General features: G+C 42.9%; 3 protein-coding genes across 9 annotated transcripts; 2 read left to right on the forward strand and 1 right to left on the reverse strand.

Moving 5' to 3' along the window:
- Positions 1–405: 405 nt before the first annotated feature.
- TIMM9 (translocase of inner mitochondrial membrane 9) lies at positions 406–7,400 on the reverse strand. Of its 2 annotated transcripts, none has more exons than XM_027458635.3 (4): positions 7,259–7,400; positions 3,964–4,032; positions 3,510–3,605; positions 406–923 (listed from the first exon to the last, which is right to left on the reverse strand). In XM_027458635.3, the coding sequence occupies exons 2-4, from the start codon at positions 4,000–4,002 to the stop codon at positions 789–791; spliced, it is 270 nt and encodes an 89-aa protein (XP_027314436.1). In that variant the 5' UTR covers positions 4,003–4,032; positions 7,259–7,400; the 3' UTR covers positions 406–788. The 2 variants fall into 2 exon arrangements, with proteins under 2 accessions (XP_027314436.1, XP_027314437.1); XM_027458636.3 differs by having other exon boundaries at positions 3,964–4,027; positions 7,259–7,396.
- KIAA0586 (KIAA0586 ortholog) lies at positions 7,398–74,357 on the forward strand. 3 transcript variants are annotated; one of them, XM_072038144.1, is made up of 31 exons: positions 7,398–7,822; positions 9,075–9,154; positions 10,237–10,306; positions 11,206–11,272; positions 11,962–12,139; positions 12,528–12,761; positions 13,354–13,525; positions 14,055–14,222; positions 15,699–15,819; positions 16,635–16,779; positions 17,863–17,904; positions 18,809–19,035; positions 20,029–20,101; positions 20,423–20,683; positions 21,076–21,250; positions 26,568–26,756; positions 27,692–27,879; positions 29,043–29,150; positions 30,393–30,473; positions 36,117–36,313; positions 36,518–36,636; positions 37,251–37,435; positions 39,014–39,173; positions 39,726–39,951; positions 40,463–40,704; positions 41,214–41,281; positions 42,088–42,222; positions 44,732–44,912; positions 46,432–46,571; positions 51,231–51,312; positions 52,816–52,970. In XM_072038144.1, exons 1-31 carry the CDS (start codon positions 7,540–7,542, stop codon positions 52,935–52,937), a joined length of 4,719 nt encoding a protein of 1,572 aa, XP_071894245.1. In that variant the 5' UTR covers positions 7,398–7,539; the 3' UTR covers positions 52,938–52,970. The 3 variants fall into 3 exon arrangements, with proteins under 3 accessions (XP_071894245.1, XP_027314435.3, XP_038036321.2); XM_027458634.3 differs by lacking the exon at positions 52,816–52,970 and adding an exon at positions 73,986–74,357 and having other exon boundaries at positions 7,399–7,822; positions 46,435–46,571; XM_038180393.2 differs by lacking the exon at positions 52,816–52,970 and adding an exon at positions 73,986–74,357 and having other exon boundaries at positions 7,540–7,822.
- A 36,368-nt stretch (positions 74,358–110,725) lies between these two features.
- Positions 110,726–120,272, forward strand: DACT1 (dishevelled binding antagonist of beta catenin 1). 4 transcript variants are annotated; one of them, XM_027458382.3, is made up of 4 exons: positions 110,726–111,250; positions 113,227–113,359; positions 114,997–115,059; positions 117,523–120,272. In XM_027458382.3, exons 1-4 carry the CDS (start codon positions 110,885–110,887, stop codon positions 119,379–119,381), a joined length of 2,421 nt encoding a protein of 806 aa, XP_027314183.3. In that variant the 5' UTR covers positions 110,726–110,884; the 3' UTR covers positions 119,382–120,272. The 4 variants fall into 4 exon arrangements, with proteins under 4 accessions (XP_027314183.3, XP_027314182.3, XP_027314185.3 ...); XM_027458381.3 differs by having other exon boundaries at positions 110,727–111,250; positions 114,997–115,152; XM_027458384.3 differs by having other exon boundaries at positions 110,727–111,250; positions 117,637–120,272.
- The last annotated feature ends 22,459 nt before the right edge of the window (positions 120,273–142,731 follow it).

Raw genomic sequence — 142,731 nt, forward strand, 5'->3', positions numbered from 1 at the left:
TCAAGGAATGACCTGGTGAAACATGAGGCAAACATAACCTAGGGATACGCTGGCAAAGCATCCCTGCCTACCTGAGCTCATTAGTTGTAGCAGTTGACTGCCGTTTGCAATAACCCTTGGCTCCATGCTCTGATAATCAGCAGCCAGCGCTCCAGGAGGCTCCAAATGATCACAGGGCTCTGAGAGGGTGGCTGGTAATGAAACAACTGAAGTTCTTCCTGAGTTAAGAGATACAACGCATCCACAAATACCTCCCTGCTGAAATGAAGTTATCAATCTGGTTATCTGTCAGCAGCAACAAACGAATGAGACTCTAAGAGAGGATGAGGAATAAGACTGCAAACAAAACGCGGCTCTCAAGCAGCATCCTAAGAAATATCTTTGGAAAGAACATACATACAACCATACGGGTTCATTCATTTTACTTGAATTAAATAAAAAAGTGCATTTCCATATCACACTTTTATTTTGGCTCTGAATCAGTCCTAACAGAAGAAATCCAACTTTCCCAACCCCCCCAAATTTAAACATACCAGCCTGCAGGCCCTGAAAGAGGCTGTATCAGTATTATGCCATCGTAGAGTGAAAAGGACCTCAGAAGCAGACTCCATTGCCAGCCAACACTTGCTAACTTCATGTGTAACCCTTCATGGCTTCCACTTTCCAAACAGCATCTAGAACTCTCTTCGGAGTTGCTGGACATGCACCTTGACAGTAGAAAATCCAAAATGTGTTCCTGCCCAATGAACACTGGCACTGCATACAAAGTCTGAACAGAGGGCTCTTGTCTAACGAGGTTGGCCAAGCAGTCCTGCTTTAGCTGCCAGAGCTTCGTTCTGCTGAATATGATACTCCTGGAATCTCATGGAGATCCTCTGTGTCATTTTTAAATACTTCTGTAGGCAGTGGTCTGAGCAAGTCATCTGGAGGAAAAGGAAAACAGAAAGCTTCAAACAGTAAGTCAACCACCTCCCCAAACAGGACTCAGAGTATAATCATCTACAGGGATGTAAGGTTAGGTGACTGCATCTCATGTCTGTGTTTAGTCTCAAGCTGAGGACTTAATAGGTCACAGTCTCTGTGCTGTAGAAAATATTAGGTTTAGCTTTCAAGGAATGCCTGAAACATCTTTTAATATTCATTCTTATTAAAACATCTCAGAACTAGGAGATATCACCATTTTACCCTTGGACAGCTCTTGTGAAACTGAAACACATAAAACATTTTATTCTGCAGTAAATACTAGATCTATTTTTCTCTTGTTTTCCCTTTTTCTGAATTTGTTTTCAGAAACACCTATTTTTGACAGCCAACTATGGTGCAGTGTGTTAGCTCAGTTTAACCTTTTTTTGACCTTGATCCTTTTACCTCTATCCTTCTTCTTGTACCTGCTTGGTTAACCTTCACAAGAAGCAACCAGGAAGCCTCTGAAGCTCTGTCAGCCATCTAGCTGGACAGGGACAGAAATAATAAGGCCTATTCCACAGGTACTGTTATATATTTATTCCCTTTTCTGTAATTGTAGAGAAAAAGTTAAGAAATCTATTTCTGAGCTCCAGTTCTACCAATCAGATATTCTGTGTCATGGTTCCAAACCTTGCTATCATTGTAAAAGTCAACAAACCCAGATAAGAAGGAAAGACGACCTCTTTGCATGCTTACTAGAAAACCAGAAATTGCTTTGATTCTGCTCAGTATAAAGGGATGTGAAAAGCAGAAGGGCTGGAAGTGAACAAGACAAAGAACCTGAGCACCCTCTCAGTTCCACTCCTCTCTCTGCCCAACCTGGCACCAGTTACAGCAAAACCTGTTAAGCAGGAGTTAAGTCTGAGTAGGAAACAAACGCTGCTGAATTCTGGAACTACCCCAAGCCACATCTTCCCGAGGGCGTGGTATTTGTGATACGGTGCCTGGGGAAGTCTGGACTTGCATTGGAGACTGCTGTAAGGAAAGGGGTCAGGAGCTGCAGAATCTCTAAGGAAATTCACAGCAGTATTTGTCTTAACTATTTAATAAGAAACTACAACTTGAAATAGGAAATTAGGATTAGATCAGACTAGTGACCCATATAGACGAGTCTGCTGTTTCCAGCAGGGGCCACAGCCAGATGCTTTGCAAGAAAATCCGTAACAGATAAGTATGGAACAAGCTCCCCTCCCGAATATTTCTTTGCCTAGCCTCCACTTTTAAACAGATGGCTCTTCTACAGCCAAACACTGCTCCTTTGCAGATCATAGAAGGGGAAGCAAAAAACAGATGATCAGAGGCTAAGATTTATTTTTTTTTGGATGAGCTAAACAAACTTTACAATTAATTCCTCTCCAATGAGCATTCTTTGGTTTCGAATCCAAGTCTTTAACAAAAGACAATACGAACCCTTATTTTTCAAAGAAATTTTGTAACTCCGTAGCAAAAGAAAGAACTACAATCTTCTGCTAGAAATCAAATGTCATCCCCCCAAAAATAAACAGGTTGTGCCCCTACCACTTCTGTCAGGTCTGGTACAGTTCAAACCAGTTCCAAATGTGCTGGTAAAAGCCACTGACAAGACCTTGCTCAGAATTACTCTGATCACCATTAATCAAGAAATATTCCACTAAAGCAGACACTGAGATCATGGTAACAAGAAATTGGTCTTGGAAAGCTAGGAGAGCTTTGCTTAGTGCAGCAAAACAAAAGCTGGAAGGAGATGTGATTTTTGCCTGTACTGAGGGGCAGTTGTTAAACTGGTTATAAGACTTGTAACCAACTTAATTAGGAAATGCTGGATCAGCCTCCCAACAGGAGAGAAAAGGTAAAAAAAAAAAATAATAATAAAAAATAGGCAACTCATCTTTTCAGAGCCTAATCATTTTTGCAAGTGACTGTACGACAGAGCTCCCTGCAATGCAGAGAACTGGATTAAGCAGCCAGGGTTTCAAAGGCCCATGTTTCTTTGACTCTACAATGCAGCAAACACAGGTAGGATTCTGCTTGTGGGGAACCGGGTGCAGACTGCAGAGGCATGCAACTTCCATGCCCCTAAAGCTACCATCCATCGGCACAAGAACTTCCTCTGATAGCTCAGAGGATAAAATACACAGAACTGCATGAAGCAGCCACTGCTCAAAGTTTCATCTGTGTATATACACCAAAGAGCAGGACAAAACCTAAAGTGGTCCCGGTTCATTATTTGTGTGTAGCTGATGATGCAACACATGGAAAGCATTTGGCTTTTTTTTTTTTTTTTTTTTACAGCAGACTGTTAGGGTGCAAAAAAATATCTGTTACTACCTTTGGATGTGTTTACAGAACCAAAGCTACAGACAAACTATTTCCTTTCCTTCCACTGGTACACTTCCTTTCTCACTTGGAAGCCACATGCCACAACACCTATCCTCCTCCAAAGACTGCTAGCTAGCTTTTTAGCTGGTCGAAAGACCAAAACATTCTAAATTACTTTTGAAATTTAGACATAGAACAGAAATTCTACCAAAAGGTAATTAAAAACATAGGAAACATTTACATACCTCTTCTGGTCTAACCTCTCTGCTAGTGAAATCCTTTACACAATCTAGGAAGCAGTTCTCTGTGATTTTATTGTATGTTCCCAGGAACTCCTTGAACTATAAATAAAAATTGAACACACAATGAGTGTTAAAAAAAAAAAAAAGCATCTACATCAATTTTTCTTGCACACAGCTTCACAAGCCATCTGGTGACATTAAGATTTAAATGACAAGTCACTAGAAGATCTTACTGTCAGTCATTAGATTCGACACAAAATGCTGTTAGTGCTCAAGTAAACCAGATGTTACAGTGCCAGTGGTCAGATGTTTAAATGTTGGTTGTTACAGAACAAATCTCATCTCAGAAGATAACTGAAAGATCCTTTTCTCCTTCTCCAGGTCCTGTTGCTTTTACTCTATGTGACAAAGCAACACAAGATCTTCAAAGCCACTGCTCGTGAATACAGCATCTTACCTGCTTGATCTGATCAGTTTCCGATATTTGTCCAGCCATATTCTGCTGCCTGCGATTCAGTCACCTGTTCTGAAGACACAAGTTGAGTTTGACACAAAAGCACACATCCCAACTGCAACGTCTTACAACAGAATGGAATTTTATAAGTTTCCAAAATGTATTTACAGGCAAAGTTGCTAGCAAACTTTCAAGCCACCCACTTGAAGGAAAGTTGTCTATTTGAAATGTATTCAGTTAAAAGAACATCCCAGATAATTCCAGATACTAAATCTTCAGAGATCTACCTCGAACTGCTGTCCTTTAAACACTTTTTAAGCATTTCAAACTGTTAAAGTGACTATGGAGGGAAGAGAAAAAATCATAAATGTTTTCAGACACAAAGTAAAAGTGGAGTGGGGGAGAAGCAAGGCCTAACATTATCTAGCCTTGTAATTTCAGTGACTTTAGATGCCATTTGTAAAAACTGTTAAGTATAAAAAAGTAACAACTCTGAGTCAGTCAGCGTGGATCAGAGAAGCAGACACACTGCTGCTGTGCAGCTGCATTCTCACCAAACCCTTCAACCAAAGCAAATGTGCCGTTTTTTTATACAGCGAATTAAATGCAAGAAATCATAAAGGAGTGAAAACAGCCTTAAAGGAAAACAAACAAACAAAAATGGAAGAATGAGCAGCCAGGGATGCAAGAATTTAAGCAAGCATCCTGAAGGAAGGCTCACATTCCTAATTTGACACCGTAAACAAGTTAAGGCTTGAAAACAAACCTCCAGGCTTCCTAGAACAGTGAAACCTAGTCATCCCTTCCCTTATTTTACATATTACCCAGGACCTTTCGCAGATGATAACACAAGTTAATATTACACCTTGAAGAGAACAAGCTCCTTCAGTTTTATTCACTTTAACCAGTGGAAATAAAAATAGTACCAAAGTGTAAATTGTGAAGAGTTCATCTAGCCCTGTAGCAAGGGCAACTTGTAATTATTCTTGCGTTATGCTTTGTCAAATTTTGAGCCAGAGACCTGTATTTTAGAAAGCTTAAACTATTCCAGTCCCTCAGCAGGGGCAGGGGGGAAAGGGAGAGGGTAAGCAAGCCTTCTGAACGAGAACAAAAAGACAAAACTTCTACAAGAGAAAGAAAACCAAGCAACTAAACAGCACTATGGAGCTCTTGCAAGCATGCAGTCTCCCTCCTCCTCCCAGTAGCGGAATAATTATGATATTTGCCTGTTAAAATTCCACTTTATCACTACATAGGAAGTGTGTGGTGATAGAATTCAGGGACTGAAGATAAGGAACACGCATGAATTTTGCATTTAAGATACCTGTCCCCATGACCACAATTTAACATTGGTAGATAAACTACACAGGCTGTTCTTTTTTAAAAGAACCTGCAAAATAAGGTTACTGAGAAGAAACAAGGCATTACTTGGGTTAATGTAACCTCTAACATGTTTTATGAGAAGAGGATGCCATTGTCCTCTGGGACAACTAGTGAAAATGGATGGCATCTCCACTCTCTCATTTCTCAGTCTGTTACAAGAAAAGAAAAACAAACAAACAAAAAAAATCAGACAATTCTGGCAAGTCATTTTAAGGAGATTATTAAACAGGCAACTAAAACACACTGAGAACAGAGAAGACTTTTGTCCTCTCCCAAACACAGAGAGCGAAAAGCTTCAGCTCCTGTCAGTGCCGTTTTCTCACACTGCGTATTGCTTCACTGTCTGTTTATAACAAACCTGATCTTTTGTTCTTCTGTCACTGCTTTGGCAAGCTTGAAGTTCCACCAAGCTGTCACACTTGGGAAATAGCTCTGATTCGAAGCAGCCCAATGGCACTATCTGGTTTTAAATGTCTGAAGCACTAGTCCCTCTACAGGTATTTTACACTTTCTACACTGCAGACAGTGAAATTATATGGCTGTAGTGCCCTGTGAAACACCAAAAAAGTGACCCCAGAGCCCAGAACAGGACTGGCACAGGACCCAGCTCCTCATCTAGCTGCTCAAACAGCTCCAGCATGCCTCAGGTTTAAGCCCACACAGCCTGCATTACTTTCCTCTGGGATAAATGCAATTTCAAAATTCAGCATTGCACCTTTCAACACCTCACACTGAAGGAAGCAGACAGCTCTGAAGGGCAGTGGGTGATGGTGTCAGGGGGCCTCACGGTCCATGTGCTCTGGATCATGTGGAAAGCAGCAATAGCTGGGGGGTCTCCCTTCTCAAAGGGCCCTGGTGGTCCTTCAGACATGTTTTTGCGTACAAGAGAGATGTACTTTGAAAATAAGACTCTCTGAGCCTAATTAACAATTAAGGAGAACTTGGGGTTCAGCCTGTTCAAACCTATTCTCCGTGAAAACCAAACCCCAGCTCCCCACCCTGTTTGAGAACCTGGAAAGCACTCTTAATATTTCTTTCTGCTGCTGCCATGGAGACCTGAAATCACCAGGTTGTCACAGCTTCTCTTTAAAAAGGTAAAGGTACTTCATTAAACAAAAGCAGTGGTTAGCATAAAGATCGCTAAGTATGGGTCAATCATCTACCAGGAGCCAGAAATATCAGCTCTCCTAAAATTGTGCACAGGTGAGAACATGATTTCCCCAGCTGTATCTGCAGACTTTTGGAAGCAGAGGGCTCACAAACACAACTCCTAAGCTATAATACCCAAAAATTATCATTATGTACAGCTGAGGAGCCTGCCTCCATTTACACCCAGCCGTTCCTACACGCGAGACACGCGCTGCAAACTCCACTGAGGAACTTGTGCTTCCTTTCCCCACTCATGTAATGAACATTTGTGCCAATTACCTAATCTTGAGTCAACAGGACTCTTCCCACGGAAACTAAACAAGCCCAGCGTTGTGATTTTTATTTCTATTTCCCCCTCAACCTTGTCGCTGGGAGCTGAGCACTGCTGGGAACGGCAGGACGTGGTGCTGCGGGTGACATTGGCAGCGGGGGGACGGCTGGATGAGATGATCCTGAAGGTTTTGTCTTTTCCACCCTTCACGATTCTGGGGTTTTACTGAGGGCGAGACCCAACGGCGAGCGCGGGGCGGGCACCACACACACGAGGCTTTAATTTCATTTTTATTTTGTCCTCTCCCCGCTCTAAGCACACAACACCACGGAGGCGCCTCAACACGCCTTGAAACGGCACAAAACAGGGCAAAAACCCCGAAAACAGCGGCGGAGCCCTCACAGGGACCCCATTCCCGCCCCCCCCCCGTCCCCTCACCACAGCGCTCCCCCCTCCCCCCCCCCCCCCCTTCCCGCCGCCCGCGCGCGCACTCACCCGCCCGCCACGAGCCGGCCACGCGGGGAGGGGAGGGAGAGGCGCGGGATCCGCCGATTCGCCACCAGGCGTTGCGAATCTGCGAACGCGACCCCTCCACCGCTAGCTTTACCTTCCCGGCCCACAGCGCCGGAAGTGGCAGCACCGGGCGCTGTTGCCATGGTAACCGGGTGCAGGCCGCGGCCTAGGCCCGGCCCTGCCCTGAGGGGTTGTGCCCGGATCCTTTTTTTAACTTTTTATTCCCAGGCGCAAAACGCCGAGAGCCGCGCTGCGGGAGCCTGATGGACGGGGAAAGCGACTCCATTGTCAGCCAAGACTCCTCGGGCAGCCTCACGGCCGGCGACGTCCTCGTCCGCTCCACCAGCGTCCACCGCGAGCAGCCCCTGGGGGCCGGCGGCCGCCGTCAGGCAGTGGCCGTCGCTGTGAAGAAGCTTCGCGGAGCGGCTTCTGCCCGTGTGGCTCTGGGGGGAGGCGGAACACCGGCTGCTGCCCCCCCGGCCTCGCTGCCCGGCCGGGCTCCGTGTGGCAGGCCGGCTGATCTCCTGGCCGGCAGCGCCGCACGAGGTACGGGTGTGGTAGCTTCACGGCAGGATCATACCGCATTGGTTCCAGTTATGTGGCGGTTTATAATTTAGGAAGTCATTTCGTCTTCTCATCCTGTCGATATCAGCACTTAGAGGTTGGGCTAAGTGATCGTGGAGGTCTCTTCCAACCTAAATGATTCTGTGATTTTTGCAGCGCTTTTTCAGAGGTTGCGTTTGCTTTCTCAAGCTTTTATAGCTATAACTGTGTTTTCCCTGTGGAGGGTGACTCCTGCAGAGTCAGAGCTCTATGAACTGAACTCCAGTCCTGACCCCGCATTCAGAGGCTGTCTGTCTAATCAGAAAAAAATCATGGCCATCGTAAGAGCATCACATTTCAAAATATGTTAGGCAGGAAAGGTGGTAGCTAGCATCAGAGGATAAAACTATATGTATGCAGGGACCTAGAGGGGAAACTTATTGAAGCTCAACAACTTAACCACTAGATCAAGTGTCTGTACTGATGAGTCTTGTGTAGACAAGGTAAACAAAATGAAAAAGTATATCCTTTGTGGTAACTTTTAAAAAACTATTTGTGGTAGCATTAACTATTTATTTATTTTTAATGAAATAATCTTTGTACCTTTTCTTTGTCACAAATTTTACAGTTAAGATGTCGTATTCCCAGCATATAAAAAGCTGTAGTGGTGTACCACGTGCTCTTCAAATTCAAAACTGACACATTGCTGCTGATCTAGCCAGCTACACTATTGTATTTATTTACTGACTTTTAAAAAATCAGTTAGTCTTTGTAAATTACAGTCTTTGGAGTTTAGAAGGGGATTTCTGTAAGTTTTTGAGGATCAGGGCTCAAACAGCTTCAAGAGGTGTTAGTTTCATAGTGCTAGGAAGGCAGACTAGTCTGACAGTAGTAAACTGTGTACCGTACTCAGTGTCATTCTGTAAGATGTGCCATATAAGTATTGTCTCTCTAAACAAGTGATTTTCTGTGCTCCTATGATCCTTAGACTTGTTTTTTCACTAGATATTGTTTATTATTCGAATATTCTGTCTTCAATGAGTTTTTAATGTACTGTAGAACAAGCTTATAATCCAGTTTCACAGAATCTGTTAACATTTGGAAGTTTCAGGTTGATGACTGTGGTCATTTGTGTTAGGAAAGTCATTGTATTTGGATATTCAACTATACAGAGAAGAGCTTGAGATTTGAGTTAAGAGACAATGAGAATGCATTCAAAATCATGGTAACTTTTATTTTATTGCTTTTATTTTAGGAGTCCAGAGTGCTAAAGGACACCCAGAACATCTTCCTTCAGCAGAAACTGCTGCAGAGCCCCTGTTTGTATCACAAATGGTAAGAAAAGTTACTGTTGCTTCCTGCAATCTTGGAGTAGGAGAACAGTGTTTTTCTCAAAAAGTTGCAGCTTCTATAAAAGCTTAGCAGATCTTCCTGCTGAAGTGTTTGGAGGAGATTTATTTACTGCACTGCTACCTGTTGCATAGTTAATACCCAGGTATAGTTTTAAATGTTAGTGCAATTCCTCCTTTGAAAATGCTGTTGCACATTGCACAATATTTGTTAGAAGAACCTAAAGCTTCTTGTTTTGTTGGTGTTGTTTTGTTTTCCTCTTCGTATCATAGGTATTGAAATAGACATCAGTTTATTAGGAGCTCTTTAATGCTTATAATTAAAAGATTAACATTTCTTTGATTAATTTATTGTGTCTTCCATGCAGTGTAGACTTGTCTAGAGGGCTTCCCTTCAGTAATGAGCATGCCTGAGGATAAAATGAGTCTGCAATGTGAAAAGATTGCAGCAAAGTCCCCTCATGGCTCAGTAGACTTAGTAAGATGAATGAAAGTTCTCAAAAGGATGGTGAAGTAGTGTTTTACAATGCAACACCATCAAACATGGTTAAGGAAGAGATTTTTACTTTTCTAACTTAGCTTTCTGACTCCTTGGTGACTCTGATTATTGATGGTTTCCACTTCAAGGAAATTCATCTCTGTCCCTTCAGTTCCACAGTCAGTGGCACATGAGCTTAATTCTATGAGCATGGCCAGTCCCGAATTATTTGAGATTAGGTACATCAGGTACAAAGCCTGAATATTTGTAATTTTGCTATTACTTCTTTGGCTATAAATGAGAACAATACCTTTTTTTTTTTTTTTTTTTTTTTAAATAGGCACTCAGAATACATTCATTAATTGTGTTTGTGCTTTTTGTTCCTAAAATGTCATGTGAGTTCTTGACTACAAAGCCCGCGTGGTTCTGTGGTGGAGATAAACCTTAACTTATCTTGTTTCATGACCATGTGTTACTCTACTGTGGAATTCCTTATACTTAGGTATTCAGAAATTCCATCTGCTTGTAAAATTTTGGCTACTGTTACCACAGGCTTTGATGTGTGCTTTTCTGCTCTTCTTGTTTTGAAGGGTTATTCTAAAGAAGCTGCAGTACAAGAAAATCGTTCAGTGCTGCTGGAAGATAGCAGAAGCCCTAAAGGTAAGACAAGTTACTGTACTGAGACAGCCCTTTTCATAGGAAGATTGATTAGAGGGAAAACAAGTTTTAATTTTATCTTAGATATTCTTCAATATAGAAAATTTTGAGTGCAAATATTCAGAGGTGTCTTTGCTAAAAATGAAGGTAATTGTAATTTACATTTTTAAATGTTGCAACTACAAATACATGTTTTCTGCAAGCAACCTACACTATAAAGAGTATATTTCTAGCTGTCTATGAAATCCCATTGTTGATGCCTTTCCCTTGGATAAGGGAAAGTTCCCTTTGGTTTCTTGGATATCCGTGGCTGGGTAGAGAAAAGGAACAGAAATTGTTACGTCTGTATAAGGCCAAGAAGCAGTACTTTAGTTTCCTCTTCTGTGACTTGCAGAGGTAGCAGCTGGCTGACTTATCAGCATGTGTTCTAGCTGGCTAATAAGCAGGAATGAAACTATGAACCTGCTGCATCTTGGGTCAGTACCTCTGCTCAACAAACAGTAGATGCAGGAGAGACTGCAAACTTTTTAGCATAATTAATGGCTATTAAAATATTTTGTTGTTATTCATGATGACTATGGGAAAACATGTTCACAGTTCTAAAATACTGTTTTAATTACATCAATTTCAAGTTGAAATTTGCAGGGTTTTACTACATGGGTAGTCTGAGCTCAAGGTGCCATTTATAGCAATCTCACATTTTACAAAGTAAAGGTAATGTCATTGTCATTTTCAGAGCATAACAAAATGGGTTTTAGTGATAACGACATTTGATACCATGTAAAAATGTTACCTGAAGCTTACTGCCTACCTGTTACTTCAATAACACTTTGTGTCTACTTCTACAATAGATGCTTTGTGTCAGTTAACCTAACAAAATGTTTTTTTGTCCTTCCACACAGATGATGTTTTTATTTCTCAGTATGCTACTGGACAGAAGGAGGCTTTGAGAGCAGTATTAAAGCAAAAGTAAGTCTGTGTTGTTCTGTTTTTGTGTGTACAGTACATACTTCCTCAGTTTCTTCCAAAATATATATAGCTGGTAAGGAAGAAGTGTTATTTATTTTATTATATTATTTATTATATATCATTTATTTTTCTCTGTTAGCATTTTTCTGTCTATGAAGGTGTTTTCAGCTTATTTTGTCATTCAAGGGTCACAAAATATCTTTTTTATTTTGCATATCTTTGTAATGTCTTTAAACTACTTGAATTATTGTTTTCATGATACAAGAGCCAGGCAAGGTTTGTTGCAATGGATAAGCCATCTAGTGCCAAACTCATATAGGAGGTTTTTAAAGACCTATAAGAATATGTGCTGTTTATCCATAGGCTGGAAACCTTCAAAATCAAAAATTATTTAGGAAGACTACACAAAATATAACCTGTAAACACATTCTTCGTTGTTGTTACAGTCATCACATGAAAGTGCTTTTTATACTATAAACCATAACATAACCCCAAGAAATTTCTTGTGCCATACTAAAACATCAGAAAATTTGTTTTTTCTTGGACATCAAGGAGAAGGAAATGAAGGAGAAATGCTTATATATTTAGTGACTTCAGTGTTACACGTAGGAAACCATTTGCTTGGAGGGCATTTTGATGCTTTCTCATTGCTTTCAATGCTTTTTATAGGAATTTGTTTATTTTTACAGAACTCAGAATACTCCTGTATTTAAGGAGGTGAAGGTACAGCTCTTAGGAAATGCTTCCACTGAAAGAAAGGAAACTGTTACTCAAGACACCAGGTCAACACACAAGGAAGCTGATTCTGCAACAACCATCGCAGCAGCAACTGCTGCTGCCATTGCTACCACAGCTCCGCTTCTCAAAGTAAGTAGCTTGTGGCAATATTAGTTCTTTGCCCACTTTAAAATAATAGATCTTCTAAGGAAGCTTGAAGTGATTGATGGCAGAACCAAAGAAAACTGAATATTTTCTGTGCTAGTGATTTCACACTTACCATTACAGCAGAGAAAGCTAACTTGGATTTGACCAAGCGGGTTTTGGCTGACTATGGACAGAGACCATTTAATTTATCCTTTAGAAGAATTTAGTAGTATTGCTAAGCCACCAGACATTAAGGCCAACTGGTATTTTTTTGTGTCTTTTGGGAAGCAAATCCATCCGTGATGATGGGAAGGGTGTTTTGCTCTCTTTACACTTGCACCTCTTTTACAGTAAGGTGGCTTTTGTTTGTTTGTTTGTTTGTTTTCCATAGGTTCAAAATGATTTGGAAGCAAAAGTGAACTCGGTTTCAGCATTACTTCATAAACTACAGGAGACTGACAGACAACTGCAGCGTGTTGTTGAACGGCAAACAAATACGAAGACTCAGTATGAGAATCCCCAGTGCCATGAAAGAGTTGGTGAGCTTGAAAAACAAATGAGTACTTTAATGCAGCAACGGATCCAGCATTTGGAAAAGTTACAGGAACAACAAATGAATATTCAGGTATCTATGTAAGGTGGCAAAAGCTTTTGCTTAATCATTTCTTCCATATCTCAGTGTTAATACTGTAACCATTTGTTTTTAAAATTTAATTTAGATCTTAGTTTTAGAAAGAAAGAATGATCCAGAGGCCAGTGCATAAGCCACAAGCTTTCTGGGGAAAAGTTTATTTCTGGTTCTGGAAAATCTGAAATCTACCTGTTCCAGATTGCTTCTGCCTCTCCCTGTGCCCCTCACCCCCAGTAATTCTTCTGTCTGCAGAAAGTTAATGCAAAAATTGTGGGAATGAGAACATTTCGCTAAGAAATCGGTTAGACCTTTGCTAATAGAGGGAACTTTCATTTAATAACTAGCTGGTCAGACTAAAAATCTAAGGATAACTACAGTTTGTTTCTTTGGACAGTCTTGCATGCTTCTTTGAAAGGAAGAGATATGCAACCATATCTGTGTTCTGTGACTGCTGTAAATGCTTTTTTTGTTCTTCTAAATATCATGTCAAAATGTGATTAATATGATTACATGATAAGTGCTCATGTTTAGAGTTTTGAGAAACTAATGTATGTATAAGAAATTCATTATAAATCTTCTCTTTTAGTCTCATCTCATTAGCTCTGCAGTCAACATGGGTGGCTTACAGCAAATTCACCTACCATCTTCCAGTCTCGTGACAAAACAGCCTGAGAAGGCAGAACAGCAATTGCTTACTAACAGTGATGTATCTTCATGTCAGAAGAATTTATTTTCTAGCAGAGGTCCACCTGTCCCAGGTGAAGACAAATTCTTAATATCTTAATTTCAGTGTTAGTTTTGCATTGATTTTATTTCAGTTAATATTAGATTACATACTGCACTAGCAGAGAGTAGTAAACATTTCTTCTGTATAATTGATTTCACAGCATAATATAGTATATATCATAAAACACTTATTCTGAAAATGTTCCAGTTTAAATTAAAGAGAGAGTTTGGTACTTTCTAACTGCATAGTCTGCACCAATTTGATTTTGTTTGTGAGGCCTAGATTTACACAAAATAACTTTTCTGAGTAGTAAACTGTATGGAAGCTTGTATTGAGCTAGCTCATAGAATTCGTTTTGTTTTTCTTGTTTTGATCCTTTCATGATAGTACTTGGAAATATGACATTTTCTTCCTGTTTATTACAGAACTAGATAAAAAATTACTTGCATTTCTGTGAAAATTTCTTAATGTTGGCATGCATTTTTTCTCCAAATTTGTTTTCATATTAAGAGAGTTCTTAACATATTTAAATAACTATATATATTTTTCCCCCTCTGAAGCCTATTCAAGTCAATTCCAGAGTAGTGGCATTCATACCCAAAAATCTCCTCTGAAGACACCAGTTCCTCGGAGTTACGTTCCAGAACCTGTATCAAAAAATGTGAAAATCTCAAGGAAAGAAAACCCTATAACAGAAAAGGAAAATGTTCCCAAATCCACACATGAAGGTATGGTGAGTAAGTTACTCCTGTCCTCCACTGGCTTGAGCAGTATGGGCTGGGGTTTATTCTGTGTGTTCCTCCCTCTTTTGAGGTGTTGTGTTGCTAGCACTTAGATGCTTACACTCAGAATATTGGAAAGTGCGTTTGGGAAAGGTTCATGTTGGAAATGTCAGCAACTCGTAACCAACTAAAGATTTAATGACAGCACCGTGCTATCCTATAGCTTTAGACAGAATTTGTCACTGAAATATACTGTGACCTGAAAAGTTAAAGACAATAACTATTCATTGTCAGGTTTAAAGAAGATGATATAAAATAATGTAAAATGGGAAAGCAACTCAAGAACTTTGTTATCACCAGCTTCATTTACTTTTTTTTCACAGAAATGCATCCACAGGGTCTCTGGGTTACAGTAATTAAAATAGTATGTGCAAAGCAAAATGAGTCATTTTCTTTTACTACTTGAGATCAATGTAGTGGTATGAAACTTGGTTTTGAACATTTCGTCAAAAAGTAAAGCACCTTTTTAGTTGGTGTTTAGGAGAATTGCTTGAGGATCTAAGACAGAAGAAGGCCATTTAAAAGATCCAGGCATTGTACTTGTAACATCACTGACAAAATGCTGGTTGGTGTCCTCATCAGATTTTTCTTAGATTGATGCTTCTGTCTGTCTTTTTTCAATGCTGTCACTTTGTTCTCTGGGCCCAAGAATAAATGAAGCCAGGTGAAGGAAGAAGAACAAATCTGTGATCCTATGGACAAAATGTTCCTCTGTGACTCTGTTAATTGCTTGTCATGGTCTCATTTATCTGTTTTTTGACCCTGCTAATATAAAGCAATCACAGTAAGATAGATCTACATGTATGTGAATGTTTTTATGTGATTTATCATATCTAAAGTAAACATTTATTAAAAAAAAAAAAAAAGGCAGCATTATTTTTACTATCCTTGTTGGGTGTTACATAATGAAATATTTGGAAAGGAAAAGAAAAAGTCAATCAAAGGGCTGGAGCACCTCTACTATGAAGACAGGCTGAGGGAGTTGGGATTGTTCAATCTGGAGAAGGGAAGACCTTAGAGCATCCTTCCAGTACCTAAAGGGGGCCTACAGGAGAGGTGGGGAGGGACTCTGTCAGGGAGTGTAGTGATAGTACAAAATGTAATGGTTTTAAACTAAAACAGGGGAGATTTAGATTACATCTGTAAGGAAGAAATTCTTTACTAGGAGAGTGGTGAGACAGTGGAACAGGCTGCCCGGAGAAGCTGTGACTGCCCCATCCCTGGAAGTGCTCAAGGCCAGGTTGGATGGAGCTTTGAACAACCTGATCTAGTGGAAGGTGTCCCTGCCCATGGCAGTGGGGCTGGAATTAGATGATATTTAAAGTCCTTTCCAATCCAAACTATTCTGTGATTCTATGAAAAGAAAGTATTATATGTATTGAACAAACTTAGCGGTACACATAACTTTTTCTTCTGCTGTAGGTGGAGGGAGACTTCTTGAGCATATTCTGAATCCTCAAGAAACTCTAGTAAGACGAAGGGATTCTTCTGAGAGGGCAACGTTAAACAATAATCAAACGGGCTGGCATTCCATGGTAGACAGGTAAATAACTGCAACAACCCTAAAATTAAGAAGATTTTTTTTGTTTGTTAATTTTAACGAGATTGGTGATGTAACTGAATCACTGTGGTGGTTCTTGAGTCTGATAAAGCTGTGCTTGAAGTAAAACACTGGAGCCCAAGCATTTCTGTGATGCTTTTGCGTTTCTGTCATACTGAAAGCAGATGAAAGCTAGTTGGTGGGCAGGTTGTAACACCATTCTCAGAGGTGAGTAGGTATCACTTGGAGTGCTTTTCTGCCTTCTGAACGTATTTCTTCTATCCCAGTGGCTTGGGCAGTAGTGTGAGGAAGCTGGCTATGCAGAATTCTCTTGTCAGTGAGACTCTAAGCTGTCTACTTATGGGAGCTGTATGAGAATACTTTATTGGGAAGGAGCAGCATCAGTTCCCAAGCTTTAGAATAGGTTAAGAAATTTCAAGTCTGAAACACATTTTTCTTCAGGCAATAGTTGGATGTCATGATTTCAATAATATAATGAGAAATACCTAAAGATGTACTGCCTTATGATGGTATGAACAAATATATGAATTGTTTCAAATGGACAGGTTTTCAAAGATAAAATGCTGCTCTGCTAGATCTGAATTTTAAATGTAGTTTCACTGTTCAAAATGCAAGCATACAGCTCAAGGTGTTAAGCAATAAACAGAGAACTCGGTAACCTGTCTGTAACCTAAGATGAAAAAGCAAATTCTGTTTTGCATAAAGGTTTGGTAAGTTCATGTGCAGTGTCAGTCAGCTATTTTTTGGGCTATGCAAGGAGCCATGAAACTTAAAATAACGAGTATTTCTCCTATCAGGCCTACAGCTTTGCATGTAGACTCGTGCCCTGCTTTTGAAAGACCCTTCCAAAATTGCAGTTCGATTGAGAAAACGGTGAAAAAAACAGAAGATTTACTTGAAGATCTTGGCCAGTTAAGAGAACAAATGCACAACATTGTACAGGTAAAGTACATTGTGTTAGAATGTCCCAGAGTTTGAATAAGGGGAATAAAAAATGATGAGAAAAACTTACAAGACTGACACTTGTTCACAATGGCATGAAATAGTGGTGTGTTTTTTTGTTGTTGTTGTTTTGTTTGTTTTGTTTTTATGTGGAAGGGATTTGAGCCTGGGTAATAGTGTACTGTAGAGGCACTTACTGACATTCTACCATATATAAGATAGCAGGGAAAAAAAAAAGATTTATTCATTTTCTTCAAAGGTATTTGGGTATTTTCAGTGCTTGTTTTCTGATGGTTCTCTTCCTCTGATGTTAGAGCTAGAGCTGATGTAACAGCTCCATTTGGGAAAGCTTGATGTTCTACTCATGTACTTTAGCATTAGGGATGATTTAAGCTGATTCTCTTTTTTTCATTTCTTTATGTAAAACGTTGCTGTATCTTCAGAAAACATAGCTTAATCTCATCGTGTCTTACAGTATAGTTGATACAGTTGATACCCCATTTCACAGATTTTTGTAACATGTTAGTGGATGGCATTTTTAACTTTTCTTATTAGTAAGAGAGCCAATGTCATTTGCCCCTTTTACATCACAAATATCTGCATGTCACTACTCCTAAAAACTTCAGTTGAATAACATACCCTAGTATAGGCAAAGAACAGGATGAGACAGGAGAAGGAAAGGTGGGTAAGAAAGAGGGGATGTAAATGGTTTCAATTTTTTTCTTTCTTGAAGAAAAAATGTCACTAGGAAGACAAAGATGACTTCAACAAATGTACTGTTGAGTCAACTAGGTACTTAGCTAATGACTTCTTTTCATTGCTTGAGATCTGTAGAGTTACAAAATAAATGCTTGGGATGAATGACCACTAGCTTGCCATGAGCAACTGGAAGGTCTGAGGTAAGTGAGATAGGTGGAGAGGGAACAGAAGGTGGTGCTCTAACCCAAAAGAAGTGTTTAGTGAGGTTTAAATGTTCACAAGAAATTAATTGTGCCCATTTAAATTGATTGGATATCCACTCTCGATTTTACCTTGACAGCTCTGTCTTTAATGTACATTTCAATATCTCTTCTGTCTTTTTAGGAAGCAGATTTATGGAAATCAGACATGAATGATCTTATTAAGGTATACTTTGAACTTATTTTTTTTAAGAGTATAGTACTGAAACTGTTTTGAATACGCTTGCAATGAGATAACACTATGGTAACTATTGCATATCTTTCTTTTTTTTATTTTTTTAAAAAGTTGCTGTTATGTACAGATGACATCACTCAGAGTAAGATGTAACTTGTTCATTGTCTTATCTTATTCAGTCTTCATGAGCTTGAGGGAATGATGTAGAAGTCAGAAAGTTTCCTCCTCGAACAGGCATGGTGTGGAATGCTAATTTTGCTAATATAATTGACATTTCATGCTCTGGGTCTAATAAGCAAGTCTACATCATTTTAAGGTTGAATGTGTATCTGTATTTCTTAGATGAAATTCATAAGAATACATAAGTAAAAAGCTGATAGTTGCTTCATTGTTTCTTATGAAAATTAAAAAACAAAGGGAGAGAGGATAATAGTGAATGCTGAGGTGTGGTGGTTTGCTCTTAAAACTTACATATATTGCCTGGTGCTTCTTGGGACAACGATGCCAAATGAGTGCATATATTTAGTAGTCTTCTGTTTTTTACTATGTTTTTAATTATACTTTACTATTACGTGGATAGATTTCCATGTAGTACCTCCTGCATATATCCAGAGTGCCACCTTTTCACATACTTGCTTTGTTTGCATTGCTTTTCCTAGTTGCTATGTTATAGATTAGCATCTGAGACCTTTTAGTTCTCATCCCACTTGACTTTTAAATGTATTTGCAATCTACTGGACGTTCTTGAGTAATTGAAACTGCTGATAGTACACGTGGATGGTCTCTCATCTGCTGGGACTTGAACAGATAACAGATTAATAAGAATTCTGATCAGTGTGTAGCAAACTGAATTAAAAGCTCTGATTAAAAGGTAGTGGTTCTGTTTCAATTTCAGTCAAAAAAAACTGCCATTGCGTCTGATCTTCCTGAACATCATCAGCTCGTTAAACCGTCCATCCTTCAAAATGTTAAAGCACCAAAATCTCTACTGAGGGAAGCTGAAAGGATTTTGAGAGGAGTTCAAAGCAGTAAAAAAGTTCTTGAAGAAAATTTGGAAGCCATTATTCGCGCAAAAGATGGGGATGCCATGTATTCGTTTATTAATGCCTTGACAACGAACAGGTTAGACCCTATTATACAAAGCTTTGTGTGACTATTCATTCCACGTGCTCACCTTTTATAACCTCTCTTACAAAATTTTCAATTCCATATATTGAAGAACTAGTGCAGTTCCCTGGGGGAAAAAAGTATTTATTGATTGACTCTTCTTAGAAGTCCTGATGTGATACTCTTGAACTTGAAATGTTTTTTGAACCTTGTGATGTGAATTGAATTTTTTTGATAGGTACCTGTTACTTCTTTGGATGTTCTGTGCTCCAGAACTTGAAGCTGAATTCTCAGACTGACAACTGGACAAACTGTTCAGCTGTCAGTAGCAAGGACTAAAAAACTCACTTAGCTTTTTGTAGACAAATTTGCAGTAATAGGAAGACAAAAGAATAACATCATCATTCAAAGCTGAAGAGGCTTTGTAAGCCTGTAAATGTTAAAGAATTAGTCATCACACAGCAGATCTTTTGTTTTTTGAACTTTTGCTTGTCAGTTGGTAGTCAGTTGTGTTAAATACACGTATTTCAATCAATCATAGTTTTCCAACTGAAATATTGAGGAAGGTGACTCTTCATGTAAAGATCTTTCAGATATGATATCTGCTATAATTATCTTTTAGAGGAAATGATAATCTTTGTCATCTGCTTTTTATCTTTTGAGTAGGAATGTTTTTGTAGTCCTGTTTTACCAACTTCTGATCAAAATAGGAACTGACATGTGGCTTCCACTTGTTCAGAGATCTTTGTAATAATGTTAGTATGTATCAACAGGAGAGTTTTTGTAGGTGGCATCATGTAAGAACAGATTTAGGCTGAGGAAGTTCAGGTAAAGTATGCTCAGTGTCTTTTGGAGACTGTAGACATGCATAATCCTACTTTCTCTGTGTTCTGGGTTTTTGTTTCTGTCATGTTCCGTAGAAAAGGAACATCTTCCGCTACATTCCCAGGAATGGATCAATGCAATTTAAGAAGCACTGTCCTAAAATATTTCCTTCTTTTATTTCAGAGATATGTTGGAGGAGATTCGTATCAGAAAGACTGTGGATGAGTGGATTAAGGCAATCAGTGCAGAAATCCAGGTATGGCTGGGGAAAAAATCAGTTCAGGTTTCTTGCATCATGCTTTTACATCTCACATTGTTCTTTCATGTTGATAATTAAGCATGATTCATTCACAACTTAAAAACATGAGAAAACTGCTTATAATTACTGGTGTGTAGTTTGCTATAACACAATATTTGCCTCTATTCAAAAACATTCATTGCTTAATGAAAATCACTTGGTCGCAGTTGCTCGCTAACATAAAAAAACAGGCCACTTCTTAGATCTTCAAAGTTATCCACAAACTCCTCTGATAGCCTTGAAGATAAAATCTCCTTTTGCTGTTTGTTTTATCTTTAGGCTGAAATGGTAAGAAATGATATGGAGCAAGTGAAATATGATCAAAAGGTCCCATGGATCAGGAGAGCCTCGAACATGAAGGCTATGAAGACCAATAAAGAAAGTAAATCAAAACCTCAGAAAATTCAAGGATGCTCAACAAAGAAGCTTTTATCTGTAGCTAAGCCATTGCAGAAGCAAGCAGAAGATAAGATGAGCAAACAGAGTTTTAGAACTTACTTTTCTTCTGAAAGTTTGCAAAGGAAGGAAAAAAGGGCAGATGTGAGTTCCCAAGTAATTATTTCCTTCTTGGTAATGACTGCTTTGCTTTAGATTGTAGGATTTGTGTGAAAAAAATGTTTGTTTGTGTGACTAGTAATTTTAAATAAAAACGATGGTCCTGTCCAGTGTTTTTTTTTTCTTGCCAGATTTGTCCTTGCATAACAATGTAGAATTCATTGTTATGTTACAAATTTGGATTATCCAGAACCTGCTATTTCATCTGGCTGTTGGTGTTCTGTATACAGAAGTTTCAATGTGTGCATGCAATGTCTTTTTGCAAAGCTTCTTTCTTTTTTTTATCCCTAGACTTTAGTAACACTACCCTTGTTTTCAAATTTTCCTACATTAAGAACTGTAAACTTTTTGTTTGTTTGTTTGTTTGTTTATGATAGGAACCTGTTGGTCAAAGTGCAGTGGTACAAAATGAAGAGTATCTCAGCCAAGTTTATGGAAAACCAGTTTACCAAGGCCATCGTAGCACGCTTAAAAAAGCACCGTATCTGAGATTCAACTCTCCCTCTCCCAAATCTAAAATTCAAAGACCCAAAGTGATAGAGTGTGTTAGAGGTAAGTGATTCCTAAATGTCAACAATGTGTTCCTTCCCATTTTTTTTCTATTAGGAATTCCTTATATTCCTTGTGTTTCTCTGCTCGTTCTTTATGTTTCCCTGCTCTTCAATTTAATGCTTAAGCAATTGCAGTAGGGTTATAAGATACGCCTTTCAAAACTAAACAATAACAGCAGGTCTTCAGATTGGTTTGCCATGTACCTCGCTTATTTTGGATTGTCCAATTCATGCTTACACTACTGTGTTCACTAAGTTTAGAAATATATTTATTATTGCACAAGTCTTAAACTGAATTGCTGAAAGTAATTACATGAGTGCCTAGAAGTTCAGTGTGTTGAAAGACTAACCCAGCTTTTGATAAACATTGGTGAGGGATGTGTATTTCTTGTGTAAGATTTATCCAGTCATGTCATTTAATTGGCTTGACTTATTCAGAGTTAAGAAAATTTTGGAGATTTGGAAAATTAAAGAAGCCTGATATTGCTTTTTCTACCTCTAATATGTGAATTGAAAAATGCAAATTGAAATTGATTGGGATGAAGATGACATCTATTAACCTGAAAACATTGAAAGACGTTAATTAGAAGCATTGTTTCAGCTCACTAAATAGAGAGAACTCTTCTTTTGTTACTCGTCAGATGTAAATGCAGAGTATAACTTTTTTTGTACTAACTTGTTTAATTGATGAAGGTTATTAGTTGATAATGAATTTTATTCATTAGTTATGTACAAAGTGTTAAGATCAGAAGATTCTAATTTATAAACCTATTAGGAATGTTTAAATTAAAAGAAATGAAATTGTATCTGTCACAGGTAAATGTAGATAAACTTTATGTTAAGTTAGTAGAATTGAATGCATCCTCTAGTAACATTCATCCATTCATTAAAAATAGTCTTTATTTCGATTTTAAAACAGTTGATATCTTTTTGGAATTTTCTCAGTAACTTTTGTTGAGTCCTTCACAAATCATTAACAGTTTGAAATTGTATATCTTAAATTTGTCTGTTTTAATGGGATCTGTTTTATTTTCCAGTTATCTTTTCAAAACATACTGGTTCTTAATATGGTGATTAAGATTACTCTGTAATAGATCCATCAGAAAAACTAATGTGTAGGATTAAGGGGAGACTTAGAGGTCATTACTACTGTTACTGTTAATAACTAGAGTGCTTGTTATGAAGGATGAAGTTTAATCAGTGAATTTTCTGAAGTGGTTGTACTGTTATTTTCATTATGACTGAAGCAATGGAGGGTAACTACTCTTCTTCTCTATATCTGTACAGAAAAGAGTGTAGTCAGGATATTAGTTTCCTATATTGAAAGTTGTTAGGAGGTGGAAAAAAAAAGAGATTGCAATCCTAACACATTGGAGGTAAAAAAGATTGCAAGATACCAACAAAACAGCAAGGATTAGAAAATCTCAGCTAAGAAAACAACAGTGGAGTGCAGAAGAAAAAAAAAAAAAAGAATTTTAGTAGTTTCTTCTCCCCCGCATCAGAGAGCGAGCAAATTACATGATAAGGGATCATCATCAAGGGAAATATTGTATTAAGTTTAAGAGGCGGTTAAAGTGATAGTGGGCACAATCAAGATTATAGGGTGAGCATCAGTGGAAAAAGAGTGCAGTGTTTGTTAGCTTTCCTATTCACTTCTTGTTCTCGTGCTGATGGCACTCATGCAGGAAAAATACACTTGATGCAGTCTTTACTGTCACATTTTTTAAAAAATAGTGTTTTCATTATAACTGTCAAAATATTATATGCTGTATGAAATAAGACATTAATATGACAAAGGCAGCCACTTAACGAGACCATGTTTTTAGGCCATAAAAATGTGTGGTATAAAACATTGAATTTATGTCTCTGGAGACTAGCACTGCTATTATTTTTTTTCAGTTATGGTGTACATCCATAGTGTCAAATCCTCAGAATAGTACAAGAATCTATTGTTAAGCACAGTGTAGTCTTTAGGTGATTTCCTGGCATTCTTATGACTGCTGTATAATTCAGTTGTGATCCATGAAGAAGAAGTGTTATTAGTAGAAAGTATTTGCATTTCTCAAAACTCCCTTGAAAACATGTTGTGTAGTCTTGGTAAAGATCAAAAAGACTTCTGAAAACTTAATTTATTTTAAAATAGGGAAAACTTGGTATATGAAAACTACTAGTCCTGTTGCTTGTATTTTTGATTTGACCTCTCTTGAAAGATCTGCCTTGTTTTTGGAAATGACAGGGTGCTCATTTGAAGGATCAGTATGATATATCACTCTTTTTGACTCTACTGGCAGTGCTGCACACCTGTAATTTAGTTTATTCTGTGCATACATTTTTGAATAAAATGTGTGTTACTAAGCACTTAGTAACCTCATAGCTAATGCTACACTACAGTGACCTCAAAGATTTGGACTGAGAACAGACACTCCTTTAAAAATATTGAATCAGCAGTTCTACTTTTGCTGAGTCCTGGATGACATTTTTCATCTTGATTTATAGCGTTCTTGTCTTTTGGAGGTCACAACCTTTCCAGGGAGCCCAATCTCGTCATTTCAGAAACAATACCTCGTGAAGAGACAGGACAAGTGTGTTGGGTGTTGTCCCCACATCCCTGCCCACACCCCCACATAAATCCAATTATGCTAAGAAGTAGTTCATTTGATCTTTTGACACTAAGGATGTCCTACTGCTGGCATGTTTAATTTGGTAGTGGCGATGAGATTTAAAGGTACAAATTGCATGCAGTTGTAATAAGCTGTTGCTGTGCTTTAGCTTGTTTTCTGTTGGAGGCAAATAGTAAATGAAAGAGAAAACTACCTACTGGATCCATGCTGCATTTAATTTTCCAGGTCTCCTGAATGTGGCAAATAGAGTTTAAAAGGTATTTGCTTGAAAACAGAATGAACTCTGGATAGCCTTTACCCAAAGTAATACTGTTCCAAGTCATTAAGTCATACTACAGCGGTGCAGCCACACGTGTGTTTGCAATAATAAAGCCATCATAAAAATCACTTCTCCATTTCACATCAGACATTTCACATCACTTCTCCATTTCACTGCAGTTACAGAAAACTGCATTTATTTTATTTGCTGTCAAGATGCAAAATAAGGCACCCTTGTATCCTTATCTGAGGGAAGAAAGGAAGAAGCTGGAATTTCTTTTGGTTTATCATTTACAACAATAGTGCTCCTATGAATATGTAACCTATTTCCAAATTTTCTAACTTTGATGGCTTTAGGCTGAGGTCAGCCTTTGTTTTGATACCAGCAGTGCTTGTCTTTGGCTTTTATATGACAGTTGGTCAGATTGCTTAACTTTTGTCCTCTCCTGCATCTTGCTAATAAAAGGGAAAAGTAATACTTCAGTGTTCTACATGAGTCTCATGATGACAAAACTGTTGGATGTTTTTGTGGACTGCTATTCTGAAAGAGGCAGTTACGGCAGGGAAGTATAACTAATAAAATTAGAAACAGATCCCTACTCCTCTATAATAGGAGTGTAAATAAAATGAAACAAAATTGAGTAAGCACTTTAAAGCATGAGGTTCTTTAAAAAACCTTGCATGTATTAGACATGGTTAGTTTCTGCCTTCATGGAATTGCACCCAGAGATTCCCTTCCTAGCCTTGATGTACCAGGTGATAAAAGGCTTTAAAATAATTGCAAGTAGTTGGCCTTGAGCTTGATTGGCTGGAAGATCCAGACTTATTAAATGACTCTTTTTTGTTAGAGCAGTCCACTGAGCTTGTTTTAAATTACTGTTAGAATAAGGATGTTTATTTAAGACTGAAATGGCCATCTGGAGAGCCTCTTTTCAGTCATTTTATAACTTTCTCAACCATTTTCTTTGCAAATAAACTGTAGTGACTAGTGCTGTAGTGCTTGGCTTCTTCTAGAAAGTTAGGAAAAAAATCCAGCTATTCACACTTTAATGAGCAAGGGAGAATTTCTTAGAGGAAAAAAAAAAAAAGCTGGAGTTGTTTTCTTGCATAATTCGAACTAATAAATATATGTAAACACCACTTTTTTGAAACTAAGTTTAATTAAATGTCTAGTTTCTGCCCAGTGCAAATAAACTTTTCAGGGGGAAATGAAAAGTTGAAAGCAATTCAAATGAGGTGCTGCGTGTATACAGTACTTAATCATTCTTACTGTGAGAACCTTGTTTTTACAAGTTGGCGGTATTACAGATACGTTGCCAATTTCTGTTTTTACTCAAAAGTTCAAGGCCAGGGGAGACTGTTAGATCATGTAGTACGACCTCTCCTAAATCACAAGCCACTGAACTGTATCTATTTATGTTACCGAGTCCAGTAATTTGTCTTTGACTAAAGAATGATTTTTCTGGCTAATCTATGCTTGAAGAAAGGCATGTGTGCATCATTTAAAGACATGAGAAATTCTGCCCTTAATTACTTCTTCCCGTGGCTAGAAGTAACCTTACAGTTCAAAAGTAAATGGGACACTTTAAATTTAGTACCTGATTTGTAGTGAGCGTTTGGATTCAGTTTACGGCTACTTCAGTTTCCAGTTGATTTCCCTAAAAAAAAAAAAATGGTCTTTTAATGCCCAATCTATTTAAATATTTACAGAGATACAGGGTTAGAACTGAACGCTGTGTTGTCATAGGTTGAAGTCATGTGCTCCACCTTACTTCTGTCTTGTTGAGATATCTGAGGACTACATTTATCCACTTGACCACAACATTGTATTGTGATTTCTCATTGCTCTGCTTATCCAACATGACCTTAAAACCTTTTTTAGTGTCGCTTCTTTCTAATCTGCATTTTTTGATTGATGAGTTACACCTTGCTGTTCTTGTTTGTACGCTTACAACCCATAATATTTGTGCACTAAAAGGCCACTCTTTGGGTGGATTGTCTTAATTCTATGTCTGTGTTCTTAAAAGTCACGTTATCAATCTTTATTATCCATAAATGTTGACTTTTATTATTCAATTAATTAGAAATCTATTAAGTATGAACAAAACTAAAAAGTGTTTATTGACGTGTTAATTGGTCTTTTATACACAAAGGGTGATGATTAGTAACAACAAAGGTCTAAGATATTTTATATCTATCTATCTAAAACAGATTTAGCTACTCAAAAATTATAATTTTAACTCATTTACTACTGTCAATACTAAGATATCTGACATAGCACCATTAGATTCTGCCCTTCTAGTCTTGCACCCTCATTCCCTCCATATTCCACAGCAAAAATTTGGAGCTGTTTCAGCTGAAGGGTTATTTTAGTAGTGTGTGATGTTACTGTGTTCGGACATGCATTGATCTGTGCAAATTATCTGGCTGTTGTTACAGGTACAAAGGTAAAGTCAGCAAGAACGCAGACGTGTTCTCACGCACAGAAGGTAGTAACCAGTCCCAAAACCCAGCATCCTTTATATGCACTTACTCAAGAAAATCAATATCTTTTTAGTCCAAATAAAGATGTAGCAGCTGCCTGTGGTCCACTTGAAGGTCACCTAATTCCTATGGCTATTCCACTAGGTAAGAGCAAATAACCTGTAAAAGGGATGTGTGTAGGTTAATATGTGCTATTTTGTGGAAATGCAACTTCCATCTTCTCAAGTCAGTGATTTGCCCTGGGTGAGGGCAAATATAGTGAGATTTACATCTGCCTTTCTTGTGGGAAGTGCTTGTGGTAGAGAACATTTGAAATGTGCTGGTTCTTTTAATTCTTCATGCTGGATATCTGGCTACAGCCTGGCTGAGATGTATATTATTTGTATAGCTGTAGATACTTTCCTCAGTATGCTTTCAATTTCTAGGGCTCATATTCTGGCTTTAAGTTTGTTATCTATGTAAGTAGGAACTTAAACATTAGGGCTTGAATTCAACATTTACCATGACTTCAGCCCAACAATTTCTGCCAAAACACACTAATTAATTTTCTTGGCTTCTGTATTTTTGGACTTCCAGTAGAATCTCTTTACAGGCCTTGTTTCAGGAAAGGTTACTATTATGTTAGCATTTAAAGATGATAGTTATTAAATAAAAAAGTAAGGGAGTCTCAAATCAAAATTTGATAGATACTAAGTGTAATTGCATTTTGAATACAGTTAACAAAATGTGAGGGGAGGAGGAGCATGGTATGTAATTTTTGACTGACAAAAACAGTGTAGTTATTCTTATTTTCAACAATAGGTGTCACCCTAGTCAAGTAAACTGAATAGCTGCAAAAAATGGCTGTGGCAAGTTTACAGTTTTTGCTCAGAAAGTCGTAAATTTATTTGGTGAAGCATAGTGCGTTAATCAGCGGTAATGCGTAAAATACAGGCTTGTTTTGTAATTGTGCATGAGATCTTAGTCTGTTTCATGTAAAACACTGACAATTTAATTTTACTTAGTTTATTAATTTACAGATTTGTTTTAAGGATTTTTATTTATAAATATATATAAACATTTTTGAAAACTTTTCTTAGGTCAAACCCAAATTAGTGACATCTCCCTGCAGCCTGCTGGAGTAGTTATAGGTAAACCCCATCCTGTTACAGTTATGACATCTCTTCCTCAAGTACCACCAAAGCCTCCAGTTGAGATAAAAAAGCCAAACATAGCTGTGATAGAGATGAGATCAGAGAAAAAGGATCCACCTCAGTTGTCTGTGCAGGTATGTATCAAGAGTGATGGTTATTTGTTTATTTTAATAAATAAGTGCTAAATAAAGACAGTCTCATCCACCAGTAACTTACTTTGACATCAGTGGCTGATTTTTCTGTAAGCATTTGAAATGTGCAGAATGGAGGGACCAACAAGTTGTCACATCTTAACAACTATTTAACCAAAACAGAATAACTGTTTCTTTTGTAAGTCAGCTATGTGTTTGTAAAATAGTTCTATGTCATGTAATATTTCACTTTTTTTTTTTTTTAATAAGACTTTCTAGCCAGAACAAACTTTGAATAAAAAAGTATTAATATAAATGACAATTTTCTTGGAAGGGTGGTTTGACCTTTAAGACTTCCTTCTCAAGCATGATATTCAACCCAGGAATTTCACTCCTGATTAATCAACCATTGAAGTCCTTACCTGTCTTTTTGTATTTTCACATAAGTCTGTTGTCAAGAAAGTTCATGTTTCTTACATGTTGAGTATCTTGGATTCAAATTATAGGGAATATATACATGCCTACCTGCACCTTTTGTACCTTTCAGGTACAAATGATACAATGATACATAGAACTAAAGCTAAACACAGGTAGAGCATGGGTTTGTCCCCTTACCGTATCACGGGATTCCACTCACATACCTTTTTCCTGTTAATTCACCCAGTTCTTAAATGGGTAGAGTGATTTTTCCCCCACACTCCCCTAAAGAATTAAGCAAGTATTTATAATTTATATTTTTGTTCTCCAAAAAAAAAAGTTTTGATGCTGTAATGGACATGCCTTTATAGCAAGATACATTGTAATAGAATTATTCCTTTATCTTACCATACCAGATATATGACAACATGAAGCCAACAACCATCCTTACACAGCAGCTTGTAGATCAAATGAAATAGATCGCATGGCAAACACACGTGCTATATGAATAATTATATTTATCTGTCATAACATGCAAGACATGCATCAGGGAATTACATAACAGAAGAAATGAGGTAGCATGACAAAAAAGGATAATATTTCTGGGGCTATTTCTGTGGGTTTTGTTTTTTGTGACTTAGTAGCAAGGGGAAGATAAAATACAAAAGAAGTGGAAGAATATAAAAAGTTCGACAATAGTAACTGAGCTAATACATAGTTTTTCAGACTGGTAATTTGTTCTGTCCTAGGTGTTACCAAATGTAGATATTGATAGTATTTCAAGTGGCAGTGGCAGTGTAGACCATGTGCCTCCAGGCTCCGAACCTGCACTTCCTCCTGTTGATGCTGTAATCCAGGTATTGATTGGTCTAAATGCGTGTGTGAGTTGAATTTTGTTAAAAAAAGAAAAATCAGTCAATTATGTTAAATTTCTGCAACATTATCTCATATTTTGTTTTAGGTAGAGAAATTAGGAAATTCCAGTTCCAGGAAACATGGAGCAGTTATTTTTGAAGCATTTAGCGTGAGGGATTTGTTTAAGAAAATGAAGAACTGTAGCAGGATGCTCTTCCAAGATTAAATAATCGCTATTGTGAAAATCTGTGCCTTGTTAAGAGCTGTAATTGCTTATTGGCCAATGTAATGTCCGTCTTATACCGGCTTCAGGGGTTTTGCACAAAGACTGAGGATGTTCTTCATTCCTCTGTCTGTTCCTTGGCCATATTTGAGTGGTTAGTGACATGCATGCGTAGCTTATCATTGGTATTCTTCTATGTGAGGGCAGGTGACACAACATGGTTAGGCCATGGAGCTGGCTGGTTCCCTCTGTTCTCTTTCCACTTACCTTTTCAAAAGTGTTTTAAATACAATTAAGCAGTAACGAAGGCTTTTGTTCAAATAAAATGTTTACTGCTGTGTTTTGCAAGATAAGGTTGTAAACTAAGGCACATATTTGCAGGGTGGCACATTTCCAGTGGACATCTGTCTTGTCCATCTCACAGACTGGACAGTGTGAATCGAAGAAAGCACGGAGATGTACTGGTTGTGTCTGTTTAGTTATTGTACCTTCTGCTTTCTCTGTGTCTCAGATGCCATTTTGGCTTAAGGAGCTAGGTCCTCCGGAGTCCTGTGGTCGTGATATTCACAGGATAACACAGAGACCAGTGGCAAAAATAACAATGGTTATTTTTAAATTTAATTATTAATGTACACTGTAAAAATTGTACATAAGCAAATTGCTTAAAACACTTTCAGATTTTTGCATGCTATGTTTTGCAGTGGTTTGTGTTACTGATTTTTTTTTACTAACATTTATAGGTATTGCCCTAGAGCTTTTGATAGTGAGATACTCCATTAGATTCAGTACCAGTAAGGTTTAGTTGTCAGCATACAACAAGGAGCTATAATAAGCTCTCTTTATGCTATGCAAAGAAATTTCTCGTAACTTTTTAAGATAGATAAAGCACTTTTCCTGGATTCAGGCTGTTGACAAGACTGACAATTTAACTGCATTCTCGGCATGAAGTTTTTCCTGCTAATGCATTTCTTTCTTTTCCGCCAACATGAGATACTTAATAATTTCCATCTGTCTTTTTAAGACTCCAGAAGATTTACATAGTGAGGAAGAAGACACAAAGTTTCCAGGAACAAATTTAATTGATGTTACCGATGGTATGCAGGTAATTATATTGCAAAGATGTCCTTTCATTTTAAATGTTTTTCTGTTTGCTTTATATTATTCTATCATAATGGAAAATACAGTTTAGAAAATTAGTTTGCTTTATGAGCAACTTTAAAAATACCCATTGTGAGCAATACTGAACTGTTCACAGTGCTATAAATAATATCACAAATTCCTGCATGTTAGTGAAGGACCTTTGAAAAAATTACATTAAAAAGTTAAAATTAACTTTTATTTATATGTGTTAGAATGCACTAGAAATAGAAGTAGTCCTCTAAAATCAGTGGTGATTATAGCACTTAGATTTCACAGTTTCAAGCTCTAAATGTAATACACATATAAGAGGCTCTTAGAGATTTTAAGTGAGATGATGGAAACTTTTAAAATGCGAAAGCATTTTCTGAGGTTCCCATTTTAGAAAATTTTAGTATAAAACAATTTGTATGTGTTTTGGAGGTCCTAAAATGCTGTGATATAATATCTCATTTCAGACAGAAATTATTTTAATGCCTTTTTTAAGTGATACACATATATAACATGTACTACTTACCTCATTGGGCCCATTAAGAGATGACAAGATTTTGTTTTGCTCAATGTCCTGTCTTGTTAGGATGTCTGTGCGTATTTAACAGCGTTGATGTTTCTTCAATATGATGGCATGGATTTATTGGAAATATTCTTTTACAGTTCAGTCTCTTTAGGTAACAAGTACTCTGCTTGTCAGTCAGAGTCGGGGCTGACAAACACTCGAGTTTGGTGAACCAGGCTGTATTTCACTTTTCTGGATTAAGAGCACAAGCAGAAACTCAAAGGTAGCTGAGAAAGGCTGCCTCAGAAGGCAGCAAGATGCTCTTACCCAGCCCTTGTGTATTATCTTGCCTCTGTGGAAGATAGCAGCTTTTGTCTCCTGCTGTGTTTAAGTCTAAGTCATCAGGAGCTTGAAAATTTGGTCTTTCGCTAGTATCCTACTGAAGTGATTTTTCCTCTTTCTGGTGAGATAGACTTGTCCTGTTCTAGTCAAAATGTACCCCAGTTGTTTTTGTTGTTTAAACCTGTTCTATGTGCTCCTGACCCCAGGATTAGAGCATACATTAAATATTAACTCTGTAGCCTACAGGTGACTACAGTTGATTTTAATTTAAATATTAATTTATCATTTAAACTTCTCAGTTAGTTAAAACATTTTAAAGGTGTAGTTTTTCTTTCCAAGGTGGGGAAATGACTTATTTTTTTTATTCCAACATTACATATATTATTGGAGGGGAGGAACCGAATCTATTTGGACAAGTTTCTCTTTTTAACACAGAAAAGATCTTTAAGAAATCACAGAATCACAGAACAGCTGGGGTTGGAAGGGACTTCTGAAGATCATGTGGTCCAACCCCCCTGCCCAGCAGGATCACACAGAGCACATTGTGCAGGATGGCTTCCAGGCAGGTTTTGAATACCTCCAGAGAAGGAGACTGCACAACCTCTCTGGGCAGCCTGTCCCAGTGCTGTCACCTCACAGTAAAGAAGTGCCCCCTCATTTTGAGCCGGGACCTCCTGTGTTTCAGTTTGTGCCCATTGCCTCTTGTCCTCTTGCTTGGTGCAAGTCCCACACAGTTTTTTAATGTGAATAACAGTTATTTGTTCTTTATTTTTTCATTTTTCTCCTGGATTGCTTTTATCTTTTATTTTTGGCAATGGGATATATTTTAACCACAATACTGAAAAATGTTCCAAGTGAAACATGTTTGGCCTATGCCCATACAGACAAGGTTCTTAAAAATGTGAAAACATAAAATCAACCTCTGGAGTGGCAGGAATACTTAAAACAACAAAAGAAAGCCTCTTTTATAACAATAACTTCGATTCAGATGCATGAAAGAATGTGCACAAAGTGCTATATGGGAAAATAACTTACTGTTGTCTCCTCCCCTCCCTCTTTATGGAAGCTTAATTTTGTTAGAATGGAAGAGAGTATATATTTGCATGAATTTTTATTATTATATTTTTTTTTTTTTACAATGGTGGTTGTCACAAAAGAGCCTTAGGACCTTGGCCAAGGCATTTCCCTTTCCTAAGCTTTGCTTTACTTTTCCAACCAGAAGGTACACACATCCAAGAGCTGCTTAGGTGCTGAAATGCTGGTTGTTAGGGGATGCCAAGTGGGACAGCCTGAGAAAAGGAAGGCTTCTGCAGTGCCTGTTCCCAGGTCCAGCCAGGAAAGAGACTGATCATGTATTGCTGATAGGCACACGCACAAACACAGGTGTGCAATACACAAGTGCACGTATCCAAGCACACACGGGTGGCTGCACAGATCAGCACTCAGGCAGCACCACCGGGCTGATCCCATTCCCCTTTCTAGCAGCTCAGGGTGGACTGATTGTAACTCCTCTAATGTGTGCACACACCTGCATTACCTGGTTCCCAAACTGTTTGTCCTGCTTGGTGGCTGTTTTGGCTTGGTACTTGCTGGTGCTCACTGCTCGCACCAGAAGCACTCAGGCCCCAGGACCTGGGGGCTGACTCCAGTTGCTGGTACTTTGACCTCCTTATATTCACACATAATGGAAAGCTCCTTTCTGGTTCTTTCTGGTCAACAACGCACAAGAGGTTTTGTACTGTCCCAAAATATTCTTCCCTACATCCTTCAGGAATTCTTCTCCCTACTCTCCCAGATCATTCCCATGGAGCCTTAAAAGATCTCTGGAGGGTCGTTCCAGTGGCTGGGTTTCACACCTGGACGCTGGGGCTGATTCCTCTCCTGCAATAGCCCTGGTAAGGGGTGCTTGGTTCTTGTAGGCAGATGCACTGTGTCCCAACTTGTAAAATGCAAGTCCCGCCACAGGCGACAATGATGGATGTGTGTTGTTTCCCCATTGGGACCTTGCCATCTGTGTCTAAAGACCCAGAATTACAGTTTCCAAAGCAGTTGACTTGGGTCCTCTAATTTCATAATAAAACAAATCACCTATAGAATAAAGCAGAAAGGGTTGTTACAGTTTTGCTTTACCCACTTCTTTATTTTTAACCAATTGTTGTACCTACAGGAGTTATTCAGACTGTCTGCACAGAAGAGATTTCATAATGCCAACCCCTGCCTGGACACTGTCTTATTCCAGAGTGTGATACTTGTTCAGTTAACGCGTGCCCCAAATGGACTTACAGATTTATTGAGTCTAGTCTCCAAAGCATGAGCAGCCACAACTGGCAATAACTTTAACAAGTTTACAAGGCTTTTACATCAGGCAGACATCCTGCTCTTCCTAAACATGCCCTAATTGCAAGGTGGGGACTTATTTCTCAGTATTTTCACTTGAATACCGCCCCACAATGCCTAACCTGCAGAGATCATAAAAACATGTAACAGTTCATCTTGGAATGGACCTTAAAGATCATCCAGTTCCAACCCCCTGCCATAGGCAGGGACGCCACCGTCTAGATCAGGTTGCCCATGGCCTCATCCAGCCTAGTCTTAAACACCTCCAGGGATGGATCAGAGTAAACCTATTCACCTTAACCCCGGTTTTCAATAAATGCTCTGTGGGACAGTGCGATTGTGATTATTCAGACGGGTAATTCTTCAGGTAGAAGTTCACAGATGGCACCTGCAATGCAATCTCACCTTGCTGGGAGACTTGCTTTAGAAATCCGTGACTAAGTTTTGGATAACTTTTATAAGGGACTACACGTGTACATGCTTGGTAACAGAACAAAATTAATCCATACGACCTAATCATCTCAAACATTTGTTTTAATTATCTGAATGTAATTTGGGAAATATCATTTAAGCTTGATACTTTGTGAGAAAGTATAGTGATTAATATTCCAATCGTATCTGAAAGACTTTCTAATTTATGCCATATTTTGATTGGGAATTGTGATAGATATTTTCAACAGTCTCCAGGGAGTTAAAATGCAGACTTGAGTGCAGATTATTCAGGATTGGTCTACAAGGTGATATATGTGCATGTTCAATCTCTATAATTAAATGCTGATTTCTTTCATTTTTTAAAAATTTCAGCAGAGATCATATATCACCCCCATGTAAATATAACCTTCTTTTGGATTTGTATGCCATTAAACATAACATATTTTGTGCTCATAATTTAGAAATGCAGGAGAACTGCGAAAGTTTGTCAGAAGTTACTAATTATATGCAAGATTTATTGTATGTACTTGGTTTATTTAATCCAGATGTTTGCATCTTGCATACTTTCAGAAAAGATTATATTAAATAGGCAACATCAAAGAAAATTTATGGAGTAGTGCAGTCAGAAGAAAATGCATAATGAAACACTGGGCAAAGACATCTTTACGTTTGCTGTCAGAATGAGTTATGGTTATGAATACATACATGCTAACAGAATGAACTGCTTATCTGCTTGCAAGTCATCCAGTGCCATTCTGAGTTTAACTTTACTGTCTTCTTTTTGAATGAATGCACAGAATGACTGTGAGATCTTTGTTTGCGATTCTCCAAATATACATATTCTGTTTTGTCTGCTTTGTAAGTTACAGCTTTTATATGAAAAAAATACTTTAAAGTATTTTTTACTTTACTTTAAAAAGTACTTTATTTAATTTTTTATTGGTTAAAGGTAAATTTATTTTGTATAACGGAAAAGAAAACCTTTTTTTCCTTTGTGTGTTGGAGATCATTCTTAATAAATGTAGATTTATTAAGATGTAGTCTTTTTATGCACCATAATACACTTTTCACTCATAATTTGGGGCTCAGCTCTTCATCTCCTTTTAGCATGCCCAACCTTCATAGAGAATTATTTTAGTTTTTGAGATGTTTGCTTCTAATTTTATGAGAGATGGATAAAGGTTCTCATACATCAGGGGACACTCAGTACAATATGATGGGTTGGTGACTGTGCTTTTTGGGACCTAATGCTTTCTGTGCACACAGGAGGAAAAAGGAGGGTGATATCTGGGGAAACACAATTTAATGAGCAGAGAGTCGTACATTAAGGTTAAATTGAAAACGTCTCTTCTGAATTTGTTGCCCAGAAATGTCTTCTAACTTGTTAGCAATCTAAGTTAGCTTAACTGTAAACATATATGGAACATACGTATAAATTATTAATGTCTGGCTTCAGTGATGGCAACTTTATTAGAGTTTTGAATGATTGCATGCTTGTTCTGCACACTTCTGGCAATGTATCTTTCAGCCAGAAGGCCAGAAAGTTTAATTTTTAAAAACAAATCAAAACAACAACAAAACCCAGCAACAAAACCCACTAATTCAGCAAGTAACTGTAAAAAGTTTCCTAAGCTCTTTTTTTTTTTTTTTAAGGAGGTGTATTTCTCAAATATGTATTTCAAAAAAAACCCAGAGTTATGTCATGAGTTAATTAATCCCATATTAATACTACCATTGGCTCCCTGCCCTGTGTGGGAAATAAAAGCCAAATCATGTTATTTTACCCAGCAGTTCTTATACATAACCTTATACCTCTGCAGATTTATGATTTGCTAGGTTTAGAATCATGTGAATTAACTGCAACATAATAAGAAGGGAGAACGTAGTTTGTGTTCTGCGATATGCACACAACTGTTTCTTGAGGAAAAAAATCTGATGGTTACCTCACTGACATTGTCTTCCAAAAATACATTATAATTTAATTTGCTAATTATTTTTTAGGATGAGGAAGAGGAGAGGGATGAAATTCCAGAATTCACTGAGCCTCTTCTAGAGCTTAATGGACATTTTAAAGTTGCCTCGCCAATATACAGTGGTCCTGTGTTTCCTCCAGTGGCTTCTGCTCCTCAGCAGTCTTCTGATGTTTTGGATGAACTGATTGAAAGGAGAGAAACTATAGAAAACAGGTTGATAAATTGGTGAGTTGCAGTGTAACAAAATATCAGGAGAATATGTATGAAAGAAGAAATAAATCTGTAAGAATACTTTCCCTTTTTTCCTTCCTTCTCTTCCCTTCTCCTCTTTTCTTTGAACTTCCTTATATTTTGTGACAAGAATACTGTTTTGTATCCTTTTAGGTGTCTTGATGGTTACTGATAGTTACACACATTTTATTTTCGTAGGGTGGAACAAGAAATAATGGCAAAAATTATCAGTGAGATGTACCCAGTTCAGAAAGAAACAGTGCCCAGTGTTAGCACATCAGAGGGGGAAGACAGTGAGAGTGTAACCTCTGACATTGGTAAGTAGGAGTTAATGTTCTCAGAGGATGGATTTTCTCAAGCATAGGCTAATTTTAACAAGTTCTCTAGATAGCTGTGCTCAAAAGCAGATTATGCTGTACCAGTGAAACTCTTATTATACAAAAGAGCATGCTTTAATTTGAGACTGAGCAAGTGTTACAGGGCCACTGAAATTAAAAAACAAAACAACAACATAAAACACACAAAATGCACAAATAATTGTGCAAAAATTGGTCATCTAAATTAGATTTTGCATGTGCATAGCATTTTGCTAAGCCTGTAATGCTTCTTTGCTTTTCTTTTTTTTTAATAGATACATCAAAAAAAAGTGATCATCTTATAAAAATGTGATAATGAGAGAAAATAAATCTTATAAAAATGTGATAACAAGAGATAAATGTATTTTTCCTATGATGTCGCTGCTATTCACTGGCTTCTATTGTGACCCTGATTTGATTCTCTACTGTTGTTTCTTTTGTCTATAAAGTACAAAAATCACTTTCTTCAAAGGAATGTTTAAAAGTTCATAGGGGATATAATGCATGGCTGTGGTATAGTACACCAATTTAAAAACCGATGCCTGTGTGTGTGCCTTGTGTTCCTTCATTTTCAGTTCAAGTTGCAGGTGGTGGAGGTTTTCAACTCTTTGTCGATGCTGGTGTACCAGTGGACTCAGAAATGATTAGCCGTTTTGTAAATGAAGCTCTCAGTGAGACAATTGAGACCATGCTGGGTAACAGGCAGGCTCAGAAAGCAGTTGCTGCTACAAATATTGTTCCAAGTACAGCAATTACAACGGTAAGAGTGTTTTATTTAAATTCTCCTACTGAAGTTCATAGAATCATAAGGGTTGGAAAAGACCTCCAATATCATCTGGTCCAACCATCACCTTACTACCAATGTCACCCACTAAACCATCTCCTAAGGGGTAGTTTCTTGGTAGGATGGTGGTTCTAATATGTACAAAAGAAGACTGAAGCTGAGCATGTGTGATTTGCATTTTCTGATTGTTCCTTATCATACCCCAACAAGCAACAAGACAAAACCTTCCTTACTTTGTTGAATATAACATAGCTATGTTACTTTCTTGCAAAGCTGCAAAAATAAAAAATAAACTGATCTGATTGATATTTTTGGTCTTATGGGCTGGCAGCCTGTAGTGAATATACGTAAAAATAAGTTTTAATTCTTTCTAATGTTTAAGTTCAGTAGTTTTTAGTAAGCACTTAAATGATTAGTAGAGCTTCCTGTAATACAGAATAATTTTCTGTGTTCCCTTTGATAACCAAATGACAGCTGTCTCTTATTTTGATAACAGCATGGCTGTGCTACAATCCAGTGTTGTATAAGGTCTGCATTCAAAAGGCTCTTTCTTTATGGATGCATTCAAAAGGCTCTTCCATTATGGATTAAAGAGGGCTGTTCTTTGGATCTTGTTCTTCTGATATTTAGAAACCTCCCTCCCCTCATTACCATTCTTAATTAATTAATGGCCCTTTTAAGTCTTCCTGTTTCAGTACCAACTTAAACTGAAATGTCCTTAAGTGAAATGGTTGTTTTCTCTTTACTATATATATTCATTTACTTACTTCTAGTGATTAGTTTTGTCCTTTTTGGCCTTTGATTAGGTTAAATAAAGCAGTCATCCATACAGATTTTGTTTTTCAACACTTACCGATGGGCAATGCTTCTGTGTTTTCTGATTATCTCATTTTTCTGATTATCTCATTTTCTTTATGAAATATCAGAAAACAGGACTGGAAAAAAACTGGAGAGATCCATCAGGTTCCTCCATAGCAGGCGGAATGAGAACCAACAGCATACTTGCTTGTCAGATTCATCTCCATCACTGTTGTTTTTTATTTTTTTATTTTATTTTATTTATTTATTTAAAAAAAGATAATATCACAACTCTTCCCTTGCTTATTTTAGTGCTTCACAGTTTTGGCTGTTGCATTGTTTGTAATCTTACCTTTAACTGATTTCTCTTGTGGTAAATATATTATATTAATTCAATTTTGTCCATGTAAAGATGTATTTTCTTACTGAACATTGTATCAAATGCTTTCTTAAAATTCATATAAGATAATTTACTGTTTTTTGTTTTGTTTTGTTTTGTTTGTAAATTTATTTTGTCCAGGCAAGCAATTTAGCCTGGTGCAACTTTATGTTTAGATGGAGGAGTTAGATCTGTGAAGCACGTGTCTTAAGCAATGACTGCTCCTGTTTTGTGATAACTTCTCTCTCTCTCCCTCTCTCCCTTCCTTTCCCCTCCCTCACCCTGTGCTAACTCTGGGGATACTGGAAGATGGGAGTTTTGCATTGAGATAGCAATTTCATTACTTTTTTTTATTATTATTTCTTTTTTTCCCACAGGAGTCTCTTGTGCCTACTCCATTGCCAACACCCCAGGCCACACCACCACAAACCCCACCTTCAGAAAAAGAATTGCCTCCAGTCAAAACTCCGGAGTCTTCTCCATCTATTACAGAAATTGGTGGAGATGTTCATGGACAAGAAAAAATGAAAGAAGCAGGTAGTGAAAATAACAATTGAACTTTAGAAGGAGCAAATATGCTTTAATCTACTGCCTTTAATTTTCTTCTTCAAAGACGCGTTATCTCTCAGGATAAACATTCTTGAGGCTATGATTCAAGTGGGGACTCATGTAATACAAAAATTATGAGCTAATTTGTATAAAAAGCAAACATCTATCTGGTAACAGTTCTGTTTTCAAACTTAATGCACATTGCTACACTGTATGATTTCCACTCCCCTAGTCCCCCCACCTTTCACATTAGAAAAATATCTGTCTTTTGCTTTTTCCTGTGTTCCTAGTGTTATTTGAGCCAAATTTACACTCTCCAAGTAAAGCAGCTTAGTTTTTAAAATGCAAAGCAGTTTCCGTTATTAAAGGAAGTAAACAATTGAGATTTTATTATAGCTCTTTCAAATGCTACCACCATACTTAAAAGAAACTAGTTTTAATCTAGTCTCATTTCCATAACTATCAAACAGATACCACAAACATTACAAGTGCTACTTCCTGCTTTCCTTTCTGATCTGAAATTTGGCTTCACACATGCAGGAACTGATATTCCAGCTGCTGCTAGTCTTGTTGGCACACCTGTGATCACTCCTATCAATACACCTCCTAGAATAGCCACGCCAAGCTCTCCTGCCTCAGAGGGGGTCTCTGAAGCTGCAAAAATGGGGAAACCAAAGCCTCCAAACCCATGGGATGATGCAGAGCTTCCTCTGGAAGAAGAGAAACCCAGTCCTGTAGCTGAAGAACCACTCCATTCCAGGGCTGTGTGAGTTTAACAGACTACATGGTTTTCTTGTTTATTAAGAAATAAATATATCCTCAAAAAGCCAGTAGACAGAACTACTCAAAATATATTCAAGGAGGCATTGAGATAAACCAGCATTTTTTTTCTGAAATACTTAACTTATATTTTGGGAAAAATGTAAAATCAGGACTTTTCTCAGAATGTGGATGTCCTTATACACTGTCACGCTAAACATGAAACTGATGGTGTTACATGTCAGTAATAAATGTAGTGACAATTAAAAACTGTATTATTAGCATCTTATCTTTTCTGTTGCCTCAACGGGAATGCACGTGGTAATTTTTATTTATAGCTAGAAATTCATTAATGTTATTTAGGCATGTTGATTCTCGGACTAGACTGTAAAGTGCTGCGCTCTTCCATTTGAAAATAATACTTGCAAATTAATTTCTTTTCAATATTAATATAAGTTTTTACTCCATAGTGTTTGGTGCTTTTTGGTGTGGTCACAGTATATATTCTTACATTTTAGTGAGATGTCAGTGGCTAATGATGAGGAACCAGAAGCCTTGATTATTCCATCTTGGCAGTCATCACCAAGGCCCTTGGAATCGCTTCCTTGTGAACCACCGGTTCCATCAGCTGCATCTACAGTTAGTTCTGAGCAGTCCACGCAGGAAAGTAGTCTTACCCTCACCGAAACAGAAACTGCAGACAGACCCATCTCAGAAGGGGAGGTCGTGTTCAGCTATGGCCAGGTGCTGGCTGCAAGAGGTAACTAATGAAACAAATGTGTGGAATTTGGCTATTATTATAATTATTATTTGATTTTTTTTCTTTATACAATTCTCATCCTGTCTACTGGAATTACGTTTAATACATTATCAGATAAAACTACAAACCTGACCTTTAATTTTCACTTCATGTTTTTGGATGAACTTAAGAGATGACATTGCTCTTTTTCAACAAAAAAACGAAATGAACCAGCTTACTAATGAAAAAAAGATTAAATCTGCTGCTAAGTCGTAAAATCAACATTGAAAATAATTTCAACTGTCTTGCATAAGTCCCATGTGGTACTAAATTGTTATTGAAAGCATAGTATAAGAGTGATTTTCTGGAAGCTGGACGTCTGTTTTTACACTACAGATCCGGTAGCAGCAATTTCCAAATTTACTAAAGCACTGTGTTGCAATGATTGAAGAAAGTGGCATTAGCTTTCTTTCATACAAATAGTATATTTTTTAATATTTCTAACTTAAAATATTTTTCAACCTTAACAGAAGGAGGACTGCCTCTTCCAAATATCACCGAGAGCTTAATGAGTACTTTACAAGATGCCAATGAAATGGTAAGGAAATGTCTGATGGGAATGGATTTCATGTGGTAGTCTGCCTTGAGCAGCTTTGTAAATTGGAAGACCTTTAAGCATTTTCACTTACAAACTTACAACTTTAATTTACACTTTTAAACTCTACACTTAGAAATATCATTAGAATTTCATAGCTCCTAAGAAAAGAAAAAACATGTTATACAAATTAATTTCTTTAAAAGAAAAAAAAAAAATTGAATGGTTTATATTCTGTAGGTGAGAGAGAGCTAATATACATTTTAATTTCTAGTGCTTTTAACTTCAGGACAACTTAAACCGGAGTATAACATGGTTATGCTCTACTGCTTCGGTTTTGAGCCATCTTTTAATTGCTTGTGTGCTTAATTTATTAAAGTAGATTAGCTGAGACTGAGTTAGTTAAAGCTGCTTAAAACATCTGTTTTTTTTATTTGATGTCTGGTGGTGTAGTGCTTTGTCTTGGAAGGTTCAGAAGTCAAAGTATTCTCCACTTTTTTAACTGTTCTCTGGACTTGAAGACTTAAAAGATCTTGTCCTTCACAAAGTATTGCAATCTTAGGTATAAAGCTTTTTAAAGACTTCGCATGTCTCTTGAGTAAAAGAAGAAAGCAGTGTGTCACTTTGCTTACTTTGAGATGCCTGGATCATCATGACACAGGTTCTGAATGTGGAAACTGTAACAACTTCCTTTGTAAAAAAAAAAAAAAAAAAAAAGCTTAATTGTGAACTTAAGTAAGAATGATGCAAATTACTACAAAAAAAAGTTCAGGATCAAGGATTATGTGGATTTTGTTTCTTTGTTTTAGGATTATGATCCTCCCAGTGAAGGGCAGGTGGTGAGAAGACACCATAAAGGCTATCACAGGGATCCTGTCCTGACCCTTTTAGCCAAATTAAATCAAGCACCTGTTGCCGCACAAGGACGAATACACTATTTGGAGGTAATTTACTGTCCTTTTTCTTGCACAGAAGCGAAACACAAGCATGTGAAGATTGAAGGAAACTATTGTACTCAAAAGCGGACAAAATCTTAAGTTCATGAAGTTTCAAGCTTATCCTTACTGCTAAGTTCATACACCCCAATCCCTGCTGGAAGTCATTCGCAGATGACACCAAGTTAGGTGCGTGTGTCGACCTGCTCGAGGGTAGGAAGGCTCTGCAGGAGGATCTGGACAGGCTGCACCAATGGGCTGAGGCCAACTGCATGAAGTTCAACAAGGCCAAGTGCCGGGTCCTGCACGTGGGGCGCAATAACCCCAAGCAGAGCTACAGGCTGGGAGAGGAATGGTTGGAAAGCTGCCAGGCGGAGAAAGGCCTGGGAGTATTGGTTGATAGTCGGCTGAATATGAGCCAGCAGTGTGCTCAGGTGGCCAAGAAGGCCAACAGCATCCTGGCTTGTATCAGAAGCAATGTGGCCAGCAGGGCTAGGGAAGTGATCGTCCCCCTGTACTCGGCTCTGGTGAGTCCACACCTCAAGTACTGTGTTCAGTTTTGAGCCCCTCGCTACAAGAAGGACATGGAGGTGCTCGAGTGAGTCCAGGGAAGGGCGACGAAGCTGGTGAGGGGCCTGGAGAACAAGTCCTACAAGGAGCGGCTGAGGGAGCTGGGCTTGTTCAGCCTGGAGAAGAGGAGGCTCAGGGGAGACCTTATCGCTCTCTACAGATACCTTAAAGGAGGCTGTAGTGAGGTGGGGGTTGGCCTGTTCTCCCACGTGCCTGGTGACAGGATGAGGGGGAATGGGCTTAAGTTGCGCCAGGGGAGTTTTAGGTTAGATGTTAGGAAGAACTTCTTTACTGAAAGGGTTGTTAGGCACTGGAACGGGCTGCCCAGGGAGGTGGTGGAGTCACCATCCCTGGAGGTCTTTAAAAGACGTTTAGATGTAGAGCTTAGGGATATGGTTTAGTGGGGACTGTTAGTGTTAGGTCAGAGGTTGGACTCAATGATCTTGAGGTCTCTTCCAACCTAGAAATTCTGTGATTCTGTGAAGTGACTCCACTTACATTGTCTCTTCTCATGTAAAACTTCTGAAACCACTGAAGGTTACACGTCTCTACAAATAACTTAGCTGTACATAGTGTCACACATACCTTGTTTTCTAGGTGTGTATGTGACTGTTTCAGTGTATCAGATTTGTCCTTTTGAACATCAGGGAAGTGTTTTATCACTTCAGCAATGTAGTTGGTATGTTTGGCAGTTCACTGCACTTACCTGCCTAATACACTTGTACAGCTGTTATGAAGAATAACCATCAGCAAATGTTTTCGTGCTCTTTTGCATATGCTGTTGATACCGATCTTGGAGCAAAACCTCAAAATATTCATATGTGGTTGGCATAAAAAATCAGACTGACAGAAAAAATACATCTACATCACAAAGGGCAAATGTCATTGTAACACATCTAGGTATCTTCTATGTGGAAAGCAGTGGTTTGGATTGAGTGTCTATCCTAACTGACATAGCTGGAGGAATGTTTAAAGGAAGTGAACTTTGAATACAGCAACACAGTTCATGAGCACCTTTGTTTAGGACAGATTTTGCCTTTTGTGATTTTACTGGTGCATATGCAGTTTCTTCCTTCTGTCTTGGTCAGTTTAGTCTAAATAATTACTGACTTCACTCTCCTCCTTAACTGTTCATTTTTCTGTCTTTATTTTGCTTAATGAGCTCTGGTGGATGAACTTGGAGAATAGATTTCTGCAGCGTCAACTCTGAGCCTAACTGTAATTGTAATGGCATTTTCTCATCAGCACTGCCAATTAAAAATGCATCTTTGATTTGTTTTTTGGCTTTCCCATAGCTACAGACTGTTCAGTCTGTCTACAAGACACTGATAAATTCCTTCACAGATTCTGGCAAGGTGTGTGCAAGCACACCTTCCTGTGTATAAGAGAATCTCTTGTAGATATTACTAGTATTGCATTAGAATGCTTCCGTGCATGTATGTGTGTTTAGCCTTTTTTTTTTTCCTGCATAGAAGCAAGTTAACTGTTATTTTTCTCTGCGGCTTTGAAAGTCAGAATCCAGAGAACCATCTGCAGCATTTATGTGCCATTCAAACATACTTTAAAGTTTTTCGCTGACATGCTATACAAAGGCATGCAATAGTTTTTAGGTGCTTCCAGTGTTACAGGCAGTCAACAGTGGACATATCTGTAATATTAAAGACTTATGTGCCAAAGTATAACTTAGGTTCTTATCACATTGGGACATAGCTAACAAAATAAGTGGTGTTCTTCAGCTCCAATTCTTTTCAGTCCAGTGTTAATAAGTGTATGTCTTGCTTTCAAAGCCAATTAGATGATAGCTTTGCAGTGTTAGCTTCCTTTATTCAAATCTAGTTGCATAGACTTAAATTTGCCTGGTTTTGGAATAAGTTATTTATTTATTTATTTATTTATTTATTTATTTATTTTTGTCTACCTGCTGTTCTGATGTTGCTATTCTATGCAGGATTCTGATGACAGTGCTGGGGAGCTCAGTGAAGGTCAAAGACCTAGGCTGACCAGAGCAGAAGAGAGAATCCTAATGGGGCATGCAGTTAATATGGACCATGCAGCTGCTCAGACCTCTGAGAACAGACCATACCAGGATTTCCGTTCTCTGTCACCAGGGCAGCTTGCCCAAACTGCAGGTATGATTGGACTGTTATTTCAGAAGCGAAGGCTTCTGGAAGATCTTGTAGTGGCCTTCAAGTACCTAAGGGGGCCTACAAGAAAGTTGGAGAAGGACTCTATCAGAGAGTGTAATGAGGGGACAAGGGACAATGGCTTTAAACTGAAAGAGGGTAACTTTAGATTAGGTATAAGGAAGAAATTCTTTATTCAGACAGTGGTGAGGCACTGGAACAGGTTGCCCAGAGAAGTTGTGGATGCCCCATCCCTTGAAGCGTTTAAGGCCTGGCTGGGGCTTTGAGCAACTTGATCTAGTGGGGGGTGTCTCTGCCCATGGCAGGGGGGAACTAGGTGATCCTTCAAGGTTCCTTCCAACCCAAACCATTCCACAAAAACTTAGTGATTGTTTATTCTTTTCTTCCAAATGTTCTGTATCCATTCAGTGGTTTGTCAAGTTGCACATCCTTCAGTCTAATGCAAGTCAGAACTAAGTGCTATGTCCCAACAGCCACAATAATTAGGGTGCAAGTCCAACATTTCATTTGAGAATTGTTTTTAGGGATGAAATGAAGTAATCATTGTACCGATATAAAAGTTCACATATTTCAGGGTGTATATCTTTGTACATAGAGCCTTGTAGTGTAGTTTCTCTGTCAGAATGAATCACTTACTTGCAGATGCATCTTGTAAGAATTCTGGGAATTGTACAGGACTGTATGTGTATGACTATTTTCTGGTTTTCACCTTTTTTTTTGTATCATAGAAACATAACATCCCTTTGTAGGATGTTTAAGGTGTTGCTTATGTAGATGCGTAACAGCATCCTGATGAGCAATCTTTCCTTTTTAAATCCTTGTTTTTAGTGCTTGAAGTTATAGATATAAAAAACAACATGCAAATGAGAAGTGGCACATGTAGTATTTAAAGTGAACAATAATTACAGTTAATTAAGCAATAATTGTAGTTAATTAGATTTAGAATTCTTTCTTTGGCTCTGTATGATAGCAGAAGGGTAAAGTTAGTTCATGATCTGTCAGTATATTTCTCATAAAGATGCTTTACACACTTGCAGGCTGTGAAAGCATGCTGAATGCAAGATTATACAGAAAATTACCCCTTTAAAAAAGAATATATACAGGTTTCTTTTCATCCACACAGCAGAGTGAGCAGAGTGAAACATTTTCATGAAGAAGCCTTTCCAATCTCTTTCCAATATGTGTGGTAAAGTGCATTAAGCCTATAATGGTATCATGAACTATACATCTCTGAAGCTACAATAAATGCTTGCCATGTTAGAAATCTACAGGTGATAAGGCTGATTTTTTTCTTCTGATCTCCACAGAGATGCATTTCCTTCTTCTTTTTACCCCACAAGGACAATTAGAGGGATATACGAAGCACCATGTAAGGAGGGAATCATTCTCTTTGACAGTGCATGTCCATTGTTGAAAAGAATCCACATCCTGTCACATGAGCTGTCTGGGAGATTATTGCTCCAGCTCATGAAGGATTTTTTTCTGACTTATTTTTCTCTCTCAGCAGAAACTCTTGGAGATGCTGATACAAGTCATGGTCCAATGCTTATGGCTGAACTGGAATCGCAACCCGTTACAAAACGTGTTCTGCAAGCAGCCCAACCAGACTGCAGTGTGACATCTCTCTCAAAGGGTCCCTCCCAGGTAAACTCAAGATTCTTTTGTGTCACTAGTCAGAAAGTGCAAAATGAAACCTAGGAAAATAAATGTTTAATATTCATGTTTAGTATGAATACTGACATCACAGAACTGATGTGTTTGAAGTGACACATTCAGCTGTGAAGCTGTATGTGAGGTACACGTGTGTAATAAAAAATGATTTTACTGTGACAGAATCCAGCAATATGTTTTCTGTTAGGCTCAGATCCCCTTTTTACCTTTTCCACACTTCCTCACTGCTTCACCAGTCTCACAGGACCTAGGAGTATACATACTCCGTTCAGACAGGCTATGCCAATGGTGGAGGGGCACAGTACTTCAAATACAGAAAAATAACGTGCAATATACAGGAAAGGAAGTAATAGCAGAGGTTCAGCATTTTGTGTTGTAAACCAATGATTTTAGCATTTCAGGAGCTTTAGCTGTAATAGTAGGGGCAGGGTTCGGTAGGCAGTAATGGTGATGTACCTTAGGATACTTGAAGGTAGGGAAAGATCCGATCGATCTCTGCTTGAAACCCATGAAGTTAGTCCTTAGCTACTTTATTAATATGTGCTGTTACCTAGAGATGATGTTTTTCTCACTAACTAAGGGTAAATTTAAAGTACAAAGCAAAAAGTACAATTGAGTTCTTTAATGTGTTAAGCTTCACAGTGTGTTTAAAAGTAATAATACGTTTACCATGGCTGGTATGTTCCTGGATGCATTCTGTCCTTACCTGATATTCTGTATTAAGAATAGCCCAAAATATCTTATATTTACCAGTCTCATATTATTGTGTTGTTGTTGTTTTTGAGGCTAGATCTGTATTGTCCTATTGGTTTCTGAGCAGTTCTTAAATATGTCATCTGATGGGATGTGCTGCATCTTGAAAGAGGTTTTTAAATGGTATAGTGCCTCTTTCACTTTGAGGTCATCAGATTATATTATTTCTTGGAATGATTGTTCACGGACAAGGCTGGATTCTGTTAAAGATCAGTGTCTATTGAGGTGAAGTTTGTATCCTTGCTATCCTTTCACTAGCCAAAAATAACAGGGGCAGGGAGTGTAAAGGGTGTGTTTCCTTCTTTTAGTACCAGTAGTTATGATGAAGAACCTAGTGACATCTGCATCACATACTCTGAAGAATTATCTAATATAATTGATTTTTGTGTGCCAGGGTACAGGCAAATGGTAATGTACCGTGTGTAAGATGACCCATGTTACATACAAATTCATGTATATATGTGTATATCTCATCTTAAGAAACCTATTTTTGCACCTAACCCTTAGTGTGGTGGGGTTTTGTGTTTGTGTTCTTTTTCTTTTTTGCCTGCTGGCATAAAAAACTCACCCTCCCTCCAAACCAAACAAACAAATCCCCAAACTTTGTGTGTGTGGTTTTGTTTTGTTGTTTTCCCCCAAATAAAACATATTCTTCCTGTATGTGGGTGTTCCTCACATAAGACTCTAAATCACATTTTTTCGTAGGCTAGATTTTTAGCTATTCTATGATGTGTCTACCTATAAGTGATAACCAGAGTAAATATCTGCCTGCATGGGACAAAGCCATGCTTCATGAGACCCTCAGCTAGATCTGTGCATCCTTCTCTAAAAAAAAAAAAAACAAACCTCGGTAGCAGGTAATTTGAAAGCAATCTGAAACAAGAGGTACTCAGGCGTTCAGAATGAGTCATTCTATCAAATGTTTTAAGGTGATAATCACTTTAAACTTCTTAAAAGATTTCCTCCCAAGTTAGTTATTGACTCTGACATCAGTCATTTCACAATTTGTTTTTCATCTCTAGGCATTGTTTTGCTTTCTTTGAACTAAGATTCTATCGGCTATGCACGAACTAAGAAGACCAATCCATTTAGAAGCAAAACTAGGCTTTTAATAGTGTTTGCAGAGAGGCTAGAGAAAATATTTCAGGTGGCGTCCAGCTGGGCCTTGAGTTCTGTAGAGCTTTGTTCTGATTTAACTGGGAAGGCACCTTGTGGATGTTAGGATTTTTATGGCAAAGCCTGGGTGGGTTTTTGTAACCTACCCTGAACGGGATCTTCATTTCAGAGAGGTTCTGGGCAGCGGTGTGGAGCAGACATACATGTACCACTTGTTTGCTCCTTGTCACATGTGTCTGGGTCAGATTCTGATCAATAGAAAGAGCATTGTGTTTTCTTGTGGGGCAGGAGCAAATAAATTCCTTCTAGTCACGAGGAGGGAAGTCTGTGTGGTCACTCCAAAACGAATGACTTTAGTCATACAGGAATTTTCTTATCTACCCAAATTCCTTAGCTGCTCCTCCATTTCTGGCACTGGACTTTTGTGAGATTTATATGTGCTTTTAGCCACTGTTAGACAGAATGCCAGACTAAATGCATCTTTGGTTTGACCCCTTCAGGCCTTTATTGTTTAACAGTATAGGAATGAGCTGCTGCTTGTGGCTGTTTACCCCTATGTTCTTACTCTAAGAAGCAAGAGAATGACTTGGAGGAAGCTGGGCTCCTCCTGTTCTAGATAAATCATTTTGTGCTCATGGGAGGGTTATGAATGTTGATAATCCTAATTGTGTGGCTAAACATTTCAAAGATGGTAAATCTAAATCATTGAAAGTCCCCTATTCATTGTTAGAAAGTCGGTTGCAAAACATTTTCATAATGTTCTTGTACAAGTTGGAATGTTTTTCTACAATCAACATTTTTTGAGTGGGATTGTCACTTTGGTATTCTCATTAGCTTTCATTTTTGGTATTTCAAAAGACATGTTGTGTTTGTTGTTTTTTTTTTTTTAAATCCTCCAGGAATGCATAATTGTAGGTTAAGAATCTGTGTTATCTCTCAACTTCTGCTTGCACCTCAGTTAAATTTAATTTTTTTTTTGGCTTGTCTTATTAAAAAAAAAAAAAAAAGACACAAACTACAAAGAGACAAACAAAACAAAACAAAAAAAACACAACACCAAATGACATTACAAATGGACTCTCATGGTTATAATTCTCTGCTTACATTTAATGTTCTGTAGCATTGATGGCCTTCCAGCACATTTCCATGAGACTTATGGCTAGACCTTTCTGCTTTCAGAAAATCATCTTAAATCTTTCTAATCTTGTCAGCTTCAAATTGTGAACAGAGTAGGTCAGCATCATGTTGTGTAGAGGTGCCTGAGTTCATGCCAGTCCCCACCAATCCATCTATGCACACAGTGCCTTGAGAAGCTAGCTTGATCTCAGGTGCATGTATACTTAATTTGGCCAACCTTAGCTCACTGCTGTGCCAATGAGGTTGTGTTCATGCTTGTTAGAGAGATGACACGCTACCTGCTAGCGTAGGCTTCTCTAAGCCTTGTTCACTGGGGAGTGTTAACTTGGCCTTGCAGCCAGTGAGGAAGAGAGTGACTGAATGGCTTGCCTTTTTGTTCCTCCTGATTCCTGCAACACTGGCTTAAACTGTCACTGAGTACATGACAAGCATTATCATTACTGTTGAGATGCCCCTTATAGGAGATGGTTGTCAGGAAGCCCTGATTGCATGGTTGGCATCATGTTTATTGTGTGACAGACATATATTTTCTTCTTTTCATCTGTATTTTTGGCTGACTTTCGTTGTGGAGAGTTTCTCTTGCAGAACTAAAGTATACTTTCCTTCCTTTTTATGTGTGAGGGAGCAAAATACTGCTGGTACTTTGTCATCAGGTCTTCAAGATAATACCCATGCTGTTGCTTCTCAGGGTGTATAGTTTTCCCAGAAGTCAAACAGCAATTCTATCCATAGATTCCAAATGCTCTATAATAGGCAAAAAAAATATATAATCTTTTTTAAGAATTTCCATTAAAAAACTTATGTTCATTTATGGAATCAACAGAATAACTGATTAAATCAATTTTGGCTGTGCTAGAGAATGCCTAAGTTTTCTAAGTCTCCATGCATCGTTCTAAGTCTTACAGAATCATACGAGCTTCTACAAAGAAAAGAAACTATATCCCAGCCAAAATCAGGACAACTCTGTTTTGGGCTTTCTATCTTTCCTATGTGTATGTGGTGGAATGTTCTTAGGACACAATTACTGTTCCAGACAGTTAGCACACAAGACAACAAGCATATTTGGCCAATGTGCTGTCTCTCTGTTCAACATGCAGTGTGTTTGTTGGGTAATTAACTGCTTTCCCATAGGCATTGATGCAGACATAGATCCTCATGAAAATTTAAGAAAGAGAGGAAAATTAATTTAAAAACATTGTCAGGGAAATACATTTTAAACTAGGCATGCATTTTCTAATATGTGTGCTGAAATGTTTAGTTATTTATTCCCCTTTTTGTTCAGTAGGATAATACCCATGGAGAAGTCCTGGGTATGGAAGAAAGCCAGGGAAATCTTCAGTTCTTTCTGCCACATTCTTCTAGTAGGAGTTAAAGGTCTTCTGTGTCTTCAGGTCTAAATGGCGCTTTGCCATACCTACTTCTGCCAGGATGTTGAGAGGAAGTAGAGTTGCAATAAGCTAATTCAGATCTGAATTCTTTTGAAGCTGAAGGGAAGCTGCACAAGTGCATAACCTTTAATGAATCTTTAAAAACCTCTTTGAATGTTTCTTGAAGCCTCACATAGTTTTACTGTGCTTTTAAATTAAAAATCAGGTTTCTGACACGATTTTAATGTATGATATGTAGGAGGAGAGCCAAAGAGATGCACAAGTTGTGAGACCCCGAGTAATTCATGTGAGAAGGAAGTCTGAAGAGATGCAGCAAGAAGGTAAATTGTCAATAACCTAACACGGTTCTTTCAGTTAAGCACTTAACTTCTGTTGTTGTATACTCATGTATACTAAAGTTCTGATTTAAAAAACGTTTTTATTACTATGAAATTCCCAAATTTCTGAATGTTTGTATGCAGTACAAATCTGCACACATACTTTTGGTAATTGCTGGGGTGCACGAAAAAGGTCGGAAATGCATCTGTCTGTATATGTCATCAGAATCCTTCCAATTAAGGATTTATTTAAATTTTTATTTGTCAAGAGCTTCACAATGTGCATATTATGTAGTCAACTGAATCATTAATTGCTGTTCTGCAAACAAAATACTCATAATGTGGTGATAGATGGCAGTAGTTCACACGGGTGAGAAAATGCAGGGGTACTAGAGGAGAATTGAAAGACAATACAAAGTATTAGGATCGTGCAAAGGTGAGAAAAATAGAGATTTTCAGTGTTAAAATGGCGTGGGTTAAGATGGGTTTCAAGCTAGTGTGTAACAGATGTATCTGTCACAAAAGAAAACCACTATCTATGCATAACCATTCTGTTTCAGAGATTATTTAACAGTGTTTGATAAAAGTATTAATGATAGTGCATGGGAGGCAGAGAATTTTTTTGTTTATTGTAGTTCAAGGTAGTGTTGGAATAACATGAGCTATGCATATTACTGCACTACTTAATTATGTTAGCAGATAATAAGTTTGTGGAGGTGATAGAATGAGAAATAGCAATTTTAATCGCAAGTGCTAAGAACAGGAATCTAAAAATCTGCATGTGTACAATATGTGAATTATAATTGCTCCACCATAACATAGACAAATTCTTCATGCAGACCCTTTTAAAAATAATTCTTTGAACTTCTTCCATTCTGTTTTTTTTTTTTTTTTTTTTGTTTTTGTTTTCCCTTCTTTTTTAAACATCTAATTGAATTATAATTCTGACTGAATTATTATGCTCCAACTAAAAGCGGTAAGAAAAGCCCTCGGCCAATGTTATGGTCATGGCACTTGGAACCTAATTTCAAAACCATGGTTTACATATAAAGAAGAAAGGTATGAGTAATGTAAAACTTAGCTTCCATGCACAATTAGTGGAAAAGCTTACAGAGGTGGCACACCTTAGTGAATGTACAACTTTTGTTGTAGAAACATTTATCAATGTGTTTTTTAAGGTGGGTAAATAAAAATTTCATTTATTAAATGAAAATAAATATAAATTATTAATAAAATTATTAATAAAAATAAAACCTCATTTTTTAATATTGGTGGAAAGTGTTTCAATGGCTCTTTCTATACTACATCTTTACAGTTCAGAAAATCAGAATTGTCTGAGGGAAGTGAATTTCCAATAAATTGAGTATCACCTCTATATTGCAAAAAAGGAAATTATGTGCCAGGTCTGCCTCCTAGGATTGACCTTACCCAACATTAAAAGCAGTCTTCCTCACTAGTGGTTATAGTTATGTCCTCCTCTTTTTCTTCTACCCCACTACTTCCTAGTAAGCGTCAGAGAGGAGGAAGAGGGGCGAAGTAATCTTCCTCACAGTACTTCAGGCTCTCACACCTCAACTTTGGCTCAAAGTCTTAACAAGGCAGCACGTCCAGCCTGTATCATCGAGTAAAGCATTGGAGACAGCTGGAGTTGAAATAAAATATTTTTATCAAATCTGTTGCTTTCTAGAGTATTTATCTTAAAATAAAATATTACCTGGAGTGTAAAACAAAGTAATTGAGCACAGTACAAGATCGTCAGATGAAAATGTTTGGCCACAAGATGGCAGTAGTCAATTTTCTTTGAGAGGAACTCAAAAGAAAAAAAAGATGATTTATATACAAGGATAATTTAAATCTCATTCATAGTATACATATTTAATGAGCCAATAAAAGTCTAGAGGATTTGCAAATGGAAACAACTGTCTGTCAGCTTTAAGCAGAAGGTCTTGCCTGGCTAAGCTTTACCACATTGAACTTAGTCAAAAGGTGGAGGGTAAAAATTAGTAAGAATCATTCGAAAGACAAAACTTGCAACTTGATAAGAGTACATGGGTTTAAGTAAATACGTTTGAAAATTAAGCACATCTGTTACTATAAGATCAAAGCACCCTGTTTGTTAAACTTCACGTCAAACAGTTGTCTTTACTGAGATAGCAAGGGACAATGAGTACTCGCCTGAAAATGGAGAAGCATTCCAGAGGCAGAATCATTTAGGTATTTTTTCAGAGTTTCAAGGATAAGTGGTTTTATCAACAGTAGAGATCAGAAAATCTGGAGTCCTGATACGAAGTGCAAATTCAGGGTGTTGTGAGGAAAAGAGAAATTGTTTTGGACTTAAAATGGGATGTAAATTATCCCTTGCTTTATTTAATTGATAAATACATGACAAGGCTTGATTTATCTTTTGTCTACGGTCATAAATGTATATACGATAGAACTTTCTTTTGTTGTACAAGAATTTTTTGTGGTTTGCAGTGAACATGTGTTTTTACTGAAAGAAAGTTGATTGATGTCCTTTAATGAAAGTTGAAGTTCAGTAGGACTGTTACAATATCATGCCTGAAAGGGTAATGTCTCCTGAAAGTTACAACTGAAAATAAAGCCTGAATGTATTATTAATTGAAATGTGTGCCTTCTCTAGACATAGTGGAGACAGTGGTTTGAAAACATATATTTGTAGTGTATAATCTACATGCATATGTATTTTTGGCTTTATAATACCCTTTAATCTTTATACCAGTCTTTCATATATCTTCATAAATTTAATATGATAATAATTGTTGTGGTTGGTGAATGTACATATCTCCAGAATACGAGCATTTCTAAGGTTTGCATTAGCATAATTCAGAATTCTTAAATTAAAATGAAAGAACAGGTGACAATGCTTGACTGCAGAGCATTTTTAAACTTTAATATGAGCAGCTCAGAACCAAGAAGTGTAGATGTTCTTCACTTAATTATTTTTTCTATAGCACAGACTCTCAAAATGTACCTAGAGAGCATAACTCCATGATAATAATTCCTTTTTATCTCTAGCTAGTGCATTATATTCAGGCAGCCATAAGTACATGGGAAAGTAATATTGGAAGACTGAGCAATTGGCTTTATTGCCACAGAGAGATTGCACAATTGCTTGTGAGAGGAGATGATCTGTGCAATAAATGAAAAAGAGGGCAAGAAGCCTTTAAAATAATCTCTCTCTGTATATATACATATATGTTAAAACAAACAAACATACAAAAAAAAGAAAACAACAAAGCAACCAAACTTCCAGAATCTTTGCTTGGTTTTAAAAATGGGCTGCTACTTTGTTCTCATTGACATAATGTTGGATTGAAAAAATTGAAATAACTAAATATTTTCCTCTCTTCTTCAGCCAGAAATTGCTCTGAGTTAGCTTTGGGGTTATTTTTTTCCTTAAAACTACTGTGGCATGAGGCAAATATCTAACAGATGCTTCAATAGGAAGGAAGAAGATTAGGATAAGGCTAAAGGTCTTTATTTTTTTTCTTGGAACTGGAACTGTTTTGGTCAAACCCTTAACAACTATTCTATTGAAAGTTTACTTTCTCTGTAATATCCTGCTGTTTCTTTTTTTGGACTGAATCTCTTTCAAGACTTTTGCTAGAGATTGTCCAAAGCACCCTGAAAACGCAGCTAGTGAAGCAAAATAGAGCTGTTCTTTCACACTGTAGACAGAGCACCACCGCAACCTGACAGGTAGGATTAGTTTGTGTAGCCTACGTTGTTCCTTGAATTGGACTAATTTCTGAGGGAGAGACCTGGAAATTGAAGTCATGAAATCAATTAGATATAATTATGCCATTTGACAAGCAAATGTTTGTGCTGCAGAGTTCTACATGATTTTTTTTTTCTCTATGCTTCTTCAGATCTCTCATTTCTGGATTATTTTGACTCTGGCTTTCCCATGCAGTTACCTCCCCATGCTATCAGATGGCTCATTGACATAATTCAGTTAATACATTTTACATTCAAGCAAGTCAGGAAACACAGAGCAGTGTTTCCCACAGAAACTCTGCCTTTTTTCTAAGTAGCTTTTAGGTGATCCAAGTGCTCAGAAACACCAGTTCTCAAACAGGGCTCATTTGCTTTTTCTTCATGAGCTGTTGGCTTTTTCTTCATAGCTGTTATATGCATTAGAAATGTGCATCTCTGTAATAAGAATGCATTTTGCATAATATCCCCACGTAAAATTCTCAGTCGCAAACTTCGGAGTCTCTAGTTTGAATTACCATAAGTCAGTATTTGGCTCTTAGAGTGTTTTGAACAGTAGATTAGAATTGCTCAGGTTTTGTAAATATTATTTATCTGTTATGTGTCATTTATACCTGTTTGCTTTTTTTTCGTACTGATTACCTCAATTACTTTTCAGACAAAAGGCATCTTTATCGAAATACAAATAATCAGACAGAGAAATAGAAAATCAAAAAATAGTTTCTACTACAGAAAGCTGAGCCAAGCAGTCTCATACTGCCTTGCAGGATGAGGATCTGCTAGAGACTGACATGCTCAAGAAGATGCTCTCCTCTTCTCTGTGGTCCTTTGCACACCATGTATTTACCTGGCCCTTTTCATTTTTGATTTGCATGCATTAGGTTTTTGGTCACTTCACAATTTCCTTCAACTTCTCAGAAGCTGAAATTATTTCTGAGAGTTCTCCTCTTCCTGCATGCCTCCTTAAGTGGCACAGAGGGAGACAGCACTGCCTCACTACCAAGTATTGCCAAGGCACTTCTGGCCTTGTGCTGAGACTAAGTCCCTCCTTTGGTCTGTACACAGCAATAGAGATTTTCACTGAAATTCCAGCACCAGTTGTGTTTTTTTTTCAGCAGAAAGGGAAAGAAAACCTCATTCATACTGACATCGTCACTAATTAAAGTGTTTCTTTCTCTGGAGACTGTGAAATACTTGGATTTTTACTCGTCTTTTTTCAAATTTACTGGGGCTCAAGTTGAATATTTAGGAATTTTCATCTGATTCCCTCCCTAAGCTTAGATTTTAAAAAATTGCAGGTGATCTAATCCAGTGACATGTGGTAACCCTCAAAGCACATTTTATGTATTATAAATGTGAAATTCAGGGCAGTAACAAAAATAAGCTTGGTACTTGATTCATACATGGGGTTATGGTGTGCTAGTAATGCCTGACTGGTCCCTTTTTCATACTGGGAACCTGAAAAATGCATGGAAATACTACATCGAGCATCTCTGTGCACCTTCTGGAGTTTGTATGTCCTTTTTGCCTCAAAATATCATACGATACCTGGTGTGGCTGAATGCATCTCCTGGCAGAGACACCAGAGGGTTCTTTGGATCTTCTGTTCTAAAGTGTTTCTTACACTATGTGAAGGACTTTCCTTCCAATTTTACTGATATATATATATTTTTTAGTTTAGTTTTAGTTTAGTTTTGTTTTTAAATTTTGTAGATTTATAATTGCATTTGCTTTTTAAACTCTTGTGGCTACCTGCTGGAACCACACTGGCAGGCAGCTCTGTTAAGCTGTATGTGACACCCACCCCCTGCTTTATCCCTGCAATGTGGCTTTCTCTCTGTTTTTCCTTTAGAAAAAATAACTGTAAAAGTTTGTTTATTCTTTGTTTGTTTTTTATATCTTGTACCAGTGGCAGAGCAGATTCTAGGTGGAATCCTCATCAAGAGGAGAGAACCTCTGGCTGCTGAATATCCACTCTTAGGAGAATTGTAACATACCAACTGAGAGCTTGAAATTGCTATTTCCACTTTGGCATTCTACCTTTTGATATTCTTTTTTTCTTTTTCTTTTTTTTTTTTTAACCAGTTCCACTTTCTAGTTGTGCAAATCCACCTACTGTAAGCCTGTCTGGTGGCAAAGAGGGATTTCATATAAGTAGGTTACCGCAGCATTGCTAATTTCCCTGATGCTCATCCAGCCAGGAGCTAAGCACCAAAACTAAAATGCGGTGCTCTTTCTTTTGTGTGTTTCTCATGTGCTGGTGAATCCATCAGAGGTGCTGTGCATTGCAGGCAAGGTATGGCTTTGATACAGGCTCAGATCTCCTGGACACTAACACACTCCTCACCAGGCTATCCAAATAGTTGTGCCAAAGCTGCCTTTCTCACAGCCTGTGGAGGATGTGTAAACACGCTGGGATCTGACTGAAGCAGCTTTGTATTGTGTATTATGATTTGTATGCACTTTTACAAACTTACAGTAATTGCTGTTGCCTTCATTGTAAAGAGCAAAAAATAAACACACACAATAAACCTCCTAAATGGGCACCGATCCCACTGGCACTGATCTTGAGTAGCTCTGAATAAAAGCAGATGGTAGCAAGCCGCCTGGGCTGACCTGCTTTCCCCTTTCATGCAAACATTGCTTATATAAAGGGGGGACACACACACAAAATTAATGGGCTCGGGCAAGCCACCTAAGGACAGAGACTCCCCACGTACTTCGTGCTTACATCAGCCTGAGGGCTGTTTCCAGTTAGCTCTTCTCTGGAGGGAGAAGTTTCTTGCAAATTAGTGGTTCCACAGCCCTGTGCCATGGTTTATAAGAAGGACCTGGTGTGTGGCTGGGAGGGGAGCATCCTGAGCTGCTCTGTGTGCCGTGTGTGTTGCAGCAGGTTGTGGCAGGTATCAGAACAGTCTCTCCTGAACGTGCTGCTCAGTTGTATAGAGCCTGAAGTCCCTTTACACATCCTCTTAAGCAGCAGTTAGCACCCGTCCCAGCCATCTCAGTTAGACCGACTCCCGGTTGGTTCACTCGGTGGGTTTCACTATAGGATCCCTTAGGATGACCATCCTGGACTACTGGGTTAGCAGGCATTTCAGAAAGCCTCTTATCTCACGTTTCCTTTGTAGTGTGGAAGTTGCATTTCTTTTTTAAAAGGCACTGGTATCAGGTCAGGAAGTCTTTAAGGCTGGTGACACATTGTGTGGATACTGAATGGTGACAGAAGAAGACAAAGAGCATTACAAGCATGTATTTCAGCTCGAAGAAACATTTACAGCACAGTAATAGGAGAAATGTAGGCTTTCTCTCCTCAGTACAAAGGGTTTGTTTTATTTTTCTGGTTGGCAGAGGAAGCAGATATTGCCCTTTATAATTTCGTGGCTTGTAAGCATCTGAGAGAAAAGCACCAGGATGAACAGCTTCTGCTTCCCTGGCTGTGCTGAGCCTTGGGCAGGGGCAGCTGGACACCCTTCAGCTCTACCTGTTCTTCAAAGGCTCTCGGTTCAGCTTTTTAAAGCACTCCATCAAAATCAGAAGGAGCCAGCTGTTTGTGTGAGGAACGCCTGGGTAGAGGAGAAATTACCAGGACAACGGTACATACAGCGTGTGGAGGTAGCTTAATGCGAGCGATGAATAATCCACAGTCTTTGCCTGCAAACCTCTTTTATAAAGGGAATGAGGGATTTACAAACGCTGTCATTCTCAGCCATTAAACTTGTTTCTTTTTTCTTTTTTAATGCTTTGTAAATTTTTCCCCTGCTAGCCGAGGCAAGGCATAGCTGTGAAGTTGTTCTTAATAAAACCGAACTAGCCAATAAAGATGGATATTTAGATGATTGGTGTCCACAGTCAAATCGTAACATTATTATTTTTTTTTAATTTTACTGCTTATTATATTGTGAGAGGGCTTGACTTACAGGCAATTCTCATGTTCATGAACAATGTAGTTACCTACGTATTTTATTTTACTCATTTCTGTGGATCCTTTAGGAGTAAGCAGACCTATTCTATGCATTGAACAGCGGCCAGGCTTTTCTATCACCTTCTTCTCCATACAGTGATACAAAGACTGCCCATAATGGAATATGAAATCTTTGCAGTGCCCACGTTAAGATAGGCCATGTCAAGGTTAATTGCTTACAATTAGGAGTAGAGGAAGCTTTCAAGTAAGGCAACAGGCCCTAGAGTAAATGTTATTTAGGAAGTTTTCCGAATCAGGAATACAATATAAATAATTGCACTGCTCCTCTTTGATAACATGCTGATTGGGAGAAAATGCAGTCTGCCAAAGTATCTTTCTTCTTCAAAATGGGGTAAGGACCGGTGAGTGAAGATTGAAGATGTAATGTGTGACCTGTTGCTCTCTGCCGAGATTGCATGTGGGACTCCATTTTATAAGGGTTGAATATGTACAGATGTAAGGCTTGGCTAAAGCACTTTTTATCTTCCATAAAACTCATTTTGAAAATAAAATAGCAGAGTTTCTCGTCCCTGAAATACCTGTTTCAAGTATGCTTTCGGTGGCTGCAATTGTAAGGAACGGTAGTAAATAACGGAGATGGGTTACATTTTGTCTGTGGGCTACTGTGTTCTGGTTTTCATCATGAATGCTGTCTTTCAGGAAAAAAAAAAAAAGTACACCTTTAAAATCTTAATTTAGATTTAGAACCTTTGTGTATCTCTTGTCACTTGGAGACTGTTTTTCTTCTCTAATGTAAAGCTTCTGCTTTGCTTTTAAAGCAGGAAGAGCTGTTTTTAAGCACACTTCTAAACAACTTGAGTGCAAGTCGCTGAGTGTGACACAAAATTCGTAGCAGTTCTGTAAAATGTGTTTTTCCCCAACGCTTTAGCTGCAGGGAGGTGACTGTTTCTCTTTGTGTACAGCATGACTTTGACTTTCTATTAACACTTTCTTCTTTAGTGTCAGATAGGCACGTGTCTGTAATGCAAAATAATCCGTCATCAACCATAAGCAAAGAATGAAAATGTGCATCTCACAGGCCACACAGAGTCAGGTAGAATCACATTTACGGTTTGGGTCAAAATTATGCATTCAAAGCAGGTTAGGCTTAATCTGGTGCGACCTGCTGATCTGCATCCTACCTCTGTTGTTACAGTAAAGCAGTAATCTCAGCGTTGCATACTGTGGCCTCGTTTTCTGCACTGCACCTATTGCAAGACTTGGGCAGAGCTGTGTTTGGTTTAAAGACAGCACAACAGCTGCAGTTTCTGTCCCTGGTCAGGCCACCATATCTTCAGTGGACGTACGAGGCATGGAATTTGCTGGCAGTTGCTTCATTTCTGTTGTTTTTTGGTGGTTTTGTTTTTTTTTTTTTTTTCAGTTTGTTTTTATAATCCTAAAACCGTAATTACAGATCTTGAGAAAATTGTTTTATTTACTTAACAGCTGCCATTGTGCGCTGTTATGTAAATCACAATTAATAAATGGGAAATATTTACTCGCTTGTGTTACAGTGTAAATACACGATTAGCTTCTTTAAAGTGCATGTTGCTGCTTTCGGTAATTGGAACCAATCCTAGAGGCATGCAAGCAGCGAGATTACACAGGGAACGCTTGTTTCTGAAGATGAAGCTTCCTTCCTGAGTTGTTTTTTTTAAAAAAAAAGAAAGAAAAGAGGGGGGAAAGAGTTTCCTGTTGAGAGTCCTCACGTTAATGGACGGCCAGTCGTGCCTGCTCCAGCTGGCCTCTGCATACAGCCCTTTGTGGAGGCGTTCTCTGACTAACGCTGTCTAAAACCATTTTTACAAGAGCTATAGAAGCATTGGGGTTTGCCTGTGCAGGCAGACGTGGGATTTAGAGAGATTTTTGCTCCTCTCTCATCTGCTTTTAAACGCGAGGCTAAGACAGGCAGTATCTCTGTGGTTAGGGGCTGATAAAGGCTGCTCTGTTCCTGGGGTTCCTAATCTGGAGAGGGCCTAACGAAGGGACTCAGGCCAAAGTTTCAGCTGTACGTAAAAAGAATGCGTTCTGACCCCGATATATATGATGTGCAAAATGAATAATAGCAGCACTGCAGGCGAAATCCTCTCTGCTACGATGTGACAACCCGCCCCTTCATCGGGGGGTTCAAGAATTTGGCTGCGCTTTTGGAAAGGAGCCTCGCGGTCCTGCTGGAGAGATGTCTGAGCTCAGACAGAGCGCAGCACACAACGGCTTTGTTAGAGTGTTGGCTCCGTGCTTACGGCAGGAAACTGAAGGAAAAATGTCCTTTTCTACCTACAGTCTTTTCTGAAATAAAACCGTGCTCATGGGCTCGAGCTCCCAAGCAGCTAGAAGTTAGAACCACTCAGGACAACAGCGAGCCCCTGACCCCATACTCTGTTAATTCAGTAAGTCTTTTCCTCCCTTTTAAGACAAACTCCCTAGCTCTGTCTATCCAGAGCTGGCTGTTAAATAACAGCCATACACTCAGCTCTTTAACTCAGCAATTTTTGCCAGTCTGCATGGGCAGTGAAGCTCTAATAAAGAAGAGGAGTCTCCATGCATACCCGTTGTAGGCCAGAGTAGTATATTTAGAAGATATTTACTTCATCCAACACTGCTCAGAAATCCATGCATCAAGCCATCTCCAGCAGTAGTGGAGCTCAGGAGATGTGTGGTGGTGCACCGAGGCTGACGTATCCCAGGACGATGGGATTTAAGGCATCCAGGACGTTGTTCGTCACCACATTTTGTAGGTGCGCTTGCTTGGGTACCCCGAGGATGTGCTGTCCAACCTTACATACCGAGCACTGCAGCACAGAGCTTTCCAGAGCGAGCATTTTGAAGTGTATGAAAAGAAAGTTCAGATGTTTTCAGTCTGAGAGTGAAATTGCAGAAGGCCCTTAGAGGTCTGACTTATTGTGCAATCTCTGTAAGTAATTTGTAATCAAAATACCTTTGCACATGTCACTTTTATATTTCCTGTAATAAAACAGCAAGAGCAATTAAGATTTTGGACCATAATCTTCTACAAACATGCTTCTCAAACTGAAAGGGTTGGGGATTTTTTGAGTTATGGCTGAAATAGCTGTTTTTTAAACTTGTGATTGTTTCCAAAAAAGCTTGATAATAGCTTTTTTAATAGACTTTCCACTGTAGCCTGACAAACAAGACTGTTATGTGGTAACATAATTGATCTGAAGTTTACTTCTGAGAAAGTAAAATAAATAAAAACACAGAACTCTGCACAAAACTGGAAGACATCTGTATGCCAGTAACTCAGCATGTGACCTAGTGGGCTTTATTCATTTAAAATCGGAACGAATCGGTAAATATACTGCTGTATTCATGCAAATGTCTCAGAGTTAGTGTGTCTAATAACACGCTGTGTGCTGTTCATCTGCAATGTTGTTTGACACAGTTCAGAAAGTTGTCTGAGGTCTTGGCATTCTTCAGGAAACATTAGATTAATACAGCCTTCTTTGTCATGTAATTTTTTTCTGTTTAAGTAGGTGTGTGAAGGCTGGTGCTACATAAATGAATTACACGGACGGCTTTGGAGGAAGAGGGTGCTTGTAAACTGGACTGAAATTAATGAATATAAGAATTAGAAATCAAAACTTTATGTTTAGTCTGAGGAGAAACAATTCCTTAAACCATAACCACATGGCTGTTTCTTGTTTGCATCAACTCTGGTTGACTGTTATTGTCTTCTGTTAATTCTCTGGGGCAGTGGCCTGACTTTGTTGAATGAGCCAATTGTTTTCCTTTGTGTTGCCCATCAAGTAAGTCCCCATCTGGTTTGTATCAGACTGTTTTCACAGCCAACAACTGCTGCCTTTTCTATATCCTGACACTTAAGGGCCCCATGCTATCAAAGCATTGCTGTGATAGCCTGTCTGGCTGGGCCTATACAGCTGTGCCTTGCAGCTTGAAGCTATTACCCAAGTAATGGTAACTTAGAACTTGAACTGGCTCTTATTCCCATCGGTGTCGTGTGTACAGTGAACAGAATACATTTTTGTTGAACTCGGGCCTCGACAAAAAATTCTTTAAAGCTCTTACTTTGGTTTATATGATTGGTTAGTTTTTATTTTCCAGCGGCTTCCTGTATCTAGAGGCAGTTACGTGCTCTTCTAAAACATTAATGAGTACAAGACAAGCGATATTTATTTAAGGCACTGTTGTTATTACTTACTTTTATGGTACATTAAAGCTCAATAAGTGAAAATTAAACAAGCAAATGATTCTTAATGGGGATTTTTCTTATCAGATTTAGAATACATTTCCAGCAGTAGACAGGAAACTTTCTGGGCATGATAAATGTAGGTTGTATGAATAATGCTGCACCTTGGCTACTGCTGTACTCACTTTCAAAGCAGTTCCCTGAAAATAAAGAGCAGTGAACACTGAGTCTGCATTAACTTGTTTATTTCTCTCCTGAAGGAGCAGGGAAGGGCTGGAGAGCTCACTGTAACCTAGGCAGCAAAACCGTGCTGAATTTTTCATTACAGAACCGTGAGGGGCTCCAGGTGTGATCCAGGCCCCTTTCTGCCAGGCTTCCCGTGTCGTAGGAGACAGTCCTGTTCTCAGAGACCTTAAAGATTAAATATATATATATATATATATATATATATATATATATATATATATATATATAAATCAAATAAGAGTGACATTGAAATGTTGTTCTCTAATGTAGATGTTCTTTTCTGCTCTTGTGTAGGCAGTGCAGCCATATAGCTCTTAGTGACAGAATGGTCACGAGGGGAAATGTGTTCCCAAAACTTGTCTATGTAGTGAATTTTAAGTGTATTCTGGAATCGGTTCTTTCGTGATAGCCCATGTTTAAGAGAGGGAAAGAAAGAAAGAAAATAATGGATAATGTGTTTAAAATTTCCGATCCTTCCATGACTGTGTGCAGAAGCTGCAGGGAAGCAGACCGATGTATCTGGTACTTGCAGAGTAAGTGTTCCTACACTTAGGAGCGTGGAGGTATGTGTGTAATACATATGTGATATGAATGAATTGGCTTCAAGTAAGTTACTGGAGAGATGTTAAATTCCATAAGATGCTTTAAAATCTGCTTACAGACCAAAATGACTCATACATGATTTTCTTCAGTATTAACATTTTGTATAGCCTTGCACACACCTGAGGTACATATGTAACTAAGTTAGATCCTAATTCTTCACCTGCAAATCTTGTAAGTCCCAGGCTTCAGCTGCAGTTTTGTGGAACTGTGTGTTGTGTGTGAGCTCATCTCAACTTGAGGTCTGCAGAGCTTTTCAGAAGTTTTTGTACCTTTGTGTGTTTTGTACTGCTGCACAGTGTGTGTGATTGTGTCAGATGGGGACTGCTCAAATAACTGCTTTTATGTCATTGCCAGAAGTTGCTTTCTAGGGGTAATTTCTACAATTGCTCTTCCTACAAACGCCATACAAGTCGTGGATTCAGGAAGTGCAGCGTGTGCTCTAGCACCATGCACCTGTGCTGCTCACCTGCACGAGTCGTGGCACACACAATATCCTGCACCTCTGCAAGGAAACCGCTCCCACACACGCCTCCTTGCTTTCCCTACGCATTCCTTTCCACTCCAGATCGTGGCCAGGAATATTTAAACCCAGACAATTGATAAATGAATTTCATTCAGGCTGCTTACGAGCTATATTAATCACACAGCCCAAAGCAGTGGAGAAAGCTGTTGGTGAACTGAGTGCGAGCCAAGTTTGGCACCACCACTTCGGACTGGGAAAAGTGACTGTCAAAGAGAGCAACTCTTTCTGAAGGAAGTTGGCGCTGGGCAGGGAGAAGAATTACCACCACCAGGTAGCACAGCCAGCTTCTTCAAAGTTTCAAGTTTCGTGTGTGTGCAGTTTTGGAGGTGAAGGACGTCTGTCCAGGTGAGAAGCCAACCTGCCGGACTGCTGCTGCTCAGGGATCTGTGCAGAGCAGCATCTGGGTTGCTCGCAGCAGTCCTTGGTTTCACTGCTGCTGTTGGGACCTTTGGGCAGTGCAGAAATCTGCCAGAGACACGGTGCTGCTGGGGGCATCAGCAGTGTTTTCCCTGCTTCTTACAGCAGTTAGCAGAGATGGAAGGGTGTCATTTAAAATAAGTAGTAAAGTGCAGGAAGGGTTAAGGAGTATGCTAAATAGGCTGCCTAGCTGTAGAGCAGTGTGTTTCTGCAGTTCAATGATTTTATCGATTTAGAGCTATTTGTGAGCTCTTTTATAGAATCAGAATGGCTCAGGTTGGAAGGGACCTTAAAGATCATCCAGTTCCAACCCTGAACAGTCAGAGTCACCCACGTGTTCCAAGGGCTTTTGTTTTTGTCCTTTCCCATGTAACAGGTGCTTGGGTTTTTGTTTCCCTTTCCTCTCCTCCCCACCTTTGTTTTTTTCTTCTAGGAAGAATGCTCATCTCTGTTGCACAGTTTAAACATTTTAGACTTTAACAAATGCCAAAGTAGCACAGCAAAAAAAGGTATTTGCTGTCAGACGTTTCCAAGTCTCTGGTCCAGGGCACAAGGTTGTAGAGGCAGTGTTACCCTTCATCATGTTGGTATTCATTTCAAGAGGAGGCTTAGGTGGTCTTTGTAAGAACAGGGTCTGGACACTTGTGTGTTAAGTGTCTCCCAGCAGATCTTCCAGTAAAGACATTTAATATTTTTCTTATTTTAAAGTATGGCTACTTATGTAGGTTAGTATGGTATTCTTTTTGAGCTATAGAAAAATTATTTACCTCCTTAGACTTCCTAGAATTGCGTATTGCCAATACTTCCTTCAAAGTTAATTGATCGGCATAAATGGTAAGATCTACAGTGGCCATCTTCTGCTGTTTAACAAATGGCTCGAAAGGAGGTCTTTTAACTTTGACTTTGTCAACATGCATACTAGAAATGTGTGTGTAGAGATGTTGCAGTGTTCATTGAAATAAATCAGAGAAATGCTAACTGTATAAGGCTGGATTGGTTCTGCCTTGCTTTGCTTTGTTTTCATGGGGAGGGGGAATGATCTTTTTAAAAGGTGCAATTACCAAACTGGATTAATTGTGCTGTAGGTATAGGTTTTTTAATAAGGCACATTTTTGTAAGGATAGTACAGTAATGGCAAACTGTTTCAGTATGGAGAATCCCATGACTTTGAAAGTGAAAATCACCAAAACAAATGCATGAGGTTGTGTGAATGTGGAAGTATGCAGGATAGAGAACTACAACGAGATGAAGTGGTCATCTAGAAAAAAAAAAAAAAAAAGTTGTTATTTGAACAGGTTTTTGTTCCGTGTGTATCTTTTATAAGTTTTTATGATAAGGATGCGTTTAGTGACTGCAGTACCTGTGGAGAGTGACTTGCAGTGAGGAAATTCTGCCCTGCAGCAGAGCCTGAGGGGCCGTGTGGTACCGAAACTTCTCTCTTTTCTTCCTGATGTCCATCCCAGAGCCTGCATTGTGACCTGGGTGTGCGTTGCTGCCGTGGCTGCAGGGGATGTAACCTCCTGCCCAGGAAACCCTCTTGTCTGTGTGACAGAGCGAGCACATCAAGGGCTCCCATCACGTTTCAAGTGACAGAAAGCAGCTTGTGACTTCTCCCACATTCACCGAAAGTTGTTCTCTTACATTCCTAACAATTGTTTTAATAGTCACGTAGCTGAGGAGTTAATGGAGCGTGCCATGTTTAGTAAGCAGATGCAGTGCAAACACCACGGCGGAGAACATGCTCGGTCTTGACCTGCGATGTAGGGAACCTGTCTGATAAGTAGGGATCATCATTTGCCTCGAACACACATCCCGAGTGCTACGGACACCGCATGGCAAAGGCTGCCTGAGAGCCATCCTACTGCTGGTAACCTCCTGCCTAGGCCAAACTGATCTGAACAAAACTTCTGAGGCAGAAACAGGTTCTGGAGGAACCCAAAATGTGTTCTGGCCACTATGAAAACCTATAAGGGAACTTAATTTACTTAGGGAATTCCCTCCTTGGGACACCCATCATTCATTATCCTGGAAGATGCTCGTTTTCAAACCCGCTGCAGCCCTGATTTATGGTGAAACATGATTGCATTTGTTTGTTCAGCTCCAATTGCACGTGTAAATTACTGCTTAATTATTTTAAAATAAAAACAAGACGTGTAACTTTCAAAAATTAAATAGGTGCTTTGGTTTTTTTCCCTTGCCACTCCCCATGTAGGCTCTGAATGCTATTATGTCTAGCGCTGTGGTATGATGTAGATAAGCTGGAGGCAGTATTGCTGGCAGTATTACTGCAATTAATATGTAAAGATAGGAGGTCTCAGGGGAGCCAGGCCTACTGCTAGGACTGTAGTGAGTGATTCTGCATCCTGAGGGAGGTCTGCGTAAGTTCATTTTACAATTTGCTCTGCGTTCCTGCTATCGATCATATAAGTCCGTTTTCTTTTGGGCTTCTTTAATTTGCTTCAGCACCTGGCATTTTGGATCCCCAAACATGAAGGTGTGAATAATGGAGCTAAATATATTAGTTTTATATCACCATACTTTAAAATTGCCTTCCCTTCCACTTGCCTGTTAGATTTTGCAGAAAGTAGAAAAAAAAAATAGTATCTAGGAGATATTTGTTTTTTAATTATCACTTGTCAGATTTTCCCAACTCCACCAGCTGTTACCTAGGTTCTCTTGTGGGTTTAGAGATTGCCCTCCCCCCCCAGCCTTGCACAAGCTACGTGTTTTCCTAGCGATTTTTCAAAGACTCTGGACCGGTGATGGGCCGGCTCCTTCTCCTGTTTGTTCATTGTCTCTTTTACTTCTGAATAATTACAATTTTTGAATACCTGCTGCTTCAAGGTTTATTGCAGCCCCCTCCTCTCCTTCTTCCACAAGAAAATGGTTGCCATCAAGAAGCAGCAAGGCTAAAAAGTTCCCAAATGGTGATTTCTTTCCAGCTGCTCGCACGTCCAAAAAACCCCAGGCTTCCATACGGACCATTGAAGATGACTTTTAATATTTCTTCTTCGTATTAATAATGTTGTAGCTATATGGAAAGATCGTTACACAGCTTTTGGAAGTGGTTTGCTGGGAAGCAACAGCAAGAGATATGGCTGGGGAACTTCATTGTTAAACAATGAGATATTCTGCAGAGCAAACGATGCCAGATCTCAGGGAGTAGAGGAGATTTTAGTCACCAAAAGGAAATATTTATTTAGTAAACTCTGCAATCTCATTCCTAGATGTTTTTGGAGCTGCTTTCTGTCTGCCCTTCCCTACCGGTCTCTTGCAACTGTATTAGGATTTTGAAAAATCTGGTTCTAGTTTATTTTATGTATTTCTAGTTTTTGTTCTGTTTAGTGTTGCTGGTGGTGGGAATATAACATGTTTTGGAAAACCACTGAACCTTGAACTCAGACTTGAGAGGAGGAAAAACCATTTTCAAGTATTCTGCTTTGAAATATTTGTTAGCTGCTTAGCCTGGGTCCCACCCTCCTTTACTGACTCGGGATCTGATTTATTTTCTTTTCAGCAATGTTTATGGCTAGGATATACATTACGGCTTAAACAAACAAACAAAAAAAAAGAAAAGCCTGTGTGTGTGTGCGTGTTTATTCTCTGTGCATTAGTACACACGGTTTCTGTAAGTACATTACACCATGTGAAGATGGAATTTGCCAAGTTTAGGTCAAAACTTCGACTGAACTCGTACTATATATTTTTCTGTCTCCTCTGGTGGCTGTAGCCCACTTATGGGGTTTATGACTTGGCTGAAGCCTCTGAGAATGAAACTGTGTTTTTTCAGCTCAAGCAGTCGACTCGTGCTTTTAGATCCAGACATTTTTGGCTCTGGCCCTACAGATGTCAGTCCATTTTTGTAGAATAACTGATAGCTTTGAGTTGTAAATCTATCCCTTTCATGTAACTTAGCCCTGGAAATTTGGCCTAAGTTTGCCTAGAGTCTTTCCTGTTTGTCATGAAGCTGGTTAAGCTGGGGATAGGCTGTTTGGGGGATAGAGAACAGAGTCGCCTGCCCTTGCAGAGCATCTTGTGCTGTTGCTTTTTGTGTTTCAGTCCTAGCAGGAGCCAGCGGTCTGACCTGCAGTCGAGGGCCTTGTGTAAGCAATGTGCTTACACAACGAGAAGAGTCCCTGCCCTAAAAAGCACACGTGCTTAAACATTTTCGCTTCGTTTCTGGCAGAGCCGAGGAAGGACATCTCCATAATAACAGAAATATGCATATGACTTCAAGGTGGAAGCGGGCCAGGGCTGGAAGAGTGGAGGACCTATCGTGTCTAATGAATGGAGAATAATTTTGTCCAAACGACCGGGTTATTTGAGAAACTGTTGATGGTCGTGCTCATTTCTGAAAATGTTGTATTCTTTGCCATCTTGAGGCCGTGTGAGTGGTCCCTTACCGTACCAGGTTTCAACTGTGTAAACCATTAAATTCCAGAAACCCTGAGTTATGAAGCCAATATACGGGGTCTAGCTAGACCTGAGTCTGGACTGGAAATACTGCTCCTTATAATTAGTAACATGACTGACACTGCAGTGTGTTTTCTCTTTCACTTTAGCCTTCTGAATTGCTTTCATCAAAATATGGGTGTTTCTTATCAATATACATCAGCCCAGCAAGGCTGGAATAATTTGGATTTTGCAGAAGATCCAGCTTCGTGTGTTGATGTTCCTGGTAGCTTACTTCTATGAGCAGGTATGAAAATGAGTGTGTTGGTGGGGTTTTTTGCTACCCTACAGAAATCCATGGAGAAATAGATTGGAGACATATTGGTGTCCCCAGTACGTATCTCACATCTTTAGTTACAGGTAAGAGGAGCAGATGAAGTGTTTCTACTTGTAGTGGTTCAGTTATCTTTGGGCTCGTAGATATTCTTCTACTTATCAGTCATTACCGTACAGGATTTCTGACAACTCTGTCTTTGCAACTATATCGCAGATGTAGAACTTTTTTTTATAGGGAAAAAGCAAAAGGGGGGGAATGACAGAGGAAAAAAAATATTAAGGCACTTCATTGCAGGTTTTGAGATGCTGAATTATAGATCTGCAGGTGCTCCGCTGTCCCTGAACACTTGAGATAATGCCATCTGGAGGAAGTTATTTGTCGGGACAGGACAGCATCTGAAACTTTGAAGTCGGTAATAAACAAAGTGAAGCAGCTGGAAGCTGGCAGAAGAAGAAACAAGCCATTGAGATTACCCCGCGCTGTTAAAGGAATGAGAGTGCTGCATTCTCCTTGCCTTTTTTCATGTGCTTGGAAGTTTATTCTTGCTCTAGAAGTTAGCTGCTTCAGTTTTTACATCAGATAGAGAGTAGAGGGAGGGTTCTGGGGGGTGCTGGTTGTTTATAAATTTCAGGAAGTCATATGCAGGTAATTACAGTAATTACAGCTCCGGTTTTATACCGAAACAATAACCTGGGTCCTGGTCCTCCCTATTCATTGTCTGTGAAGATAGCACTCATCGTCTATGAGATAAGGGTCTGCTTTACCTCCCGACAGACTAAAATTGGAAGTTTTATTCAACGCATGGACACTGACCTTAAGGAGTTAAAGCACATGGTTTTTATTTGGCTTAAAAGTCAGACTTGTTTAGTCTTTTTATTTTGCCAAATAGAAAAATTTAAAGAGAAAGATTTAAACATTTTTCTTTGTTCTTATTGTTGCCATATGGTGTTGGTAACCAAGCCTCCCTTCAGTGTGTTTCAGTTCCTTTTCCATTTGGCACACATTCACGGTGCACTTGCACATCGCATGCTCGCTGGGTGACGGTACGTCGTAGAGGAAAAACTCCCTTCACAGGTCACCGGATGGTTGACACACCATTAATTTTTATGTATCTGTTAAACAAAGATCTGGAAATTTAGTACCGTACACGAGTTTGTTATAGATTGCCGAGCCCGGGACGAATCCCTAATCTGAAACCTGACCTTTTCCATCCCAGGGTCACCAAGATGTTTCCAGTCACCGCTGAGTTTCCACCAGCCGAAGACCCTCGCGCACTCAGGAGGGGTGTTGGCTTTCACAGTTTATACGAATGTATCCTATTAGATGGTGACGGGGAATTTGGAGGAATGGAGGGCACCTTAGGTCCCGCATTCCACTTATTGGATTTTAACAAGGAAAATTTTTATAACTACATCGACGTATGTGATTACAGAATTATATTGAGTATTTCCAGAGCTTCCAAAGAGGAAAAAGCTGTGAAGATTGCCCATGCCTTGCCTTGCTTTGTAAGCGGAGGAATTTTCCGTGCGATTTTTATGGCGTATCAGGAGATTATAACCATTGCTATTTGCATATCTGCGGCTGAGAAAAGTTCAGTGTAAGAGGAAACCGACATCGTATTGGTTATGAGCTGCTCTCTGATGGGGGGGAAAAATAAAATGGAATATCACGGTGTTAAAGGAGGGGCTGGCCAAAGGCTGTGCAAACGCTCACTGATGTACAGCAAAAGCCCACTACAGACATCAGTACATATGCATGCTTAAAAACACGTACGTAAGCATAAATATGAGCATTTAAAAGTGTGCTAGCGTTTGTGTATTTATTCACAGAGACATCTCTATGTATATATGGAAGTGTTTTTTAAAACGTTTGCACTGTGCATGCCAGAGGTTAGATTAAGTGAGAGGTGACGATGATAAAGTGCACATGAAAGTAACGTCATAGTTGCATCTTTGAGCCCACGTAGAGCGTAGGACTAGCAGCTTTCTGTCCTGGAAAGTTACAGTCATGGAGTAGAGGCTGTTGAGTAGCTGAAATGGGATACCCATCATTTTTTATAGTTAAAGTGCTGAAAGTTGCGTATTTTTTGCGTGTATCTTACAAAGTCAAAGACTTCAGATTTCTTCCTTTAGAGAAAGGGAAGTGTTTGCTTTGGGTATTTTTTTAAGCTTATCTTTAAGGGTGTTTGGATAACGTGGGACCTGTTGATTTTTCAGTTGAGCAAGTAGATGGAAATACTTTGTTGATTTCTCTGTCCTTTTAGCATTTTATATCTATCAAAAAAATGGAACTATACTATATCTGTAAAATGGAGTAGAGTACGTGTTAAGAAGAATATAGACTGATATGATACGGTCTTTCAGCACCCCAGAATCAAATGCTCGTGAAGTTCCTACTGAGCCTTGGGATAAGGAGATATTCTTCTTATACCTCCCACCCTCTTTTTTTTTTCCATAAACCTGAAAACAGCTGTTGAAACAATGACCTCATGGAATGTGACATGACTGGAAATTATGAACAAAGTCAAGCTTTGAAAGCATCAAACTCCATATAGTGTCGGAGGGTTGCTTTAGCGTCTAGGATGATTTACAGAGCTTCCTTGGGCATTACACATCCACATCTTTTACTGTGTGTCAGCTTCACGTCTGACCAAATAAACCCTTTGCTTTTCTTCTGTTCCTGGTCTGAATAACCTATTTTTGCATGGTTACAGACTAAGCTCATGGAATGACTTCTGGAAAAGCAAAACGCATACGTTCCTTGCACATCTTTGGGGTGTTACCGTAAATGTGCTTTTGAGTAACGTTCAGAAGATGCTGAGCTCCTCGTGGCTTCTCACTGCCCGTGTGTTAATTTGCTCGGGCCCATGCCAACACAAACTCTGGGGAGGGTTTCGGGCTGGTAATGAAGAAGGCAGTCCATAAAGCGAGGGTAGGCAGTGAAACTTTGGATGTTGCTTCTTGCAAAGTGCGTAAGTCGCTGAGACAGGGAGGTGGCGTGGTGGCTCCCAGGGGACACAAAAATACTCTGGTGCTCCTGCTACCTCTGCAGAGCCTCCCCGTGCTGGCACAGGGTGCTCCATGGACTGGCTTTACCATCTTTGGCTTCATTCGTGTTTGACTTCCTAGGCTGTTGGCAGCTGCTCGAGCATGAAAAACACCCAATGAAACTTTATTTTTGCAGTGGGGTTTTGTTGTTTTAATTAGTCATTTGAAGCGTGCTTCGCTACAAGTCAGATGAAAGCCGATTACTACTACAGTGACAGAGTAGATAATTAACTGGGGTGAAAGAACTTTTTTTCATTGAGAAAATAGTGTTTTAATTACCTAGCCTATCATAGAGGAAGGAAGAATTGTTATGGCTTACTGGAATAAGAACAAACACCAGGAGAGCCTTTGCTGTTGAACACTGACTCGTGTATGTTTGTTTTGCTTGTAGCTGCTGCATTTAAAATAAATATCCCAAGGACACCTGAAATCTCCAAATACTCTTCCTGTAGCTCTGTGAATGCTATGCTATTCATCCAGTGCCATTTTTCCTGCCCTGCTTTGTACCTTTTCTCTAGCCTGATTTATGTCTTGCTCCTTCAGCCCCAAGGGTTGATGCACCTTGTTGCCTTCCTGTGGCTAAACGCAGGAGCTTTTGCCTGTCACCCTTCTGCCTTCCCACCTCTGGTGTCCTGCATAAGCAGTCAGGGAAATGGGCTGGAGCTGGGAATAGCTAAAATAGCTTCTCACTTGTGTTTTGGGCAGCTGAAGCATTCACAGGGTGTTTTTCTTCATGGGACTTGTAGCCAATAGCTTCAACCCAGGTTGCTTTGCCTTTTAGGATTGTATAAAGCTGTGTGGTATTGAACAGCCTTACTGTTTTCTAAGGTTTGATGCAAACAGACAGACAGATATCGATGGATTTTAGAGATTCTCTTAGTGTCTGCAGATCTCATTTGTTTTGTTTTATTTTGTTTTTCCTGTGGGGAGCCGCATACATGTTTGAAGTTGTTCCGTGCCTACTGGAGATCACGTATGTATACGTGTGTGTGTACATACGATATATGTGTATGTAAATACATCACATTCTGTGTATGTCCAGATATTCATCCCTTTATTCTCTGATAAAGAGAACTGAGATGGCTGAACTATCACATGCTGAAATGCCCCAAAGCTGCGGGCAGCAGGTGTCTGTCTCTTTGTATTTCCCTGAAGTGATGCAATACGGAGAGGACTCCAGTAAAGTTGTACCTGTTGTAGACTGCAAATAATTTGGTTTTGTTCTGCTCTTTTTTTTTTTCTAGGAGAAGATGTCCCACATTTAAATTCACACGTTTCTGCAGCAAAGGTATCGGTGAAGCTGCCTTCCATGAATACAGATAACCCAACACAAAGTACGAGCAGCATACATGGGGACTCGGATTCTTCAGGGACAGATACATTTTAAAGCTTGACAGTCACTGTCTGAAGGTTTTGTTTGGTACGTTTGTCTGCCTGGTGTGATAGTCTGGATGTTTCATCACAACACTGGTTTTTCAGTACTGTTTATTTTGTACTGTTTTTCTTACAATTTTGTTATGATTATGATTGTAAATTTAGGCAGTGATTCTGCTTGTGAATATATCAAATATTTTTAAGCAAATAAAATACTTCTTGGAATCATTGACTTAGCACAATGATCATGAAGGTCATTTAAATATTTATTGTATGTACAAATGACTGGAAGGGATGAGTATTAAAATCCATGGCAGAGGTCTCTCTCAATGATGGGGAAAAGAATGGTTGGCTCAATACAGCATCAGCACTATTGAAATGTGGAGCCAGAGGAAAATATATGCGAAATCAAAGTCTGCAAGAAAATTGTTTCTGGGTACTTTCAGAGCTCGTTCATCCTTATAAGACTGCTATCACAAGATAGTAATTCAAAAAGTGTATGTAAAAGAGACCTTAGGGTTCATGTTGTTACTGCGAGACACTTCCATTTGTAACAACCACAGGGTTTTTTCAGCATTTTGATAGTTATTTCCCTAGAGATGATTTCTCTTGTCCTTGTTGAAACATGTCTGAATGGAGAAAGTTATTTGTTTACATTCGTTTTATGTAAATTCCTCCTTCTCCTGGGACAGAGCTACTTGGTAGTCTCAGCCTTTCAGAAGCCCGGTGATCTGTAGTCAGAGCTGCCACGCCGTGATTAGCAGCAACGCTGCCACCGCCAAGGGACTGCTCAGTGTGCTCACAGCAACGTGGCCAGTCCAGCGGTGGGGAGAAAGGTAAGATTGCCTGCCCCAAGCAGCATCTATGTGAATCAAAAAAAGAGAGATTCGGATGTGCTCCAGCAGGAAAACCAGGAACTTTTCTCCAGACAGGGCAAGCACAGCTTTTGCTCTGTTCCTTGTCCAGTCTGAGCTTTTTGTGGGGTTGTCTGGAAAATCAGAGCAGCTGTGGCACTTTCAGAGACATGGGACATGCAGGCAGCTCTCAAAAGCTAGGGAAAAATACTCCTTTTTGGTTGACTTGCACCTTGTTGTGACACTGGAGCATATAACTTCATCTGCACAGCTCCACTGCATCACTTAATGGGAGGCGCTTTGTTGTTGCAGATAGTCATAACCGTGAGCAGTTCCCATTACTCTTATTTTATGGAGCCTGCACTGATTTCATCTCCCTGTAACTGAGAAAGATTAAAAGTTCCCGTCGGTTGTATTTTGATCTCATTGACACGAGGTTCGGTTGATTTGCTGCAGAATCTGCAAGGGTAAATGGAAAAAGAGAGAGCTTCGAGCGTTCAAGGTCAGTAATATCCAGGGGATTCAATTTTAGAGGAGGTCTCCTGAGCACGTTATAGAGTTGTGTTCTTGTCTGTCTTGACAGACGTGAAAATAGCAGATTTGGGTTGGGGGGAAAAGTGTGGCAGGCTTCATGCAAAATGCAACAGCGCTTTAAAAAAAAGCAAAAGTACAACAGTGAGAGCATTACCAGGAGCTGGCTCCCACCATGCAGTGTCACAAACGTGTTGTCCTTCAATCAGACCATTGACATGATCGATGCTCTGAATGGCAGCTGTTTTTGGGAGGGTGGGGACGTCCTTTATCCTGCGTCAGTTTGCTGCAGCACAGCATCAAGGAGCTGCACTGGAGCTACTGACAGGATAACAAAATGCAGTGGCAAGGGGGGAGAGTCTTAAACCAGCTTCCCAGCAAGAGAAAAACCTTCATGAAACTATGCTGCAAGTGCTCTATTAATCTGCCAGGCTTTTTAGGATGCTCATATATAATTTAAGTTCCCTTTGTTGCAGTGTGAACAGCAAATGAGCCCGGAGCTGTAGGATCAGGACTGCACTTTGCTAAACAAAGTTGAGAAACAGAATTGAGAGCAGGCAGACAGCTGCCAAACAGGGTGAGATGAGATGTGGCAGATGGATGGACACACAGCGAGGAGAGTGAACGAGGAGGTGACGGGATAGTCCCGGCTGGTGGGGGAGGCAGTTGGCATACCAGGAAAACAACCGTGTCAGGTTTAAATACCTTTGGGTCAAAGGTATTTTCATTGACTGAATCACAGAATCCCAGGCTGGTTTGGGTTGGCAAGGATCCTACAGCCCATCTGATCCCAGCCCAGGCTGCCCCCAGCCCCATCCAGCCTGGCCTTGGGCACTGCCAGGGATGGGGCAGCCACAGCTCCTCGGGGCAGCCTGTGCCAGGGCCTCACTGCCCTCTGAGGGAAGAATTTCTTCCCAATATCTAATCTAAACCTACCTTTTTTTTTTAGTTCAAAACCATTACCCCTCGTCCTATCACTCCACCTCCTGACAAGTCCCTCCCCAACTTTCCCTTAGCCCCCTTTAGGTACTGGAAGGAGGAGAGCCACTTGAAAATGAGCTGTGTATTTAAGCAAATATGTGAGAAAAGGCCCAGTGCAGACCACTTCCAATTGGTTTTGAAAATTGCACCTGGAGTTATGCTCTGTTCCACCTTGGCATGACTGATGGGTGGTTTGGGAAGCCTCTGGATGCCTGGCGGTGTGACTCAGGTGGTGCTGGTGGGGATTTGATGTCCTAACCGCTCACCCCACTGCAACCTCCCACTTACCACTCAAAGAGAATTGTGAGGGTGGAGGAACTGCAAACTATTTGCTTTTCTTTCCCCCAAACATACCCCAAACAAAGTATCCTGCCACATAAACATAAGGGGACCTCTGTAAATCCGGCACCCAGCGCACAGCTCATGTTACAAGTCAGTTTTTATAATCCTAGGAACAAGCTCAAGGCTGTGGGGGGGTTGGGATTTTGCTTTGTTTTTAATCAGCCTCTCCATTTTTTCCTTTGAAATGGAAAAAAAAAAAAAATCATCTTCTAGAAATTTATCTATTTCTTACTTTGGGCTCAGTCTTGTATTTCAGATTCCTGTAAATAGTTTTCCGGAGTTTGAAATGGTAAGCACATGTTCGGTGAGCGCAGCCAAGCTGCGATAAGGAATTCATCTGTCTGCGTCTCCAAGTTCCATTTTGTTTCTACAGCTTTTGTGATTGAAAATGCACATTTCTCATGGGCACTCACAGAACTGAAACAGCGTGATTTGCAAGCCTGCTAAATGGATTTCTTCCAAGCAAGTCATTGGGGTATGTCATCAAAGCTTAACGGCATCAAATAGAATTCCATCCAGGAAAAGTATTAAAACCCCACCTCTCTACGGCTCTATTTTTCAGCAGCAGAGAGGTGGGGGGAGGAGGTTGTTGCTCTATTTCAGGATTGTAGCGTGGAAACCAAAAACCCTGGCTTTATTTTTTGGTGCAGCTGCGTCCTGGTGAAGCTGGCCAGAGTGTGACATTAGGAAAGCACCAGGACGAGGGTGTTTGTTCATGGATTGGACTCATGCTTTATGAAAGTGCAAACCTGAAATGTCCGAAGCATTATTTGCTGACCATCGTTTTCTGATTTTTGGTAAATCAAATCTGGCAGTTTGGAAGTGAGGGGCTCAAAATCTGATTCCGGTGAGGTAAAATCAGGCAGTTTGGAAGGGAGGTGCTCAGAATCCAATTCCTTTCCCCTCCTCTCCCACACCCCTAAGAAAAAAAGAGATGCTGCATGATGAGGGCAGCAGAAATGAAGTGACTGATCCGCAGGGACAGCACACAGCTCCTGGCACAGGTGGGGAACCCCTTAGGACAGGACTCCAACCACGAGCTGGTTTTTGGCTTGTCTGGTGCCAGCAGCACCCTTCCCCTACCCAGCTGAGTTATCCTGGCTTTCAGTATGTAGGAGGCAGAGCACTTCATGTGCACGATTAATCTTATCTGAATTGTGGGAAATTGGACGAAGTGAAGTTTTTATGACTGCTGCTCACCTGCATAGCTCAGGGATGGAAGCTGTCAAAATTAGCTGCTGAAAACATGTGCTGACCTTCCAAGGTGCTTTGCAGATCAATACAGGATAATGTTTCTGTCCTGACTTGGTACAGATGTAAGTGCCAACCTTCTCCCCCTGAATTAAGTACTCACATGTTTAAAATTACACATGTGCAAAAAATTGCTGGATCTCACTCTGCAATGTATCCGTTTCAGAGCGGGAACCCTGCAGCTATTTAACAGCTCACTGTTAACGCTAGACACAAGAGTTTAAGACAGAAGGGCAAGAAGGTTGCATCCTACTGAATTGATACGACATGAGAAGTTCATCCTTTCCGTACAGGTCCAGCAGGGTTTTATAAGTGGGCTGAAAGCTACTTTGTGCGTTTATAATATTGGTTCTGGCCAGCAGGTATGTTCCTATGGATTTCTCCTTTTTTTCTCCCTTTCTTCTGCTGTACTCCTGATTTAAATACGTCTGTCAAAAGCTCTCTCTAAAATATTCATTGTTAATGACCGTGTGTTGATGGCTCCCCCACCTTCCAGGACTAGGCTGTGATTTTGCCTTGTGGTCCCGCAGGTGTGACCGTGTCATTTACCCAACCCGATGCTGTAGCATCTTTGAGCCACACCACTGCATGTCGTAGCCTTCTCTTGCTTCTTTCAGGACCAGTGGTACCATTATTTATGAAATGATTAGATAATGCCAGAAAGAACTCTGGCCTCTTCTTTATAGCTTCTTCAGGGTTGTCCTTCTTTTGAAATCCCATTACAGGAGCAGATGAGAGAGCTGCAGCAGATGCTTTGTCAGAATTCCCCAAGAAAAAAATTGGAATCTTTCTACACTCACGTGGCCAGTTATGCAGAAGCCATAATAATGCCCTACCCTGTGAGGGCAATAATACAAACCCACAATTCTGTGTCCATGCCTACAGCTTTTGTTATATCTTGGGGAGAAGGTGAAACCTGCTGTTGCCTGTTGCTCTCATCCTCTGCTTTGAGAGATGAGGGAAGAAAGTAGCCTCTTGTAGTTTGGGGAGTATTTTTTCCTTATATATTGCTTCATATTTAGGTTAGAAACCAGAAGGTAGAAGAAAAATCAGATCAAAAGTAAGCATGTGAGATGCTTTGTTCATGGAGGAGGCAGAGCTATTTGACAGCTCACTGCCAGGCAGGTGGCACAGCGATTTGGGATCTCCAGGCCCTCCCTCGGCTCTGTCTTTTGCTGTCAGGAGTGCCCAGCCCTGCAAATTAGGGTTGTTAATGTTTTATTTTGCCCTGAGCTGGCTGCAGGCAGTGCCCCTGTGCAGGGATGTGCCCCTATCACACCGACGGGGTTGTTCCCTGCTCTGCCAGCTCAGCGCACTCATTTCTTACCAGCCCCTGAACGACACTCCCTTGATTGGTGCCTGTTCCTTAATATATATAAATTTGTACTTATTCTGCAGCCTGTTATCACCTGGGTAGCTCGCTGTTTGATGGCTATGTGTAAATCTTGCCACCGTAATGATGACTTAGAGCTGATTTTTAATGGGTTCCAGGAGACGCTTCTTGCAGTGACTGGGGATTTTGCTGGATGAGTGGCATCCTGTCATTTCTCCCCCTCCCCTTCTTTTTATTCTGACAGTCTTGGAAATTGTGCTCTTCCTGCGTGATGTGCCCTTGGAGAAGGGCATCCAGCATCCTGCATCTGTCACGTAAATGCCTCCTTCCTTCCCTTCCGTGCTGCAAAGCTGCAGCTCCCTCCCCGCTGCGTTTCCTTAATCAGCACCTGTGGCACCGAGGCATGAATCAGACGTGGTACTTACTTGCTGTGAAACCCAGCATCTGCTTAAAACACCACTTAAGTCTGTTAATGCCAGTTGTTTAATGCAGCTTTCTAGGCAATGGGATGCCAGGGAAGGGATTCCTCTGCCCCATAAACTTTGCAGCTCAAGACTGATGAGGATTTCCAGTTCTGTGCCTCTTTGTGCCAGACTTTATCGGCTGATTTTGTTCTTTTTCCCCAGTTCGGCTGGGAGGGAGGGGATCAGTTAGCTACAGCCATTTTTGCAGTCACTGTCCTCTTCTGCTGCACAGTTGCGCTGCTGCCTCCTTTAATTGTCATGAGTGTGTTTTTCACGGTAGGGATGCAGGTGGTTTCATTCAGGTTCTTATAGATTTTTTTGGGAAACAAAATTTTTGTAGAATCTTGGTGTTTTCTGCAGGTCCTGCTAAAAGCAAGAGGGCAGAGAGGGATGAGATGGGGACCTCAGCACCACGAGGAGTCCCCACAGACAGCTGAGTGCAGGAGCACAGACAGGAGGGTGACAAACTCCTTGCTGCTCACAGGAGCAGATCTGTATCTTGCTGTCCTTTTTGACAGGACATCTTTTAGGGAGGCACTGTTGTTTTTTTTTCTCTGCACTGGGCCAATAAATAACAGGAAAGGACCATTCATCCCCCCATACCTGGGCTATTTTTGTTGTTATCTTAATTGCTTCATTCTCCCAACCCACACTCAATCTTTTCAGGCAATCGGAGCCTTAAACTTCATTCCAAGAACTTGAGGAAATCTCGCGTCTCCCTGCCATTTCCCAGCACTGCTCATCTCGGAGAACAAACCCTATCTCTCCTTGCCTGATGCAGCCTGAATTTCCTCAGGGATTATCTAAACAGTGCCACGTGATCCATTTCTCTCAACCGCTCTACAAATGGGAAAGCATAAATCATGTGTCCCTGCAAATAAACACAACTGGCAAGATGTTATTTTTCTTCGTCTGAAGTAACACCAGCTCTTTAATCTGCCGCCTCCTGCAAGCATGTCTGCTCAGAGAAAGTACAACCACTACAATGTATACACAATGTTCTTCTGCCACTTTTCGTTGCGAGCTATAATGGGAACTCTATGCCAGAAACATTTAAAGTAAGGCAGCCAAATGAATACCTCTCACTGTTTTTGCTTCTCTTCTTCATCTTGGCTTTGAAAGCAGAAAGCATTCCTGCTTGTAAGGAAATGAACAGCCCCGCTACGAAAGGGAAAATCCTAACCGTGAAATCCTGGTGCAGCTTAATTTTCAGACCTGTGACTTTCTTTTAAGCATCGTGTTATAGTTAGGGGGCTGTTGGGACATTATTAATTCTGAAAATATTCTTTGTAAACTGAAAAAAAAAAAAGGTGCGTTCTTGCTTTAACTAAAACAACTCCGAGCCGAGCACTTAAAAATGCTTCAAAAACTGGAGATGTTTTTACAGTTAAACCTTGTCTGGAGTTCATTTAAAATAATCATGTTTACATGGAGGTGAATTAGTGAGCTGAGCGCTGCCAATGCCTCACTGTAGCTAAGAGTGCACAGCCAAGAACTATAACGGCGGTGGTTCTGTCTCTGCGTGTTGCACTGCAGGGTGGCTGCAGGAATCCAGGGGAAAAAAGCCCAGGTTTGGAGGGGGGGTGGAAGCTGAAATTGCTTTAGTCAGTGATGAACCTCGTAGGAATATTCCAGGGGGAATAAGTGCTGGGTCCATGCTTTGCCTTGCTATTTTTTTGTGTATGCAAAAGGCAGCCAGTAAAGAGGTCCCACTGACCAGTTTGCTGCTCAGTGGAGATCACAGAATCATAAATCATAGAATCACAGGATGGTTTGGCTTGGAAGGAGCCTTAAAGATCATTTAATTCCAACCCCCTGCCAGGGGCAAGGACACCTTCCACCAGACCAGGCTGTTCAAAGCATCCATCCAACCTGGCCTTAAACACTTCCAGGGATGGGGCAATGTCCACACTTCTGCTAGTCCCCTGCTTCTCCTCGTGGCTTTTGGAACAGGCCTTTTAGGATGTGAGCTCTGCTTTTGGAGACATCTCCCAGGTGGGGTAAGGTGGCTCTTCCACTTCAGTGGCTGTAAGGGAGCCTTGGTGGCAGGGAACAAAGGGTGATACAGGTGAATCTACCCCCAGGGTCACTTTACAATAGCACTGTTGGCCTGAAAGCCTCATCTTCCAAGCTTTCTTTGTGGAGTGCTGGGTGTTATGTGTGTATTTGGAGTTAGCAGGCACCCACATGGGTCCCTGAGAATGTCTGGCCTTCGCTTCTGCTGCTCCTATTTTAGGGGCTGTCTGCTAGAGATTAAGCATCCTTATGAAAAGAGTTATGTATCAGATACCTTGGGATGTCTCTGGCATGTCTGTGCTGTGTGGTCCTTCTAGGAGCTTGAGAAAGCATTTCTCTCACTAAAATGTTCAGTGCCAAGATCACTTCCCAGCTAAGGTCTGTGAGCAATTGCAGAGACCAAAGCCTTTCGGTTTTGCTTTGATGGTCGAAAATGCGGTTGCCTTGAGTGTCACCTGATAGGAGAAGGAGTTTTATTTCAGGCAGCCTGCGCTGTTGTTTTCTATTACTGAAGCTCATGGTGGTTGCAAGCCCCCTCCTGACCCTCAGCTCATCCCCTACCCCCATCTGCTGACACTGAGCTGTCACCAGAGATGCTGGTCCTGCCGTGCTCTCAGCCTGGTCCTGGCACACTGCACCCATCGGTGCCAGGCGGCCTGGCAGCAGGGACACATGGACACGGGGACACATGGCCTGGCAGCTGCTGCCTGCTGGGGACTCGGCCGTCACTGCCTGCCTCACTGCTGAGTCCGTCGACATCCCACAGCGCCTTGTGCACATGCCCCAGAGAAACCAAGTTTCAAATACAGGCTAAAAAAAAAGGTGATATAAGGTAAAACGGCAAGAAGCAGGGCTTTGGCTTTAATTTATAGCAAAGATGGAGGAGACAGAGACAAGCAGGGGATTTGTGCTGTTAGTAGAGCAGCTCTGTGCTGGGTACTTGCTCTTGGTCTGGATCTGCATGACCATGGGAGGGGATTGTCCCCCTCTGCTCTGCTCTCCTGAGACCCCACCTGGAGCCCTGCACCCAGCTCTGGGGCCCCAGCACAGGGACAGGGACCTGTTGGAGAGAGTCCAGAGGAGGCCACGAGGATGTCCAGAGGCTGGAGCCCCTCTGCTGTGGGGACAGGCTGAGGGAGTTGGAGGTGTTCAGCCTGGAGAGGAGAAGGCTCCTGGGAGACCTCACAGTGGCCTGCCAGGGCCTAAAGGGGCTGCAGGACAGCTGGGTAGTGATAGAACATGGAGTAATGACTTTAAACTAAATGAAAATCATAGAATACCCTAAAATGGAAGGGATCCATACGGATCATCAAGTTCAACCCCTGACTCCACACTGGACCACACAAAAATAAAACCCTATGTTTGAGAGCGGTGTCCAAGTGCTTCTTGAACTGTGACAGGTTCAGTGTTGTGACCGCTGCCCTGGGCAGCCTGTCCCAGTGCCCGACCACCTCTGGGTGCAGAACCTTTTCCTAACCCCCAGCCTGACCCTCCCCTGTCCCAGCTCCATGCCGTCCCCTCGGGTCCTGTCACTGTCCCCAGAGAGTAGAGCTCAGCGCCTGCCCCTCCGCTCCCCTTGTGAGGGAGCTGCAGGCCGCCATGAGGCCTCCCCTCAGCCTGCTCTGCTCTGGGCTGAACACACCAAGGGACCTCAGCTGCTCCTCATACATCTTGTCCTCCAGACCCTTCCCCATCTTTGTAGCCCTCCTTTGGACACTCTCTGATAGTTTATGTCCTCCTTATACTGCGATGCCTCAAACTGCATGCAGTGCTGGAGGTGAGGCCACACCAGCACAGCACAGAGCAAGAAAATCCTTTCTCTTGACCAGCCATCAGTGCCGTGCTAGCCAGGGTACAGCTGGACCTTTTGGCTGTCAGGGCATGCTGCTGACTCATGTGCAGCTTGTTGTTGACCGAAATCCCCAGATCCCTTCCTGCAGGGCTGCTCTCCAGCCTCTTGTCCCCCAGCCTGTACATACAGCCAAGGTTGCCCCACCCCAGGTGCAGAATTGCTCTTGCTCTTGTTAAACTTCATGGATGGGGCTTGGAGCAACCTGATCTCGTGGAGGTTTTCTCTACCCGTAGCAGGGGGTTGGAGCTACATGCTCTTTAAGCCCTTCCAACCTAAGCCATTCTGTGATTCTACAGCTAGAGGAACCTCAACAAGATCAAAGAGAGATAATTTCATTACAGTGGCTGTGAGTTCCTTTTTTGTGGGTATTGTTGCCACTTAGTGTAGGGGACCAAATTATTAGCTGATATAAATCTGGATGTGGCTTCATTGACTTCTGTGGTGCTACAGCCGTTTACAGCAGCTTGTGCCTTGCTGGATTTGCATTAGCATCCCACTCGGACGGTTCCCAAGCTGTCATCTGCAGACAGCCACCACCATGGGTATGTGGCTCTCAGCTGTATGCAATCACCTCCAGAGCAGCTTCATTTAAAGACTTAATAAGGAGACTGCCTCAAATTCCACAATAAATTTGTGTGTTGACAGTGGTCTGTGGTCCAAAAGCTATGGATGACACTGCTGAAAGCACTTCATGCTAATTCATTAGCATTAAATTCATGTAAATTTGTGTAAAGATTTTTATTTTATTTTATTTTATTTTATTTTATTTTATTTTATTTTATTTTATTTTATTTTATTTTATTTTATTTTATTTTATTTTATTTTATTTTATTTTATTTTATTTTATTTTATTTTATTTTATTTTATTTTATTTTATTTTATTTTTGTCACTTGTGTGACTGAGGAAGCTCTTTGCGAGTCCTGGCAACTTTACCCCAAAATTTTCTTCTTCAAATAACAAATCTCAGGACCGGCAGCTGAACCGGGACATGCTGCCATTTTAATGAACTGTAAATTCAGAGCATCTTAGCACACTTGGAAAAAAACATAAATCAGAAGTTACTTCTGATTTTTTTTTTCCCTCATTTCAAAAGTGCACAGGCAGCCAACATTAGGTTTCTTTCAACTGTGGAGGCTAATTGTTTCAAAATGGGGCCGCGTCACCGTCAAGCGCTGCGATGCGGGATCAGCCTGCACATCTGTTCCACGGAGGAGCATCGCCTCCAAGCAGAGATAAGCCCCTTTGAACAGGATGTGAGGGAACCTTGCAAAGCTGAGAAAACTGCTGTCATGGCAGCTGTGAAACCCAAACCTCTTGGAGCTGCAGTCCAGGAACATCGCTCTTAAACAGGAGCGGAGAAAGGCAGAGCAGGGAAGCATGGCAGGGAAGCACAGATCCCTTGAGAAACTCTTATGGCCATTGCTTCTTCCAGTTCCTGGCTGCAAAGGCATTTTATGAACTACAGGATGGCTTAGAAGGCAAATTTCAAATGAGATAATGAACTGGAAATTCAGATCATTTTCAGTAAATGCGATACAATTGTCATAGATTTCTTTTTCCTGCTGTGGGCATCTGCTGGTGGCCACGACCAGAAACATAAAGCAAAGCTCAGTGGATGCAGCACAGCTGTTATGCTTCTCCAATCGGTTATTTTCATAGCTATTTCTGTGTCTTGTTAGGTATCTCTGGCAGGGAAAAAGATTTCCCCCCCCCCCCCACACACACACACACTTTCATTTTTTTATTTTTTTTTCCCAATATGCGTTTGGAGTAACAGGGATTTTTAGCTGTGGTACTTAGCTTTAGCATGGCAAACGAAACATCTGAAGAACACTGCTCAGAAACTGAATAGTCTAAGGGGTGCAAAGCCAAGCTCATGCAGCAAGGAATAAATCAGAATAAAGGTGACGCAGACATTTCTGACACAGTCCAAGGGCCTAATCAAATGTTGCTTTGCCCTTACTTTCTTCCTAAGAGTCTTTGAGTTGCTGGGACTGCTGCTGCTGCTCGTAAAACTGACACAGTATCCACACAAAATGGAAAATTTTCACGTGCAAAGATTTTTGAGCAACTTGAAAGAAGCTCTGAAAGGAGTCGAGCCTGGGACAAGCTCAGAAATGTGAGAGTATTGTGGATTACTGTGCCCAAGCCTCCAATTCATAAGATATTTAAAACACATGCCTGCATTTAGACATACAAATACTTGCACTGACTTCAAGGAGACCCTTTTCCAGGGTAAATTTAGGCATAGGCTCCCTAGCCTCACGGAAAGAGAAACATAGAAGGAATCCACATGCTTCCTCCTTGGGTCCCAAAAAGTCACAGTGTGAATGTAGATTAGATCCCAGCTGAGTACATGGAGCAGATGAGTACAAAAACACTCTGATAAATCCCACACCAGACCTTAAATCTCACTGACCACTAACATGATAACCTTCCTCCCCCTGACAGACTGATGTGCATAGGGTTTCAGCTCTCAGCCCGCACATTGGCACATGCAGAGCATTTCTCCCACTCCTGCTGCTGCCCTGATATGACTGAGATGGGATGGGGTGGGCGGCAAGCCCCCTCCCCGTGCACCTCCCATGGGCCACAGTCAGAGCAGGTGGCTCAGGAGCTGCTGGAGCAAAGCCACTGTGAGTGGGGAGCCCTGGAGCATGCAGCAGCACAGCCTGCTCCTCGCAAGGAGGATTTCACAAAAGCCCTGGCTCCAGCTCTGTGTTAGACCCGGGCACCTGCAGTTTCCAGAGCTCTCCCCAGCTTGGGGCTGCTCACGTACCAATATCAATCCACTCATGCATCCAGTGGGGGTCATTTGGCTGCACCATCTCCAAATATTTCACTGATACCACATTAATCTGCCTGCATGCTCCTCTCCTGGCCGCTTTGCAGCTTTGCCCAAGGCAGGAACACATTTCTAATCTTCCTGCTGAATTTGCAGAGCTGCGGATGCCTGCTCACTGCCCTGGCTGCAGCAGAGATGTTGCTACCTTTGGGTGGGAACCCAGGGCTCAGTGGGTTTCTCTTGTTTTGCTGATGGGCTCGGTGCTGGGGCTGCTGGTTATAGCTTTTGTGCTGGGCCTTGATGTCTCTGCCGTGTTCCCACAAGACGCTGGGATCTCGTGTTCTTGGTGCAGGCCAACAGCTCAGGGAGGGGTGAGTTGAACCAAGCAGATTTCCCACCTTTGGGAGCAGGGAAAACACTGAACTGTTGCATAAATCATATTTACTGTGTTTATTTCTCTGAAGAGAGCTGGCAAAGAAAGGCTTCTGCCTCTGTCTTGCTGCAGACCCAGGCACTTTGCTGGGTTCCTGGGGAGTTGTTCGGGAGGGGTTGTACTTGCCTTGTGCTCTGCCAGACTGCTCCTCGCTCCTGAACAAAGAAACCCCTGCTACTCCAAAAGAAACTTCTTTAAATGGTTATGAGGCTATAAAAAATAAATAAATAAAATGTTGGGGGAAATTTTGCAGATCCTCCAGCGGCCAAGGATGGAATAATGCCCTTCTGCAGCTTTGGCCAGGGGGTAGCTCATGGCACGGCCAGCAGCACATGGCTCAGGTACCTGTGGCAGCTGGACCTGCATGCAAATCTCTACTCCCAATTGCAGAATGGGAACCAGAAATGTCCGTTGTTTTCCTTTGTAATTGCTTAATTTTCAGTGCAATTGCTTGGTTGCATGCTGCTAAACTAAGCTGGTTTTTTTTTGACAAATCGTGCAGCAGGTCCTTGGACAGAAGTCCCCATTTCAGCCTCTCCCTTGGCCTGCAGCAGGGAGCAGGGAATCATCGCCTTGCAGCAATGGCTTTTTCCCCAAGGTGCAGCTGTAAAAAGCAGGGTTTAACAGCAGCCTCTTTATAACTTTTTGAACAGCCACATTCTAATTAAAAAACAAAACTCACCAGCAATCACTTTCCAGAGGCCCAACCCCAAGTGGGGACTGAGGGCTTTTGCCGTGCAGCAGCCAAAACTTTTTAAAATGCTGTTTTGGGAGTGCAACAATTTCAGCTCATGGGAATTGGCTATTCCCTGCCTGAGAGCACTCAACGGTGCTTTGCTGAGGACAAAAAAGTCTTAAACAAGTGAAAAAAATCCCTTCAGCTCAAGGGTTCAGTGCGTGGTCATGCTGGAAGGAAAGCATCAGCAGGGAAAGATGCTCCTTGGCTCCTTGATGCTTTAGTTGGATGTCAGCGTTTTGGAGATGCAGCTACCCTGCAGTCCCAATCCTGGTGGATCCTAAAGGTGTCAGGACACTCACTCCTTGGTGGTCTTTCAGGTCTCATGCATCATAAAGCAAGCAAGGAATAGGGTGTTACCCCAGGAAAAAAAAAAAAAAGAAAAAAAAAGAAAAAAAAAAAAGTATTTCTTGGATGAGAAAACCATGCCCTATGCAAGGACAGATTTCTCATACTTCTTGTTAGTTTCTGGCACTAGAGGTCACGGAGCTGATGTGCTTCCAGTGTTTTTCACCCTACAATCTTTATGGTAAAGTATTACTCTGTTAGTGGGGGCTGGCCGTAGGTGCTCTGGGACTGGCAGCGATGCTCTGCAGCAGCACTGACGCAGTGCTGTGATGTCTGGGCGGCACCAAGTGACACTGGTTGCTCTCTGTGGCCAGTGGCTGCTCTGGGGAGGTGGTGACAAGGTGGTCCTGGGACAGGACACTTCATTAGTGGCATGGTGGCACCATGGTTTTGAAGCCACTTGGTTTGGAAGGGTTTTTGTGAAAGTCCTGAGCCCCTGCTCCAGCACTATCCCGGTGATGCAGAAATAATACTGGATTTCCAAAATGCTCTTGGCACGATATATGGGAGGGCTGCTATTAGCTGAAAAATACCATTTTTAACATGGTGCAGTGCCTCGTTAAGGAGTGCCTCTTTTTTGGAGCTGAAAATCACCCATCCACATGGAGAACTTCCCCGATCCCAGGACAGGGCTGCTGGGCTCTGATTCTGCCACCCTTCACACAGCAGCACCAAAGCCCAGGGCTCCATCCTGGGGCTTCTCGCAGCTCTCAGGGGGCTGCCACACTGCAAAATGCCTGCAGGAAAACCCCGTGTCAGGGCCCTCAAAAGCCATGGTTGCAGCAAGCAGGGGAGGCGGTGGAGCAATTTAAAGGCTTAACCCCAAATTTCAGAAATTGTTTCTGATTTGGGATAGGAGAGGAAGTGGGTTTGAAATGGGGGATGATGTGGAATCATGCTCTTAGATACCCACGTCGCATGGAGTTTTAAGGCACCACACACACACACACATATATCTATATGATAAACACAGCAAACCAGCCTGCCTGCAGGCACTTTGTGAAATAGGCTGTCCATCTCTCCCTCGGGGGGAAAAAAAAATTGAGCTGGGCTCTGCTGAAATGAAAGAGAGAGGAATATTGAAGTCAATTAAGAAAATTAAGAAAAAGAGATAAATAAAACAGGATTGATCTGTGGCTGGGGATGTGGAGGCACAAGCTGCTTTGTTTTCCTCCTGGTTCCTTGCCTGTGGCTCTTGCCCCGTCCCTTTTCCTGCTGGCTGTGCCTCCTCCCTGCCCAGGCTCCCTCTGGGCTCACCCCACACTGTGACCCCTTCCCACCTGCCTCGTCCCCCTCTTGCAGCCCCCTTCTCGCTGTCCCTGTGCTCCCTGCAGCCCCTTGCACTTCCCCAGTGCTCGGGAACCCCTCTCGAAGCCTCTGCCCAGCCTAGCAGGGGAGCAATGCGATCCATGGGGCTGCTGGTGGCTGGCGAAGCAGCTCTGCTGGCCGGGGAGCCAGCATGGAAAAATCCAGTTGCAGACTTTCTTGAGCCCTGTAAGCCCTTCCTGCCTTCCCTCCCACGACTGTTCCCATAAATCTTGCCTCCTGCTCACACAGCCCCTGCCAGCACAGAAAGGGAGAGAGCATCGGCCGTGAGCATCGGCAGAAACAGCCCCAAAAGAGATGCTGGTGCTGCTCGGGGCACGCAGAGATGCTCTGAACCTCTCTAAAAGCGGGTGCTGAGATGGGGCGGGGAGAGGCATCAGCCTGGCTGCCGGCTCAGAGTCCCCTAGCTGGGGGCTTGAACTTAAAATTTTTGTTCGAAACTTGTGTTTTCCTTGAAATAGAGGCATTTTGTCCAATAATAATAGTAGTAATGGTAATAATAGTAATAATGGTAATAACAATAGCAATAGCAATAATAATGATAATAGTAATTATAGTAGTAATAATAATAATAATAGTAATGATAATAATAACAACAACAGCAACAATAATAAAATATGAAAACAATGATTCCTGCCAACTACCTTTTGTTTTATCTTCCCAGTCCAGCCTGGAAGAGTTTCGATCAATTCCATCTCAAACACAGCCCTGGGGGAAATGCTGTGCCCAAGTGCTGCACGTGTGATTTTCACCGAGCCAGCCCCTGGCCTGCTCTGTGTGCCCGCACTGAGCTCACTCCAGGACTTAAGCCCAAAGGTTGGGGAAAACCCATCACTTCTTAAAAATTTGCACTTTTTGGATGGCAGCGTTTCTCTTGATGTGTTCAATTTCAAACCAGGACCAGGCAGGGGCACAGCTGAACCAGCAGGAACCTTGTCCTACAGCGGCATCATTCATTTTCTCCCCTACCTACTCATCATATTCCCTGTTTTTAGGGAGTACAAACTGTCTCCCCATGCTATTGGCAGCATCAGGCTTGTCGGTACGACTGATGCCACGTTTTTGTTCCGGTCACCGAAATTTAATCTCGGGCTCGGAGGGAGCTTTAGCAGCCACCTGTGCGGGGACACACGCCGCTCATTTTATTGCGGAGCAGGGGGAAATGCCTCCCGCGCTGCTGGGCTGCGTGCTTCCCCCAGCCGATCTATTATTAACGATGCTCCTGCCACCGAGCTCATTAAGACAGACTTCCCCCAGCTCTCTCTTGCCCGGCCCTGCCTCTTTTAAAATGGAACCTTTTAATTTGGATGAATCTTTAATTTGGCACCATCTCCTTTTGTGCCTCTGCCTGTAAAGAGCTATTCCCCCAGCTGCTTAGGATGAGGAGCAATTTGATCAGGCTGAAATGGGGAGGTGCAGCCGGGGGATTGATCTGATTTTGTTTCTGGGGCTGCGGGATTTCATTGCCCGCTCCTTGCAGGGATGCGCAGTCATAAAAGGGCAGGAGGGGGGAAAAGTCCTGGGGTTTCTTCGTCTGCTCCGCTCATCTCCGATGGATTTAGCACATGGAGCAGCACAGGGAAGGGCTCACTACTGTATTGCTTTCCTTGGTTTCTCTGGGGGATGCTTCGTTTTCAGCCGTGCCTGGTTTGTGCTAGAGCCCTCCCTGCAACAGGATGCTGGGAGGAAGGGGAAAGGGGCGAGGAGGCTTAGCAAAGAAAATGGATCCATGGAGCTTTCTTTTTTTTTGGTGGGGAGGTCTAAAGGCTACTTTTAGGTCCCGATCCTATTTCTGTGAAGCAAACAGCTGTAGGGTTTGGAACTTTTGTCCTCGGAGGAATGACCGGAGCTGGGGAACAGAGCCGGGCTGGAGTGTGACAGCGGCTCTGCGGGTTTGGGCTACAGGTGGGGTGTGTTTGGGATGTGACAGGCAAAGCCCTGCTCCAGGCAGCCCCTGCCTGCTGTGATGGGGAAGAAATCCCTCCCCTGGGAGGATTTCTCCAAGAGCAACATCAGCCCTGGCTGCATTTGCACCAGGACCGGCAGCGTTTGCAGTGCTGGGAGGACAGGGGGGCATGAGGCAGAGCCGTGTTCCTAAGGGACAAGGACCATGTTGCCCCAGGGGGTTAAATCACCCCTAAGCCCCAGGTGTGGCTTTGTGCGTGAATCCCACAAAAATCCTCATCTGCCAAAGAGCTTATTTTCCATTTGGGGTGGACAGCGTGGAGTGAAAAATGCAGCTTTTGTGCTGCCAGATCCCAATTGCCATCTGTGTTTAGGAGCTCAGTACCTAAACACGGGTGTTAAGACCTGGTTAACCTGTGCCCGGGGTACCCGGGAGCACTGGCACCCAAAATGTGCCAGGGTCTGGGCACAGGGAAGCAGAGGTGCTCTGCTCTCACTTGAGATGCTGGTGATAGAGATAAAACCGAGATTGGGGCTAATTTAGCTGAAATCAGACTAGCGACATCGCTCCCAGCCTGGTTTTATGCCTCCTTTCCCCTCCCCCTCCAAATGTTTTATGGATTATGCAGCTCCTGCCAAAGGATTTAAGTCTGAAACCATACCATAGCTTGGCCCGTAAAGATGTTGAATGAACGATTTAAAACTCTGAGTCATTAAAACTGTCCAGGAGAACCTAATGAATGTTATTTACTGTGCTTCCCAGCTCAGCTAAAATCTTGCCTTTTCTTCTCCTGCTTTCTTTGCTTTCCTTTTTAAAACCGGCAGCCAAAATTGTCTGGAAAGCATTCCTTGCAAGAGACAAACTGGATCAGTAAGTGGAAATGTCAGTTTTTAAGAATCTCTGCTGCTGCTTTGAAGTAACTTCATTTTTTGTTTGATTGCTCCGACTCAAAAGCTTTATCTCCTGGGCTATCTCTTAAAAAAGGAAATTTAGTGGCTGCAACCAGTATTAAAGAAATAGAAAGCAGCCAAATCCTGATCTTTTGATGGTTGTTTCTTCAGAGGGCTGCCTAGGTGGGCTGGCTCCTGGGCTCCGCGCTCTCCGGGCAGCACTGCCGGTTTGAGCGCTGCTACTCCCGGCTCCTGCCATGCCGCGGAGGTGGGAATAGGACCCCCCGCTTTAATTTCTGTTTGTGTTGCCGAGCTTAGCCTTGGAAATGGAAATCTGACTTGAAAAGGAACTCCTTGCGATTAGAGGCTGCGAAAAAAAAATAATCTAATGAGTTGCTGCTTTTAATTCCACATCTGAAAAGCAATCTATTACTGTCTTTTATCACTTCTGTCTCCTATTAGAGAAGCAATCTCATGCTGGGACTCTTTCAACACCCAGGCAGTTAATATACATTATAATTATTGCCTAATGTATGAATAGCCTGGTGTGCCCGAGCTCTCTGTTCGTTTTTGCTCGGCTCCTGGAAAGCTCGTGCAGTATGTAAGCAGGGCTGGAGTAAGGGGCTTGTGAGATTGATGAGGGGTTTATTTTAAATTATTTATTTTTTTCTGCAGCGAGCTGTCACCTCAGAAGCTCTGCTTGAGAGCAAGTGCAGAATACACATGAGGCAAGAGACTGTTCCCGAGGCTATGGAGAAATAGGTAGAAGAGGGAAGGGATGGGGAGAAGTCCCAAGGGATCGGCAGGGGATGGGGCTGAGCACACCCTCTGCTGTGAGCCTGGGAGGCCTGGGTTTGTGGGGGGGCTTCCAACTGCTGTTATAAACTGAAAAAGAAAAAAAAAAACATATAAAGGAAAACATCCCCAAAATTTCATTTCAACCCCAAGAAAAATATTTTATTTTGTCCCTGATTGATAAACCTGCGCTCACATTCAGGCTGCTTAGCCTGAAAAGCAGAAGGAAAAAGGAAAAAGCAGAAACAAAAAAGCAGAAGGCTAGTGCTTTCCAAGCAACATGCTCTGTGTGCGGATCAAAGCAAAAGCTCCCCCCACCTTCACGCGGAGCTGACTTCAACCTCGTGCTCCAGCTGCGATCTGGGTGCCAAGAAGTGCTCAGGACCAGCGCAGGGCCACATTCAGCACCCTGACCGACAGACAATTCAGCCCCAGCCCTGCTAGCACCAGGTGCCTGGGCTTTGGGACGTGGCAGAGGGACATCTGCTGCTCTGCACCATGCCGGGTGGCTCCATGGTGCTGCACGGGCAACATCTCAGTAACCCACCAGCAGCCCACACGGCTTTATCCCTTGGGCTTTCATTGAACCCTCTCCCATGGCCATTTGCAACCTCCCGCTTGCCCCTTTTCCCCAGGGCAGTTTCCCTGACGACCACCCACACCCGAGGATGGTGTCAACCCCAAACCTGGTTGATAAACCACCCCACAAACCACCACCATCAGGGGACCAAGGCCTGGGCTCTTCCTTCCTACAGCAGGGATGCTCAGCCTGGTCACAGCACCAGGGCCAGCTGCAGCGGCCCAACCCCACGGAATAACTCTTACCTCTTCCTAAAATTGCTCTCATAGTGCAGTTAATTATTGCCAAGCCTTGACGCTTACAGACAAGCGGACCCAAGGATGGAAGGGCATTAAAATTCCACTTGATGCTCACCAGGCCTGACTAATAAAATAATGTCCAACAAGGACATCAATTAGCCGCCGATTCGCTAACGCTTTGCGAGGCTAATGACAGCTGGGGCGAGGAATTTGAAACCCGAGTCATTTCTCCAGCCTGCACCAGGGTGCCGGGGATAAAAGGTTACTCATGTGTACCAAATGCAGCGTGAGCTCCTCCATTATTTATGTGTGTCAAACAGACAAGGAGCGTTTCAATGCCTGCAGTCGCTCTATGGTAATTTGTATTGTATAAACAGATATAATCTGGTCATTAATACACATAATTCTGAGGGAGCTGACAGTAATGAATCTGGAGTATATTATTGCTTTGACTCGCTCCCTGGCTACATAACAGTCGGTATTAATAAGAGCTGATGTCGCCAGCAGCACCCAGGAGCCTGGTGGGTTTCTTGGTGGACTCAAGGTCCGTGGCTTTGCTCCTTGCTTCTTGTCCTCAAGTTTTCAGCCAGGCCGTGCTATAAACTGATGGGATTTGGCATCCTCTTTCATCACGCCAGGTCTCTGCTGTTTCCTGGCCTGAGATTGCTCACGTTGCATCAGTCCTGGCTTGGCAACGCACGCCCCGCATCGCTGGCTCTGGTGAGCTGGGTTGGGCCCATCGGCTTTCCTGTTCTCTCCCACCTCTCGGGAGAATGTTTTTGTTCATCATTAATAACTGAGGGTTCATTGCCGTGGTGGTGTAACAGGCGTTTTCTGGGAAAGTGGAGGTGGGTGTGTGCGGACATTGCTTCGAGTCTTGCCTGACCACGAACACGGCAGGTCGGTGCCACCCTGCGTGGTCTTCCTTTGCACATGGGGCCTGGAAGTTGAAGGTACAGCTGGTGCACACCTCCACACGTGCACCACAGCTACAACAGTGGGACACATTTATTTGGGGTGATTTCGATGCAGCTGCAGTGGAATCAGGGACAGCATTTGGGGTCGGTAGCAGGGCAGCCACCAGAACATAGCAGTGCCATGGGGCAGCACTGTCCCCATCCTGACAAAGGGATCTGGCTGCCCTCCTGGGCTGGGAGGTGGACACCAGAGCAGTGGAAGTGAGCCTGCCCTGGGTTCACCCTTCCTCTGGATCTGTCTCCATCAGTAAAAGGTTTATAGGTGACTAACTCTGCCTTCCTGGGCAGCTCTAAGGATGTTTGGGGAGCTCCCAGGAGGGCTGGAGTTCTGCTAAACAGCAGGAAAGAGGCTGAGGATTACGGAGTTTCCAAATTGGCTTTGCAATACGCAATCTCTGTTAACAAACCCGGATGAGGTGGGTGTGGGAGTGTCCAGCTGGAAAGGCGAGCACTTGATCCCCCTGTGAGCCCAAGCCCAGGATCTTTAGGGGAGCGTCAGCCAGATCCTGTCCCACCCAGCACCCCGGGACCTTCTCGCTGCTCCAAGGGGCTGTTGTTCTCATGCCACGGGGCCAGCAGCAGCACAGGCTCCTCACCAGATTTAATCTGCTCTTCATGAGGACAGGAAAGAGCTGTTTCCTAGTGCCGGTGCAACTGGCTGATACCTACCAGTGGAGGTATGGCACAGTTTTACTGTAAGGCTGCTCCCAGCCTTACAACTTAGCAGTTGCATTATCTGCTCTTACCCAACAAGCTTCTTGGCGGTGCTCCTGCATGAAAGCTCCCAGCACTGCTCACGTCAACAAAGCAGCGATGGAAATGTCAAGGCAAAAGCCTGGTATGGACTGTTCTGCCTTGCTGCAGGTTGGAAAAAGCCATTTATTTAGGAATATCAAGCCTCTATCTAATAAAAAATGACCACCTTAGCTACCACGGGGGTGCAAAGTATGTCATCGGCCCTGTATGATGTCTCCAGGCCATCTGGTCACTCTCAAAAGACACACAACTAAAAATGGTGCTCATCCCTTGCTGCCTTTTCTGCAGGGTTAGTTTGTCCCCTGCATAGAAAACAAGAAGTACCCCCATAATTAAAAAAAAAAAAAAATGCTGCAATTGCCCTAATTCTTTTAACTGTCCCCTGCCTCTTGTGCCCCTTTGTTCGCCATACGGACGATCTATAGGTCCTATCTTCAGATTTGTATTCACTGCTGTTGGCTCCTCTCTCCCCACTTGTTTCCTAAAGGGTACATGTATTTTCTGCTTGAGGAAGAAAGGCTTGTAGATTGAACCCATGTGATTGTCTGTCCCCGTTGTGGGATTGTAGCTTTTGGTCAGTACAGAGAAGTGTTCTTAAACACTCCCCAGCTATCAGTTTTGTGCATGTTTTTTTTTTGTTTGTTTTTTTTTTTTTTTTTTTTTCCTTTGTTGTTTTGTTTTGTTTTCTGTTTAAATTCCTTCTCTGATCTGATTTGGCTTGTGAGTGCTTTCAGGTTTGTAGCAGCAGCCTGGGAGAGCAGCGAGGCAATCTTTCTGGGTTTGATTTTGTTCTGCCTGCACATAAATGTTTTCAAGTGGCAATCACTTCCTACCTAAGCTACTGCGCTTTTTTTAGTCCTGTGATCAAATTCTCTGTATCTGCCAAGAAAAAAGGTCTAATATACAATTCCCCCCTGTTGGATGTGAGAGTTCTTTTGAGATAGGGAATAATCACCATCATCTTTACAAACACGGAGGCTGTTTCAGTGCTGGAGGCAGCTTTCCTGCAGAACTGACTCCATGTGAAGTTTCCCCGTGACAATCTGGCCCTTTTCCCCTCGGTGTCTTTGGCAGGCACTCAGGAGATGTTCAGCTGGTGTGCAGGTTTGATTTTGTGCTCTGCTGCAGATACCAGTTGGTCTATTTTGTGCTTTCTGCTTTAGACGATTAAGCCATCAATTTTCAGATTAATTTACTACTGAGTCCAATGACCTGGATGTTCATGATCCTATTTCTAATGCTTCCCCTTCTTCTCCCCACTTCAGCCTTCCTAAAAGCCTTGCTTTTAACACTTCAATCAGCTTCCCACCAGGTTTCCATCATTCCAGCTATGCCAAATTTATGCCTGTACAAGAGCGATTCCCTCTGTTTATTAGCCAGGACCTACCTTTGGTGGGTAGGTGATGAAAGAATTTCTCTGCACTTCCTTCAGTGCTTTGATTAATTTTATTCTCAGCACCTTCATTATGTGCTAAATGAGTTTCCATTTGTTCCCTCTTTGCACCTTTCCCTTTTGTTGTTTGTCTAACACCTCCTTGCCTGAAGCAGCCTGTCTTTCTCTCAGAAAATCATTTTCCAGTTTGGGAAAGAAGCTTCCAAAATCCTCCAAAACCCTCTCATGGAGAGGTGAGAGAAATGCTTTGCAAACGACACTCACCTTGCCACTTCCATGGTCAGCCTTCCCACCAAAAATCTGATATTTTTTATTTTATTTTATTTTATTTTATTTTATTTTATTTTATTTTATTTTATTTTATTTTATTTTATTTTATTTTATTTTATTTTATTTATTTTTGCACTTACAGGAGAAGTGGCATCTTTTAAAGCTCCCTGAGAGAGCTTTGATGAGGCCTAGCAAACAAAAGAGATTCTGTGATTTAGGGGCATTGGAGCAGGTATCCAGCTGCAGCTGGGCTCCTGGATTCCCATCTCAGTGGTGTACCTGCCTCGAGCCATCACAAGGTAGCAATGGCTTTCTTTTTGAATGGGTCTGCCCCCTTGGAAATCAGGTTCAGCTTGTTAAAATAGTAAAAAATTGTCTGAGGGAAACAAAACAAACATAAATAAATAAATAAATAAGGAAACCCAGCCAGAGACCAGTCTTCCTGCAGCATCCAGACATCTTCCTGAGGCCGCCCTCTTCACTGGCAAGCCAGATTTACTTCATTTCAGTTTATATTTGAAATGCAATTAATTTCACTGGGTTTATCCCATTGATTTTGACTCCCATTCAGAAAAATGCTTCCCCTCCCTCCCAGACTATACACATCTGCAAGCATCCTATTCACCAAGCACTCCAGCAGATGCAAAGCATCCCTTGGAAACCACAGAGAGAGCTGCACACACACTTTGGTGTTCCATGGAAGCGGGGCCTCTCTAAATGAGAAGAGGCCATTAGTTTTGGCTCATTAGCTTAACAGAGATGACTATTAAATCCCACTCCTCCCGCCACTTTCTGTAAAATAAACTTAGAAATGAGCCATCTTTGCAGCTGTGACTGGTAATAAATCCAATTAATTTCCATGTCTTTAGTGTTAATATATGCATTAGACGTGTCAGCTCTGCCTTCCTGTTTCCTTCACGGAAAAGCTTGTCTCAGAGACGGTCTATTAATTAGAGTGGGAATTTGCTGCTTTCTGGATTTATTCCTCCAGGAAGCCACATACTGAGATGCAGCATCTCCAGTCTCAGGGAGTGGTGTTACTGTCTAAATAAATAAATTAAAAAAAAAAAAAAAAAAGAGCATATGACAGCTAGTATCACAACAAATTCATACTTCCCTTGCTAATTTAAGGGTTAAGGAAAAAGCTTTGTCCTGTGAAGGTGCGAGCAAACAAACAAAGCAGAACCCAAACACACAGATGCGCCTCTCTTTGAAATCTGCATAGTAATTAGTGTTTACAGTCCTTCCCCCTTTATTGATGACTCTGGTACAAAGGGTACAGTAAACAGCTGGGTGGGATTCGTGGTCAGATCCATTAGCAGAATCACCTCTTGCAGTGGCAGCGAGTCTCACGCCGGTCCTTTGAGACTGGATAACAAGCCAAGAGGAAAACCACACGGGCCACCACTCCGTATTGAAGTCTTTTAGGAAGTGTTGCCCGCAGTGCTCTCAGTGATTGCAGGGAGATCAGAGACCCACGCTGACGGAGGGGCAAAGTGCACAGGCTCCAGCCAAGCCTTTGAACGTTTGTCAGCCCTTGTACTCCAGACCTGCCCGTGGGTGCCTTGTACCTGCGTGTCCTGCAGGTTGAAGCTGGAACTCAAGGCCTGTAAAGAAGCAGCTTTTAATTGTAGCACGCCCAAGAGAAAATCAGCCCAGAAGCCAAATTTACAAACTCCAACCTCCTGTCCTCCTCCCGCTGCCCCATGACTAACCTTTCTTCTCCACCCTTCCAAACAACGCAAGCTCCCGTTCCCCAAGCTTCCCCAGAGCACGGCGGATGCTTGCATTCTCTCTCCTGTTACACCCAGGAGTGGCTATTTCTCCTCGCAGAGGTTATCTGCGCTTGAAGCCTCCTCCCCACGGACAGAATCATTAGGTCTCTGCTGACGAACAGCAGGTCTTTGTTCACCCCTGACGCACTGGGCTGTAAATCCTCCGAGGGCGACCGGGGAAACCGAGAGCTTGCTGCCTTCATAAATCAGCCAGGCATCCCCTGCTCTCCATGGTCTCTGCGATTGCAGGGTAGAAAGTACGCCAGTGGAACAGGGAGGCAGGAGGGAATGATGTTTTAGGTCAGTTTAGGGATAAAGTCCCCTGGAGGAGCTGCTGGGGGTGGTTGGGAAAGACAAGGGAGTGTAGCGGCCTGTGGAGCCTCTCCCCTGCTTCTTGGCTCAGCCAGCGCTGATCATCCGTGATCCTCGTGGCCCTGTTTGTGTGAGCTAGCTGACAAGAAGCCTGCTGGGGTAAAATCAGGGGCTGCACCCACATTTGGGGTTGGTGCACCCCTGTGGGAATGGGCTGTGAGCTGGGGAGTGGCAGAGAAGGCCTGGGCGGATCAGCACAACCCAGGCAGCACCCTGCGCCTGGAATGCAGCCCTGGGGCCGAGTCCATCTGCTCCCCGCCCTGGCTTTGGAGCAGGACACGAGAGGACAGGGGATGATCTCCAGGGTGGCGAGTGACACCCAGGAGCCCAGCCCTTGTTATTGCACCAGCACTTGGCACCCGGGCCTGACCATGTGCGGCCCTCTCAGGCACGCCGTGGTCAGTGCCTGCATCCATCTACCCAGGCAAGATAAAGCTCTTGCCTCATCACAGCGGTGTGCTGTTTGCCTCTTGCAAGCCAGTGGGGTAATTTTGAAAGCTGGTTGTACCAGGGCATCGCCTGTTTGTAAAGGCAGGGAAATCAGCTGGAGTGTGGCCACATCACGCCTGGCAGCGCAGAGGTGACAGCCCCACACCCAGGCTGAGCCCAGCCGAGTGTGACAGGAGTGCTGCTGGGCTGCAAGGGTTTGCTGTCAATTTTTATTTTCCTTTGAGTTTTCCAAGTCTGATTGATTCGTCCCAGGAAGAATCCCTGCTTTAACTGTGTCATCCAGTGCTGCCAAGGAGCCTGGTCTGGTGGCATTAGCACCAGATGGCGACAAGTAAGACTCATGTGCGTGGCCAGCTCTGTCCTCATCATGGTGATGTAGCTGGGAAGGATGACTCGTCTCCCTGCCTCTGCTTCCTCCTCCGTAATGGGCATTTGCTGCAGTCTCTGCTGCCCAAATTCAGGATGCTTGGTGTTTCCAGTGCCCAGGCTTTAGTTCAGAGCAGCCACAGGGCTAAGCCAACTGACAGGGCAGGTTTAAGGCAGGGCTTTGTCTTTCTGATACTGCCCACAAGGCCGTTGTCATGCCAGTCTCTCCTCAGTCTCATGTTCAATCTTTGTTAAAGCCTTCCCTTACATCTCGCTGCCTGGGGAGGACAAGTGAGCCTGAGTGAGCCTGTCCTGCTCTGCCTTTCCTGGTGTTCCCATGACCAGGACAGGGCTTCCCACTCCGGGCCTTTTGTTTCCTGAAGTGGCAACCTCTTATTGCCCTTGGCTGGATGCTCCTTCCTCTTCTCACCCTTCTGGAAATGATTTAATAACCAGACCCTCCTTTGATGCCCTTCACGGAAGGTCCCTGATGCTGCTGCTTGAGCTCTTTTCTTTTTAACCAGGTTTGTTCTCTTCCTCCTCCAGGCAATGGGTGATGTCTCTGGGAGGGCTCACATCCCCCTGCTGCCTCAGATGGCTGAGTACCACTTCCTCGGCTCACGCAGACAACTGGCTGTCTATTTGTTTTCAGTCTCCCTGGAACGAGTCTGGCCTTTTATTCTGCAGCTTTATTCTGCCCTGCCAGCAGCCCTGCAGCTTCCTCGCCAAAGCAAAAGCAAAGAGCTGAGCTCCGAGATGCGACTGGCACTTGGGAAGCAAGCTCAGATTTGGCCACGTGGCCCAGATGTTTTTATTTGGGTTTCTTTGTTTGTTTGCTACTTTACCCGATGCCTGCTGCTTAACTCTGGAGGATGTGAGCTTTTGTTATAAACAAACAAGATGCAAAAAAGAAAAAAAAAAAAAGAAAAAAAGAGGATAAGGTGTTGGAGGAAGCAGTGACATTTGGAAATGTGTGCAAAGCAATGTGGTGATGCTTGCTGCAGTCTGCCGAGAGCCTGAAACAGCAGCTGGGAGGCTGTCGCTGTGGGGCTGGGCGCTTTCTCTTGGCTGCCAGCCCCCTGCCTCGGCTGCAGCCCCCAGGCGTGCAGCACGCCTTGCTCGCTCCCTCTGCGCTCTCCCTCTGCAGCGCTGAGGGAATGCTACATGGGATTTTGATATTAACTAAAGTCTGAGGATTTCACGTGACTCTGGGCTACAGAGCTGTGCTGCGGTGGGGTTAGATTTCTGAAAGAGCAGCCAAACTGGAGGAGCTTTGCAAATCCCACGTGCTGCTAGCTTGAGCATCTGCATAATACGCACAGAGGTGGTGGCTCAGGTTTGCTTCTCGTTAGGTGGAGTGGGGGAAAGTCTCATCAATCTCGTCTGGTTAAACCTTGCACAGGAACACTGTTTAACAGCTCCCTGCCTGCAGTTCAATCTCTTTAATGAACACGAGCACAGATGAGTGAGGCGCAAGCTGAAAAATTCAGATCCCAGGCCAAAGCATGAATGCGCCAGCGTTTGGGTGTGTAGGTCTGGGGATGGAGTCTGACTCACTTGCAAATAGGGACCCTCTGCAAAACATGGATCAAGGTTCAAATTCCTGTCCCTCCTCTAAAATTAAATAAAGTTTGAAGAAATTCTGAGAACTTGGTGTTTTGGTTCTGGGCCATCTAAGAAGGGTGAAGTATGTGCTTAAGTGCTTTGTTGAATAGGAAGAGACTTGAGCATGTGCTTAATGTTATTAAGTGCTTAGCTGTTTTTGTTGAACCAGGGCCCCTGGCTTTTAAAGTCAATACTAACCCCTTAGGCTGCATCTGAAAGGATTTGGAAAAGAAGTGGCATCCAGATACTGCTGGATGTTTGACTGCTGAGCTCTGCATTCCTGCTTTGAAGGCTTGTTCCTCTAAATCTGCTCCCATTGCTATTCCGAGTCATCTAAATGACTTGTCCCTGGCCACCAGGTGATTATGCAAGTGAGCCCAGGGAGTTATGGATATTCAACACATGCCCCAGCACAACTCCTGGAGAAGTTCAGCTGCCCTGCAGTTTCCGTCGGCGGTCTCAAGGCAGCTTGATAATACTGGGATGTTGATGTGTGATGCTGTTTCGCTGGGGAAACACACCACAGGCCTCCTGAGGTCTTCTGCTGGCCACCTTCTGCGCCCTGGAACCAGCTTTTCCTCGTGGGACAGCCCCTGCAGCCAGTTTATTTAAGAGGAGAGGGTGAGCATGGGCTAATCCTACTCCCTGTGGGTGATGTGGGCTGGAGAGTGAGGCTGGTCCGTAACCAACCACAGGGAGCAGAGGGTAGCTGGAGGCAGTGAACTCAGCTGCTGGAAAGGAGGTGTCCCCAAAAATCTGCAGCAAGAGGGTGAATACAAACCTCGTCCCCTGAAATAATGTTTTATGGTATGAGAGCTGGAACCAGCAAGCAGCGTTTGTGAGCAATAAGAATGCAGAAGTTGGGGAAAAAAAAAAAAAGCAACTTCTGGTGCTTTACAGGTAGAAGAGTGGCTGAGTCCGGGATGGAAATAGATGGAAAACTTATGCACAGATGAAAGGCTTGAAATGAAATACATTATGCATGAGACTAACAGTTGGAATCTGAGAGCCACTTGGAGGTAATCATCTGAAAAGCAGGAACGGTTCCGGGCAACAATTTCAGCCTATTGCAGAGGCACCAAAATGGTTACCAGAAATGCGATTTCGCTTTAAAGCGAAGACAAAGTTATAATCACAGGACTGGAGTGGCATTCGGCAAGCACACCAGACCCAGAGCTCCTGGCCTTTGGTGCTCTCGTGGGCCTGGGCAGAGGCAGGCTGGCTGCTGAGCCCGCCCCAGGACAGGGCTGTGGTCCTGCAGGGGCTGGCAGTGCTGTCCTGTGACTATGCAAGACTGGCTTTGATGTGCCACGCCAGCATCTTTTGGATCAAAATAATTTCTCAGTGCTGCCATGCCGTTGCCGGCTATTTTTCTAAAAATTGTTCCCGTCTGCACATCTGATGCTCATACCGCAAATGGTAATGCACAGAAGCAGCGTGCCCTGAGTCAACGGTTCAGCTGTGAGACTCAGATTAAAGTTTTGGGCCAATCTTTTCAGGAAATTGAAATGCCATTCTTTTCTCTTGCATGTTTGCAGATAGCCGGGTTGATAGAAAATGTGTTCTTCAGGGCAAAGCCTTCATTAAAGAAGATTAGAAATGATATTTCCTCCTAAACCAACACTGATAACAGGATTAATACTCAGAAAATGACGGAACAATGAAAACAACAGAGATTCAGGTTGTGCAGCAGGTCAGCCTGCACCTGAAGCCAAAGCCAGCCTTTTGTCTGCGGCAGGTTCTTGGCTCAGGTTCACCGTGAGGATCAGAGACTGACAGCAATTCCCTCCTGAGCGCTGTCTGTTCCGATTCAGATCACGCCGTGCACGTGTAGCAGGCTCCGTGACTGCACACCTGACCTTCCAAGTTTTATGGGACTCGCTGATGCAAAGCCGGAGCCAGTGACACCTCCCTCCCTCCAGGCACGTGCCTCAAGCAGCAGCAAGAGGTCTGTGTTTGTTCTCCCCAGCGCAGTGGAAAGGGGATTTGTTTCAGGCAAAGAGATTTATGTTTTTTCTTCTTTCTTTTTTTTTTTTTTCAGTGGTTCCTTGACCTGTTGTTGTTGCACACAAACTGAGACTCGCTCCTTTTAACCCTCTGAGCATGCAAAAGCAGCAGGGAGATGATTTGGGGAGAAGAAACAGAGAATTTTAGGCTAAGTTCTTCAGTGCAAATTTAAATTCCCGGACACAAAAAGGGGAGGAGGGTGAGACAGTGGGAGTGAAGTGGTGCATTCAGGATTGCCTTGCAGATCAATACTGCAACAGTGTCCTTTGAGCTCTCTCCCTTTATACCTGGGACATCTCCTGGTTTAAAGGGAGATCACATATGATGGGGGTTGCTACACCTTAACTCTTCAGCCTCCGGCACTGAGGTCTGGTGACCTTGTTTGAGTTATTTAGCCCACCTCAGCTTGCCCAAAATAAGGTGAAAAGCGTCAGCCAGCCCATAAGGCGTGCTGTTGGGTGCACAGCAGGTACAGGCAGGTGGCCTCAGGTTCATGCTCACTGTACTGAGAGGGGAGCTGTGATGGGGCCTTGCCCAAGTGAGCATCATCTGGGGCTGAATGAACTCCTTTAAAGGCTTTAGGGTTGGAGTTCACCAAGAAAACAAAAATAATGACAACAAAAAATATACAGAAGAGCTTATTGCTCCAGCAGGAACCCCTCTGGTGCTGGGTTGAATGCTGAGCCGCAGCTGGTACAAAAGCACTGAGGTGGGCGCAGTGGTTCAGGTAGCAGAGAAAGCAGAAAGCACACAAGCTTGCTTTGGGACAAAGCGTTTGGGCTGTGCTGCTGTCACTATCACTGTATCTTCACCGCTTTATACCATAACTGGCTTGGGCAGCCCCCTGAAGGGAACTTTCCTGCCCTGCTGTGTTTTGGCCCTGACATGGGAGGGGAAGGGAAGGCCCTTGAAGAGTTGTTGGCCCTTGAAGAGTTTTATCAGTCCTGACAAATCCATGTTTACCATTTTATCAAAGACATCCCATGATGGAGAAGCTTTCTCTTCCTCAGACTGTGCCAGTTCCTTCTCCTGGGAAATTTTCCCAGGCTGTCTAAAACCTGTAAAAAAATGTAATTTAAGCTCATCATTTCTCTTCTTCCACTCCTGGTGGCTGATTATTCATAGTTTAACAGATATTTCTCCACAGACACCGTACTGGTGAGGGCTTTTGCCAGCCTGGTGTGCTGAGATGAACGCTGGCAGCAAGGGAACAAGAAGGCATTAACCTGGCAGATGTCTGAGGTTAGGCATCCTCAAATGTAAATACGAAACCCAGGCCAGGAGAAGAAAAGGAATCATAGCACAAGAACATCAAACAAGAGCTTGGGAAGGATGAATCAAAAGTCATCGTGGCAGAACTCAATCAGACATCATCTGCTTGGTCATGAGGGAGAAAAAGAAGAAAAAAAGTGGGATTGAATGTGTCACTGGAGCGGCTCAGCACCGATGCATTTGAGCAGTTCATAAGCCTGGGGAGGGAATGCAGCTGGTAAAGTTTCTTTATGATGAACAAGAGGGTGGCTTCAAGCTCTGCTTCTTGTCACTTGTGACCTTTGAGAGTGATTCTGGTTTGTTAACCCCATGTTCCTCCTCCCTACTTTGTTTTTATCAGATTCTCTTATCCTTAAAAAAGAGGTAAAAAAGGAGCTGATCTTGCCTTTCCAACCTTTCCATCTTGCACATCTTCCCTAATCTAGTGTCTAGAAGCAAGTTTTGCATTTTTTGGCCAGTTTGGGGGCTGCCTCAGCCCAGAGGCATTGCCTGAGCAGTGCTTTGGCACCTCACTGGGCTCGGGGCTTGCCTGTTTCCCAGAGGTTCTGCACTGCTTGGCCTCCTTTGTGAAGCAGAATTAGGGTTTTCGGCACCTGGGGAAGCACCACACCATTTGAGGCAGCAATGGGCGATTCAAAGTCATCCCTTTTCCTGGCTATGCAGATGGGCTGCTACCTTTGGAAAGGAAACGGATATCTTTGCATGGCTCACGGCCTAACAGGGATGTCTGGAGAAGCTCTAATGTCGCTTCCCCACCAGCAGCTGTCTTCTGCATCCTCTTCCATGGCCTCCTGGGTGACTTCTTGTTTTGCAAACAGTTCATCCTTCCTTCCACGTTCCCTCTGGAAGGAGCTTTTTGCTGGAGGGTTTCCTGCTCCTTTCCTTCGTACATACAGCTCTGCCTTCTCAGACATGCCAGTGCAACTGTTCATGCTGAAAACTACATCACTGAAATATCTGGGTTAAAAAAAAAAAAAAAGGAAAGAAGAGGCAATTTTTTTAACTCAAGTCAGGGCAACGAGCTGTTTTCCAGCTATGGTCCCTGCACAGCAGATGGGACAATGATCATTGGCAGAGGAACAGCCCAATGTAGGAAATGCCCAACCAGCTGGAGTGCAAGGGATGGTGTCACTGTCCTGCTTCCAGCACGTCTTCCCTTCTCTTGCATCAGATCAGGGTGCACGTGAGGGGCTCAGATCGCTGCAGTGACCCCATGGGAGGTGTCTGTCCCTCCACCTGACACACAGACAGTGTCACTGGGGGTGAGGGAGAGCAGGCCTGCTTCTTTTCAAGGGAGACCAAAAGCAGATCAGGTTAGAGTAAGGAGAAAATGGACCCTCAAGGGACCTAATCGAGTTGTTGTTGGTTCCTGATGTAGCAGTCGTTAGCAATTTTTGCCACAATACAAACGTGGTAATGTTCTGACAGGCTGGTGTAGCGTTATCAACTGAATATTGTGAGTTTTGTGTTAAGGAGCCTATTCCACATTTAAGGCCTGCGCATCTTTGTTGACAGCATGGACATGTTTCAGCACTGCACAAAAGCAAGGAAATAAATGTAGGCTGAAGGAGCCTGAAAAGAGTAAAACGAATCGTAGGCATGCAGCAGTCACCTATCACCCACAGAAATTGTTTTCATTTGACAAAAAATGGAAACGCTGCCAGGATATTTTGCTTCAGTTTAGGTTATTTGCTGGAATTGTTTGTGGTTAGTAACAAGCGCAAGGTTCACTTGTAATAATAATGTAACCATGGAAATATGATAACTCAAGCTGATGTCAGTCTGATTTGCTGGTAAGATTTATACCCCATTATATTATCCAACGCAATTAAGAAATGATTAGAAAATTAACATTAGAATAGATTAAAATAAAGTATTAGAGGCATAATGTTGGCTGCGGGTCTTTAGCATGGTCCCCAAGTGGACGTTTCTGGATAACGTATCGCCCTGCCTCAGATGTGTTGTTACAATAAGCAAAGAAAGCAATTGCCTTCGTTTTACAAACAGGGAATTGTAATGTTCCTCTTAATTTGTGCAATTTCCTGCACGCGTTTTAGTGTGGCTGGTCAGAAATTAACCTAGGAAAAGTAACAAGTGTTAATTGGCCTCATTTCACCGAAACTGGATTCAGTGATCAGCAGGGGTGGAGGATGGAAAGTCAACTGCATGCATCAGGGTGTAGGGGTTTGTTCCCCCAGGAAGGAAATCAGTGGTGAGATGGGGGTCCAAAACATTTGCCCCTTGCTGCCTTGGTTTCTCAGTTGGCAAAATTCACAGTGATGACCTTGCTGGCTTGTGGCTACTCAGGACTGCTGCAATCTCAGAGACTTTGGATGTAAAATTTTCCTCTGCCCAATCCTGCAGTGTGCACAGACTCGGATGCTTTAACCTCCTTCATCTCTCTCTGCACGGTGTCACTGTGGTAGCTCTGGAAAGCTTCTCTGGAACTGAACCTCTGTGTTTTGGATCCACTGCTCATGCAGCCAGTACTTTCTCAGGTCTCCTTTCAGTGGCTGCTGTCTGCTGCTCCTTGTCTTGTAAGCTCTGTGCGGCAGAGATCATCTCTTTACTCCCTATGTATGAAATACCTGGTGCAAAGAGAACACATCATTGCTACCACCTGATAATATAATCCTAAAAGCTGAGCCAGGATAATCAAAGAAGATGAGCCATTTCGTAACCGCCTCTGTACCAGACAGAATTACACCTCTCATAACATCCTAGCAACAGAGCTCCTCAATCGCAGTCTCTTCTTCCTTGCAAATACCTCACTGACTCCTTGTATCTTCTGTGTTCAAGTTTAGGATGGCGAACCTGGGATTATTTGTTTTTTGGAGATTTTGGACTGATTAATCCAGTGAAGGAACAGCAACTTTACAAAGGAGTGTAAGAGCAAGTCCTGCAGGTGTTGCTGCACACCAGGAGAGGAATGGAAGATGCTTTCAAGACTTTTTGTCTTGCTGCTTATGGACAATTTATTTTGTTATTTTCTGAACAGTATCTTCCTAAACAAATGGAAGGGACAGTATTTCATGCTCATTCTCCTTGGTCTTTCTGCTGCCTTCAAACTCTATCTTTCTGGGTTCTCCCTCATGACCTATGCTCTGCTGAGCTTCATCCTAGTTCTTGCACAGTCTTCTGTGTCCCTTCCCTTGCTCCCAGCCATGCAGTGAGCTTGGTTCAGTTAAACCAACCTGCATTCTCCTCTCCATGTGATGGACACGGTCGACAGTTTTGGCAGTTCTCATGCTGCTTTTCCCTCCTGTAGCCGATGCACTGCAAAGGATGAACATGGAAATGTAAGCAGGGAGCACGGGAGACTGGCAGCAGCTGATACTTGTCAGAGTGGAAGAGGTGCCTTGGGAGGGAGGAATTGAACAGTAATTTACAAAATGATAAGTGGCAAATAAATACATCTGAACATTAAGGCAGGAGCTACCTACCACTGTATTTTTTATCGGAAGCTGCGTGTACATTGCACAGTGCACAATAGCACAGAAAGAGTTGAAATAGCTCTGCATAAATATTGCATGAAGCCTTGTGTACGAACGCATGCAAAGCACAGAGCTACATGCAAAAATTGGCTAAAAAGGGTGAAGGAAAATGTATGAGCTCTGTGTTTCCGTATCTGGAGAGCTTCTGGTACCTGCTTGGGAAAGCAACTGGCATTGCAACACAGCTTTCGGCATAAACATGCTCAGAGGGTGCTGTGTGCCAAGCCCTGAGCGGGAGATGGAGCCATGGAGAAGGTTTTTTGGTCAGCAGCAGTGGCCTATAGGTTGTGGGCAGGGCCCGAGTCCAGTTCTGGGCCTTTTACAGGCAGAGAGAGATAAAATAAGTAGAGGGGCATTGGTCCAGTACGGGACTTGGCTTTTTTTTCCAGCTTTGCTTAGCAACCCCAGTCACTCCTTTGCCCTTGGGGTATCCCTTGTCCTTTCAGTGTTTGTCAGTTCTTTCTGTGGCTGCAATTTCATGGTCTCGTGGATCTGGCAGCACTGACACTGCTCCCCGAAGAAGTGGCCCTGCCTTCTCTGGCTGCTTGCTCCTGCACCGCCTCGCCTCCCTGCTTTTGCTGGCACTTAGGCTACGTCTACATTAGTAGCCAGGACAGGATTTACCGCGCAGTATCGCCGTACTGAGGGCCTGCTGTCCATGCTATATGTATTTGTATTTCAAGGGTGCTGCTCGTTGTGTTCTCATCCCACAGGCCGACTGCCCATTAATGAACGCCCATTAGTGGCTGCAGCACTTTGGGTGTGCTCCCTCCTCCTGCTTTTCTTCTACCCCAAACCAGCTCGGTGCTTTTTGCTCTCAGATCAGCCCGTGATGTGAATCGAAGCACGGCAAGCCAGAACGATCTCGAGGGCTGGTTCAAAAAGGCACTCCTAATCCAAACTGAAATATTAATGCAGATGCACTCTGTCGACACGGCTGTGTGGTGAACCAGATCTGGGAACAGATCAAAAGCAAAAAGAATGGAGCTGGCTTGAGCATCAGCCGTTCTCTGAGGTGATGCCTCAAACATTTGGGAGGGACTGAGGGCTGGTTATGAATGCTCTTTTTAGAAAGCACTTTATGTTGGCTTGAAATGGCTGTGAAATAGCGATTTGTGTGAGCTGCTGGCTCTTTGCAACGAGGACCAGCACCTACAGGGGACAAAGCAGGTGGATGGCACCCTGCAACCCATCGCCTTCTACAGACAGCATGGGAGTGGGGCACTAACTTTGTGTGAGACCTCTCCGTACCACAAACAGCCCTAATCTTCTGCGGAGCAGAGGGAGAGCAGGAAAGAGCAGTTCATTATGTCTGGGAGAGCTGCTGTACCAAACAAACCCCGTATTGTGAAGGGCTCCCTGAATGCTTTCTTCTCTCCTCTTCCATTCTCTCCCCTCAGAACACATCCGGAACTTAGTTTTTGCTCTATTTTCATTCTAACATTTTTCTTTCTTTCTTTTTTTTTCTTTCTTTCTTCTCAAGCACTTCCCCTCACCCCCTCTCTTTCCACCGCCTACCCATTGTGAACCTAATTGCACGTCCCAGGCTGCAATTAGTCCACATGCTGTATGAAGTTCACTTCATTATGGCTTTTTCGGCCAGTCCACTCCAACGGGCTTTGCAGCAACACCTCGCCGGTGCTTTGATCCCAGTGCCCACGCTGCATCCTGGCACAAGAATGACAAAAATCCTAGAACCACTAAGGTTGGAAAAGCCCTCCAGGATCACCTGGTCCATCCCCCTACCACCAATGTCACCCCTAAACCCTGTCCCCAAGCACCAGGCCCAACCTTCCCTTGAACACCCCCAGGGACGGGGACTCCCCCACCTCCCTGGGCAACCCGTCCCAACGCCTGCCTGCTCTCTGAGCAGAAATGTCTCCTCATTTCCCACCTCAACCTCCCCTGCCACAACTTGAGGCCATCTCCCCTGCGCTCCCCACCTTCCCCTTGCTCTTCCCACCTCCCTGGGCTGCTCTCTCCCCATTTCTTTTCCATTTTCCAGCTGCCCAGCACCCCGACGTGCCGCCGAGGGGCTTTTCGGAGCCCTCACCCATCCCCAAACCCCCTCCGTCTCCTTCCACCGGGGCACGGCGGCGCCCACCACCGACCCCCGGCGGCCCCGCAGGGAGGCGGAGCTGAGGAAGAGGAGGAGGAGGAGGACGAAGAGAAGAAGGAGGAGGAGGAGGAGGAGGGCGGAGCGGCGGTGGGCGGGCGCGGGGCGGCGGCAGCAGCCGGGCTCCCCGCGGCCCATTCGCCACCGGCACCGGCGGCCCCGGAGGCAGCGGCGGCCCCGGCAGCGCGGAGCTCGGCGGCCCCCCGAGGGCAGGGCCCGGAGGCAGCGGCGGAGCCCCCCCCCCAAGGCGGCGATGAAGGCCAGCCCCGGGGCCGCAGCCTCGGTGGGATCCGGACCGGCACCGGCACCGGCACCGGGATCGGGGTCGGTGCCGGGAACGGGGCCGTCGGGGGGAGCCGATGCTCGCTGGAGGGAGAAGGGCGAAGCGGAGGCGGAGCGGCAGCGCACCCGGGAGAGGCTGGAAGCCACGTTAGCCGGGCTGGGCGAGCTGGACTACCTGAGGCAGAGGCAGGAGCTGCTGGTGAAGAGCCTCCTGCTGCGGCGACCCCCGGGGGCTCAGGGGGGCCGAGGGGAGCAGCAGGCGGGCGAGGGGCCGCCGCCGCGGAGCCTGGAGGAGAAATTCCTGGAGGAGAACATCCTCCTCCTGCGGCGGCAGCTGGTGAGCCCCCGGGACCTCGGGGTGCTTGGGGTGGCGGCAGGGCGGGTGGGGACACCCCGGCACCGCAGCCCGACACCCCGTCCCGTCGGGGCTGCGGGTCCCGGGGATGCTCCGTGCTCCCCGCGGCTCCCTGCCCGCATCCCGGGGGGAGCCCGGGGGTGGCTCTCGGGGACCGGCTGGAGGGGAGAGCTCCGACGGGGGTCGCCGCCGCCGCCTCCCGCAGCCCCGGCGGCGTTTTGGTGGTGGCTGCCCGGCCCTGACTGCCATTCAAGGCAAGAGATGCGCTCCCCTTGCCTTGAATGGAAGTGGGAAGCGAGCTCCTGGCTCGGCGAGCCCCAAAGGAGGCGCCGGGAGCTGCGGCGGGCTCGGGCTCGGGCCCCGCGCGATAAGGGGCTGCTTTTGGGGGAAGGGGACTCGTGCGGGAAAGGGAGACAGAGGCAGGCGGCACGAAGCGGCAGATCGGTTTGCAGTGAAAATAGCCCACAGCTGCGCCTGGCCGCCTTTGTGCGCGGCTCAGCATTTGCTTTCACCGGGGGAGAAGTTGGACGGCGTGATTTATTATTTGCTCCCCCTCCCCGCCTTTTTTTTTTTTTTTTTTTTTTTTTTTTTTTCATCCTAGCCTTTTGGTGCACCTAATATAGACTGATTCCCTCTCTTAAAAGCCAAAATGATGATCTCGCTGCTCGGCAAGAGCCGTAGCCAAGTACCAGGGCACTGCCACCCGAAGAGGGGCTTTGTGGCAGCGCTTCCATTTGTGCACTTGACGTTGCAGGCAGGGTGCTGGCTGGGCTGGGGGGACAGCGGGGGCAGTAGGTGGCGCCCTCAGGCACCTCTCGAACCCCAGCCCGGCTTCCAGCCTTCTCCAGAAAGGTGGGATAAGACTTGGGTCACCCCTTCGGTTCTCCAGGGATGGCGATCAAAGCCAGCGTGGCTTCAAACGGCCTCGTTCGTGCTGTTGGCGTTCGCTTTCCCTTTGCCCGAGGACTGGCCCTCCCCAGGGAAAGGTTGTCCTTGATTTAATGGGTTCAGAGCGAGCCCAGTTATGAGCATCAAAACTCTTTGTGATGAGTGTATTGGAGCACCGCTGGGCACAGATCAAATGATGCACTTGGAAAAAGAAAAAAAAAAAAAGAGATAAACCTTCCCCCTGCTTCCCCTACTTTCCCCAAAGCCAGAACAATTAAAGAGTATGAAGCAGAACAGATGATGGATAAGCAACATTATAATACACACAGGGAAACTGATTGCATTGACCGTGGGTTAATGAGTGCCTTACAAAATCATTTCTTATTGCTTATTTTATGCCATCAAATTACCTTCATAAATAGCCTTAGAATTCATCTCGCAGCAATTTTGTACAATTATAATGGGAGAAGAGGAAGAATTTCTCTTCCTTCCTGCTGCACTGCAAAACTAATAAAAGGGCGGTGATCCCAGCTCTGGGAATCTTGCTGCCTCTGTGGTGGAATATGGGCTTATACCGTGCAGCAGAACGAGGCGGTTCCCACACTACAGACACTTGTTGGCAGAGCCGCTCGTCCCATTGTGTGAACAGATGTGATCTCTGACTAGCATCACTGCGGTGGTGAACGTCCCCTATTACACTGGCAAAGCTGTATTTTCCCTGAAGTAACCCATTTCATATGTGCAGGTCTGGTTTTACCATATCATACAAAACAGCTTTGTTGTTACAGCTGCGTTCTCGCAAAAGATCGCTTTGCCAACACAGTGTATTGTGGGGCACGCTCCTTATGTGGAGCTGGCTGGAAAAGGCTGGAATGAAGTGCCTGCATAATTCTTCAGTTAAGTGTTTATCCAGAGCATGTATCTAGAATTTCAGGACGTTGTCCGGTTTGTAATTTTTTATTTTTTAAAGAGCGTTGACATGATGCACAGAGGGAGTGGGCTGATAGTCTGTGGAACCCCTTTGTGTCTGTCCCACTGAAGGAGCTGACGTTTGTCATCTTGTTTTCCAGAACTGCTTGAGGAGGAGGGATGCCGGCCTATTAAATCAGTTGCAAGAGCTAGATAAGCAAATAAGTGACCTCCGTCTGGACGTGGAAAAAACGACAGATGAACACCTTGAGACAGACAGTCGTCCAAGTTCAGGTAAGGCCAATGCGCAGCAGGACGGAGCCTCTGAGTACCTAGAATTAAGCAGCCTGTAATTTTCAGTACTACAACAGAAAATGTCTATAGCACATTCACACTCTGATAATTAGTGCCAACTAGGAAAGTTCACCTACTACTAGAGAGGTTGCTGTTTGTAGACAACATATTCAGAGGGATGTTTCAAGCTTAATTAGATTTTTAGTGTTTGGGTCACGTTTTTTTCTCAAGGCCACCCACAAAATGTTCCAGTCCTCCTGTGTATTAGGAAGGAGGTTGCAGGAAAAATGGTAAAAGCAAGCAGCGACAGCAGGAAAAAGATGTCAAAGTTAATCTTGCAGCCAGATGGAACAGTGAATCTTAATATCTGATCCCTGATGTATTGAATTTCATTCCATTCTAATTGTGTTGAAGCCAATAAATGGTATTTAACTATGGGGAACCTTCCTTAGCAGCATCTAGACTTTTGATGGCAATAAAGAGTGGAAAACCCACCAACCAATCACTTGCACTGTTAAAACCATTGCTTATTTCTAATTTGAACTTGACTTGCTCCCATACTGATTTATTTTCAAATGCTTTTCTCCCATAGACTAAGGTCTTTTCTAATGCTCAGCTTTTTCTCCTCTTGGAGGTGCTATACATTTTAATTCCCAGCTTTTTTTGATGAGCTAAACAGGTCAAGTTCATTAAGTCATTTGTTTCAAGGCATTTTTCCAAGCTCTTAAATAGCTTTATGGCCCGTTTCCAATTTTTTAGCTTTGTTTTAAGCATGCTGGATTTGAGGACTAGGCACACCGTTCCAATGTCTTTCTTTACCAGTGCCATATAGACTGGTGAAGTCATTTCCCAACTGCTATTCATTAGTCCCTTTGTACATCCAGCAATCTCATTAGCTTTTTTCTTTTTTTCTTTTTTTTTTTTTTTCCCCATATCATTAAGCTTGATTGAGCTGCTTTTCCATGCTGACTAAGTCCTTTTCAAGAGAATTGTTTTCCAGGATGCATCCTCATTCTGTAGACATGATCTGCATTCATTTTTCCTAAATGTACAATTTAAATCTTGATTATAGTGTGTTGTATTTTTCTTGGGTAGACCCTGTTTACCAAGAAATAAAATTTTCTGTGCCTGCACATTTTTTACTATTCTTCTTTCATGTCATCCTAAATATTATATCTATGTCCAGAAATTTTTGAAAATGATGGATTGCATTGGGCCCAACACTTGGTAAAAATTCTGTAGTCAGGTGATAGCTGGGGAGTCTGTGTTGGAATATGCTATTAAATGAGTGGGCTGGCAAACACAGCCTGGAGCCTTCTAGCTAAAATCCATAAGCCCCTGTAAAGGTTAAAACCCCAGCTCCTATAAAGGTTAAAAAAAATAAAGTTTAAAATATCATATGCTGAATAAAGTTGTGCTCTTTTACTTTTAAGTGCCTTACTATTAAACTGAATTCTTCGTAGCAGTAAGGATATTACTAAATTGTGCACTGCTTTTTTGGATGACTGAATGAAATCCCATAACTAATTGCAATAGAGTAAGCCAACATAAACACGAGCATGACTGCCTTTCTAGGGACACAAATGGTAACTTTGTGTAGACATAACTAATATAAATCCAAACTCTTATTTTTATAGGGTTTTATGAGCTGAGTGATGGAGCTTCTGGATCGCTCTCGAATTCGTCTAACTCTGTCTTCAGTGAGTGTTTATCCAGTTGCCATTCTAGCACTTGCTTTTGCAGCCCTTTGGAGGCAACACTGAATATCTCAGATGGACGCCCTAAATCTGCAGGTATAGTAAAAGCAGGTCGAATACATCATACTCCAGGAGGTGGCTTTGGCTTTGGAAATACTGCCTCAGGAGTATCTGGGTTGGATTAACCCTTCTTCTTTTCATTTGATGTGCTGTGCTCTGAAAAGATTCCAGTGCCTATCATGTACATGTGTCATGAGGCAGGACCGTTTGCCTTCCACCACTCCAGCCTCACATGTGAATCTGTTGCCCTAAACGTATGAAAAAAAAAAAACCCACACATGAAAATATGACAGCTGCTCTACCCAGTAGAGGGCAGTGGTACATACGCACATAAACACATTAGTCGGCTATTTTCTCATGATTTCTTTTAGAAAAGCATTTTTACTAAACAGCAGTAATTAGAAGTACCTCCACAGCCATGCAATATAGCCACACTTGTCCTTATTAAAAGTGACAGGGTAAGGAGCTAGCTGCAGGTCGCAAGTTGGTCTGTTTGTAGCAGTCATTTTGTCAGTTCTGAAGGTCCTTAACACCCAAGTGACCATGCTGAGGTGTGTTCTTCGTTTAGGTATTATAGGCAAATAGACAACATGAACAGGGAAAACGTATTTAGTCCCTGGCAGAGAGCTGTTGACTTTCCTTTGACGGCAGGCTGAAGTTGCAATCCTTAATTTATATGGTGGTAAAATAGGAAGGCCTCCTCTGTCCTACTCTGTCCAGCTTCAGTAGGACTTCTGTGATTGAGCATTACTGGTTGAAGTTGCAGCCGTACTCATTCAAAAGCCTTAAGTCCATTCTGGGTTGTGGAGGATGCTCGTAACCATAGTATTTCTAATTTCCATTCTGCTCTTTAAGGTTAACTTATAGTGAATTTTTGTGAATCGAGGACAAAATAATTCAAGTTCTTCTGACTCAGAAGTGGGAAAATTCAGCCTGGGATACATTCTTCCTGAGATGCTGAGAACTCTAAGTTATCCTTTGAGCAGCTTGAGGTAATTTAATGTTCCCTGTTGAAAGGTATATGGGATTTTCAGCAGCCATACATAAAAAGGAAAACATGCATAAGGCTTTCCAGCAGATTGCTTTGCTGTTTTTTTTTTTTCTTCTGTGTACAACATGAAATCTAAAACTCTCATTAATCATACCGTCTCACTTTTAGGGATGAAATTTCTCAAACTGGCACATTTCAAAGAAGTCTTTTTTGGCAACATTTCCTGACTCTGACATAGAATTTAGGAAATGTGGGAAAACTGTGAGGTGATCTGGAGGAAGTGCCTGTTCTTACCTTCCCTGTTCTCCCTCTCCTGCCCACACAGGAACATCATCTCTATCAGCTAATTTCATCAAAGTATGTGAGACCTCTTTTGAAATAAGCCTTAGATAAGTGGCAAGCACTGAGCATTCAAATTTGAGAACCCTGGCTGAAGTTTCTAGCCCAAGGGTAGAAAACAAAACTGACAGTGATCTCCAAGGATCATTTAGGTTGTCCCCCTACCCAGGAAGACAAAATGAACTAAACCTTAAGAAAATAATAATCTTAGGTGCTTGGATTGAAGCCTTGCTTGTAAGGTTGCTTGTCTCCTAAGTGCCTTAGCCATTAAATCTGACTCATGCATCTTGAAACGCACTGGATTTCTCTTCCACAACTCTCTTTGCAGAGCCAAGGCTAGGTTATCGGCTGTATTGACCTGCAATCCTTGTACTTGTGTGAAAAGACAAGCCTGTTTCCCATTCTTTCACCTCTTCTTGTTCAAAATGCACACCTATTATTATTATTTACATTATTACAATTATAAATAGTTATCATGCTAATAGTAGTTATAATTATAATAATAACAACAATAAAATTAAATCTGGATTTTCTTTTTTGACCCAAGACATACTTGGAAAAATCTGGTATTGAAATTTGTCAGTAAGCTAGAAGCAATTTGTTGGTCTCTTGTCTATGTTTTTTGTTTCCCTTTGGGCAGAGTAAATTCAGAGTTACACATCTGAGGCCCACAGTGAGTTATACAGGTGACAGTGTAACACACAACCATGAGAGACCCTTACAGGCTTCTGGGTGGCTTGGATATTAAACAGGAAGCTCTCAGTAATCTAGGCACAAGTTTGAAATCAATGTAAATACTCTCATCAGGGCTGAGATTTTTATTTTTTCAACAATTTAGTCATGTTGACGCAAACCCTCCCTAGCTGCAGGTGGGAAGAGACCCATAGAAGAACAGTGCTGCTTGTGTAGCTGTTGAGCAGCATCCCTGATAGAGAGATTTCTCCTGTTTGAACAGCACTGCCGTAGTGAAAACATTACACCACTTGTGTAGATGAGACCGGAGCCCCTGACAGCGTGTGAAAAACAGCAGGACTGTCACTGGCAGGTTCTCTAAACTCTTCTAAAATGCCTTTCAGATCTCATAGGCTGGATGGATTATAATAAGGAAGGCCAGCATGAGGACCAGACCGCAGGCTCTGTCTGTCGCTCTTTGTCCACACCGCACTCAAATTCCCTCGATGTCGTTGCAGATGTCCACCCAAAGTACCAGTGCGATCTGGTGTCTAAAAACGGGAGTGACGTCTACCGGTACCCCAGCCCTCTCCACGCGGTCGCTGTGCAGAGTCCCATGTTTCTTCTCCCTGTGACTGAGAACCCACAACGAGAAGAGGAGAGACTCGGCTGCGATATTACCGACGTTTGTGCTGGATCTGAAATAGACTCAGGAAAACCAGCCGATGCCTTTCTCCCGCCGGGCTCCTGGCCTGCGTCGTGCCCATCCGCCAGCAAGAGGATAGACGGCTACATCTTAAGCCTGGTGCAGAGAAAGACTCACTCTGTAAGGACTAACAAACCAAGGACAAGTCTCAACGCTGATCCCACCAAAGGGATCTTGCGACACGGCAGCATGTGTGTCAGGCAGGCTGCCGGGGCGGTTTCACACAGCAACGTTGTGAACCTGAAGAGCACGAAGCAAGCGTGCTTGCCACCCAGTGGGACAGCAGCTTTGGACACCGTGGTGTCCTCCCCGCTCAAGCAGAGGCCGAGGGAGGCAGCTGGTGAGCAGGTGGACAGTAGAAAGGTGCCTTTGCCACCAGCTTTTCCACCTGGTGCGGCGAGTGAAGCTCAGAGCAAGCATCTGCCACGTGGGGCCAAGCCAGCGCCTTCAGAGCTAAACCGGCACGCGGTGGCTACCACAGGGGATGTTCCCAAGGAAAGCAGCCAGATCTTTGCTGCATCTCCCAAAGAGAGCCCAGGGAAGCCGGTGGTGCTGCAGCCAGAGACCAGGGTCAGCCAGCCTCCCAAAAAGGTTCTGCTGAAGAGCAGCTTGCAGGCAGCTCACACCTCCTCGCCTCCAGTGGAGGAGAGGCCCACTCTGGATTTCAAAAGCGAGGGCTCCTCTTCTCAGAGCCTTGACGATGGGCTGCTGGTGAACGCCCAGTACATACCGGCCCAGCAGCAAAGTGTTAAGCTCCATAAAGGCACCCGAAATGTCAAGATTTTGAAAAGCTCGGCACTGAAACACAGGCCGCACCTCACCAACGGGCTGGAAAACAGCGCGCAGACGTTGCGGGAGAAAGGCAAGCCGGTTGGCAAGAAGTGCCGCTTTCCTGAGGAATTGGATACAAATAAGAAACTGAAAAAGCCCTCCTCCAGGGGGAAGAGGAGCAGCGGCTTGCAGCCGGAGTCTGGCCTCCAGGGCCGGCCGGCCGGCCTCCATAAATCGGTAATCAGATCCCACGGACACGGCCGGGAGGTGGTGGTGGCCAAACCGAAACACAAGCGGGCCGACTACCGCCGGTGGAAGTCGTCGGCGGAGATTTCCTACGAGGAGGCCCTGCGGAGGGCGAGGAGGAACCGGCGGGATGGCGTAGGAGTCTACTCGCAAGTTCCCCTGCCGTATGTCAGCCCCTACGCCTACGTGGCCAGCGACTCGGAGTACTCGGCGGAGTGCGAGTCTTTGTTCCACTCCACCGTGGTGGACACGAGCGAGGACGAGCAGAGCAACTACACGACGAACTGCTTCGGAGACAGCGAGTCCAGCCTGAGTGAGGTGGAGTTCGTCGGGGAGAGCACCACCACCAGCGACTCTGATGAAAGCGGGGGCCTCATTTGGTCCCAGTTTGTCCAGACGCTCCCCATCCAGACGGTCACGGCTCCGGAGCTGCATGAAAATGCAGCAAAGGCCTTTGTCAAAATCAAAGCCTCCCACAACCTCAAGAAGAAAATCCTGCGCTTTCGGTCAGGCTCCCTGAAGCTCATGACGACCGTCTAGTGAAGGGACTTGGTGGAATGTATCTGTTTCTGCTTTCGGAAGCAAGGTGCTTTTGTGTACATATTTCCACAGATTTTTTTTTTTTATACAGATATTTAAAACTTAAGGTAAATTATGTCACTTGTCTTCAGAACTTGGGTGGATACTAGTGCCTTTTAAGTGGAAATAAAAAAACATTACACTCGTTTAAAAAAAAACAAAACACAACACTGCCATTTCAGTGGTGAACAGCCTCCAGTGCATAGTATCAGAAGGCTTTGGAAAAAAAGGCTAATGTTTCCAGGAATGGATCTTCTTTGCCTATTTTTTTCTTTCCAGTTCTGGGTCTTATACAGGATATCAACAGCTTAAGGTCATAAGGTTTTAGGGGGTGAGGGGGAGGGAGTATGGGTGGTCTTCATGTTTTTTCTTGTTCCCTTTCTGCTGCTCTTCTTGCCACATCTTGAACTTGTTCCTCCTGATAGTCCAGCCTGATTTTTTTTCCTTTTTTTTTTTTTTTTTCTTGTTGATTCTCTTCTTGAAGCTGGCCTCTGTCCTCCCCCAACCTTCTTCCATGAGGAAAGGGCTCCTGTTAAATCTATCTCCAAGGTCAAGTTGCCTTCTCTGGAGTGCACTCTGCTCTGATTTCCTGGGAGTCCCAGTGTGGACTGTGGTGGTGTTCAGAATAAACTGTTGGAGCAGCTGACCAAGGCTTAGTAGCTTCAGTATATTGTGTAAAACTGCTTTTGAAAAAAAAAAACATATGCATGTCACGTGCATGAGTATCAGTAGTTTTAATATTCCCGTTGATGTCCAATTTACTGTACATCATCAATGGCTGTTTTTATATATATATCATTGTGTAAATTAATATAACACATCATATACTGTAATAAACAGTCTGTTTTAATACTTTTTTAAAGTTTGTTACGTTGGGGCAGTGCCAGTCAATGGTTTTGTATTGGCGTTGTCACCACCTCGGTGTCTCTTTAATGTGGCCTGTTAACATTCCCTGGAATTCGTCATGCAGGAAATGGAGCAAGTTTAAAATGTTGCTGTGTATGTGATTTGTGCTTTGAGGGAACTGGATTGTCATGGCTCCTCTTGTTCTTGCAGTAGCTTGCATTTTTTAAGGGCAGGATGGGATTGAGGAGCTTGGAGATATCTTCAGGTTGTTGCTTATGGGCAGCTCACATTGCGGAGCAGATGGAAATGTAATATTAATCCTCCTTGCTTCAGGGTGCTTGCAGACTTTGGTTAGTACAACTGAGGGGCAGATGGTAGGTTTCTGTAACCAAATGGATCTGTGTAATGCAACGGGCGTCTCTCTGAAGTGGCTGGTAAACGAATCACCAAAAGCTGCATGCTCAGGTGCTGGGCTGGGTAGAGGAGACTGTAGGCTTGGTGTCTCTGGTGCCCTCTTTATGCATGGAAACTGGCTGTGGCACAAACCTGACAAGGTTATGAGAAAGAAGTGACAGTTGTGTCACCCACTGGACTCTGTCTCAGTTTCTTTCTTCCCATAGGACTGGAGGTGAGTCTCTGCCAGCAAAGGAGAAAGGAGCTAACCGCAGACAACACTCCTTCCCTTTGCAGCAACAACTTTGTAGGTTGTCTGTGGGATGGCTGGAGGTTTATGGCAGGCATGTCTGATGGAGCTGGGCCAGAGAATGGGCCGCTTTCTGCAGGTTCATCTTCTGCTCTAGGATCTGTGAAGCAGTGGGCATACGACTAGCATGGATGCTGTGATGGTTAGGAATTTCAGGGATATGTGTGCAGCCCATCTGGTCCATAGCAAGGCTGGCTGGGCAGAGGCTTCCTTTGTTGTTCCTCTGTGTCCTTCCTGCTGTCACCCACCTGTAAAGCAGAATGGTACTTTCTCAGGTTTCCTTGCATTGAAAATGTGGGAGGGAGAGATCCACCAAGAGATAAATGTCTCTAGGAACAGCTTCTGAGACAGTGGTAACACTTTGTCGAAGTGGTGGATTTCATCCTTTAATTTGCAGAGTGTAGTAAATCCCTAACTATCTCTGATGTCTCATATTATTATTATTTGTTAGTAGAGAAACGTCACTTTCTGTATGGGGTCATGCAGTATGGTCGTAAGTTTCTAGATGCAGTGACCCACAAAGTCCTTAATGTCCATCTCCCATGATACAGGAGAATCTGTAACTCACCTTAACTGGTTGCTCCTGTGAAAGCAGGAGCAATCTCCTGGTTTAAATCAACTCTCCTATTGCTTTAAAATGGAAGGGTAACTTGTGTGTGTATATGTAAGTATATACATTTTATATGTTATGTGTATATAAAAAATATTAATATAGAATAATTATTCCAGAAGTTGCTGGACAATGGTTGCTGCTACAGAGAGGGGAGAGAAGAAATGTTTGTTATGAAACACAGCATTACTGAAGCTGATCAGCAGCTCAACACATCCCTGTTAATAACTGACGGGTGTTATATCAAACAAAGGGAATGTCAAGAAGCTTGTCAAAGCTCGTGGTTTCTTTCCTAAAATCTCTCTTAATCATGCCACATAATCTCTCTTTGAGCGAGAAAAACACATGCAAATCCCTGTAAATCTCCTCAAAGGTGTAGCAGAGTAAAAGAGAGGATCTGCAGACGTTCACTGTCTCTGTGGCTGTAAAGGAGCTGCTGGTGGGAAGAAAACTGACCAGCGGCTTTAGAAAGATGAATTCTTAATTACAGTTCTATAGCATATTGTCTCTTACCGCGTGAAGGAGGCTGGTTTCCAAAAATGAGTTGCTGAATAGTTTAAGTTTAGGTAATTGAGTAAAATAACAAGAAATTCACCATCTAAATATCACTAAAACTGCATCAGCTGCAACCACTGCATTCTGCAGCACTCTCATAGGGTAGCTTAATACCAGATGGGGAAATGCGCCGATGCTATCTCTGTTTTAATTGCATCTGAGTCATTTCAGTTTGGAAAAGGAATTTTCCCTTTCCTACATGATTTAGGTGAGCATCCAGAATCCTTTAAACAGGCCTACATCTCCCCCTTTCCCTTCTCTCCCCCCATTTTTTTATTTTTTTTTTAATAAAAATCTTACAGTGCTGGAAAAGTACTTGATATTGTCCCAAAACACAGCACACATTCTTTTCTCTGGTTCTGATTTAGGAAACATATCTATGTTAGTAAGTTTTTGCAATGTTAGGTTGAAAAACATCTGCAAAACTTGGAGAGCAGTTAAATATCTGGCACTTCTTTAAGCTACCTGGCTTTCCAGCTCCACAGCCTTGAGTCCTTGCCAATGTACTTTTCATAACGTTCGTGTTTTAATTATCCACAGTGTTTATGGTAGTCTCTGGAAGTTTGAAGCTGCAAGGTTTGTCTTCAGTGCACTGGGGCCTATTTCAAGGTGAGGACAGGTTATGGTGAGGAGGTTTGGGTTTATATCCCTGTGCTGCATGTATAAGCGAGTGCAGCAAAGCACAGAAGCACACGCTTAACATAAGGAACGTAGCTGGAGTGCTTCTGAGTTAGGTCCTGGAGTGTCACTGTGCATCTCTGAAGTACCATCTCCTCTAGTGCAGGGTTCAGCATCACGTACACTTCGAGGTGCTGTGATTCACAAGGGATATGAGAGTGTCACAGCAGGCTTTTGGGGTCTGTCTTAAGCTCCATAAGCCCAGTCACAGCTTTGGGTCAGTGGATCACAAAGCAAGCTCGCCCTGCTGTGTGTGGTCAGAGAGATGCCTGGGGTTTTTGCCTAGACATCCCAACTGTGCAGGACTTTGTGTGGACCTTGTTCTTGTCCCGAGAGATTCAATTCACTGGTGTCACAAGGGTTTGGAACAGCAGGGGCTGAAGGAAGGTGGCAACAGAGCCCATAAATGCAGTGGTCTGATTCTGGTTCACCTGTATTTCCAGGAAAGGCTGGAAGAAGAAAGTGTTTCAGTCTAATGCTGAGATTGGTAAAATGGACTGGGCTAGCCTGAATCCTCTGAGGGATTGTGCTTCATTTTTTTCAGTGCTCTTGAAATGATTAAGGCCACTTGCAGCAGTGGCAGTGGATGAGGTGCTTTAACTGTCTGGTCAAGTCCTGCAACAGCCTTACTGGGACAAGTGATAAGCTCCAATCTCCTATGTCTGTTTTTTCCCTTTCATATCCCACCTCTTTCTTGCAGAGAGGCTTCAGCTCACTGCCTTTGCAGCTTTCCTTGTTCTGGGCCTTCAGAAAGAATCTGTCCATCTCTTAAAAGCTTTCTAGTTTTTCTCCTGGTGTGGGATTCACCCTGGATAAGGACTGACAACTGATTTCCCCCAACAGAGTCCTTTACCTTCATTAATCCCAAATCTATCTGTTTGTTGGCTCTGAGAAAGGTCAGGAGCTCCTCAGGTGGCAGCCAGCAAAGCCATCCCTGAGGGACCTGCATCCTTTTCTGCCACAAAGAGCAAAGAAGGTTTTTATTAGCTGTGATTGCCATTCGGCAGATGATTCACAACACAAGGCATGGCTCTCCCTCAATGTGCTTTTCCTTGCAGGAGGGAACAAGGACATGAAAATTGTGAGGAAGCAGAAATTCCTAAAGATGTATTTAATAGCTAAATTCAGCATTTAGCTGTACCTTTGGAGCAGCCAACAATCATACATATAACATACATATAACTGAGCTGCTAGCACAAAAAAAGCTTTCCAACATAATTCTTGATTTTACAGTTCCTGTGCACAGTACAGAGAGGATACAGAGACTGCAAACCAGTGGAAACAATCTGCAAAACCCAGACCTATCTACTTTTCCTGTGAATTTTCCCGAAACTCCAAGGAATCGTGTTGATGCTCCTTGCACGGCATGATTTTTATTTATTTATTTATTTTAATTTGGCAAAGTAATATAGGTGGATCACTGTTGCAAGAAACAATTGCTCTGGGTTTTAAAAATCCCACAGTGCTGTCACGAGGGGAGATGTACAGAAACAAGTGGGAGATCAGTTAAATGGTATAACAGAAAGTGCATTTTTTTTTTTCCACAGCAAGGAATGTGCTGCCACAGGGAATAGCAGAGCACATATAATGTCAGCAAGTTCAAAGGGGGTAGACAAGGTATTACAGAAAGGAGGGAGGGACGTGTGCTCTACCACCCCCAGCTGATGACCTCCAACCCAAACAAAATGTAGTAGTGGCAGAGCACTGGACATTTAGTGCACCTTGCCTTGGGATTTTGCTGTCCTTGGAGAGTTTTCCTTTTTCTCTGTTTGTATCTACATCCGTGCCTTTCTGGTTTGGACAGCAGAGCAGTTTTGGTGCATGCTAGACGCCTTTGAGCCTCTAACCTAGACACTCCACTCCAGGGGCTCAGGAAATGTGCTCCTACCTGGGCTGGAGCATGGGATCTGAACAAGTGATGGCTCCCTAGAACAGCTTCCAGTCCAAAAACGTGGATAAATTTAGTGAAAAGATGTGGACAAATTTGGTCCAAGTGACACTGGGGAGCAGAGTAAATCTAGGCTGAAGTAAACACACGAACTGTATATATTGTACCTGTGGGGCCCTCAGTTTGGATCTGCTCCTTCTGTGTGGAATGCCTTGCTAATGTAAGCAGAGCCTCTCTCTATTAATGGCCTTTGTTTCCATGCTGTATTCCTTTAAGATCAATAAAATATATTAACATTAATAACTTCATGTCACTGAGCCAAGCTCTGAAAATCTGGCTTTTGTTCTGTTTAAAGGAGTTGGAGTTGAAAGTCCTGAAAACTAAGGTTTTCATGACATTACTGAAGGAAAATGTATGTGATCTGGACTCTTACATCATGATGTAATGGCTTTGCGAGCAGATTAAGTGTTTTCCCCCCAGAAAGGTTCAAGTCTTCTGTGGTCAATGGCAGGAAGCTGGAAAACTTGCAACCTGTTGAAAAATATGTTCCCTGGGTCTCCTTGCACTCTGTAAGCCTTACGTTTTAAGGAATGGGCTTTTCTGGAGGGGAAGCTTGAGGTACGGGGGGGACAAGGACCCAATCAATCTTAATCTCCAAAGTACTCATGCAGTAAGTGTTTAAGCATCTGATGAAGCCCATTCTGACTAAACGAAGCATTTCAGCACACGCTCAGGGTACTTCACGGTTAGGAGTGAGTTAAGCACGTGCTCAGGAGTGCTGGTGGATCGAGGTCTCTAAGCTTGTCTTTACAAGCATCCCGATGAAACATATCTGTTTGTACAGGCTGTCCCGGTGACTTCTCTTGGATAATGTTGGAGGGAGTCCCTGGTGGAGTCCCTGCTCTCCCTTCAGAGCCAGACCCTGTACGGTGAAACTTGCTTCAAACCATTCACCTGTACACGGGAGGAGCAGTATCTTGAGTCTGTATTTTAACCAATAATAAATAGAAGGTCTTTTAAAGGGAGAGATGCATTTGTTATTTGTTGTATTTGAGGTGACTGAGCTAAAACACTTAGAGATATGTAAGAGGGAACATGCTTGTGCTCTGTGTTGGTAGCCCCTTTCTGTAAGCCCTGGGAATGGCATTTAGGGGAGGAGGCAGAATGACCCTTTCTGCATTTCCCTCAGGTGTCCAGGTGGCGGTGGAAGATTGATCTGGGCAGAGAGGTCCAGGCACACACACACACAAGCCTTCTGAGACCCACCACTCATTCTTGTACCTGGTTAATCTTACTTGAGTCTCAGTTTTGGGTGGTGGGATTAGCAAAACAGTGGGGTATCAGGGTTACCTGGACTGGAGAACGGAGCCTGGAAGCATAGAGAGGTTGACTTAGCACAGCTTCAAGGAAAGCTGCACCTTGACTGAGCAAAAAGTAAAGGTTAGGGAAGGGTTAAAAGTTTGTCTTCTCTTCCCAGACACGTTATTTACAGTGGGTTGGTTTCCTCTTGGAAGGGCCCACTGTAAAATGAGACATTCCCACTGTTTCGGTGGGTAAGACCTGTATCACATTACAGTTTTCTTGACTGACACCGTTTCCAGAGGTTGCTCTTCTCTTGGGAAGGCAAACTCGGGAAAGAGTAGGAGTCTGCTGAAAATCCAGAGCCTTGGAAGGCAAAAGCTCAGTGATGTCCTTCTCTTTCTAGACCTAAGGTCAGTCCTCTGTGCTGTGTCATGCTCTCTGCCTCCTAGTGCGAGGCAAGGGCTGGGAAAGGAGTGGGAGAGGAAATCCATCAGGTTTGATAAGAGAGTAGTCTGTAAATCCAGTCGGAGCAGCTTGCAGAGGCCACGGCACCAGCCCCGGGAGCTGCACCTGCCTGCATCACGCGAGCAGCCGTCTCACCTGGTGGCCAATGAGGTCAAGGGCAGTGCCGGGTACTGACCTGGATATCCCAACCACTGCTAGTGCTTACGCCACCTTCACGCCTCCAGGCTACTGCAGACACCACGTTCACGCTGGTAAGTGTTTCCTTCGCTGTTTTTCTTTTTCTTCTTAATGATATAAATTGTGGCTTGGCATTAAGGCACAAACGCTGTATGAAACTGAATTTCTGGCTTGTTTCTCCTGACAAACAGCTCATGATAGGGTTTTCCTTGATGCTCAGTTGCTCAGGAGAAAAGGAAACCATCCCCTTCCCATCTGCATCACATCATTTTTTAAATTTTTATTTTTAATTTTTTTTTTTTTACAGGCATCTTCTGAGAGCCAAGCATGGAACAAGATATCGAGTCAACACACCACTGTCTTATGGTGCTGCACAGGACACAGCAACCCTGTAGCTGTACAATCCCCAGATAACCCCAGATATTTTCTGATGGGGATATCAAGACTCAAAGTTTTCGATATGACTATTTCTATCGAGCACTCAGGGTGAAGATGCTCCTGCTAGGAAAACTGGTGGTCATGGCTGAGACTGGCAAGGGGAACACAAGTGCTGTTCAAAGGCTGCCTCTCCATGGAGAGTAAATGATGGGGGCTGGTGCTTCCAAGCACCTTGGCTGGCTCCTGTCTTCTTCTTGTCTCTTCTTCCTAATTACCAGTTCCCATTTTGGTCCTGTCTGAGCTCTGTGATTTGTTCCTCGCCGCTGTGGAGGCCCTGGGTGCTGCCCAAGGAGAGCAGGTGCTGGGGTAAGGAAGCTCATGGGCAGAGAGAGAGCCTGGAGCAGGAGGATCAGGAGGGGATCTGCTGGGGAGAGTGCAGCCAAGCTGCTCCCCCTCTCCTCCCTCCATAATTTGTGCACTCAGCCATGGAATTTGAGGCTAAATCCTAGTTATATGTGTGCAAGCAGGGAGGAGGAGGACCACAAGGATAATAAGAGGGCTGGAGCACCTCCTCTATGAAGAAAGGCTGGAAAAGTTGGGGTTTTTCAGCCTGGAGAAGAGAAGGCTCCAGGCAGACCTTACAGGGGCCTGTCAGTGCCTAAAAGGTGTTGCAGGACAGCTGGGGAGGGGCTCTGTGTCAGGGGATGCAGTTAGACTGAAAAAGGGGAGATTTAGGTTAAATGTTTCACCAGGGTTAATGGGGCAGGCAGAGGGCTTCAGATTTGTATTTCACATCTGCGGAAAACCCCAAATTTGCTTTTAGAGGACTTTTATCAGCTCAGCCCTATCTACTGCCACTCTGCCTGAGCAGCCTGCAGGACACCACTTCTCTGCTCTGGTTTACCATCTCTGGGACCAAGCACTGCAGGAGCCTTGAGAGGAAAAACACTCAGAAATGTTTATTATTGCTGTTAAACGATAAGTTCCTTCCCCTCCCCTCCCTTGCCTTTAGTCCTGCCATGGAGATAGCGATCTCTGCTGTGGTCCCCACTGCTTTCTTTTTCCTGTCTTGATCTCTGACTCAACTCTTGAAGGATGGTCTTAGCCACGGGAGAGGCTTTTATTGCTGCATCACTGATGCTTTATTCCAAGCATGTGGCTGCCTCCTGGGCTGTTACAGAGGCCCACTATCACCCTAGGTAGCTCGCTCAGGCTCACTCAGTCCTGCAGGTGCTCTGAGCCTTCCTCCCTTCCCTCCTCTCTGCCAGAAAAGCAGGATTGTTTAACTTTCCTCCTCTGTGCTCATCACTCTTGTCTGAAGTCACTCAGCTGAGGGAGTGTTCCTCATGACTTCAGAGCACAGCACTTGTGTGGTCTAGGTGAACTTTGTGGATCCATTACAGATGATCAGTGGATTTTGTATTGGAAAAAAGATGAGCAGATTATTTATTTATTTATTTATTTATTCATTCATTCATTCATTCATTCTTCTCTCATGTGTTTTCTCCACCCTTTTTTATCTTCTTAACAAAAGCATCACGATGTGGACAGGAAAGACAGCAAAGTAAGTTAAAAAAAAATAATAAGATAAATCCCTACAGTTTAGCACAGAGTCAACGCTTTAACATGGGGAAGGAAACAAAAGGCCCTTCCTCCTGCCAAAGGATCCTCATTGATGTTACTCTAAAACCCCAAATAATTTACCGACCTGCAGTTAGTGGGGGTAGCAAAATGGACAAGTATGAGCTGTGAAGCTGGGCAAAACGTAGCTGGTCCTTGTGCTAGAAACAACTCTTCTGGCCGCTGGCTCCCCTCTCATTGTTGACTGGCTCTGCAGGACCGTTTTCTTGGTGGTCAGGGCTGCATTCAGAAACCGCTTATGGTGCAGCGATGAAAAGGCCAATTTTGTGAGTAAACACCCTAATAAGCAGGTCTTGACAGATGGTTTGTTGCTCAAGCCCCACATAACCCCACAGCTGGTGTCAGTGTCTCCCGCAGATGTTTCCCAGGAGGACGTCCCCACGGCGTGCTCAGGAGCTCTCAGCTTTCACAGCACGCCCAGCTGCAGCCCCAGGAGGAGCCCTGGCGCTTGCTTGACACATCGCAGGATGTCTTTAGGAACAACACAGATGTCCGGAGATGTTTTTCTCATGGCATTGATAAAATTGAGCTCCTGGTGGAGCCTGATGGTGGTTGAACAGGGTAAGCAAAGGAGCCTGTGCAGGGCAGCTGCTGCTATCTCTTGGTTCATGACCAGGGAGAAATGCCCAGCACCACATGAAGCAGAACAAGAAACCTTTCAGACATCTTAAATAACCTTCAATCCTTTTTGTCTTGGTACCATCTCATCTCAGTCTTTCAAAAATCTGCCCTCTTTCCCCATGTTTTCTTGCAAATCATAGAAAAAAAAGTATTTACCCAGTGATTTTTCTCAGTGAATCTTTTATTTTCCCCCCATTTCCTCTGTCTGTGAGTCTGATGAGCTGGTCTGAGCCCTGGGGTCATGCCCAGGACCTCATGGTCACTCCTAATATCAGATATGCACTCCTCCTTGGACAAAGTATTTCCACTGGAACATGATAGAGAAAAATTCAGATTTCACCTTGTTCTGCTGCCTTGGAAAGCTTGTGGGACTGTAAGGTGGTTTGTATCATCTGCCCTCCAGATCAGGCAATTCAGATTTGACTGATTTGTACATCCCTGCTATGTTTCGTCCCTGCCTCTGACACCTTCCCTGAGTCGCAAGGGCTGTTGTTGAGGGGGAAAAGGCTACGGCTGCCCTGACGAGGCTTTTGGAAATGGGCTTAAAATGGTGCTTTTGGATTGAGTGGGCTTGATTCCTTTCAAACTGGAGCAAAACACAACCAGGTAGGAATTCCACAGAAGGAAACCGTGCATCACCTTTCACTGTGGGTTGCCTCACTGTGGGCTGATCTCTTGGAGCACCGAGCCTCTCAGGTTGGTTTCATGGACTTTCCACTTGTGGATGCTCTTGTGTTTGCCCCTGAGGTAGTCTAACACCTGGGACACCCAAATGGAGAGGTGTGGGAGCACTGAAGTCCCCTCTTGCGAAGCAGCCTGCGTTGCAGCAGGCTGCCCTAGGGCCCTGGAAACCTGAACGGTGGAGGAACCAGATGGGTGACCAGGCAGGAAACTCAGCAGGTTTCTGATGTTTGGAGCCCTGTGCGAGTTTCATGGGAACCTGGGCAAAATTGACTCACCTTGTTGAGATTTTGCTGAATTGGTGAATTCCTCTGAAATGCTGTTTTGCCTGAAACCTTCTGAGCAGGTGCAGTATCTCCAGCTATCTTTTGAAGATGAAGACAATGCGTTCCCCTGCACTGTGCTGCATGGGTCTTCTGGGTGTCAGAGAAGTGCTTGCCTTTGCTCCTGAGGCCTCCGCCAGCATTCACACTCCTGAAGTGGTGTTGAGGAAGGAGAACACAGGAACTTGGCAGAGGTGAGCGGAGGATGTTGGCAGGCTATTCTGATCCTTAGAAAATCATTGTGTTCTCCTCATTACCCTACACCTCATCCACCTACTCTGTCTTGTCCTATAGACTATAAATTCTCCATATTAAATTAATTCCCCAAGTTCTCTATTTGTTTTCACAGCCTCTAGCTGAGTTTCCTACGTGCTTCCCTAATATAAACAGTAATAAAGACAGCTCTGTCCTGCTGCAAACCACTTCTGAGGATGTTCCCTCTAATTCTCTTCCTTGTTGAGCGTTGTATCATTAAAAGGCATGAGGTGGTTAATTGGAGGCTTACAGCCTTTGTGACTGATGCAAACCAGTGTGTGTGTGCAGTTGCTTGCTGCAAACGCTCAGGTGAAGGCTTTACAAGAAAAGGACGCAGATGGCCACGAGCAGAAGGCTCCCTGCAAAAGGTCAGAGGGAAAGGTTAGTGACAGGGCTGCCCCGAAGCTGGGAAAAAGAACCTAATACCTGGCCAACTGGTGAAGAGCCTGGCTAGACCGTGGCTTTGTTCCCTAAAGGGGGCTGCTGCCGCGGCAGAGACTCCTACTTCAAAGCTCTGCTAACAAAACACAGCAGAGATCGGTATCGCCCAGCCTGTGGCACTGGGGAAATGGATTGGTTGACAACTCAGAGGCCCTTTCTGGGCAGATGGCTGGGTAGGAGTCACTGGCTGCTTGCAAAATCTCCGAACGAGCCTTTAATCTGCGTGTGATACTGTATGTTTTAGCGAGCATCGAGATGTTTATCTCAGCCGCATTAGTCACCAGAAGAGTCTGCTCTCAACCTTTTCTCTTCCGTACCTTAGCTGCAGGCTTCTTCCTCCAGTTTGGCAGTTTTGGGACAGCTGTGGGCTAAACACTGTAGGATTCTTTTTTTTTTTTTTTAATTTTTTATTTTTTAATTTGATGGAGAGGTAATGCTCTGCAGAACAAATTTAACACCATGACTTTGAGTGTGTTGTGCTAGATTTTCAGAGACTTGCCCAGGAAGCCAGTGGTCTGAAAACTCTTATCGTGCTCCTAAACAAATACTCCTGTCTTGAAGCCCATTAGAATAACAACTACAAAGCTGCGATTCTCCCAAACTGATGTTAAGTGCTTTGCAGTGCCAAAGGTAAACATGACCAATCAGTCATCCTCCCAGGGATGTTCTAAAGGCAGTCCATGAATCAAGCTTGGCTTTTGAGGTCATTTTTATCTGCCTTGAGTCGTACAAGCTGACCAAATTGGGGTCTTGCTTTGCATGTGCAGGCTGAAGACTGCAAGGTTGGGTCTGGCAGGGTGTATTAATTAGGTGGAGGCAGTGTAAATATATCTGTTTTGGTGGGCTCTGCAAAGTGATGAAGCCTGACTGTGCAGGCTCTGGCCATCTCTGCTCTCCTACAAAACCAATATTCTGCTGGTTTGGCCAAAAACCAGCTCAAAGCTGCTTTTAATTCTGTGCTTTTGTACCTATGTTGTGTTGCTAGTCTTGACTGTGACAAATAAAAGCTTACTTTGGTGAGGAAACCAAACTCCCAGCAATGCCTGAAGACTACAGACAATTTAATAGTCTGAAGTTTTGCTAATCCAGACAGTAACATGAGCTCGGGGTGTTCAGCTGAGGTCCCACTATAACTTTGCACATCATCCAGCGAGATTTAGAGCCTACCAGGTCACGGGCTGTGCACGCAATTAAAAAGCCCTTTTCCCCAAGGAGTTCACAACACAGAGACAACATATTATCCTTCCAATTAGTTTATTGCAGCAGACTGAGGCACAGAAGTCAGATTATCCGGGGGCATGCTAAGACCATTCATGTGCCGTTGAACTTGGAAAAGCCATTTTTCACAACATCTGGATTCAATCAATTTGTCGTCGATTTGGAGTGCCAGACCCATTTTCTGGGGCCATTAAAGTACACAACACTTGTGCAGGGCTGTGGCTGTAATCCAGACATGGGTATCCACAGTAAGAGTCCTGCTACCTCTCAGTAGAGAATGGGAACCTGGTGGCCCTGGTCTGCTGCATGCAGCTCCTCTTCCCATCTGAGAAAGCCTCAGATTGTCACCTCCAGCTGTGCCCTGTGCAGCTTGGCCATACGTGTGATGCCTAGACAGACCTTAGGAGGGAGGAGATTTGCTGCCAGGCATTATGGAAACCTTTGCAAAGCCTCTCACCTACGTGAAACATCCTTCTCCCCCTGTCTACCTCTGCATTTTGCTTTTAGCACTCCAACCTCCGTCTTGTGCAAGCAGCCCGCTGCGGCTGCGGTTCTGCCAAGATGGGAACACGCTGAGAAGAGCCTGGTTCATTCAAATGTGTGCAACCACAGCTCATGCTTTTACAGCATATATTCAATGAAGCAGTGCCTTTATCTGCAATACTTAGTCTTTATCTACCATCTTTTCAGTCTAAAGCTTTTTTTGAAACGCAGATTAAGTAATAACAACGTAGGATAATTGAGTGCATTTTTTCACAGTGACATAATGATACTTATCTGTAGCTACTGAAAAGCAAGGATAACACACTATGTGAGCGCTGTATTATCTCGCTTCTGAAACAGACCAAGTTTGGCATTGGGGCTTAAGTAATTGAAATACGGCTCCTTGTACCAAAGCCTGTTTGTTTATAATAAAGCCTAATACATCTTTCTAATGGACATTGCGATGTCAGGAGCACTGACATGACTGCTGACTCTGCAACCTGTGAGGCTGGTGGTGCACTGAGTGTGAAGGTCACACCATGTAAGAGCTACATCAGATGTGTCTCCTGCTAGGTGAGAACAAAGCACACCTTGTTGCGAGAGGAGCTGACCTTGGGGATTGGCGTTTGTAATGGGCAATAGATTTTTGGACGGCAGGTGAGATGCAATTCTGAGCATCCTCTGCTTAGCATCACCTTGGCTTTCATCGCTAATTAGTTCTAGCACAGTTGTTAGCAGCCCTTACAAACCCACTAGGTGATTTTATTTGCATAGGAGTCCTGGTGGAATAAAGCGATGGGCTGACATGGGGAAGGAAGCCGGATTCCCATTGAATCCTACCAAGTGAGGAGGAAAATGTACATTACAACACACTAAAAAATAATGTGCATTACAACCCCTAAATCCTCAAACATGCAGGTCTCTTCCACAGAAGAAAAATCAACGTATCTTCCAGAAAAAAACTGGAGGATCAATGGGAAAGCTGTTAGATTTAAATTGACTTACTGCCCAACGTGGTATTTTTGTCCCTCTTGCATTTGTTCAGGCGGAACATGATGGTGTGTCTCTGGATAATTTTCCACCTGCCTGTTTTGAATATCAGATGGAAGCATTTAGCTAGCGAACTGGAATGGTGCCAGATTTCACAGGAGCCTTTTCTCCTGAGTTCTGCTGTTTTTGTAACTACTTAGATGGAATTATCCAAGCATGCTCCGGGCTGGCACAGGGTAAACGCTGAGCAACACAACATGAGTCGGCTGTTCATATGTCAACACAATTCCATAGTTAATGTCAAGGAACAAGCTACTAGGGCTTATTTAGCTGTAATTCTTGGGTTTACAAAAGGACAAAAGGGTATTTGATATTGTATGAACCTGCAGAATGACCCTGGCCCATCAGCAAAGTCATTTCAGAAGCTGAAAAAAAAAATAGTTTACACCATTTTCTTGCTGGATTGAGGTGCAATGTGCATGAACGTGCATGAAAACTGTCTTGCTGAACGTGACTGAAAGCTTCTTATTCTCTTAAGCATCTTCTATTAGGGTGGAAGTAGGATAATTCAGCTGGGTAATGTGAAGCTTTGAAGTTAAGGCATCTATTTGGTGTTTATCTGTTTATTTATACATATTCACATTGGATAATTGGAATAATGGTGTTAGGACTCCAGCTTGACTCATCTATTCCTTCCTTGTGTTGTTTAGTTGGGGCTAATCGTGAGAGAAGAGGTAGTGGTGCCAGCTGCTGTTTCCCTAGTAGAAAATGAACCCGACCATCCCCGTTCTCACATGTGGTCAGTATCTCCAGAGTTCAGGAATTTGTTAGCTTAAAGCTTCTCTCTAAATGGGTGACAACTCTTCTCTGATAAGCTGTGGCTGCCCTGCATGTGAGACCTCAGACACCAAATAAACAGTGCTGGCATCAGATAATTCTGTTTAGAATGCTGAAGCCTCAGAAGTACCCTATCTTTTGAAATGCAATGTTTTTTTCATGGGTTGTTTACATCTTCCTGCAGTGACTTCATGTCATCTCGTAGTTCTTCAGAGTCTATGAAACCTTAAACCACTGATCCTAGAAAGTATTTGCAGAATTGGATTTCTTTTTCTTGGGTTGCTGGGGAATGACTTTCCTATAATTCTTCCTCCTGCTCCTAAAAAGTGCTGATGGGCAAAACAAATCTTGCAGTCAATAGAGATGTAGCATTTCTGCAAGAGGCTTCACTTGATGTGCTCCAAGGGGAAACTCTGAGGTTGCTGAGATAGCATTGGGAAAAGACACAGATGTTCTTGTATTCACAGCCCAAAGCCATAGGTCTGCTGGCCTCAAAGTGTTCTGGAGGTTTCTGCTTGCTTCCTTTAAAATGTAGGGTGAACCCTGCTATTGTAAAGATCACAGTATTTTGAAATTTGAGGGAAGACCTGTTACTTGGGCTGGAAACCTCTAACGCTTTGGAAGTTATGAACAAACAAGACTGAAGCTGGCCATGTGAAATCAATGACTACATCATGTGCAGAAGAGAAGGCACCAAAAAGCTGAGGGTTTTGAAACTGTTTATCTAAGTTTCTTCCATGGCCCTTCTTATCTCAGCATCACTGCACCTCCCAGATGGTAATACGTTTATCTTCTTGCCAACACCCTTGCAGGGTTCCTATCCCTATTTTACAGTTAGGAGACCCGAGTGCAGGCGCTGAGTGATATGCCCAGTGGCACTTGGGGTTTCTGTGGCAGATCAAGGAATGAAGCTCAACTTTCCCATGCCCCAGGCTAATTCCTTAACCCTGTGGGATCCTCCTAGAAATGAGCAGAATGGCTTGGCAAAACCCAGCAGCATGTGGAAATAATGCTCCAATGCAGTATGGGGGAGCCCATCTTTGACTCCAGAAACGTGAGAATTGGCATTGAAGTCTTGGCCTTTTGGAGCAAGCTGATGCTGTGTGGTGGGGAGCTGAAGCTGGCTCTGGGATGAGCAGAATACAGCTGCATGGGGCAAGGTTTATTGGTGTGGGTGTAGCACTGTGCTGGCCAGGCTGTGCAGCGTTGGGGGCCAGCTCTACACAGTGCTGGGTGCATGGATCTTGCTGTCCATGCAGAGTATTTGGGATTTCAGGCTCCTTTATCACCCAAGGCCAGAACTGGATTGCCTTGATGCCAGCAGATCAGTGGATCCTCCAGTTCACCTTTCCAAGGGTAGTGTCCTAAGTTTTGCAAAATTTCCCTTCCAAAATGGGTCTGGCAGTTTCAGCCTTTGAGCTGCCAGTTGCTCATGAGTTACCCCAAGCTCTTTCTTCTCCCTTCCTACCAATTCCTCCATCTCCCGATCACTGCTCTTCCCATCACTACAGCAGCAGAATACTCTCATCCTAACAAAGTGCTTCAAAATCACAAAGAGTTGGGGTGGGGGAATGAATAACAGGAGAGACTGAATATTTACTGTGTCCAGGTTACCTAATAACTGCTTGCTTCATTCATTGATAATATTTAAACTATTCCAAATTGCAGCATCTAATAAACACTACTAAATAGTGCCATGCCCATAACTTGATTGCAGTAATCCATCAGGGACATGTTTCAAAATGTCAACATTTCTCAGCAGTTAGCTGGAAAACTAGTTCTTAGTGTGAGTGCTGGGAAAAGCTGGTGTTTCAGATGCTGCTGGGTGTGGTAGATGCTGATTCTGAAACGGAGTCTGCACCTTCCTTCTTACTCTGTGCTAGTGTCCAAAGCCCCTTTTAGGAGGCCAGAGTAATAATATACAAACAGGCAGGCAGCCCCAAAGCAGACAGCTCGATTAGAAGGGTGGTGAGGTTGCAGGACAAAGGGAAGGTGAAGGCAAGCACAGAAGGCAGCGATCTCCGTTGGCTGCCTGCCTGCTCCTCGCTGCCATTCACGGTGGTTTCGCTGAACAGGCGAACTGGAGTGCTGTCAGTCGGGAATGCTGTCAGCTCCTCGAAACCTTGGTTTCTGAGGGCTTGCTCTCCCGTGCACACTCAGCAGTCTCTAATAGAAGCAAAAAAAAACCTCTTCCGTTGTCATCGTAAGGTAGGCAACACATCATGAAGTCCTCATCTAAGAAGATCCTAGATGAGTGTCTCATTTGCATGTCTAACAAAGCCTTGGGTAATCACCAAGAGGACGCTGGACTCAGTTAAAAGACTTGGACGATAGCACCGGGTATTTGGAAAGAGGCATCTATGCACAGCGATTCCTTGATCTGCCTCAGATTTGAGTTCGTGCGCTCGTTTTGGAAAAGGATGCTGCAGCAGCTTCACAGCGCATCTGGAAATTCCAGATTTTTGTGGAAGGCATGGAAGGAGGAGGTGGGAGGTTGAGGCACCCGATGGCTCGGTTTATTTAAGCACTCTTCTGCAGCAAAAATAACATAGAAAAAGGGTGGAAGGCCTTCTCTGGGCAGCCAGCAGAAGGGAGGAATAAGCAGGGCTGTCCGCAAGGCAGAGCTCACGGGGGAGATCTTGAGCCCAGATCTGGCTTGTTGCAGCACTTCAGCTATGACATTACACAAAGTCCTTTGAAGATTTCCTCTTGGCACAGCCTGCCACATCATCACGGAGGTAAAGCAGGGAACGATCTAAATCTTGTCAGGAGCTGTAAAGCAGTCAGAACGGCTGGCTGCAACATTAGCCCCTTCCCAGAAGAAGGAAGCACGGTGGCTGTGGGCATGGAAGAGTGGGAGGTGTGAGTAGTGCACCAGAGGACTGTAGCAGGCTGGTTCTGGCCTTGAGATGTGAATTAAAATAAGTGAAGGTGAGTCAAGGTCTGGAGAAAGAGGAGATGCGTACAGTGAAGTCGTTATAAAGATCCCTGTTTCTGAAGTTCCACAAAGCTTATATCTACCCAAAGCACAATACCCTGTATGTCCTCCTAAGCCCTCCCTTTAGCCTCCCTCCTCTCGTCACCCCCTCTTTTTAATGGCACAAGCCTCAGGAATGGTTTTGCTTTTATCTGCTGCTGTGTACTGCTGGTAACTCGTGGCGTTATCCCAAGGTGACTCCCACATCTAGGTCTGATCGTGCTCTGACTGTGGAGGTGACAGTGGCATGGCCAGGACACTTTCTGGGCTTAATTTCCTGCCATTTCCTCTCACTGGTGAGTGTCACATCCTCCAGAGTGATCAATGGGCCCCTGTACAGAGGTCCTTAGCTTCACAGAGATGTCTTTCACACCTCGTGCCATCCACTTCCCCACCATATGCTTCTTGTGCTTGCCTTTCCTGATAAAGTGTGTCCCCAGTTTCTCTGTCCACATTTGCTCCCTCGCTGCCTTTAACAAGACTAATTTTAAAGTTCAAGAAAGAAAGCCTCATTGTTGAGCTTTGGGGATTGCTTGTGAGAGAAACCTCATGGGTGGCTGAAATACTCCAGCATTCCCCTTCCAAATTTTGATTTACACGGTGCAGAATGGGTAGCATTCCCTGGAAACAGCACCACTCCTCCCCCAGCACCCCAGCCCTTTTAAAACAAAACTGAAAGACCAAAATGCTTTGGGCAACTCTTCATTTGTAAACATCGCGTCTTGCATTTTGTTTCTGCCATACGCTAAAATATTAACATTTTCTGTACGGACATTTTATGACCTCCCTTTGTGTGTTTTCCAGACACTGTCATGTTGTGCTGGGAGCTCTGCATCTTGCTGTCTGTGCTCAGCTTCTCCTCACAGACTCAAACAGCTTCCACAAAGCAGAGACGCTGACTGCACTGGTAATCCCCCCCTGCTCAGAAAAACTCCCATTCTTTCATCACCTTGCAGGGATATTTCAAAGGGATTGCTCTGACTTGAGCTGTGCCCTCCCAGAACTGGGAATCCTTCATTTTCATCATGGGCTAAGTGACCATTTCTAAGGGGATTGATCTGAAACAGGCACTGAATCCTCTTCCTTCCTGAACCAGCTTTAACAAATAGCAGGGTGCAAACACAAATTGCTTAGCGGTTGCTGAAAGGCAGCTGAACAAAGGGCTTTGAAAAGCTGAGCCTCCACCACGAGCGTCGGCTGTGCTCTAGCTCCTGGAGGTCCCATTGAGCAGCACCGGGAGCTTAGCAGAGAGCGGGTGCGGGTTCGTCACGAGGTGGTTTGCCTGGGACACACTTCAAAAGCATTCAGGCTGATGATTTATCTTGCTGATTGAACAAGCTGAGCTGCCAGCGCGTGTGCTAGGTGTGGCTGGATGGAGAGAAAGGCGGCTGCACAGCAGCCACAAGCACCTCTCCCTCTTGCCCCATGGACGAGAGGATTTCATCCTTTTGGAGACAGCCCATGCCTCCTCGCTGCCTAAAGCATGTCCCTTGGAGGGAAAATGCCGTAGCTGTAGCAGTTTGGGACTTTCATAGTTATTGCCATGCACTCATGTAACATTATGCTCTTTTTGTAATCAAACCTTGGAACCTTGGGCTGCTTTTTGCCACCATTCCCTGAGAATAATCATAGGTCGGTGTTCAAATTGCATGAACTCGGTTCTGGGCTGGTGCCCCATCCTGAGCGACTGCTGATTCTGTGGGTTTGCTGCACACACACCACAGGGGCCTAATAGACGGCTCTTTGTGGCAGGCTGGCAGCGCTCGGTTTTGCCAAGTGCTCTGTTTTTAACATTTAACAACGGTGGTGGGTTTATTTTATTATTTTTTTTAAATTATTTTTAAGAGGAATGACTGAATTAGCTCATAACCTGTAATCGGTATTAATTCTTTTGACTGCTCTTGGTTGAGTTATAGATGATCATTGTTGTCTGACCCTAGCTAAGGCCATTTCTAGAAACTGCTTTGTGTGACGTTGTGTATATAGCAGAAAGGAATGCAGCTTTCCCCTAATTATATACTGGTAATGCAGGAGGAGACATTTCTAGTTCTGCTTCTGAAACTATTTCCTTTGAGTGCTGATTAGTCAGTGATAGCAGTAACCTCTGAGACCGTTTTGAAAAGGAGAGACAAGGCAGGAACAAATACGGTTTCATCACTTGAAGCCTTGCATAGATTGTAGCAGCAATTGAGCCATCAGTAAGTCACTGGGGATAATATAGTTAAACTGCTCTGTATTTTAATAAGATTAAATCGATTCAGTTCTTTGCCTGTCTTTTCAAAGCCAGTGCTGTATGGTGGTCAGTAGCTCAGCCATCTCTATACTGGGAAACAAAGAACTGAAGTTTCACGTGTTTAAGCTGAAGAACTGAAGAAGATGTGAAGAATGGTATCTTTACATGCAGGTTGCTGCATTAGATGTACAGAAAAATTATCCCAGTATAAGCAAGTCACATTTCCTAATCAGCTATGCCTATCTGATTTGCCTTTGTTCTCAGTTCTTTAATTTTATTTAGATCTCCTGACAGGCGTGTGAAGGCATTTCTTACTGTATGTGCTGCAAGTACAATGAATTTCTTACAGAAGTGAGTTCAATTGTCAATACCCTTTATTACAGTATTAGTTAAGGCGCTGTGAATAAATCAAAGGATTAACGTTATCTCTTGGGTAGAATAGAGGAACAGAACATGATATTGCTCATGTATCACTGATGCTCAATATTTTTTCAACCTTTCATTTGTAAAAATGTAAGGGGGTTCCCTAAAGTGGGTTCTTTTCTCTGAGTTTGAGCTGGTAACACAGCTTTTCCCATTTAATTGTTAAAAACTGTGTTTACGTCACCATTATTTTTATAGGTAGGCATTGCTATATTTAAATATATTTGGGCTGCTGTGTCAATGCATTTAACGCTTCTTGAGCTGAATATTTAATTCATGAATTGTTCTATCCAAAACAGACAAAAGTGAAAGAAAACACACCAGTTCATTGCTGTTCCTGAGCTGGGCTATAGACACGACGATAATCCTGCATTAGCTCTGGGTGAAGGGCATTCATGTGGACATTTACTGAACCTCAGCTGACCTGTGGCAACTGCTGCTCGTTGAAGAGCAGCTCATTAAAGAGCAGCAGCATCACGGCGTGTACAGACCTACAGTGGTGAATACAGGATTAGATGCTAACTCCTCTGGTTTAGCTGATCAGAGAGGTTAAGAGATGACTTGGCTGTGGTCGTGGAGCACCTGCGTATGGGAGATGTTTCTAATAGGAGTCAATGTTTCATTCTAGCAGAATAAGTTACAATGGAAATGAGAGTCAGCTTAATTAGAGCTGGAGGAGTCCGAGGAAGGAAGGCAGCTAACCTTGCCAACGGTGTTCCAAGGACAAGTTGCGTTTTCCATCATCCAAGTCTTTGTGTTGAGTCTGCATATCTCCCGGAGGATGGGTCATAGCTCAGTCAGGAGTTATGGGCTCGAGGCAGGAATTGGGTTATTTGCTATGCAGAAGGTCAGGACAAAAGTCGTTAAGGCCTCTCTGGGTCCTAAAGTCTATGAATTCCAGCAAGAATTATTACAAGGTCACCATGGCCGGCCTTGAACTTGGGGCAAACATTAATTGCCACATAACACATGTCAAAGATGCCTTATAAATGAAAAAAGGAGACAGTAGTGTTGCCCTATGGGTCATTTATCCTGTGGCATATGATGCCAAAATCTGATTCATTAGTTTATATCAAGTTAGAGCATGGCTTTGAGGTTCAGCCGTGGTGGGACTCAGAAGATCCTAGTTCTGTCACAGGCTTTCTGTTTGATCTGAGCTAAGCTTTCACCTTTGCTCTGTGTGGGTATTTATTTTTCCAACATGAAGTACACAGGTGTCTTGCAACAGATACCAACCATTTACAGACCACACCTGAAAGCATTTGCAACCTTTGCATCCCCAGAGATCCTGCAAGGTAGTAGAAGTTCACAGAAATTTATTTTCAAAGCTTCTGATTCTGAGCAACAGAGAAGCCGGGCAGTTTTTGTGGAATCTGGATTTCATTTGCATAATCCCCCCAGTAGAATTCAGTGATATTTCAGTCCCTACAAGAGCGACATGAATGGCACACAAAATGTGCTTATTTCTTTGGACTGCCATTTAAAAATAACTTGTCATTAGGAGTGTGTCCAAAAAACACAGGATTTAAAAATAACTCTGCTAATGAGAGCAGATTGGCAGTAGCAGTGCTATAGGTTGGAGCCTATGCATGTGTCTGTGCCTGCCCTCCCCGACCATCAGCCCTGGCTTTCTGCAGCTGAAGAAGAAATGTAGTGCTGCCCATCCTGCCTTGTTTTCTCTTTGGCTTAGAAACCCAAAGGTCTCTGGGGATATCTTTGAAAGATGCCTCTGTACAAAGCCCTGAAAACCCAGCACCCCAGAAAAATCCCCCAAGCAGGGGCTCTGCACACAGGAAACCCACGGGGAAGGCTCTTTTATTTCAAAAGGGCCCCACTGGGTGTGGAAATATGAAAAATGCCCTTAAAAAATCAGCCCTTCAGGTTGCAGTATAGATAGAGTGAGGCTGAAAATGAATTTCAGCTTTCAAGCGACTTTATGCTGTCTCCTTGATTGACTTGCCAGTTTTAATACTGTAAATTGAGGGATTGCGTGTAATGCATTCATGCCGTTCTTGTCTGGAATGAAGCAAGAACATAATTTATGGGGATATTCTCATCTCAGCCTTTGAGGAATTAGCTTCAATTAACTCTGTTGGGAATTGCATGTGTCGGGTGTCAGAAAGCCATCAAGTTTTCTTTAGAAATGCCTGCTGCTGCGCGCATTTCATTCTTCGGCTGTCTGAAGGGTTTTAGCAGTGGATAAGGATTCAAAGCTGGGGAAACACAGATCTGGGTGACCAAGTTTCACAGGGTTAATACCGCACACAGATGATGGACAGGACCGTAGCTGAGTGCATTGCAGTCCATTATAATTTATAGCCACCCAGCTTGGTCGGGAGAGGGTTTGGGGAGGGTTGAGCGGCTTGTGAACCCAGAGCGCAGAAAAAGCAAACACACCAGAGGGCACGGGCTGTAAAATAGGATCTCTCCAGATAAATCTTTTTGACGTCTATGAGAATTAGAAAGGACATCGACTTGAGGCTGAGAGTGGCCAGTGATCGCGGCTCTGACATCCTTTGGCTGCAGTCTGCGTCCCAGGTTTGAGGGCAGCCCTAAGGAAAGCGGGGTGGCGAGGGTGAGGGATTG

The sequence above is a fragment of the Anas platyrhynchos genome, chromosome 5 (assembly GCF_047663525.1).
Source record: "Anas platyrhynchos isolate ZD024472 breed Pekin duck chromosome 5, IASCAAS_PekinDuck_T2T, whole genome shotgun sequence".
NCBI lineage: Eukaryota > Metazoa > Chordata > Aves > Anseriformes > Anatidae > Anas > Anas platyrhynchos.

What these genes read in the sequence shown, in the direction of transcription:
- TIMM9 (XM_027458635.3), bottom strand. Translation starts at nt 4,002, where the DNA reads ATGGCTGGACAAATATCGGAAACTGATCAGATCAAGCAG. An exon ending in AAACTGATCAGATCAAGCAG is followed by an intron (nt 3,606 to 3,963) that starts GTAAGATGCTGT and finishes TTTTATTTATAG; the next exon opens with TTCAAGGAGTTCCTGGGAAC. An exon ending in GAGAGGTTAGACCAGAAGAG is followed by an intron (nt 924 to 3,509) that starts GTATGTAAATGT and finishes CTTTTCCTCCAG; the next exon opens with ATGACTTGCTCAGACCACTG.
- KIAA0586 (XM_038180393.2), top strand. Translation starts at nt 7,540, where the DNA reads ATGGACGGGGAAAGCGACTCCATTGTCAGCCAAGACTCCTCGGGCAGC. An exon ending in CAGAGGTCCACCTGTCCCAG is followed by an intron (nt 13,526 to 14,054) that starts GTGAAGACAAAT and finishes CCCCCTCTGAAG; the next exon opens with CCTATTCAAGTCAATTCCAG. An exon ending in TGAAGAGATGCAGCAAGAAG is followed by an intron (nt 51,313 to 73,985) that starts GTAAATTGTCAA and finishes TTTTTTTTCTAG; the next exon opens with GAGAAGATGTCCCACATTTA.
- DACT1 (XM_027458381.3), top strand. Translation starts at nt 110,885, where the DNA reads ATGAAGGCCAGCCCCGGGGCCGCAGCCTCGGTGGGATCCGGACCGGCA. An exon ending in TCCTCCTGCGGCGGCAGCTG is followed by an intron (nt 111,251 to 113,226) that starts GTGAGCCCCCGG and finishes CTTGTTTTCCAG; the next exon opens with AACTGCTTGAGGAGGAGGGA. An exon ending in AGACAGTCGTCCAAGTTCAG is followed by an intron (nt 113,360 to 114,996) that starts GTAAGGCCAATG and finishes TTATTTTTATAG; the next exon opens with GGTTTTATGAGCTGAGTGAT.